The following is a 141,244-nucleotide window of genomic DNA, read 5'->3' on the forward strand; positions in this document are numbered from 1 at the left end:
AAGAAGGGTTTTTAAGTTTTTAGCCGCCATTTAAAACGATGGCAACAAATCGAACCCAAAAGACCATTCAGCCCATCTATAGGTTAAAGGAAACCAATGTACTAAATATTTTTGAAATCGGTTGAAACGCGCAGACTTTGTTGCATGGAGAAAAGTTTTTACATTTCTGGGCGCCATTTTTTAAGATGGCGGCGGATTGGAAAAATATTTCTTAGTACGCGCCTACTACTTACGAGTAACGTTCCTGCAAATTTTCAGCCTTCTGGGGCAGGCGGTTTTGGGCTGGGCGTTGATTATCAGTCAGTCAGGACTTTGATTTATAGATGTAGATATGGATTGCGGGTAATCATTTTAGCAGAGTTAAAAGTAGCCCATCGAGGGGCTATTCACATAAATTTTATGTACGCCTGTTAAGTACGGTACGATGTGGCTACTATTATGAGCCCAGCCCATGGGCCATCTTGTTGTATTTTTAAAAGAGAGACAACTCTCTCCCCGCGCAACTGTCCTCGTCGGAATCCCGACAGAGACTTAACCCCTTGACCAAAAGTCAAAGGGGGTAGGAACCCTTAGACCCGATTCAAGACCCTGTGTCTATAAAAGGAGGGACCGAGGGGACGAGAGATATCTTTTGGCTCCAGCAAAGAGAGTATGGGGGAGGAGTGGAAGCTCCCCCGCTCCTCAAGGCTAAATTACAATGTTGCCTCTACATTATACTAGTGGTACGAGGGAGTTTCCGGCTCAGTCGCGCCACCTACGATACTATTTAATGTCTCAAACGGAAATGCCTCGGTACTGCGCATTGAAGATGCGCGGTAGAAAAGAGCAACAAGATTTTCCCCTCTTTCCACTCCTCCCCTATACTCTCTTTGGCTCCAGCGACGAAGGAGGAAGGCCCGAGCACCTTTTTGTTTATTTAAAGAAAGTTTTTACTTTGTAATATTTTTGAGAGATGGCTGGGTGAGTCAATAATAAATTTTGATTATAAAAGTACTTGTATTCACTCTAGGTAAGCCTACCAGTTTTGTGGGGCTTACAGTTGTTAGGCCCCGGAACAGTTAGCTATGCCTTCGTCGACCGGATACAAACTCATTAAGTTAAAAATGAAAAGCCGTGGGGGTAAATAATCCATAAGAACTTTATTTCATGGTCCAGAAAAATGTCAGCGTGGAGAGAGTTGTCTCTCTTTTAAAAATACAACAAGATGGTCCATGGGCTGGGCTCATAATAGTAGCCACATCGTACCGTACTTAACAGGCGTACATAAAATTTATGTGAATAGCCCCTCGATGGGCTACTTTTAACTCTGCTAAAATGATTACCCGCAATCCATATCTACATCTATATAAATCAAAGTCCTGACTGACTGATAATCAACGCCCAGCCCAAAACCGCCTGCCCCAGAAGGCTGAAAATTTGCAGGAACGTTACTCGTAAGTAGTAGGCGCGTACTAAGAAATATTTTTCCAATCCGCCGCCATCTTAAAAAATGGCGCCCAGAAATGTAAAAACTTTTCTCCATGCAACAAAGTCTGCGCGTTTCAACCGATTTCAAAAATATTTAGTACATTGGTTTCCTTTAACCTATAGATGGGCTGAATGGTCTTTTGGGTTCGATTTGTTGCCATCGTTTTAAATGGCGGCTAAAAACTTAAAAACCCTTCTTCATAGAATAATGTCCGCGTGAAAAGTAAGAAAAAATGTTCCCACGGGCTGACGGGCAACGCCGAGTGCCTTCGCTCCTACGGTGCTTCAAAAATATTAGTCATCAGTAAAATCTACCCATTCTTTATATCCTTTTGATGGAAGTTTTTATTACACGCGTGACGCGAGCGGGTAACGACTAGTATTTCAATAAATTTATTTATGTTATAATTGTAATAGTGCGACGCAAAGAGAAAGATTGAGTGAGTAGCCCCTCGATGCGCTACCCTTAACATTGCTAAAATGATTACCCGTAAGGCCATTCTAAAAACGAGGTTTTAGCTTTAACAATGCTAAACTGATTACTCACAAGTATTATAACCCTTAATAGAATAACAGAAAGTGTTAGTGATTATCCCTCGATGATCGAGTTACCTTTAACAGTGCTAAAATGATTACGTACTTAACGTTCAATTAATACACCTACAGAAGTTTTAGTTTACAACTTATTCCTTCGCATACTTATCGCATCTTATAAATTTCTAACATGAACTTTTGGCCAGAAGCGTTTGAAAGAGAAAGAATTCTGTAAAACACCCAATGATTGTAATATACTAAGACCATTCTAAAAATAACATCAGTATATATTTTCTTTTGCCAGGAAATGGACGTTGAGGGTGAATTTTACCTTAAATTTGCTCAGTAAAGCTAAAATTAAGGTTGTAGTGTAGCGCAATTGTGTTAGTTTAATTTATAGTGTATAGTTTAGTTTTCGCCGAACTACCTGAATTTTGGAATTTCGCGCCTTTTCATGAATTTAGATGATAGTGTAAATTTATTGAAGTGCTAAGTGTGAAATAGGCAATTTGAGATTAGACGAACTACTCGTGTAGTTATAATTTTAGTCTTTTACCCTAACTAAAAGTTATCCATGAATTTTACCCGAAAAAGGTTGTTTTCGGTTCATTCTTCTTTAATTACGCCAAATGAATATGAAATTAACACTTAAATGTGGTTCCGCAGTATTGTTTTAGCTTATAAAATGAGTTTCAATAAATACTTTTCCCTAATTATCTTTTGCCGAACATTCGCGCCTTCCATGTTATTCAATGATAATGAAAATTTATTTAAGTTTTAAATGAAAAAATTGGTTGGACGAACAACTCGTGTAATTATATTATGAATTCTTTAGTTTCAATAAAAGTTATTCGTGTTTTTTCAGAAAATATGGTTGTTTTGCTTAAATATCTCATTAATTATACTTAATTAAGTTGAAATTAACGTTGGATTGTGGTTCGGCAGAGTAGATTTAGCTTATAAATTGAGATTGAATAAATTATTCACATTAATATCAATGTTTAATTGAAAATTCAATCCTTGCCGAAAAAACCCTATTTTACCCCAAACTTTTGAATTTCGCGCTTCTTCAAAGACTCGGCATATTTTTTCATTTCACGCCCATAATATTTTGCCGAACAAACCCTATTTTACCCCAAACTTTGGAATTTCCTGAATATTAATTTATTATAAAGATAATATAAATTAATTTCAGTGTTAAATGGGAAAAAAGGGGATTTACCAGCTTATAGCTTAGTTTTAATCTTAATTATGTAGTTTAATTAAAAGTCATTTTAATTTTTGTCCCAAAAATGTACCTTTTTGGTCGAATTTTACGTTAATTAAACTTAATTAAGTGAAATTAACGTTGGATTGTGGTTCGGCAGAGTAGATTTAGCTTATAAAATGAGATTCAATAAATAATTCACATTAATATCAATGTTTAATTGAAAATTCAATCCTTGCCGAAAAAACCCTTTTTTACCCCAAACTTTTGAATTTCGCGCTTCTTCAAAGACTCGGCATATTTTTTCATTTCACGCCCATAATATTTTGCCGAACAAACCCTATTTTACCCCAAACTTTGGAATTTCCTGAATATTAATTTATTATAAAGATAATGTAAATTAATTTCAGTGTTAAATAGGGAAAAAGGGGATTTACCAGCTTATAGCTTAGTTTTAATCTTAATTATGTAGTTTAATTAAAGGTTATTTTAATTTTTGTCCCAAAAATGTACGTTTTTGGTCGAATTTTAAGTTAATTAAACTTATTTAAGTTGAAATTAACGTTGTATTGTGGTCGGCCATAGTAGATTTATTTTATAAATTGAGATTCAATAAATAATTCACATTGATATCAATGTTTAATTGAAAATTCAATCCTTGCCGAAAAAACCCTATTTTACCCCAAACTTTTGAATTTCGCGCTTCTTCAAAGACTTGGCATATTTTTTCATTTCACCCCATAATATTTTGCCGAAAAAACCCTATTTTACCCCAAACTTTGTAATTTCCTGAATATTAATGTATTATAGAGATAATATAATTTAATTTCAGTGTTAAATGGGAAAAAAGGGGATTTACCAGCTTATAGCTTAGTTTTAATCTTAATTATGTAGTTTAATTAAAAGTTATTTTAATTTTTGTCCCAAAAATGTACGTTTTTGGTCGAATTTTACGTTAATTAAACTTAATTAAGTTGAAATTAATAGTCGTTGGGGCGAGAGAGGGTAGTTTAGTTAAGCTTATTTAGTTTCTGAAATGGATTTGAATGATTGCTTGATTTAATTGCGACTTTTAGTGTGGGGGCCGTATTTTTATATTTTACCCCACTCTTTTGTGCCGAAAAGTGCCGAAACGGTCACTAATTTACCCCGAAAAGCCGAAGGCGAAGCCAGAAGTCATTTAGGATGTTTTAGCAGACGACGCATGGGAGTTTTCTACTATTTTAGAATTCGGGGTAATTAGGCAAAAGTTCGGCAAAATAATTTCGGGGTAAAATAGTGTTCCCCTTCACATACGGTCAGTGCCGGAAATAAGAAAAAAATCTTATAGGACATGTGTCCAGTGACCCCCCATTTGACTGGAAAATTTATTGGACATTGTCCACTGGAGTGTGCAAAAATAGTGTCGCATCTTCATAGTCAAGCTATCAAAACTTCGGAAAATTTATTGGTCAAAATGTCCAGTGACCCCCTTAGTTTTTTAAAAAGTTATGGGACATTTTAAAATTTTATTGGACAATGTCCAGTGTCCTGTGCTTATTTCCGGCCCTGCATACGGTTATTTCGAAACAACAATCTAGTTTGTTGTGAAGCCAAGAAGATGAAAATGATGAATACAAGAGTAAAGTTTCGAGATAGATAATAACACCATTTTAAAATTTATCTATGTATAGTGTTAGTCATATACCTTGGCTAGGTAAGGATTTAATTCAAATTTTATGCAAAGACCTATGAAAATCCTATAATCTAGTAACTGCCTGTCTATTAATGATTTATTATCATCAAAATCTAAAAATACTGCATGAATTATTTCATTGTAAAAGTTTAAAATTACAATGAGTTTGTGAAATTGACAAACTTAAGCAGCCGACGCAATCACTTAAGCAGCCGACGCAATCACTTAAGCAGCCGACGCAATCGCTTAAGCAGCCGACGCAATCGCGAGATCATAGAATGTATTCCTACGCTCTACGCGGCCCAGCCCTATTTTTTAAGTTTTGTTTACGGCCGTATAAGTGCGCGGGGACATTCGCAGTACGAGGATGTATCGGGAAAAATTCGCCTTTGTACACTTTCCTCCCGTAGGGAGGTTTCTTATATTACTTTTGATTATATTCATTAGCATATTTCGTGTTATTTCGAAAAAATTCCATGCTATCGGGCCGAGATAATCTGGTTTTTCTCCAATTACGTCGTTTTTGTAGGGAATAGGGATTAAGTATCTTACATAGGTCTGAAGCAATTTTTCCGTCTTGAGTCCGGCAGCATTTTCGCCTAGGTTTTTCAAGTTGGTTATGTTGGCATTTTGTTAGCTAAATTGGCGGCGGTTGGCTCAGTCCAAAGAGAATATAGGGGAGGAGTGGATACCTCAACTTGTTGCCCCTTTTTCCTGGTACAGGGCGACTTCCGTAGTTTTGTTCTATTAAACTGGCGGCGGTTGCGCCGGTTTGTTCTGTTCCGTCATGGAGCTGTATTGTAGATACAATACACATTTTTACACTCTTAAGTCGCTTGGTCTCCTTGTGTTAAAGGTAGGGAATACGAAGTGTCTATTTTGGCCCGGTTTCCGGGCGTAATTAGGTATAAACTATTTCGGCCCGGTTTCCGGGCCAAAATAGCTGGCATTAAAAAGATTGCTATTTTGGCCCGGATACCGGGCCAAAATAGCGGGCGATTGAGAGTCAGCTATTTTGGCCCGGTTTTCGGGCGTCAAATTTTCCAGGCCATAATAACCGTGGTTCGAGCTACGACTATTTAGGCCCGAAAAACGGGCCTACCCTTTTCCAGGCCTAAATAGACTCGGCCGCGCGGGGCCAACTATTTTGGCCCGGTTTTCAGGCCCAATAGTAGTTTGGCCCGCTTTCCGGGCCTAAATAGCTGGCCATTGTAAAGATTGCTATTTTGGCCCGGAAACCAGGCCAAAATAGCTGACGATTAAGAGTCAGCTATTTAGGCCCGGTTTTCGGGCGTCATATTTTCCAGGCCATAATAGTCGTGGTTCGAGCTACGACTATTTTGGCCCGAAAAACGGGCCTACCTTTTTCCAGGCCCAAATAGACTCGGCCGCGCGGGGCCAACTATTTTGGCCCGGTTTTCAGGCCCAATAGTAGTTTGGCCCGCTTTCCGGGCCTAAATAGCTGGCTATTGAAAAAATTGCTATTTTGGCCCGGTTTCCGGGCCGAAATAGCTGACTCTCAATCGTCAGCTATTTAGGCCCGGAAACCGGGCGTCATACTTTCCAGGCCATAATAGTCGAGCTACGACTATTTAGGCCCGAAAAACGGGCCTACCTTTTTCCAGGCCTAAATAGACTCGGCCGCGCGGGGCCAACTATTTTGGCCTGGTTTCCAGGCTTAAACAGTCTCTGTGATAGAAGCCCTATTTTAGCTCGGTTTCTGGGCCAAAATAGCTTCCAAATGCCTGGGCCCGCTATTTTGGCCCGAAAACCGGGCCAAAATAGTCTATGCCTAATTTCGCCCGGAAACCGGGCCAAAATAGACGCGGCCGTAGGAATACTCCATGCCTGTAAACTATGTATACTGTATAGTCAATTCTCGCGTCGTTCTCGAACCAAGGAGGATAATATGGAGGGCCGACTTAGCCTTTGGGGGGTGTTAAGTGATTTTTGGAGCTCGATCTGAATAAGGTCATTGAAGAATTGAAAAATGAAGTCAAAGATCTCATGGTACGTAGCCTTTTTTCCTTTGATGGTATTCAGAGGGCGAAAATTAGGTTGAAGTATCAGTTTAATAGTTGTCAATTATCTAAATAATTAGGAGGTTATTGAAATGAATCAGAAGACCAGCTACGAATGCGTGAAAGCGGAACCAGTTGAACATGATTACGAAACATATCAAATAGCTAACGGTGAATGTTTGAAAGCTGAATTGGTTCTATATGATTCGGGATCATATAGTCAAGAATTACCTCTCGCAAATGTGGTGCAAGAACAAGAACAAATTCAAGAAAAACCCAATAATGGAATGACTTGGTAATCCTAGTGTAACCGTTAATTCCAACCATTGCAGACGACAGTCGTCGGAACCTTCCATTGGCATATGTTCAGTCCATTACTGTCGTGTAAAGGCCCGTTTTCAATCAAGATTTTTTTGAACAAAAATTAAGCTTTTGCTTCAAAAGTAGCAGCGGAAAGCAGAAGCAAAAAATCTTGGTGTTTTCAAACAAGCTTCAAATTCAGCTTTTCATCTTTTCAGGCTTTAAACCTTCGAGAAGCAGATATCTAAATGAGTTTGATATTTGCTTCTCATTTTGTTTAAGCTTTTGCCGCTCAAACAGTTTTGAAGTGTCGTCAATCTTGATTCACCAATTAGATTAAAGCATACAGTCTCCATGGTTACAACTATCGTCTGCATTTTTTTTTTACATTAAAGGCAGCTAGTGTTTCTGCGCGTTCAGTTTTGCTACGGGTTTAGGACTTATTTCGAAAAGAAAATGACGTCTACACACATGAAAATGTAATTTATAAATAAGTCACGCCCGCTTTGTAATTTTTTATTCATTTGAAGCTTGTTTGAAAACGATACGAGTTTCAGCTTTTCCGTTTCAATTTTTTTGAAGATTTTTATCTTCAAAAGCCCGTCAAAAGTTCCCAAAAAAGCCACAGCGAAAAGCTTGGAAAAAGTTGATTGAAAACGGGCCTTAACTACCTCGACCCCAAACTTTTGGCTCATTCCTGTTAGCACCCTTCCCCCTTTGTGGGTAAAATGATTTACCCACAAACAGTTAGTGTTGCGATAACGGTCCTCCTTTTATAATGATTGGCCTATGTAATCAGGATTTGGTAAGCGCCCACAATGATAGCTTTTAAAACTTCGTGCTGTGGCCGTTAAATCCTTTTATTAAGGATTCGCGTCATACTGTAAGTGTAGATTTTAGTAAAGCAAACTGCGGATCCAGAGGATTCTCGAAAACGTGACTTTTCTCAGGATCTTTGAGTTTAGCTTGGCGAAGGCTAGTGGGCGGGATTTAGCCGGGATTTTTAAGTGTACTTATAAATCCTGTCCACAAATGTCTTCTGCCTTCGCCAAGGCAGAAATGGAGCTCGCAAGAAAAGTCACCTTGTAAGGGATCCACTGGACCCGAACTTTGCTTAAATTTCTCCGTTTGAAGTAAGGGAAGATGTGGCGAGTCAGTGAAATGCTTTCTAAACAAGCCACATTCATCATGCTAGGCCAGTTCCAGAATAAAACATTCATTAGTTAGTGTTGACGGAACCAATTTTGTTCAGTAATTTTTTCGACACTCTTTCCGAACTATTCGTGTCTAGCCACTGTAATTATTTAGGTCTAACTCTTCCTTTTCAAAATATTGTGGAAACGTTTACAGTAAATCCCTCAAAATATTATTTTACCTCAAAATAAGACCTTTGTGCAAAACTAATTTTTTTACGTAGTAACTGAGTCGTTTAAAGGGACTGTAAAGAAGGGATCGGCGGGTGGGTAAAAATTATTTGAAATACGTCAGAGACACGTGACTTAGGAAAGGCGTGGTTCAAAGAAGCTTAGTTCGTTTTATTTCGAAAACTGACACTTTGGAGAATTGGCGCTGGAATCTCGCAAAAAACAAGGACTAGGTGTCCAGTCCCACTCCATGTGGATTCTTTGTATCTTGTCACGTGGTGCCTGTGACGTATTTCAAAAGGTTTTACCCACCCGCCGATGCCTACTTTACAGTCCCTTTAACCTTGCATCTTGCGTCGTGAATAATGAATATTTCTATTGTTTGTTTTCTTCTCCTTGATAGTTTGCAAAGTATTCCTGCCGCGATAAACAACAACATTTCCCAAAGTCTCCTGGAAAAAGTGCCCATGAATAACAAGCAGCCTGGTGTGTATTGTTTTAGTTATTTTCAAATATTTAGAAGACTACCATATATAAATATTACCATAAGTTTATCATGCCTCTAAGTAGAGATATGGCTGCTACTCCTACGGCAAAAGCGTTCGTCCGGCTCCCTTTAATGAAACCCTATACTCTTTCCGTATCATTTATCACCTCAACTTCAATACAAACTTGTACTGCCTAGCCTAGCGTTTCTTTTATCCATTTGACCAAAAACGGATTTATGGGATAAGAACGTCGGAGTTAGCGAATTCACTCCCCATCCTCGCATACTTTATTGAGAAACTTCGTCTGCTTATATTTTGACTCCACCCACAAATTCTGTATATAGCTACTTCTAGAGATCGAATTTGTGGGTGGAGTCAAAATATAAGCAGACGAAGTTTCTCAATAAAGTATGCGAGGATGGTACTAGAGGCTAAAGCTATGATCCAACGTTCTTATCCCATAAATCCGTTTTTGATTTGACTGAAACCGCCTCTATCTCACGAGAGAGAGGGGGATTTTGTGGTTGCTTAAGTAAAATTCGTTTCCCTCAATGCCGGCCTATACGAAACGTAAAAATCTCCTTTATTCCATTGGATGATTTTTTTTCATGTGACCCATATTTAGTAATCGTCTCGACCGTTTGGTGGCTGCACCGCGACAGGAATTTCAAAATTTTCTCTCGCTTTGGATCTTAGCGCTATACGATTACAAGTTCTGACGTCACAGTAGCCTGCGGAAGATGCCCAGTTGCAACCCATATTTGTGTACTTAGAGGCATGATAAAATTATGATATTACACAAGTCTGGGGTTATTTGGTCAGTTTCTGAAGTGCTATTTAGGGTAAAACAGAGATGGAGCAAACAACATCTTATAAACAGGTGTCGGTTGACAAGAATAGGGAGCTAACAGTTCTGACCCTGAAACGTCACACCCTTCTATCTCTTACTGGAGTTTCATCCCCCCTAACGGTTGGAAACAGTATTCTACGCGCAAAAATTCCAACCAGAGAGGGGCTGCGTGACGTCAGACTATCTCTTCCCCCTAGCCAGTTGTTAGCTCCCTATTGTTTATGTTGCACTGTCAGGAACGACGGTAATTGGTTTGCTCCGTCTGGTAATGTTTGTTGACTGACTATAGCGAGATTAGGTCTTACACTAGCTGTTTCACCGTACGCAGCGCATCATTTGGTACGAGGGTTTAGCCCACTTCAAGGAGGGCTATGAATTTCTGTTAGTGAATATACCATGGATGAAGGATGCGCGTGAAAAACATTCGACGCTCTACAGGATGTGCAACTCCCTACATTAAAAAGTAGACAAGTCGATACTAGCGCCGCCTAGCTACCAGCGCTGGAAACCCTCGCGGGAAAAATAAAAAATACTGGACATAAGAAAAAAACCCACTGTTTTGCTTCTAGCAGACGACGCTAAGGAAAAAAAACGACAGTAGCGCGTGTTTTTTTCTCGTGTCCAGTATTTTTTATTTTTCCCGCGAGGGTTTCCAGCGCTGGTAGCCAGGCCGCGCTAGTATCGAGTTGTCTACTTTTTAGTATAGGGAGTTGCACATCCTGTTGAGCGTCGAATGTTTTTCACGCGCATCCTTCATCCATGAATATACGTCGTTTACCAGGCAAATTCCAAGGGGGCTGCCATTGCGTCTTAGTAGTTTTTGCTACCGCCATCTAGCGTCGAAGTAAAGCGTAAAATTCGGTATTTTTGTCTCTTTAAACGTCGGTGCTTAAAGCCATCTAGCGTTCAAAAGCAGGAAGTTCAAAACCATCGTCTGAAATCCTTTGGCGCGGTGAATCCGGTGATTTGAACATATTTTTTAATTCTCATTGGTAATTAGTATGTTTTGAAAAATAAAAATGGCAAGCTGGGGTAGAACATGTTCCGTTCTTGGCTGTAAAAGTAGTGATATAGATTTAAGGGAGTGGAGATCGCGCGTTTGCAAACTTCATTCGGGACCTGACAAAGGGTTAACTCTGTGTCATAAAGATTGTTGTTGTCCGCGGCCATTTTTAAAATACGGAATAAAATCGAAGTACAGAATTGGCTCACTAGATGGCGCTTATCAAAAACTACTAACATTTAAGAAGTGGGAGGTAACCTCGTACATAATTACTCAGTGTCTCCGTGGAAGAGCCAGATATATATTTTAATATAAATTCAGCTCCCAAGGGCTCCGCATGCATAAATGGAACTGTTTTCCCACCAAGTTTCTTTTTGACATGGATATATCGCCGATAGATGGCGCTGGGTTTCGAATGACAATTGTTTGCCTGAAGTGTTTTAGCCATGGAGTTGAGAAAATTACCACTAGAGTGGCCTTTCATCCGCTAGGCTATAAGACCCAATTAGCTATATCACGCGCTTGTGGCGCCATCCCGGTGCAACCAAGGGAACTAAAAGAAAAGGCGGGAAATTTGACTGATTTCAAGAATACATGTATTTATACATTTCTTATCTAGGCTTCGAGATGGCGACACCATCGCGTGATAAACTTGGTAGCTGCAAAGAGGGGGAGTTGAAGCTATAGGTTTTGGCAAGGCCTTTTGGGTGTTCTCGATATTCATTTTTATTTATTTGTTATATTTCCCGCCTAATATCCGGTTCACCGTATTTCAACCAATAAGAGGGCGCGCACACCAGAAGCTTAAAGGTAAACTTTCAAAGCGAGAATATTCCAGCAGAGCCTTCTACTCTCCCTCTTGCGGTAGCTGTCCGTCCGTCCCGATGTTTTCAAAAGTGTCCCACGTACCCCAATAGGCAGGCCATTCTAGTGGTAATGTTCTTAACTCAAAAGTTTTAGCTTCGCCATCATTATTCATACAGGCCGAGCGCGCTCCTTTTCGGAGAATTTTGCGCTACATTTTATTTCTCCGAATGCGTCCGCAAGGGGCGTGTTTTAGAACCTGGATTTCCCGCGGTATTTGAAACCCAGCACAACTTGAGCATGGATTAACTAACCTAGGGATAGTTCGTTCCCCCAAAAAGATAACGCATGCATGTTCCAAACGCCCCCTAGCAGCAGCTACTATCCCTAACAGGAAGTTATAAGAAAATTGGACCAAATATCACGTGGTCTATGCCTAAATTGGGCAAAACGATTTATTTTGCCGAGAGATGGCGCCATATATACAACCGTTTTGGTCCAATAAATTGGGGGAATGAAGAGGGGAATCAAGGAATAATTCGGAACATGTAGTTGGCGATAGAATTACATGGGAAACCCAGTTAGTGAACAATCCCTAGCGTTAGTTAATCCATGACTTGAGGGAAGAGCTTAGATAATAGCACATGAAGAATTATTAGAATTCTAAGGAATCGTTTGAACTTCTAAATTTAAAATATAAAATAAGGAATTTAAGAATGAAAAACCTATCTATTTGTTTTATTTTTCTAGTAATTCTAGTATCTCACTTTAAAAATAGGAATGTTAGTACAGACAATTTTTTTATTTAATTCAAACAAAACTGATTCAGATTGTTTTAAAACATTTTAAAACTATAAGAAATATAGTGCCACGTTAAAACTACTAATAAATAGTGCCACATTAAAACTAGTAATAAATAGTGCCACATTAAAACTAGTAATAAATAGTGCCACATTATAACTACAAATAATATAGGGAATGGACAAAGGGGTGAAAATATCCCCCATTAAACGTCATGCCTCCGCTAAGCCAATCAGATGCATTCCCCCACAAGTCTTCCACTCTGTAAAGTGTTCCGCCACTTTGGGGGAAAGAGGAAAAGCCATATTAAACTACAACCCTCTTGCCTCTCTCTATAGATAGTTTTCACACATGGAGGATTCATACCTTTTACACCAGGAAGCCGGCCGGGCTATCTGGAGGACAAAAGCAGACGGGTTTTTGTCCGCCAGATAGCCCGGCCTCCTGGTGTAAATGGTATGAATCATCCATGTGTGAAAACTATCTATAGTGCCACCTTTAAACAACATTATTCCTATTTTTAAAATGAGAACAATTTATATTTTTAAAATGTGGCAATATTTTGTTTATATTTTTAAAATGTGGCACTATTTTATTTATGTTTTTAAAATGTGATACTAATTTTGTCCTATTTATAAAATGTGACGATATTTAATTTATATTTTTAATGTGTGACGCTATTTTATTTATATTTTTAATATGTGACGCTATTTTATTTAAATGTGAGAATATTTTATTCTTAGTTTTAAAAGTGATAAAATATTTCATGTTGTAACATTCCTACGTGATTGAAAAACGTCATTTTAAATTTAGAAGTGCAAACAATTCCCTAAGATTCTTATAATTCGTGATTTTCAATATCTACGCAAATCCCTGAATCTCAAAGTTTTACTGGGTTAAAAAATTCGCGGGTAATTTTGAGATTTAAGGTTTTCAAAAGCGACATCTATGCGTGGTGCCCAAACACGCCTTGACCCCCTTCCCAGAGATAGCGCGCTCAGGCCTGTATTAATAATGTTGGCGATGGTTTTAGAAAGTGTGGACCGTTTAGGCAAAAGTTCATTGATAATAACAAAAAGTATACTTCGTTCACAGTTCTCAGCCTTGGGTTGTAGACTAGACGCCATGTTAAATGAAACGCAAATGACCCTCCTCTCAACCTCTACGCGAACCAACTATTCCGATAATAGGTTTTTGGGGGGTGGAAGGTTTTTGAAAAATAGTACTCTATGGTGGCGATCCAAACGTTAATACTTGGTATCTGTTACTACATGAGCCTACTCACGCATGTGCCATGTGCTACGGTCTTGAAGGTACACAAACGCAGAGGGGTCGACACTATTTTGAGAGGTAAAGAGGCTTTTGGTAAATCAAATATGTTAATCGAAATGTATCATATTAAAAACTCTGTGATCTAAACAGCCAAAGACTGATCCTTCGATCAAGTATACTTGTTGTTTTTATCAATACACATTTCTTTCTGAATTTCATACACCTGAGTAGTCCGGATTTCTCCCTTTTCTTCGAAAGACCATTATGTGTGATGCTATTTTGTAAACTTCTTATCATTTCTTTGATGAAATTTTGTTTTGGTTTTGTGTAGAAAGTTTCAAGGAAAATCATTCCAACAAGTCCCTCCACACCTCTGGTCGAGATGAAAGGACTGTACAACATCACATTGAAACTGGAGATAAACGGTTAAAATGTGGTCAGTGTGACTTTGCATGTAAAAAGAGGAGAAGTTTCACCATGCATCAACGCGTTCACAGTGATGAAAAGCCGTTCAAATGTGATCAGTGTGCCTTTCGTTGTACTCTGAAGAGACATTTCACCACACACCAACGTGGTCACCGTCACAGTGAGGAAAAGTTGTTCAAATGCGATCAGTGTGACTTTGCAAGCACGCTGAATAATTTGATCAGGCATGAACTCATTCACAGTGTTGAAAAACCTTTCAAGTGTGATCAGTGTGACTTTAAATCTACACAGAAGAGATTTTTGACCGCACATCAACGCATTCATAGCGGCAAAAAACCCTTCAAATGTGATCAGTGTAACTTTGAATATACACATAAGATGAATTTGATCACACATCAACGCATTCACGGTGTTGAACAGATGTTCAAATGTGCTCAGTGTGACTTTCGTTGTACTCAGAAGAAAAATTTGACCACACACCAACGTGTTCACAGTGGTGAAAAGCCGTTCAAATGTGAGCAGTGTGACTTTCAATATACACATAAGATGAATTTGATCACACATCAACGCATTCACGGTGTTGAACAGCTGTTCAAATGTGATCAGTGTGACTTTCGTTGTACTCAGAAGACAAATTTGACCACACACCAACGTGTTCACAGTGGTGAAAAGCCGTTCAAATGTGAACAGTGTGACTTTGAAGCTACACAGAGTAGAATTTTGATCATTCATCAACGCACTCACCGTTTAGAAAAACCATTCAAATGTGATCAGTGTGACTTTGAATGTACACAGAAGAGAAATTTCACCACACATCAACGAATTCATAGTGGTGAAAAGCACTTCAAATGTGATGGGTGTGACGTAGGATTAACTAAGTGTCATTTGATCAGACGTCAACGCAATCGCAGTGGTGTTGTAAAACCATTCAAATGTGATAAGTGTCGCTTTCGATACACGAAGAATAGTAATTTGAAAAGACATCAACAAATTCACAGTGGTGTAAAGCCATTCAAATGTGATCAGTGCGTCTATGCCAGCAACGAAATGTCTAAGTTAGTCAAACATAAACGCATTCACAGTGGTGAAAGACTGTTCAAATGTGGTCAGTGTGACTTTGAATGTAGGTCGAAGATGACTTTGACGAAACATCAACGCATTCACAATGGTGAGAAGCCGTTAAAATGTGATCAGTGTGACTTTGGGTGCACGGACAAGAGTGATTTGAAGAGACATCAACGCATTCACACTTGGGATGCACGAGAAAGAGTAATCTGATCAGATTGGTGAAGAACCCTTTAAATGTGATCGTGTGACTGGATGCAAGGAAAAGGGTAATTTAATCAGACATCAACGAGTTCACAGTGGTGAAAAACCATTCAAATGTGATCATTGTGACTTTGCATGTAAGCTGAAGAGTAATTTGATCAAACATCAACACATTTACATTTTAATCTGTTCACTGTTGCTATGCTGCAGCTTGAGAGAAGAAGCTACATTTATCGTAACACGAAACGCAGAAAACACATGGATTAAGGGAATGGTGAATTTGTAAAAGAATGGACAAAAATACTAGATATTTCTACTCACCATACGAGAAAGTTTAAAATTTCAATGTTGTTTCGGTACGACAAAGAGGTTAACATGGTCATGGTTTCATATTCTTCCGAAATATATGGAAACGTTTATTAATAATAAAAGTAGTTAAAGCCAAACCGCATAAACATATATAAAATCACAGAAAGATCACAAAATATGCGAAAAGTTTTGAATGAAAACAAGGAAGCGAAAATATGCCCAATCTCTAATATGATTTTATTCCTGGTTTGTAAATAACTAAAATGTTTAAAAAATTTTGTTGTTTTTTTGCGGTATGTGAATTTAATTTTTTGTGGCTCGTAACTTGGACTCACTCTACTTCCCACACAAGAATTAAAGCTCTATAATTATTTGTTCAACCATTTAATATTCATTACTTTTTTCAGTAAGAAGATAATTTTAATTAAAGCAGAAGTAAGATGAGACTAGAAGTAAAAAGCTCTAGCATTGGAAGTAGATCATCGCGCCTACACTAGAGAGAATAAATTGGTCGAGTTCCAAAATAATTTCCTACCCCTTTCCCCTACGCGGATGCTTGAATCTAGTTCGACCGTCTACCAACGCGAGCGTCTCTCGTTTTGGATGGAAAATTCAGAAACCGCTACCAGAGGGCCAAACGTTGGTGTCTCATCAAGAATATTCACTTTCGCCAAGTGAAGAATTTGGTTAGCTCAGTTCTAGTCTCATCTCACTTCTGATTAAAGTTACCTTACGTCGTCGAATACAGTAACTTCAGGACTACATACGACAGGATCATATTCCTCTTTATACGTGTACTGATTTACGTCCAACATTTCCGTATGTCGAATGAACACAATGAATTAATTGTTATTTTTAGATGAATATTAGTAGGTTTTTAATAATAGTTCTGGAAAATTGATTGTTTGCGTTGTAGGTTTTCAATAATTAGGGCACAAAAATGATCTTAATCGCTGTCAATTTTAGCTCGAGTTTCAATCACGTCTTAAAGGGACTGAAAAGAATGCATCGGCGGCTGGGTAAAATTATTTGAAATACGTCAGAGTAACGTGACCAAGAAGAGGCGTGGTTCAAAGAAGCTTAGTTCGTTTTATTTCGAAAACAAGCACTTCAGGGAATTGGCGCTGCAATCTCGTGAAAAACAAGGACTAGATGTCCAGTTCCACTCTATGAGGGGCCTTTGTATCTTGGCATCACGTGATGTCTGTCACGTATTTCAAATAATTTTTACCCACCCACCGATGGCACCGATGCCTTCTTTGCAATCCCTTTAATTAGGCCTAAGTTTTCGTTCAAATTCAGTTCCCTTCTACCTTTTTTGTAGGCGCACCTTCTCGTGCTCGTATTTTTTTAACCATAATTCCTTTGAAGAGGTAGGGAGTTCTGCAGGCCCCTCAGGAAATTTTCATACAGTAGAGTTCATCTTTACAGAATATAATAATCATATTTATTTCGCAAAAATATTTCGATGGCAACCACAGAGGCAAGCCTATATGTGGTGGTTACCGGGACAACACTAGACAAACAATAAAGAGAACCATACAGAAAACGAAAATTAAAAAAAAAATTACAAATTTTCACGTAACCAAATATTGAAGACAAAATTAGACACTAGAGACCGAAATTGTGGTATTGAAAGTGTATACGACACTCAATAGCGTCATAACTCAATCGTAACGTGGCAATACAGAAACTTTTACTTTTGCACTGAACTCCGTGTACTTGCCATTCTTCACCAGAAAATTCAATTTAAAAGTTGGTTGCGTATTTAAAATACTGAAAGGTCTATTGTTTTGAGTTTCTTTGTTATGATGTTTTTATATTTACAATTGACACGACAATCTTCATTGTAACCAAAGAATGATGAGGCATATTTATTGATGAATTTCAAAAATCATTAACGGACCACACCCAATGAAACGGTACTGTTAAAATAACATTTAGTTCTAATATTGACGCTCGCGATGGAACGAGTCGCCCGAAAATGTCTCGTGTTTTTAACAAAATTTTGGATTGTAATTTCAGTTATTTTCTCCCAGTACTTTTTGGCTGTTGTGTTACGAAACCTATTAATGCACCAGTCTGTTTTACGGGAGCAGTACGGGTTCCTCGTAAGCTCGATTAAAAGTGTATTTTTCCTTTACATCCTTCTGACCAAACGGAAGAAAATTTTAACAAACATGCTGAATTTGAAAAATCAATTACTAAGTGTGAATCCCGTTGCTTTTTACGCATTGAAGCATCGACTGTCTATGTTAATGATACTCGTTTTTCTTTACGTCGTAACTACGAGAATATTGTGCGCTTTCGAATTACCTAAGATGAAGTATGTTTTGGATCTTGACAGTTATAATAATCTTACTATCCAACTGCTGACAACATTTTGTCTCGGTTGTGACGTTTCCAGCGTATCTCCGAGTATTCGCAATGTACTACTTGGCACTTACGCCATAGTTTATCCAATAATTTGGCTAACTATTGGTCTATTAGTTTCAATACCCTATGTAATGTCTGTGAAAATGACCGAAAAACTTTTAAAAGAAGTTGGAAATTCTATTCGAAAAATTGATTTTAAACACCAACATCAGTGCCATTTTCAATTGGAATCGACTCGAAGTGTACTTCGAAAGGCTTCGAAAAGTGTTTATAGCATCAATGAAAACTTTGATTTTGTAATTTTTGTTTTTATGGCGACATCAGCTGTTGCGCTTTGCTTGAACGGTACGACCGTCATATATTACCTGTATGCATTGAAATACGATCGACTATCTACGGTCTATTGTTTCGTAGCTTACGGTGAAGATATTATCCACGCGTTCGTTTTGATTATTATGGGGTCAAAGATCAAGGAAGAGTCCAGAAACTGCGTCATGGTCGCGGTTGATTCGTTAAATGACGCGATTTCTAATGGGTATGGCACCGAGATGCAAATGTTTTTAACCCAACTGGAATCTTATCGCTTGGAAATGAGAGCTGGGGGATGTTTTGAAGTTAACAGACGTTTAATTTTGACTTTATTGGGGGTGGTGGTCACTTACGCCGTCGTTTATCTTCAATTTAATCCTTACGCTTTGAGCATCGTGGTTAATAATAAACTAACATAGAAACTAGGCTCTTTTCAAATAAGCACAAAAGAAGCACGATATCACGCAGCCTTTCCTGTGTTGCAAGTTGTTCATATGGAACTAGTTTAGAACTTAACTCTTCATAGTAGAGTTTCAAAAATCTGAGCTGGAATTTTTCTCTATTCTATTCTCCAAATCTCTTAGATGATACTAGAGCCCTCTGTTATTGCCTTCGTAGAGTGTCTTTATGAATTCATACAATCATTACTATTGTAAATTTATATATGATTCCAATTCTAAGTTTTCATTATTTTATACGTTCTCTCGAATGAAAAAGAAATAATTTTAGATCGAAAGCAAATCAGGATTAAGGTCTAGAGATGGTGCGAAATTTTCTTACCATGTTAATTAGATTAAATGAATATTAGTGCAGAAGGGTGTGCTCTAATTTTTTTCCTTCGTTACGTACAAATATATATTTAGCTCATGTTTTTGAAAGTTATTAAAAAGAACACGCCTTAAAGAGCACGCCTTAAAGAGCACGCCCTAAACAAACCAATTAAGATACTTTTTTATTTTGTCACACTGAAGAGAAACTTCGTCATGAAACAACAAACAAAGGTGGTTGAATTTTCAACCAATTAAGTCATGCATTGTTATCTCTATCATATACATCCTGTTTATAAAGCTGGCACTTGTGCGATATTATTTCGCTTATACTTCTATGTTTGTTGAACAATAGTTCTTCGTCACCAGTGGAATTTAACATATTACCGTCTCCAAACGGAAGAAAATCTTCTATACCATCTCCAAATTGAAAGACCAGTTATTCTCCGCAAACGTGGCTTTGTATTCCACTTTGAAACAAAAATATAAGATGCTAATTGTCTGCGTAATAGGTTACGCCGTGTTAAAGATGATTTTCGCAATTTTTCAAACGACTAATATAGAAAGGCTAATAGATAACTTTACCGAAACTGAATCGAAACCTTTATCACCATTGATGTTGCGACGTTTGGAGGGGTGTCTACAATGGGACGTTATCTAGCGGCTTTAAGAATGTGCATATTCTATGCGATCACGTCTGTTACGGCTCAAACCACCTAACCAAGACAGGCAAAGCTGTATTAAACCCGCGTTAACAAATGGCAATGCGTAGCATGCGCCCTCACATGTCTACCGACTGCAATTTATCGCCAAATGCTTTTTTTCTAGGGTTTGATGATAACCATGCGACAATGGCCGCCACAGCGCTATTGTCAGGCGTTGCTCTAAGCAAACCTAGCGCTCTATTCAGTTGCCTGTCCATGGTTAGATGGTCTGAGGTTACCGTAACAGCATTGGCGTCGTTGCGTTACGCCATTTCGATAAAATTAACCTAAGCGCGTATGATGGAGGTTCAAACATTGATAAAGAAACCCAATTATAAACTGCACGCAGCTAGGCAATTAAGTTTAACCAGAAACAAAATAAGGGATATTTCAAAGTTTGTGGGTAGCCTCTGACAATTTTAAAGTCGTCATTTTGGTTTTCTTAGCCACCTCTCTCTTGAGTGTCTCCATTAATGTTACTCCAATGATCATTTACGAAGACACAACCAAAGAAAATTTTTGCGCGTATTACTTCACTAGTTACACGAGTGACATTCTCCATATTTTGTTTCTGGTTGTTATTGGTTCAAAGGTCAAGCGTCAATCGATTCACTGCACTTTTTTAGTGGCTGACCAACTAAGCAAAGCAATCGCGAATTTTTAGGAAATTCAGTTACTGTATACCCAATTAGAACCGCCCAGTTTCGACCTGAGTGTCTGAGACTATTTTGTTATAAATAAGAATGTAACTCTGTCCATTTCGAGATTTGTTGTTACTTTCGCAGCCGTGTATGCCATATATATAGTAAAACTATAAAGGGTCGGGTGTATGCTCAACTCAATACACGGGCCTTGAAAGCTGTACAATATTAGCAAAGATGAGAGAGAGATACTGATAGAGAATCAGTATAGGCAGTAGTGATCAAAGCGTGGTGAGACCGGGGGTAATGCCTGAGCTCAGCTTTCTCGAGCATAGTTGACGTAGGGGATGACAGAGACAATACGAGTAGGTCCCCGCTCCCATGCGCAAAGGATATGCGTCCTGAATCTAAACGTACCGAAAATAGTTTTTACTACCACCTATTTCCCAATTTTTCAGCGGATTTTATAAAGCGGGTTTCTATCTCCTCTTACGATACATTGAAATATTGGGCATAGAGAAAATAAGAATTATTTTTGGAAAATAAAATTTTATCTTTTAATATCAGAAAAACATTTTTGTTTTGTAATTTCCTATTAAAATTTATTTTAGTTTTTGAAAATCAGAAAAAAGGCTATTACTAAAACCTACCCACTGACGAAATAAACGTTAGCAGAACCCATAACCATATTTCAAGAAATATGAATCAGATATTAAGTGTGCAGAAATATGTTTATTTCTTTGGCTCATGAATTCTGTTGACAGGTCCGTTGTTACCTCTCCGAGTGACGTATGTCACGGAGAGGTTCTGTAACGATCGTGTGTGTCTGTGTGTGTGTCTGTCTGTCTGTCTGTGTGTGTGTGTCTGTTGTTACACCCACGTGACCGCGTTCGCAGTTTCCAAATCGGAGCAAACGTGTTCGCCATTACCGAACTGTATTCACAGTCACGGAAATGGCTCCTCCACTTGAGTTCTCACTCCACCATCTTCTGGTCTTGATCATCCCACACGGACACCAGTCTGTACATACTGGCTTCTAATCACCACCATCTTCTGGTCTTCGTCCCTTCCACTTGGAAACCAGTCCGTACATACTGACTTCTAATCACCACCATCTTCTGGTCTTTGTCCATCCCACTTGGACACCAGTCTGTACATACCGACTTCTAATCACCACCATCTTCTGGTCTTTGTCCATCCCACATGGACACCAGTCTGTACACACTGGCTTCTAACACCACCATCTTCTGGTCTTTGTTTTTGTCCATCCCACATGGACACCAGTCTGTTCACGTGGCTCCTACACCACCATCTTCTGGTCTCTGTTTTTGTCCATCCCACATGGACACCAGTCTGCACACCTGGCTTCTACTCCATCGTCATCGTTTGGTTTAAGACATTCGCGGCGATCAGCTAGGGTTACGAGAAACGTCTAGCCTCCCTAGGGTGGGTTGTCCACCAAAGGTTTTCGCAATTGCGGTTGTTCTTGCTTTTAACTGTAGTTCGACACCCTTATATACTACCTATTTGAGTAGGGCGAAGCAAGCGGCGTATGCTTCATTTCAAACGCCAATATTAGTCAAGTCTCTCAAGAATGTTTAATTGTTCTTTATCAAAACGATGTAACGCTCTATAAGGCGAACAACTAACGAAGAAAATATTTGATATTAATTATATTTATTTTAATATTTAAGATAATCTTGTTTCGCAACTCAAAATTAATACGGAAAGAGTTTAAAAGCAGTCTTATGTGTGTGTCCGTCCATTGTTACACTAGTGCGTCGCGTTAGCAGTTAGCCTTGTGTTGATGTGTTAAGAAATCATACAGAACCTTAATATTCCCTTTTTCCACAATATAAAGTGAATATGTAGAAGTATTTTTCGTAATTATGATGCATTTAGTACTTTTGTAGCTTTAAAGCTCTGTTTCATTTTGATATTCCTAAGATTTTTTTTAATATTGTTATTTGAAATGGCTGTTTATATATTACTTAAGCTATACTACATCTGTATATACAATAGTCCTTGGTTTAGTAATTTCATGAAGAAAACTAAGACCTAGACTCTGGCGGGCATATCAACTATTATCCGCAATAGGCTCAGTGAAACAAAGAGTAAATAATTGAGGCCTGAGGTGAAGTAAACTTTGGGGTTTGATTTTCGTGTCTGTAATGAAGAGACATAAACGGTTCAGAGTGAGCCGAAAGTTAAATACACTCTTAAATAATCAGGTTAAGATTTTATAATAGAAGAAAAGATCATGGTGGCAATTAGGTTAGTAAAAGGGCTAATGGTAAACGGGTAGTAGCTACAGACTTTTTAATTTATTTATGATGCGCATTGACTATTAGTGCGTCTAGCTACAATATAGCTTTGGTGTTATTTAACGTTAACATTCATGTTGGCAAACTACTGCAAACCAGTTGTGAATGTAGCTATCAGAATATAGGGTAAACAGCTGAAGCGTAGACTTCATTTCCTTTTCTTTTCCCCATTGACTGATTTCCATGTGTCCAAGATTTATCCTTATTGGATGTAAAATGTCGTCTGCTTTACTGTATATTCACTATGCTTGGAATACTGCTTCAATATTTCGTAAATTTTTACTTCAAAAAACAGAAAAAATTCCATATCTAGGTAAATAAGTTTGTAGTAGTAGACCTCTTGACTTGGAGAGGTAATATTTTGGTTTTCCCAACTTGTTTTTGATTATAAAAAATAATGTAAAGCGACGCGCATGGTAAACCTAAATATTTCAGGCAAATCGGTTTTTGAAATTTTGTATGAACCCTGTTAAATTTGAATGGAAAAGGTTTCTCCAATAACAACCACACCCAAATGTATTTATCGAATTTAATACTTCACTAAGCGTAATTTAAAATGTATCGTACTATTATTGTTGTTTGCATATCCCAAATATTACCACGCCTAAGAGAAAAACCAATTGAATCGTGCAATCTATAGAAGCTTCGTATATTTGTTTTACGGTTTATTGTTGTCAACACAAGAAAAAGAAAATGTAAGCAAAGGCAGGAACATTATGATAAAGAACATCAATTCACTTCTGGTAAAGGCGATTTCAAATGTACCTATTAAATTGTGTTTCAGTTTCTCTGTATTTGTAAGAGACTATTTTTTATCGCAATTAAATTTTTGAAACGCGTCGGAAATCTTTTTCCTTGAAAACCGTTTAATATGCAATATTTAACTATTATAGTGACTAGAGAGCTGCATGGAAACGGTAAATTTCCATTTACGATGGTAACCATGGAAAACCGTGGTAATTTATGGTTTTTCTAGTAATATCACATATTCGGATCGGGAATGGATGGAAAAAACCTCTATGGAATGGAAGTGGTTAAATTGATATACATTTTAGTTTGGAAATGATTGGTAAATGGATTGAACCTATTTTCTATGGAAGATCTAAAATTCTAAAAAGACTTAGAAAGGGGCCACAGAGTAATGGCAGCTCTCTGAATTGGACTATATTAGACTATATATGACACATAACATAAGTGCCACTACTACTTATCTCAGTTTGTTGTAGCCTAGTTGCTAGCGAAGCTAACAGTGCCGTCTTCTACCTCATCCTCCTATTACTTTAGCACACGAGATTCACGGCTATTATAGCTGTCAATCAGTCCATTGTAAGTTTTCGCTTCAAATTCTCGGAATAAATATTTTGGGAAGTGACTTATGCTACTTGGCGACGGGCGAGCAAAAGTCCCTCAGTCCAGTAAAATTTTTCTACATTTCTTCATTTCTTCAGCTCCCTTATTTTTACTAAAATTCCCGATGAAGAACCGGTATTGCAGTGGTAATTTCGGGCCAAGCCAACTTGGCTTGGCCCGAAATTACTCTTGAGCGTCTTGGCTTAGCCAAGACGCTCAAGAGTTATTTTCTTTCGAACACTATGGTATGGAAATGGTTTTCTGCTTTTGTTCACTTCTTAAATAGTTGGAAATGAAATAAAATTTCTTAATTGGGAATGGGAATGGTTGGTATTTGGAAACGACGGATCGGTAACGGATGGGGAGGTTGATGAAATCTATGGGTGGAATTGGTAAACAAAAATATGAACAAAAATGGTATGGAAATGGAAACGTTTTAAACTGAAATGCAGCTCTCTAATATTGACTACAGGGCGTCAATTTCGTTCTTTCAATTTTAACTCTTCTTATACACGACCTCATTCTGTTTTGATTGAAAAGTATATATACATAAAATCCCTGAGGCGGATGTCAGACTGTTTTTACTACCAAGGGGTTTAATTATACTTTCTGGTGAGATATAACGATGAACTTCAGGAGGAAGTTATACTGTGTATCCCTGAGGATTCCTTTATTTTAGTGTGTAGGTTTTCGCAACAAGATATAAACGTGGTAGAAAAATAAGCCAAATGTTACCAAGCACGCTTTTACCATGGAAGAAGGGTGAAATGGAATGGTGAGGTGAATAGGCAGACGGCTACGCGAAATGTAGGGTCACGTGGGAAAACTCTCCTCTCCTCTCGGCACTAGCTGTAACTCGATTACTGCTCTGCGCAATATTGGCATGATTGGAGTTTTCGCATTTTTAAATTGAAACTCACTATTTTACCCCGAAGAGTCGAAGCCAGAAGTCGTTATAATCTTTTAGCAGACGACGCATAGGAGGATTTCTACTATTTTAGAATTTGGGGTAATTCAGTAAAAGGTGGTCAATAGGAAATTAAGGTTCAGATAGTGTTTCCCGGAAAAGTGTTCCAAACTTCATATCAGCCTGACTGGTAAGTAAGAATGTGTATTAGTGACACTAAAGTCTTTGTTTATGGCCATATTTTTATTATTTTTATAATGTTACGTATATTACCTTAACAGGGAAACTGTACAAAGAGTGATGGAATTTGTTAAAGAATGTCGAGTTATGGTCGAACGTTTAAGCTGGTAAGTGATGAATATAATGCAACTTGGATGTCAACAAGGCATGTAACGGATCCAAACCGTAACCTAGCTATAGCAGGGCCGGCCTTAAAGATTTGGAGGCCCTGAGCCAAAAGCCAGAATGGTGGCCTCCTAACTGCAGAAAAAAATTTTAGATCACTTTTATAATTTTTTAATATGAGCAGTGAAAGGACGTTTAGTATTATTTAATGAAACGTGGAAATAGTATCTTAAGTACAATTGCATTACATAAAATCTATTTTACGAGCTTTAATATTCGCGAAGTCTGTGATCATTTCGAAATAGTCCAATAAAGCTGCAGTACCTCTTTCAATTGAGATTAAAGCTAAACTGATCGAGTGTTCCTGGGTCATCGTTGAACGTAAATAGGTTTTTATTAATTTCAGTTTTCGTGAACATTCCCTCCATAGGATTAACATAACACTATACTTTGGAGGCTCATAACTCTGATTATATTAGAGATACGGGGATGCCCTTTGATTATGTAATTGTCCTATTTACCCTTCCTCCTTCGTTAACATTTGCTCCATAGGATACTCCATATACAGGAAAAACCTGGAAATCTCAGGGAAATTTGTTTTCCAAAGTTGTATGAACCCTGCCTATTGTGTCGGTTTTCTATTTAGCCGGGACGGAAATAAGATAACTTTGAGACACTTATAGGTGTCACTCCCTCACTGGACCAATGTCCTATAAATTGATTGGGTGTGCAAAAATGTTATGGTTGCTGGACCAGCTTGTTTCTTCGCATTTCACATAGTGCCCCTTTCTTTAACAAATAGCTAATAGCGTTTTCTTTTGGGTCCTCGCGGAGCGCTCCCATGGAGGAATAAAACTAGGAGATCCTATTCTCCAAAAACAGTCTTCAACGAAGCTCGAAACTACTACTACCATTTTTATTGCTCCTTGGGAGCACTCCGCGAGGACACAAAGGAAAACGCTATAAGTTTCCTTCCCACGCTAGCAGCAAGGAGGCTAGCGCTGAGGCTCCCGGGATTTTTTGAATGCTGCATGTGTGTAGAGTCGCTTTGAAAAGCTTTTGTTGACAAAGCTGTAGCTTCTGCTCCTATGTCCGCACTAGGATAAAATATTCGCTTCGCTCGCCACGCACGCTACGCTCGCCAAGTACGCCGAGAAAATCGCCTGTCCACACTGAGAAAATTTCACGCGTAGCGTACGTAGCGAAGACGGCGAGAGAGAGAAAAAATGTTCAACTGGCTGAACTTTTTACGTCGATCTCGCCGGCGTAGGCGACGCACAACCAATCCACGTCCTTTTCTTTGTCACGTGGGATAAGTTCTGTGAATAGATCGAGGTAATGGCGGGCAATTGCAGTAGAGTGAAGCGTTTAGCTCATGCGAATAATTTAATTATTTCTTCGCTATTAATTCGAAAACAAAAGAAAAGTGACCATATAAAACGTATTTGGTTTAGAGAAGTTTTCCAGAACAGAAAAAAAAAGATGGGAATTTTTATAACCCCACACCCAAATGAGATATTATTACGATTTTTACGGGGATAAACACTTCGTTGAGCATTTGCATTAATATCAATTCTAGTTTCGTTGTCCGACATTATAACGAAAAAATTCCAAATAGCAGCCAAACCAAGATTCAACATGCAATTAATTCAGACTTCTATAGTGAATAAAAACCGATGCAGCTCTTTAATTAAATATGACGTCTGTAAACGATGGACGCTGATTGGTTGTGCGTCGCCTACGCCACATGAACTCAAGTGGCGGCCCCTGTCAGGTGGTGGCCCCGGGCCATGGCCCTGTTGGCCCAGCCCTAAGGCCGGCCCTGGCTATAGAATCAGAAGTGGATCATATTACAGCTCCCTAGAAGTACTGGACGATATAACATCGCCGTGCATCAGCATTGTCTCCTTGCACTGAAGAGAAAAGGGTATATGCGAAACGCAGCGGCGAATTTGTGAACTAAACCAGAGGAATGATTTTGGCGCGAAAGTAATTTTTAAAAAGCGGGCGAAGCAAACGGAAGTAAGAGGTAGGCTGGTAGCCAATGAGGAAAGGTTTGAGAGAGAAGAGCGCGGAAGGAAACAAGTTGTTCCATACATAGTGTTGGGTTGTGATTCGTGAATATAATAGTGGAAGTCCACTTTATTTTTCCGCGGTCTATAGGTATTTTTTAAACGCTTGTGTTGAAAAGGAAATTAATATGAATTCAAATTATCAAAATAGCCTTCATCATGCTAGAATATTTCTAATGTACCCCTAGTACAGTATAGCACTGAGCTAAGCTTCCACCGATCGATTTAAAGGATTTTAGCGGGGATAGTTGGACCGATTTATTACTAATTAAAGGTTATGTGCGTCGACATAGAAATTTGTTTTCCTTTTTTAAGTGTGACAAATTTTTCAATGCTTTAACGTTTTCCGTTTGCGAAAGATGCTGGTCAATATTTTTCAGTTTTACTAAACGTTTTTTTAGTTGCTTACGGTTAAGTGCTTTTAATATCACATAGATCGTGTTCTGATGTCTCTTTAATGTGGGCATGTAACCATTGCCATTAGTTACATTGATCCTAACGTAAGTCATTCTAAATCAAAATTATAACGCGATAATAAGCTTCACACTAATCATGACACTGACGGCTGTCTGACAGCCATTATCATCAACCGCAACTTCCGTAGGCTAACCTTACTCAAGATCCGGGTTAATGGGAAAACTATACTTGTAAAACTGAGCTATAGATGGCGGGCTTGGATGTCTTGGAAGAAAACGCTGTTTACAAAAGCATAACCTACGTCCAGTACTTATAGGGAGCTGTAATATGATTCACTTATGATAGAATAAATTCCCAAAAGTGGATATGTTTTAATTCCCTGAATACTACTACCCTTCCAAATTATTGCTGATTAGCTTGTTTATTGCCGCAATTTCAACAATATTGGGCAAATTGAAAGAGGCGCACATTTAGGCACTCGTGTAACTTTGTAAGATAATAATAATAATAATAATAATAATAATCTAAGCTTGGTCTAGGAAGGGATGTCCACACTAAGTCAACTCGCGACTTATTTACAGGTGGGCCCCTTTACAGTGCATAGAGGGGTGGTGGCTAGCCCCTATGCCACAGCTAACCTACAGCGCCCTATACTAACTATTACCGTTAACCTCTGCAAGTTTTTGATGGAAAGGAGAAACCGGGTTAGACCGCGGAGGAAAACTCCTTTTAACAAGTGGGGAGAGAACTTGCAAACTCTACGCAGAAGGATTTGTTCCCAGATTTTCACCCGGTGCCACAGTCCGGGATCGAACCCGGGATCCTCTTGCTGCGAGGCGAAAGCGCTAACCGCTACGCCACCCCACCCCTCGCTATAGGGGGATTTAGACAGTTCTGCATGTGAGATCTACCCATAGATATAGGATCTACCCTCGTTGCTGAATATTGCAGTATAAGCTAATAATACTGCGGAATGGTGAATTATCGAAAATTATTTAAACAGTAAAACCATACGGAATCGTGACTACTCAATATCTGAATTATGCCTCATAAGTAGATTCAATATGTATCTATCCATAGTATTTTCTCCATCATCGGTATTTTTTTTTTGGATCTGTGTCCAGCGCGTTTTTTCCATCTACGAAAAATACTACTATTTTTACTACTACCAGATACTACCTTACTAAATAAGTATCGAAGACTGCCTCATAGGTCGTAACTAGGAATGAAGCACTTTGCTGTATTCATACAAGACACGTAAAAATATTTACGTATACATAGTTTACAGGCGTAGAGGATTCCTACCATTAACACCAGGAGACCAAGCGACTTAGAGTGTAAAATCGCCTGCAATTTTACACTCTAAGTTCCCAGGTCTCCTTGTGCAAATGGTATGAATCCTCCACGCCTGTAAACTATGTATAGAGCTATTTCAATTCGGGGGAAAGGAAAGCTTTTGAGGCGTGGTTTCGCCAGTCCCCGCCTAGGAGACATATTGTGCGGTAAATTTACCATAGAGTTCTTCAGCGGCCCGCACGGAGGGAGGGTAAAAACCGGCTCCGTTTATTGGCAGGCCCAACTGTGACGTTTCCCCCCTTCAACTGACATAGCTCTATTAACTTGGGGTGGGGAGGGCGTGTTGGTTTCGTATCTGCTAATGTAGTACAGTATTCATGTTTTCAAACTCACTAAGGTAATATTCGAGATGGCCCAACGGTTGGGGTACATTGTCTTACCAACCACATCTAACTGAAAAGGTCCCTTGTTCTATCCAGCCACAGGCAAACCACAATCTTTTGAACTAGTTAAGCTTTGCCATGTGTTTCTTAGCCATGATAGCGAAAGCTACCATGTATTTGTTCGTTTTTGATGTACCTTCATTTTGAAAAATTATTTTATTTTAGGGATAATTTACAATCTCACAAACTCTCTTTACAAAATTCCGAAATGAGTTTAGTAAATCTTCAAAGGTTGGCAATTAAAAAGGTATTTGCGAAATTATTGCAATACTCCTTTTCTTTTAGACAATCTGAAAATTACGAAAACTTCGTTTTTAGGAAATGGACTACGAGGAAGAATGTATCTATGATCACTTAAGCAAAGATGATCTAATCAATGAAGTTAAAGCTAGAGATGATCGAGTTACGAAACTGGAAGCCGAGGTATTTTTCAAAGCATAGGGGAGCTTTTTTTGTTGTGTGAAATTAAGCACAAAAATATGAGACCCTTTTGGGATCATAACCAATTTTATATGCACAGGATAAGTTGTCGAATCTGTTGTCTCTTAAATGAAGGCTCTAGTTTAAGGGGATTGGTAGAATGTCCGTCGTTATTAAAGATTACCTTTGTTACTGATCCCCTTCTTGTGTGTCATTGGTTTCCCCTTTTTCTTGCTTGTCCCTCCTTGCCCCTTTAAAATACTTTCAGCCAAAGAAAGTCCGTAGATAGTTAACAATTGTAATGGAATCTCATTTTATTTAGCGTAATGTCTTAATTTCAAACTTGGAAAAAGAGAGAGTGAAAACAACATTAACGATAAATAAGAAAATAGACGAAATTGAAAGACTCAATAGGGTCATTAATGACTTGGAAAGGAGAATCAAAGATCTGATGGTATGGTAGATCCTTCACTTTCATAGTCAATAGGAAAGAGAATTACATTAAGAATGAAAGTTATTGTTAATTGTTTAAAAAATAGGAGAAAAGTGGAATACATCAATTAGCTAATGATGAATACGTGAAAACTGAACCCGTTGAAAATGATTTGGAAATTAATGTCCAGGAGTTATCCCTTCCTATTGTAATGCACAGTGTCCAAGGCATTCTGGATAAAGACGATATTATTCAAGAATCACTTGTTTTTGAACCTCAATATGTGGCGGAGGTTTACAATACAAATACAGAAATTGAAATTGCCTCAATAAATTCTGAAAATGTGGGGTTTATAACGCGAAATACGAGTCCGTGTGTCCCTAAACCGATTTACAGTGACAGTTTGCCTCAACGTGCGCCTTCACGTAAAATTAAGGTCGAAAACCAATTCGAAATGTCTCCTGATACGAACACGGAGAGGGATTCGCCACGAGAACCTCTTGAGAACAATATTAACATTAACGACTTTCTTCTTAAATCACAAAGTGTCTCGACAGAGGGGGACACTGAAGATAATACAACTCGATTGACGGAATTTCGTCTTCCTGAATTGAATGTTGAAACCGAAAAACATTTGGATGTAAATGTGGAAGGCGATTCACTAGAAACAGCCCTAGAAAGCGATCTTGATGATAACCAATCCAAAAACGCCTTGACAGGTGCCGAGGAAACTGATAGACAAAATGAAAGTATGGAACTGTTTGTCGATCCGAGCTTGTTGAGTGTGCCAGTGTGTGTTGAACGTAACCCAATTGAACTATCAGAAATGCCCTCCGTCTCTATGGAAAGCGATTTATCCGAAGTTCCAATTGCAGTTCAACATAATAGTTCGGTGTCCAACTCGGAGACATTAGAAGGTGTCACTCCAAAGATTCCAGACGGTAAAACCTCATCGTCTCGTTCGGAAATTACAGGTAAAACATTTAATGCTTTAATAGTCTTGAGTACCTAGTATGAGTAGTCATATTTCCGACTTCTCGGTATAAAGCCTAATAGCGTATTCCATTTAACTGCTCGGAGGTCGCTTAACAATTGTAATGTATTTTTATCATATTCCGAAAATCGCGAATGACGGAGACACGAACTCCCTGCAGGAAAATCAGTGTTTAATTTTTGGACCTTATTACGCTTTAGATTTAGATGAAAACTAATCTTGGGCGAAAAGCCTCTAATTTATTCTCATTTTCACTCGTTGTTGTTGTACATACTTAAAGGGGCTGGCCGGAGCTGTTGGGGTGAAGGGAGGTCAAACTTTTGGTATCATATTACTTACCCGCCCACCGCGACGGTGGAGCCTTTCATTATGGCCAAAGAGCTGGGTGTTTTCCCCCTGAACTAAGGGCGGTCTCCCCCCAACAGCGCCGGCGAGCCCCTTTAATAAGTGTGTAGTTATACTGTCTTAAAACTATTGAATGAAAATTAATTTGAGAGAAAAGAAAAGTTAAAAGTACAACCTTTCGAGCCAAGGTTGATCTTCATCCCCATTTTGTTGATATGCTCGTTTACTCATCGACTAACGCCTTTAATCAACACACCTTTTTTATTCTGTAACACTTCGTTTTCGTACGCACTACCTTTTTTATGAAGTCCGCCTGAATGTTATTGTTTTTTGATACTAAATTATAAATGATGTTTGTGGTTTTTATATTTTATATAGAGAAATTGAAGAAGAATCGTAAAACCGGGTTCAAATATTCAACTGAATATAAACGGGGCTTACAACGACGCATTAGAAAGGGTAAAGAAGGAAAACGCTTCAAATGCGAACAGTGTGACTATACATGGAAGCATAAGTGCGATTTCATCAAACATCAACGCATTCATAGCGGTGAAAAACCGTTCAAGTGTCATCAGTGTGACTTTGCAAGTACACAGAAGAGTTCTTTGAACATTCATCGACGCATTCACAGTGGTGAAAAACCCTTCAAATGTGATCAGTGTGACTTTGCAAGTACGCGGAAGTGCGCTTTGACAGTACATCTAGGCATTCACAGTGGAGAAAAACCCTTCAAATGTGATTGGTGTGAATATAGATTCAGTCGGAAGAATGATTTGAAGTCACATCTACTACGCCTTCACAGTGCTGAAAAACCCTTCAAATGTGATCAGTGTGACTATACCAGCACAATGAAGAGTGATTTGATCACACATCAACGCATTCACAGTGATGGAAAATCCTTCAAATGTAAAGAGTGCGAATATTACAGCACGGACAGGGGTTCTTTGACCAAACATCTACGCGTTCATAGCGGTGAAAAACCCTTCAATTGTGATCGGTGTGACTTTGCAAGTACGTGGAAGGCTCATTTGATCACACATCAACGCATTCACACTGGTGAAAAACCCTTCAAGTGTGATAATTGTGACTATGCTTGTATTCGTAAGGATAATTTGATCACACACAAACGCATTCACAATGGTGAAAAACCCTTCAAGTGTGATCGGTGTGACTATGGATGCACTCAGATGAATAATTTGATCAGACATAAACTCATTCATAGTGGTGAAAAACCCTTAAAATGTGATCGGTGTGACTATGAATGTACCCAGAAGACTCATTTGATAGAACATAAACGTAGAAAACACATGTGTGAATAGATGGATTTACATTGTTGAACCAGTTGGACAAAAACCATATTTCCTCGTCTTCTGTAATGATTCATGAATAGGCCAAAACTGTGTATGTAACAATCTATTAAATTGCTCCATTCTAAATTGTATTGCACCTGCACAATTCTGCATATAGGCCTATAATAACTTATTGTGAAGAGTGGTCCTTTCTCCCGCTAAAGTTGTTTGCTTCGTTCCGGTTATATCATGAATCCACTGCCTTCTCAAATACTTGAGAAGGCAGTGATGAATCTATATAACTATGAATATACAGCGCTATCATATGCCCCTTCTATCATGCCGATTTTCTTTGGGTGTTACCCTCCTAGCTTTGACGCGTTTTGCGTAGCTCTAATAGCCAATCACAAGACAAGAGCAAGTGAAGTTTCGAATTTACACACCCCCGAACTCTGCCTTCCTTCTCCCGCTCCTAACACTAGCAGGCATGTGACTGCTGATTCCTTTCGCTAAGCTCCGCCGAAACCTTATCGAGAGGTTAGCGTATTTACGCAGCTGTATAATCATCTGGGAGCACGGCAGTGCTCCCATCCAAGTCGAGCACTGATCGAGCACTGACATCCTTTTCTCGAAGCAACTCGTGGCACTTTTAAGCCCACTGTAACTTCGTGATGGGTACAGGTAAAAGTCTGAAATTTTGCTTGCCGCGAGGACTGTCAATCCTAGCTATAGTTTCCAAATTTCAAGTTCCTACCCTATATACTTTTCGAAATATCGCAGGTGAAATTTACCTTATATTGTCACTCACTCACTCACTCACCGATCATCAAAATTCTAAGGTACTTCTAGGGGAGATTGAAACTTAAAATTCATGATTTAGTTTTCATTTATTTTATAAAGCACAGAAAAATTAAAACATCCCGAAATTTTTATAAAATTGTTCTTTAGTTCTTTATTTTAAAACTAGATGGCGCAGCCGTCTTTTCAACAGAAATAGTGTGTGTTCTTGATGAAAGGACGTAATGGTCCAAAGTTAACCGAAAGTTAAATATTTATTAAAGCTAATAGGAGTAGTAGTTTAAGAGAAATGTGTTGTATCTGATGCTACATTCTTATATTAGGATATCGCGTACAATCGTTATTGCATATTCTCTGCGGGTCGAAAGGGGTAATTCAGCGTAAATATGGACAAATGTTAGCGATTATATTGGCAAACGAAGTACCACGAGAGGGTCTTGTTTTAACATGTACAAAAATGGGCCAAGCCTCGCTCGTGCCCTCTCCGCCGTAAAACGTTCTGAGATCCCATGTAGAGCCAAGTCTGCCTTTTGTTCTCATTCAATCGCCAATTGAACAATTATGTTATAAATTAAGTCCTTTTCCTAATTAATAACCAATATTCTTTGACTCTATCATTATTATACATCTTTGTTCGTATCAAAAATATCGTGACTTGGCAAGCGCAGGTAATTACCTTATAAACGTGTACATAAGGTTATGCATAACTAGCCTTATAAACTTGTACATATCCCCTCGACCATAAACGATTTAGTGAATATCCCTTTGATTATTTTAAAATCGGCAACGATTTAGTGAATATTTCCTCGACTTCCTTTTAATATTACTTACTTGCGATTGCCAATTCACGATGTTTTTGATACGAACAAAGATGTATAATAATGATAGAGTCAAAGAATATTGGTTATTAATTAAGAAAAGTACTTAATTTATAACATAATTGTTCAATTGGCGATTGAATGAGAACAAAAGGCAGACTTGGCTCTACATGGGATCTCAGAACGTTTTACGGCGGAGAGGGCACTAGCGAGGCTTGGCCCATTTTTGTACATGTTAATGTTTTTCATAGGATAGTTATATAGATTCATGGTTAGGCCTATATTAATACAAGATCAAACTTAGTATGGATGATATCTTTAATATCATATTGAAACTCGGACCAGAAAAAAGTCTTCAACTGTGATTAGTGTTTCTTTGTAAGCACACGGGAAATTAATTTGGTCAAACAACAAGCCATTTACAAATGTGGAAAAAACTCTTGTTCGTGATCAATGTGCCTTAGCAGAAGAAAATAGGGGAAGTACGTATTCTTAGCTATTTCGCGAGACGTCACTTTATCGGTTTTTTCGCGCCACTGAATATCCGCTTTTTTTGGCGGGAAACCGCGGATGAATACAAGAAACTATTTTCTTCGAAGGTTCGTCTGCTATCCAGCTGAATGCTGATTTTGTTATGGTACCCGACTTCTTGAGTTTACTATGGCCGAGGCTTAACGAGTCACTCGAATTTGGCGAAAATTCTACTTGAATACCTTTAGTTTTGCCTTTAAATTAACTTGTCTGGCTTTTCTTGTCACTAGTTTCACGATATACTAAATTACACAGGACAGAACTATCCATTTTTAACTCTTAATTGAACGATAACTTTCAATGTCAATCTACCCGGGCGAAAGAAGGACGGAAATCGTCGTCTATACTCTGTAGTTCGGTTTCTCACGGTATGGTGGCGCACCTTCAAAAATTTCTATCGGTTCTCTGCCTATCTCTGATTGGCCAATTTAAAGCGATAGCTTGTTTCTGGGAGAGAAGGACGACTTGCACTAGCTAAAGGTACGAATACGTACTTCCCCTATTTTCTTCTGGCCTTAGGAAGAACGCTCTTGACTATGACTTGGAAAAAGTATGGGCAATTTGAATGGGTTTGAAGACTACACAGCCAGAAAAAAATTCATTTATATCCTATATGGAACATATTTAAATGTGTTGGACAAAACGTTCACACTTTGTGTTATTTTTAAGATTCTACATAACGTATATTTGAACTGTAGCACTTACGACGGCTCATGATCTTGAATAATGAAAATTCTAAGGGAGCGGTAGCGTGGGTGTAACAACACACAGACAGACAGACACACACGATCGTTACAACACCTCTCCGTGACATACGTCACTCGGAGAGGTAAAAATAGCAAAATATAGGTTGCAAATGCTTTGAAAGTAATAAGACAAGATTTACAAAGGAGCTTTGGTTTAATTATAACCATAAGTTCGTAAGATATGTTACATAAATTTGTCACTGGAAACTGAGAGCTTGTCTCGAAGTGACGTAAATGAAACGTCATAGATTCTCGTAAAGCGACACCTGATGAGGCCCTGTCAAAGGCTTAGTACAGACTAAATAGGAAGATGGAGTAGAAAATCGCGTGTAGTCAATTCTCGCGTCGTTCTCGAACTAGCATTTCGAAATATAGGAAGTGTCATACTTATGGAACGTAATCTTAGAAACATATGCTATAACTTTAAAACATCACAGACTTCCCTGACAAATATTTTTAGAGGCTTCCATAGCTTTGGTGATATATAACAAAACCAAAAGTGAGAGCGCACAAAATATCTACAATTTCAAAAAATAGAAAAATATAGGAAAATTATCGAAATTATAGGAACCATAAGTAACATAATAACCATAAGTATGACAATTAGTCAAAACTATCTATAAACCTATTTTCGGACCTTTTACGTCATCATAAGTTCGCGCCCAGCACAGAGACCCCTAGCGGTGGAAAAAGAAGCGACTTCCGCCCCATATGGGAAATCCGGTTCAGAGGTTTAAAGAGACGCCTTTGAGATTTGAGTCAACGGTCCTAAGCCTTGGTTATATAGTTGATTTGTATTGACTTTTACCGACTTTAGCGCGACCACATTTCGAAATTGAAAATTACACTGGATAGATTAGTTACCGAATATTTAGACTTCAAAAGGCTTATCATTTTTGGTACTGAAATATCCGACTTATGGCAATCTCAAAGTCAAACATACAAACACCGCGAGCTCGTACAATAAATAGCAGACGAGCTATTTCCGACACAAATACGTTCAAGGAAATGGTTTATTGTGATTGGCTAAAATTGTAGAACTATGTCATTCGCCAAAGACCAGCATGAAATACTCGACGGGGTTGCAAGTCCTGGCCTGATGTAAGTGAGAGTGTCAGTGTTGATTATAGGTTTCATTTTGAAATTTGCATTATTACAATAGGAAGAGTCATACTTATGTTTATTATGTTACTTATGTAGGAACTAATAGGAAGACATCCGAAAATAGGAAAAATTATAAAATTTAGGAAATGTGGTCACCCAGCGCAGGTCTATGGAATATGTTTGTGCACAGGTGTATAGATTGTTTTTGTACACAGGTCTACGTAATAATTTTTTAGCCTAAGTCTAGGGAATCTATTTGTATTATTGCATCCACTGTGCTTTGCACGTGAAAACGACGGGAAGGCAATTTGAGTTGGACTGGGCGTTGAAGCAATCAAGATTAATACTTCTATAATAGATGGTTAGGGCCTTGTTAGTTCAAACGTGGAACTAATATACGCGCAACACCACAAGACTTAAATGGAGCGCTTGCTTTTCAGTATACGTTTTAAAATACTATTTCTAAACAGTTTTAATTCATATTAAGACTGAAGTGACAGATATTAATCAAAACTGTCTTTGTACACAAAGACGCGAAAAAGTAAAAGATAAGTGTAGAAAATTAATTGTTTGAAGTAACAGATATTCAAATTTTCATTTTTGAAGACGTGATTATAAAACATCAATTATTTGAAAAAATTTCTTATCTTAGTTTTTTTCACAAAAATTTCAGAGAAACTACCTTGATACTACTGTTTATTTTCGAGAAACATTTGCTTCGAGGAAGTTCAAATACTCGGATATCTGAAAAATAGAGCTAGAAGTATTTATTTTTATATTTCAAAATTGAAAATATTGCGAACCGAAAATTACATTCGCCCTTTGACTGTGATGTAGTTATTAGAGTGAAAAGGATCTGTAGCTTTGAGAGATATACAACACGTCAATTTTTGCAACCTCGAAAACTTTAAAATAAACGAACACGTTTTGTTAAGTTTTCATGCTTGTTTTATTTTGTCTGCTATCAACAATTTTCTGCCCATTTTATTCTCCTTATAGGCCCGAATACTCAAACTAACTCTAAATTTTAAAAAGAAAATAAAATGCATACGTTTTCTATTTTTAAAATGATGCACATGTTTAAGGATAAAATATTTTACTTAAGGAATTTTGGTGAAAAAAACTAAGATAAGAAATTTTTTCAAATAATTGATGTTTTATAATCACGTCTTCAAAAATGAAAATTTGAATATCTGTTACTTCAAACAATTAATTTTCTACACTTATCTTTTACTTTTTCGCGTCTTTGTGTACAAAGACAGTTTTGATTAATAATAAAATGCCCTCTTTCCCGTCATCGCTGGTACTCCTTATTTCGACCAATAATACTTTGACATCAGAGAGGGGGTGCCAGAACGAAATAAATTGGTAACTTGTCATTACGCAGCGTCACCTAGCATTTGATTCACTGAAATTCCGTTGAATATGGGAAGAGCAAAGAAAAGTTTAAAATACGACCGTTCGATTTTCGAGCCAAGATTTTTCTACACAGTTAGAGCTGAAATAGATTTACATATGAGGATTTTTAGTACTATATTTCCTATAAAACACCCTTTTTCTACTATAAAATCCTATTTTTCATATTTTCCCATAAGGAATAAAAATTTTTGGCTTAGCTCCCGGGTGTTGCCTTTTGCCCCAGGCCCCCCCCCTGGGAAAAATAATGAATGGCGCCCCTGGGAAACATTATTGAGTATTTAGGCAGCGAAATAACCCAAACAGTAAAACCTGTCTTTGCCGCAGGTCTTCATGGTCAACCAATCACCGTTCTATTTTATGATTTTCCCACACTCCTGCTTAGAGAGCTGCAACTCCGTGGAAGAACTCCGAAACCCGCTGGGTTCAGCGTTTAAGCGATGGGAACTCCAGGAGTTGGAAATGTTTTTCTGAGATAAAATTAGAGTTGGGTGGCAGTGGAAGTTTTCGTGTGCGGAGTTGGGAGGCAATGGGAATAATGATAATTATAATTGCGGAGTTGGGAGGCAATGGAAAATTATCTTAAAACATGGAAATCTACGGAGTTGGAAAACTTAAGTCTGGTAAGTGGTATTGCTCTAGTTTGAAAGCGGACTTTAGCGTTGTTTGTCTTCAGAAGCTTCGTACGAAATTCTATTTTCAACCGTAACCCCACGTGACACGTCCCCTCAGTGTGTCTCTCACACAATGGGGCCGCGGGCGCTTTCCTTTTTTCTTAAACCCAATGACAAGAGTCTCCTTTCTAGCTTTGAGGCATATTAAAGTAAGGCAGTAGGCATATTGGCAGGCACAACTAATAACAGAATGGACTCTAGTGTTAGTATTTCTTGATTCATGAAGTTTTCATGGAAGGAGTTGGGAGGAGTTTAAGAAATTTTAATTGGAGGAATTGGAAGGAGTTTAAGAAATTTTATTTTTCATGGAAGGAGTTGGGAGGAGTTTAAGAAATTTTAATTTTCATGGAAGGAGTTGGGAGGTATTTTACATTTCGCTTGGCGGAGTTCTACGGAGTTGAAACTTTTGATTATGGCATTGGGAGGAATTGGAGTCATTGTTGTGTATTGCCTTGGAGTTGGAAAGAGTTGGAGGTTAATATTTTCATTTTGCAGCTCTCTACGAGTCCTGCCACAGTAGTTCCACCGTTTGGTGCTTTAGAATATTTAAAATTTCTTGGTGATCATTTATTGCGGAAAGCAAACCTTGTAAAAATGTTTCTCTTTGCCTGCCTACACGTGCCAAACTGCCAATATTAGTGTGCGAGTTTTGCCTATTATGCTTCAGGAAAGAGTATTTTTTTTACTCAGAGTCTCTAAGTGGGGATTGGGTACCGTTATCAGGTTACCCCACATTTCACCCAATTTAATATCCCCAATTCCCATTTACACAAACCTCAGTCAACCCAATTCCCAGTTCTCCTCTTACCATTAACGTTATATAACATACCCAAAAAAGACTCAGAGTAGAATTTGATGGTTTTATTTGTTTCTTATTCCATAATGGAGACACTTACTTGAAGTGTATAACCGCCTCCTAACATAAAAAAAACATAACCTAACAACAATGAAGATAAACATCAATATTTTGGAAAAGGCGACGTCCATTAACTTGGCCCCCCAGGTGCTCAAATCGCCACCAAACATACATGGATCAATTGCACCAAGCATGCACCATCATGCACCACCCTTAACTTAGCTTGCACCACTACGGTTCGCCTCTACTTCATTAAAGATTTTGAAGGGCTGACGAAATGACAGCCCCCCACGTATCCGAAATGGAAAATTAAAATCATATTCCATGTGCACCATCCTTGCACCAACATAATAGAAATATTTTGGAAAATGTGTCAGAAATTAATAGGAGAATATTTTTGAAAAGGTGGCAGCTAATTAGTAGAATGTTTTGGAAAAGGTGGCAGCTAATTAGTAGAAGAATGTTTTGGAAAAGGTGGCAGCTAATTAATAGTAGAAAAAAAGGTATAACTGTAATAAGGTATTATAACGAACTGGAATAAAATATAACTGGAATAGTGTATAACGTCGTATTTGAAAACTGGAATAAGGTATAACTGTCCAATACTGGAATAAAGTATAACTGGACTAGCCTATAACCGCGAAATTCTATACCGGAATAAGGTATAACCGGATTAATGTATAATGGACGTACGTATAACGCCAAGTTTGACAACTGGAATAGCGTATACCGGACTAATATATAATGGATGTAAGTATAACGCCAAGTCTCACAACTGGAATAACGTATACCGGACTAATATATAATGGATGTAAGTATAACGCCAAGTCTCACAACTGGAATAACGTATAACTATCGTAGACTCTGTATAAAATTTTAATTGAAAAAGCATAATACCAAATTAAAAACATTGGTAAAAAATAAAAACATCTGCAGTTATGGGTTGAAAGTCCTGTAAGCTGCTGAGGCGAGGGTCCTGCAATATGGGCACTTCCTATTTTGCACATCATAATTCATGATCCTGTCTTTACATCTTTCGCAGGCGCAAGTATGGCTACATGGAACAAACACAGTATTTCTTCTATTTACCATGCATACCGTGCACAAATTGCCTACTTCTGGGACCTGGATTCGACCGACGGCTGGGGCCGGATCTCGGTCAACTCCGGGTGCCTGGTCTAGAACTGGAACGATGGCGGGGCTGGGTCGACATCAAGTACCGGCGCTGGACCGGGGAGTGGGGCAAGAACTGGACGAATAGGGTTGGCCGCAGCTGGATGGACTAGACCGATGTTTGCCGGGGCTGGACCGACTGCTGCCGCCGCTGGTTGCGCATGTATAACACCTGGAATCGGCACTGTGGGACGGTCCAATTCTGCAAATACGTGACTTGCCACGCGTAGAAATTCCCTGACGGTGTACCTATTTTGCTCCAATTTTTCGTTACAGCTAACAATTCTTTTGTCATTAGACAAATGTTTTTTTTCCGTGGCCTTGCAATCTGGGCTCCGTTGTCCAGTCTTGCGTACTTCTTTTTGTAAATACTTTCAACATCTTTAAGTCGATCTAAAGTGACCAATAAAAAAGTACAGGAAAGTTCGTTTGAGCCATGGAATTAGGTTGATTTCTAAATCCCAATTTAACAGCTTCCTTAATGGGCAAGGAAAATGGGTGATACCATGTAAAATTTCCATAGAAGCTTTCCAAGAGGTGACAATTAAGATATCAGAATTTAGAACAAAAATTTTTTATTTCCCAGCTGAACCTAATTTCTGACCTACCACCCCTTTGCAATTTAGAAATAGTCTTAAAATTATTTGATGGAATGGAGTAGCAGAATTTTGACTCACCCAAAAAGAAGAAAACATTTGGGTGAATAGCGCCTACTCTCCTGTTTAATTGGTTATGAAAACTCTCAACGTTATTATTCGTTCTTCGATGTTGACCATGAACAGATATGACGTTGGGTCCATAACCAATAAGCCATGTCGTCGTGAAGTATGCCATTAACGGGTTCAAACGAGCTATTTCCCTGTCTTCTCGTTCTGCCTGGTGTATCTCGTACCTTAGAGTGCGCTCGCCTTCCCAAATTCGGTTTGATGGCAGCAAAGCCACCGCCATCATCATTCGTACAATTTTTTTCGCAACGTCATTGGTTGTGTACAAGTCTCGCAACCCCAGACTAACAACGTTTTTCCAAATAGCCTAAATAACAATATCACACTCTTAAAAATCAATATGCAAAATTTTATCACCAAGGGATCACCAGCTTTTATTATAGCTGGGTTTTTTCTAAGGCGCTGGTTGAGGGTGCGGGTGCCAGAAAATTAAATATCGCCTAAAAAAGATACTCCACACGCCAAACGGCGCCTTTGAAAACCCGCTTGTACACATTTGATATATATATTGTGAAATTGATATACCTGGGTTGAAAAAAACAACCAGAAATTTCCATAGCCGGTGGGAATACGTTTCTGAATGCCGTCATCGTGGCTCGCTCAAAGTCGGATAAAACGAGGGTTGGTAAAAAATCGGGAAATTTCTGCCTTAACCTCCTTAAGATGGTTTCATACGCTGTAATCGTTCGTCTAGTCATCAAAGCATACGCCATAGGAAAGGTCTAAAATAGTTTTAATTTTTTATACATTTAGAACACATTATAAAGCTCGGCCTATAAGCATTCTAAGTATTTACAAAAGAACGGTTCTCTGTAAGGATGTAAATGATTAAATGACTTACGGAATCAAACGCAACAACATGGATAGTGAACAACTGGTCGAACATTCTCGGGACGACTTTAAAAGTTCCATCAGCGTGTATTACAGTTATTCTTCTCAGTATGTCGTTCGTAAATACCGGAGATAGAAACAAAAGTGTTCCTCCCGCATCACCACCGGGGTTTAAAAACGAATCGTAAAACAGTTCTCCACTCTTTGACAAGGAATAAAATGGAGAGTTTTCCACCGCCCCGGCCAACTGATTGGGTGTTCTTATACCATTTGGCACTAATTTCCGTCTTCTTTTGTGCATTCCGCTTTCATCTGATACAAAACCGACAGTATCTACATTTGGATATCTATAATTATACAAACTTATATATATATAATTATTCTTTATTTATATTCAAAGTTGATCACAAACATCTTAAAGCGTAATGTGTTCAATAAATAAAACTATTACTAACCTCTCACTAACGCTGTCAAAAAGTGACCTCACGGCGGTTGGAGATTGGGTCGCTTCGTTTTTAAGATCAGATTTGAATCGCGCGGTCGTCTTCTAAATGATTATGACCTTTTGTAACTTGGAAGTTACCATCACCTTGTATGGCCCTTGCCCCACACTGCGGACTATTTGTGCACACGAGATACACTTTACCGTTTTTTTTATTGTTTTTGCGATATTGAAAATTATTGTGAATGTAAATTTGAGAGTTATTCCTCAACCCTTCAATCACTTCCATAACTTTAGTGTAAAAGCAAGTGTAATAATGATTGTGGTTTCTAAGCTGTCGCGCAGCTGTTATGCCAATGATTGGGAGCAAGATTGCAAGAAAGCATTTTTTGTCTATTGTAGTCAGTAGACTAAATAAGATAAGCCAACAAGTTAAAAAATATTGAAAAAATATTTTTTGTACCTTGCCAAAATTGTCTAGTCTCTACTGACAACTAGGCCTATAGATCTTAAAAAATATTTTTTGTCTAGTCATACTTTTTAATTCTTTTGAATGCTTTTTTTATCAATTGAGAGCAGGATTGCAAGAAAATATTTTTTAAGATCTATAGGCCTAGTTGTCAGTAGACTAGACTAATTTGGCAAGGAACAAAAAATATTTTTTCAATATTTTTAAACTTGTTGGCTTATTTTATTTAGTCTACTGACTACAATAGACAAAAAAATGCTTTCTTGCAATCTTGCTCCCAATCATTGGCATAACAGTTGCGCGACAGCTTAGAAACCACAATCATTATTCCTTACACTTGCTTTTACACTAAAGTTATGGAAGTGATTGAAGGGTTGAGGAAAAAGTCTCAAATTTACATTCACAATAATTTTCAATATCGCAAAAACAATCAAAAATACGGTAAAGTGTATCTCGTGTGCACAAATAGTCCGCAGTGTGGGGCAAGGGCCATGCAAGGTGATGGTAACTTCCAAGTTACAAAAGGTCATAATCATTTAGAAGACGACCGCGCGATTCAAATCTGATCTTAAAAACGAAGCGACCCAATCTCCAACCGCCGTGAGGTCACTTTTTGACAGCGTTAGTGAGAGGTTAGTAATAGTTTTATTTATTGAACACATTACGCTTTAAGATGTTTGTGATCAACTTTGAATATAAATAAAGAATAATTATATATATATAAGTTTGTATAATTATAGATATCCAAATGTAGATACTGTCGGTTTTGTATCAGATGAAAGCGGAATGCACAAAAGAAGACGGAAATTAGTGCCAAATGGTATAAGAACACCCAATCAGTTGGCCGGGGCGGTGGAAAACTCTCCATTTTATTCCTTGTCAAAGAGTGGAGAACTGTTTTACGATTCGTTTTTAAACCCCGGTGGTGATGCGGGAGGAACACTTTTGTTTCTATCTCCGGTATTTACGAACGACATACTGAGAAGAATAACTGTAATACACGCTGATGGAACTTTTAAAGTCGTCCCGAGAATGTTCGACCAGTTGTTCACTATCCATGTTGTTGCGTTTGATTCCGTAAGTCATTTAATCATTTACATCCTTACAGAGAACCGTTCTTTTGTAAATACTTAGAATGCTTATAGGCCGAGCTTTATAATGTGTTCTAAATGTATAAAAAATTAAAACTATTTTAGACCTTTCCTATGGCGTATGCTTTGATGACTAGACGAACGATTACAGCGTATGAAACCATCTTAAGGAGGTTAAGGCAGAAATTTCCCGATTTTTTACCAACCCTCGTTTTATCCGACTTTGAGCGAGCCACGATGACGGCATTCAGAAACGTATTCCCACCGGCTATGGAAATTTCTGGTTGTTTTTTTCAACCCAGGTATATCCATTTCTCAATATATATATCAAATGTGTACAAGCGGGTTTTCAAAGGCGCCGTTTGGCGTGTGGAGTATCTTTTTTAGGCGATATTTAATTTTCTGGCACCCGCACCCTCAACCAGCGCCTTAGAAAAAACCCAGCTATAATAAAAGCTGGTGATCCCTTGGTGATAAAATTTTGCATATTGATTTTTAAGAGTGTGATATTGTTATTTAGGCTATTTGGAAAAACGTTGTTAGTCTGGGGTTGCGAGACTTGTACACAACCAATGACGTTGCGAAAAAAATTGTACGAATGATGATGGCGGTGGCTTTGCTGCCATCAAACCGAATTTGGGAAGGCGAGCGCACTCTAAGGTACGAGATACACCAGGCAGAACGAGAAGACAGGGAAATAGCTCGTTTGAACCCGTTAATGGCATACTTCACGACGACATGGCTTATTGGTTATGGACCCAACGTCATATCTGTTCATGGTCAACATCGAAGAACGAATAATAACGTTGAGAGTTTTCATAACCAATTAAACAGGAGAGTAGGCGCTATTCACCCAAATGTTTTCTTCTTTTTGGGTGAGTCAAAATTCTGCTACTCCATTCCATCAAATAATTTTAAGACTATTTCTAAATTGCAAAGGGGTGGTAGGTCAGAAATTAGGTTCAGCTGGGAAATAAAAAATTTTTGTTCTAAATTCTGATATCTTAATTGTCACCTCTTGGAAAGCTTCTATGGAAATTTTACATGGTATCACCCATTTTCCTTGCCCATTAAGGAAGCTGTTAAATTGGGATTTAGAAATCAACCTAATTCCATGGCTCAAACGAACTTTCCTGTACTTTTTTATTGGTCACTTTAGATCGACTTAAAGATGTTGAAAGTATTTACAAAAAGAAGTACGCAAGACTGGACAACGGAGCCCAGATTGCAAGGCCACGGAAAAAAAACATTTGTCTAATGACAAAAGAATTGTTAGCTGTAACGAAAAATTGGAGCAAAATAGGTACACCGTCAGGGAATTTCTACGCGTGGCAAGTCACGTATTTGCAGAATTGGACCGTCCCACAGTGCCGATTCCAGGTGTTATACATGCGCAACCAGCGGCGGCAGCAGTCGGTCCAGCCCCGGCAAACATCGGTCTAGTCCATCCAGCTGCGGCCAACCCTATTCGTCCAGTTCTTGCCCCACTCCCCGGTCCAGCGCCGGTACTTTATGTCGACCCAGCCCCGGCCTTCGTTCCAGTTCTAGACCAGGCACCCGGAGTTGACCGAGATCCGGCCCCAGCCGTCGGTCGAATCCAGGTCCCAGAAGTAGGCAATTTGTGCACGCTATGCATGGTAAATAGAAGAAATACTGTGTTTGTTCCATGTAGCCATACTTGCGCCTGCGAAAGATGTAAAGACAGGATCATGAATTATGATGTGCAAAATAGGAAGTGCCCATATTGCAGGACCCTCGCCTCAGCAGCTTACAGGACTTTCAACCCATAACTGCAGATGTTTTTATTTTTTACCAATGTTTTTAATTTGGTATTATGCTTTTTCAATTAAAATTTTATACAGAGTCTACGATAGTTATACGTTATTCCAGTTGTGAGACTTGGCGTTATACTTACGTCCATTATATATTAGTCCGGTATACGCTATTCCAGTTGTCAAACTTGGCGTTATACGTACGTCCATTATACATTAATCCGGTTATACCTTATTCCGGTATAGAATTTCGCGGTTATAGGCTAGTCCAGTTATACTTCATTCCAGTATTGGACAGTTATACCTTATTCCAGTTTTCAAATACGACGTTATACACTATTCCAGTTATATTTTATTCCAGATCGTTATTATACCTTATTCCCGCTATACTTTATTCCATTTATACTTTATTCTGCCCCCCAGCGTTTCCCTATTGCAGCGTCATCTACGTGCGTTATTATTTTAGCAACAATTTTCGAAACAATAATTATTAAATATTAACTCTATATAAAATTTAATGTTTCAATTGCAAATTTTATTTCCGAGAAAAAAAATTTAAAATAACTTTGGCAATATGTATGCAAAATTAGGCCAACACGATGGCGCTAAATAGGGTCTAGTTCTGAGGTAGCCCACCTGCCTTTTGTCCCGAGTATTCCTCCCCCATTTATAGCGTCCCACCAGACCCAATCGTTTACGAAGTTACGGCGTGTATTTCTCTCAGAATTCGTATCCACCCCCTATCATCCTTGATTATATAACCTACTTTAATTGCGACGTTTATTGGAGTTTTCGCATTTAGTTTTTACCCCATAATTTTGTGCCGAAACCCACTATTATACCCCTAAAAGCCAAAGCCAAATGTAATGTGTTTGCACGCGCGTAATGTTCTTACGCGACATACGTTCCGCTAAGTTCCGGTATGAATCTCGACTGGTCGCTGAGATTCCCGTCAATCCAAAGGCTCTTTACTCCCACGTCTCACGCTCGCTGAACCCCAGAGCTCATCTTTCGGTTGTCAACGACTCTGCTGGCGTTACGCTTCGGGACCCCGCTGAGATTGTTGTGGCCCTCTGTTGTGTTCCCGTTTATTAACGACTCCATAAGGTTAGTTTAAAAGCTTTATTAGTTCAATAGTTCCCGACTGTCCATCCAAGAGTGACCCGATCTATGCGGGTCATCTCTCTTTTATCTCGTGTGCCTCTAGTGGCCATATCATATACTAATGGTACAATCACGTGATTAATTAAAATTACAACATCTTCCTTTTTTTTACAATAATTAAAATCTAATTACAATGAAAAGTTCGATCGGCTAGTGTTTGTTGCGCGTAGGTGGAAGCGTTATACGTCCGTTTCTCATAGTGTGTCTCTGGAGTCGCACATTATTGAGTAGTCTTGCAGGATCGTTTGCGCGTGTTGTTGGAAAAGCTGGTGGAAGAGGCTTGTCTGGTTTTTGGATTTTATCGTGGATTGTAAAATACTTCGTCGGGTCAGCTTCTCTCGTCGGTTGTAGTGTATCGTGGCTTCTGGAGTTCCTGGTTTCTACTGTCCCCGCCTGTTGTAGTGGTGGTTCTCGGTCCAATTCTTGTTGAATGTTTTCCCGTGGTGTTTGTGTTGGTGTAGCTGCTGTTGTCTTGGCCATGGATTTATAAATTTTGCATGTGGTGAAAGGTGGATCGTTTGCAGGTCCCAATGCGCGTGTTGTTGGAAAAGCTGGTGGAAGAGGCTTGTCTGGTTTTTGGATTTTGTCGTGGATTGTAAAATCCTTCGTCGGATCAGCTTCTCTCGTCGCTTGTAGTGTGTCGTGGCTTAGGGGGTTCCTGGTTTCTACTGTCCCCGCCTGTTGTAGTGGTGGTTCCTGATCCAATTCTTGTTGTATGTTTTCCCGTGGTGTTTGTGTTGGTGTAGCTGTTGTTGTCTTGGCCATGGATTTATAAATTTTGCATATGTTGAAAGGTTGAGATGGGAATTTGTTATTGCGGGTTCCAGGTCGGCGTTGTCTGTCACAGGTCGGAGAATGCGTGTCGCAGGTCGGAGAATGCGTGTCGCAGACCATGCCCAAGAAGTTTTGCAATGCGGGTTTATCACTTGGTGGTGGCAGTGAAGTGATGGCCCGAATCTTCTGTGGGTCCACTTTCACCCCTGCCGGTGTCAGAGTGTGTCCTATGTATGTAGTTTCCGAGAGGGCTAATTGAATTTCTTCCTGCTGAAGCGGAGCCCTGTTTGCAGGGCTTTCTCTAGGATCCTTTTGAGCACGACTTTGTGGGATTCCATGTCCTTGGTAGCGATTAGGAAGTCGTCCGTGGAGATATGTATCTCCGGAAATTCTGATTTGGGATATATTCGTTGTAATGCAGCCTGGCAAGCCTCAGATCTGGTGGCAATCCCCGTAGGTAGTCGTAGGAATCGGTATTGACCCTCGGGTGTCGCGAATGTGCATAGTTTTGAGCTGGGCTCGTTTAGCTCGATTTGCCAGAAGGCGCTTTGAACGTTCAGAACTGTGAAGACTTTTGTTCCCTTTAAAGTTGCGAAGATTTCTTGCGAGGTGGGAACCGAGTAGGGTGTCCTTTTTATGGCCTTGTTTAATCTTCTGGGATCAAGGCAGATTCGTACTTCGTCCCCAGCTTTTGGAACTACAATCATCGGATGAACCCAGTCGACTGCTTCCCAAACTGGAACTATAACGCCATTTTGTAAAAGTCTATCCAGTTCCTTCCTTACTGGTGTTTGAAAGGCAATTGGGATCTTGTGTGCCGACGCGATGGAGGGTACTGCCCCCTGCTGCAGTTGTATCGAGTAAGTTCCTGGTATTTTCCCGATTTCTCCGAATACCGTATGGTATTGTTGGATAAGTTGTTCCGGGGAAATCGTCGTGAGTCCTGATGAGGAAGCCGCGTGCGTAGTAGTGTGCATGGCATTGATCTTTCGCGGTGGAGGTCCTATCGGTTGACTATGATGTTCTATGAGTCCCAATTGGAGTGAGGCTGCGGCGCCTAATATGGGGGTGCGTTCTTCGGCTGAGACGTAGAACGGGAATATTCCAGCTGCAGCATGGGAAGTGCAGTGCAGATCTACGATGCCGATGATTGGTACAGTGTGGCCAGCATATGTCGTGACCGTATGTGTAGGATGTCGAAGCGGAAACCGTGATGGTATTGAGTCGTACATGGTTTTTGTGATAATATTGACCTGCGAGCCCGTGTCCAGCTTGAAAGTCGTCAAATGGTCGAGGAGGTATAGTTGATCGAAGATCTCGTCCTCTTTATCATTGTATTCCTCAGGCGTGGGAATTGTTTGAAGCTGGTTGGTGTGAAGGGTCAGGCCATAGCTGAGATAAGCTAGTTGCTCGTAGTTGTCGCTAGGATTCGTGTCTGGAGTTTCGGCATCATCATCTTGAACTTCCTCCAGTACGTCAGTAATTCCGTATTCAGTTTGGTTCGGATGTGTTTCAAAAAGTGCATGTGTATTCCTTCATTTGACACGCCAGTGTCCTTTGTTGTGGCAGGCTAGGCATTCTTCATAACGAGCGGGACATGGCCGTCCTATGTGAAAAGTCCCACAATTGGGGCAACTTGCATTCTGGTGAGTACGTTGCTGTAGTGAACGGTTGCTTTCTTCCCGAGGTAGCGGTTGAGGGGGATTGTAGTAACTCCGCCTAGGTTGATGGTTCCGGTGTGCCCGTGTTTGTTGGTGATAAGGTTGTTGTGTTGATGGGTCATGGTTATTCTGTCGCTCGGAAAATCTTTGGAATTTTTTCCGCCTCATGGCATCTACCTGTGCTGCTGCTGGAGGATTAATCTGGATCTTGTTGGCTGATCCCATGATTCCTGCTTGTATGCTTGATGTTTCTTCAGCCTGGCAAAGTGTTACTGCGGCGCTAAGGGTTAGATTTGGCTTCGCTAACAGTTCTTTCCGTAATTTTTCGTCGCGAATCCCCACGACAATGAGTGTCATTGTTAGAGTATCCGTCAGCGTTGAAAGCCCACAGTCTTGGGCCTTGGCCCTCAGGTCAGTAAAAAAATCGTCGAACGTTTGAGTCTCGTGTTGTGTTGTTGTCAAAAATAGGTATCGAGAATATAGGAGATTCTTGTAAGGCTTGTAATAGTTGTCGAAAGCAGACATTATTACTTTTACCGTTCTGTCATTGCCCACCTCTGCGATGTGTAGAGTGTTATAGATTCGGCGTCCCACGGGGCCTAATATATGAAGAAATGTGGATCGTTGTATCTCGACGGATTCCTGATTTTGTTTGGCTGCGATAGCGTATATTTCGTATCCGTCCTTATATTCCTTCCACGCAGAAGCGGGATCCTGGCCGGGCACGAATTGCGCGGGACTCTTGAATGACGTCATATTACCGAGGCGAGTTTACGGCGTTCGGAGAATCTTTCTGTCGTCTGCAGGTTCGTCTGCTGGTTAGGGTTAGCGTCGCTTGCGATGTACGCGTGCAGTTCGTGTAGTCTCTAGAGGGAGAGGGTCTTTCCGTATCCCACCTCTATCACCATGTTGTGTTCCCGTTTATTAACGACTCCATAAGGTTAGTTTAAAAGCTTTATTAGTTCAATAGTTCCCGACTGTCCATCCAAGAGTGACCCGATCTATGCGGGTCATCTCTCTTTTATCTCGTGTGCCCCTAGTGGCCATATCATATACTAATGGTACAATCACGTGATTAATTAAAATTACAACACCCTCAACGTTTATTTCCGGTCGGTCTTTATTCCGGAACCCCACGAGGAGACGGTTTATCTTGGGGACTTTATGTCACGAGTCGCTTCTGACGAGACCGCGCTCCAAGTAGAAATGGAGCCCTCAGATTTTGGTTTGTCCTATGTGGAGGTTCACCGCTACTTGCGACGTTTGCGGCTCGACAAATCTCCTGGCCCGGATGATCTTCATCCGCGGCTCTTGCGCGAGGGTGCCACGATTTTGGCTGCGCCCCTGTTGGCCATATTTCAACGGTAAATTTTGTCGGGTGTCGTTCCTGCTATTTGGAGGAGGGCGAACATTACGGCCATCAAGAAGACACCCTCTTCCTGCTCGGTCACGAATTTTCGGGGAATTAGCTTGACCTGTTGACAGTGTAAACAATTGGAGCTCTATGTCCAGGATGCTCTTGTCTCCTTCCTAACGGCCCGGAATTTCTTTACGCCTGACCAACACGGTTTTTTGATGAAACGGTCGTGTTTCACAAACTTTTTAAGCACCCTTGAGAACGCCTCCCGCTGCCTCGATTCGGGAGCCTCGGTCGACTTAATCTACCTTGATTTGCGCAAGGCTTTTGATACGGTCCCGCATTCGTTGTTACTTCGGAAACTAGAATGGCTTGGCGTACCCTTCACGCTTGTGACCTGGATTGCGGCCTTCCTCCGAAATCGGCTTCAGCGCGTGGCACTTCGGGGTTTTTACTCCTCGTGGTGTGAAGTGGCTAGTGGTGTGCGTCAGGGTTCGGTACTGAGGCCCACGCTCTTTATTGTTTATATCAACGACCTCCCGCGTGCTATCCCACACTCGTTTGTGAGCCTGTTTGCGGACGATTCCAAGGTTGGGCGCGGCATTCGCACGCCCGCCGACTCTCTCGCACTGCAGCGGGACGTGGATGCTCTCGAGGTGTGGGCCAGCTCAAACGGCATGAGCTTCAACCCCACCAAATCCGTGGTCCTGCATTGCGGAAGAAATAACCCTCGCTTTCAGTACCGTTTGGCGGGTAGGCCTATTGAGGCTCAGTCTGTTGTGAGGGACCTCGGGGTTATGTCGGCTGGTGGTATGCTGGGGGATACCCATAGTAGGGTGGCGGCGGCCCGTGGCTCCCGTGCTCTTTACATTTTAAAGCGCTCCTTTTCGCATTTTAGCGTCCGGTTATTTGGCGTCCTGTATAGAACTTACATCCGCCCTCATCTTGACTACTGTTCAAGCATATGGTTTCCCCACCTCGTCAGGGACATTGAGAATGTTGAACGGGTCCAGCGCAGGGCCACAAAACTTGTTTCTGGCCTGCGAACTTTGCCCTATCCGGAGCGCCTCAGACGGCTGGGCCTTATGTCCCTAGCTGATAGGCGGCTGCGTCAGGATTTGGTGGAAACCTTCAAATTGGTCCATGGCCACTACGACGTGGAGGGCACCGCATTTTTTACCGTTCGCTGGACTGGAAGGAGAGCGCCCACTCTTTCCAAGTCCCGCTGTACGTCCCTGCCTCGGCGTGTCTTTTTCACGCAACGGGTTATTAACTTGTGGAATGGTCTCCCTAGTGAGGTGAAGAGGAACTCGTCTGTCCATGCGTTCAAGGCTCGGTTGGACAAATTCGTCCACTGAGTTGCGTCATTGCTTTTTTTATGTGTTTTGTTTTTATTTTGTCTTATTTTGTTCTGTTTCTTTAAATTTTGTTTTGTTTTTTTTTCAATATTCATTTGGTTTTTTGTTTTTATTTTGTCTTAATTTGTTCTGTTTCTTTAAATTTTGTTTTGTTTTTTAATATTAATTTGGTTTTTTTCTTTTTTTATTTCATTTGTTTAAATCATTTGCTCCGTTCTAATTTATTATTATTATTATTATTACTTTTTTTCCAATTTGTTTGTACCTGAGTCAGGCCACAATAAGCCTCTGGCTTTCTTTTTACCCGTCAATAAACTTTATTATTATTATTATTAATCTTAAATGTTTTAGCAGACGACGCATAGGAGGATTTCTACTATTTTAGAATTCGGGGTAATTCAGTAAAAGTTCGGCAAAACTAAATTTAGGGTAAAATAGTGTTACCCAGAAATGCATTCATCGTAACTTCATATCAGCTCGGACTGGTAAGTAAGAATGTAACTAAGTTGTAAAGAGGGAGGGTAGTTTAGTTAGGTTTATTTAGTTTCTGATACGGATTTAAATAACCTACTTTAATTGCGACGTTTATTGGAGCATAGCCCACTTGATCACGCTGGCTGCACGTGCTCTAGAAGCCCCCTCAATCGACCCTAAGAATGAAAATAACATAGGTTCGGTCTAAGATTCAAACCCGTCTGGTTTTAACATGGGCGTCTATGGAAGGGGACCAGTTTTATCAAAAGCGGATTATGCTTCACTCATAAAGTACGTAAGTCCCACTTTTACATAGCTTTGGCCATGGATTTCATGATATTCCCGAAGTAAATACTAAGCAGACGAACAAAAATGCTTTTAACCAATCATTAGCCCCCTAACCATAGATAACCTCTTTAATGCCAGACCAATCGGCGACGGCTATTACTATTTTCTTGCATGAGACCTCGACTCGACCTCGCCGTCGACATAACCGGGAAGCCCGGAAGGCGAATTTGCTGTATCGTTCGGTAGTCGTTATAAAATATTTAACGTTTTAAAGCTTAAGTTTCGAAATTTTTGAGACATTTACTAAGTCTTCAACTAGATAAGATTTACTTTAATTTCAACAGAAAAATAGCTCCATGAATAAAATTAGACACGAAAACTACACTACGCCTTGGCTAGATATCAGCGGCTATCGTTAAAAAACAGATGCACGGCGTCCTAAATAGTCCAAGCAAAAGCTACCAAGTTTTATAACATTTTAACGCCTTACTCCCAAATAATCTTTGGCATTGTGATTAGTTTTATCTAAAGAATATTTTAGACACCCTACTTAGTCTTTATAGTAGTTCTCGAATTTAGGTACGTGGTAAATCGGTTCTTTAGGCGGAAGGACCGGATGAATCCGAAGGAGCCGCGTTACTGAACTATTTCCCTCCGCGTAAGGGGAGGTTCTTTCCTTGGAGCTTAGAGAATATCGTGTAGCTCTCTCAGGCACATGTTACGTACTTCATGTGTAAAGCCTAATGGTTTTATCGACCATTTTCTCTCAAATAGTGCATCCACTGGTTCAAATCTCTTGAATTTTTAATGAGACGTGTATTGAAAGGTTTGATATTATCCTGTAAAATTTAAAGTCTTCAGCTATAATAGTTTTTTTTATAAAAAAAAATCATCACATAGTTGCCCAAATTTACGTTCGGTTAGGTTAGGTTTGGTTGAAACTGCCACCCTTAAAATCAATTTATTTTAAACATCTCTTTATTTGCGCCGAAAAATTTTAACACCATATTTTCAAACTACATCGGAAAAAAAAATACGAGCAGGGGCTATTCTTAAAAATTGCTTAAAAAGGGTATATCCGCCTCTAGATGATAAGCTAACGGTCAAATCCTTAATCCTTCAATTTCTCGACTATGTGATGATTTTTATTTTTTATAAAAAAAACTATTATAGCTGAAGACTTTAAATTTTACAGGATAATATCAAATTTTTCAATACACGTCTCATTAAAAATTCAAGAGATTTGAACTAGTGGATGCACTATTTGGGCCAAAACGTTGATAAAACTGGTCCCCTCCCATGGAAGCCCATGTTAAAACCAGACGGGTTTGAAAGTTTAGACCGAACCATGTGACGCGCCGCGTGCGCGAGTTAACATGTAAAAAAATCGTTTGGACGGGCTTCTAGAGCGCGTGCAGCCAGCGTGATCAAGTGGGCTATGATTGGAGTTTTCGCATTTTTAAATTTTACATCACAATTTTCTGCCGAAACTCACTATTTTACCACGAAGAGTCTTAGCCGAAGCCAAAAGTCGTTAAAATCATGTTTTAGCAGACGACGCATAGGAGGATTTCTACTATTTTAGAATTTGGGGTAAAAAAAAAATTTTGTTTCAAATAGCGTTTTCCGGAAAAGTGTTCACTGCTCATAAATCAAGTTCTAAACTTCAATCAGCATTCAGCGGTTTTCAGCCCTGACTGGTAAGTAAGAATGTATATTAGTGATACTAAGTTATGGCCCTATTTTTATTACTATTAAAATGTTTCATATGTTATCTTAACAGGGAAACTGTACAAAGTATGATGGATGTCGTGAAGGATTGTCGTGTTATGGTCGAACGTTTAAGCTGGTAAGTTATGAATATAATGCAACTTGGATGTCAGAAAGGCATGAAACGGATCCAAACCTATCGAAACTAATATATCTTGAAACGAATTAATTCTCTCTTGCTATTTTAAAAAATAAAAATACTAGCAGACTAAGGAGAGTAAATAATTTATAAGCCGTTAGGTATGATCTAAGACCATTAAACACAGATGGACTGGAATGGGGATAGGGCGGGTGGTTCCTTGTGGGAATCGTCTCTCTAGCGCCACGCCGCGACCAATATTGAAACTATATCCAATCAAACAAACAGGCGCGTGAAATAGCAGACGACATTAGGCCCGTTAAAGCTCGAAAGTCTATGTTAGGTTAGAACGTAACCTTAGTTAGAGAAAGTGTTTAGTTGAATGTAAGTTACTTTCAATTATATTTTTTATTTAAATAGGTATAAGAATTACTATACAAGCCTTAAGCCATAGCTCACTTTTAGAAAGTTGATATTTGGGGTTTGGTATTGTGTAGAAAGTAATGCCTTTCATATGGGATTTATCAGAATAACGTTGATCATTTTTACAAACTCCAAAAACGCACCTTTTGCTTGGCATCTTAAATACCCAAACTAATTCTTTAAATTACTTTAAGAAAACGAACATAAAAGGCGAAAATGCGGAGAGGAAAAACCTAACCGTGCCTAGACCGTACAATCATAAAAGAGAGTGTCTATTCTCACCCCCGGGTGGAAATAGCCTACGCGCTATTCTCCCCCCCGGGTGAAAATAGCTTATACGCTATTCTCACCCCCCTCCCGGGTGAAAATAGTCTGACTACTATTCCTACCCTACCACGTGACCGCACTCCCACGTGACCCCATGTGGCCGAGAATATTTTTCCTTTAACTAATTTAGCAAAATGTTCATAAACATCCCCTCCATAGAATTAACATTACACTATACTTTGGAGGCTCATAACTCTGATTATATTTGAGATACGGGGATGTCCTTTGAGTATGTTATAGTCATATTTGCCCCCCCCCCTCCTTCGTTAACATTTGCTCGTAGGATACTCCATATACGGGAAAAACCTGGAAATTTCAGGGAAGTATATGGGGAAAAACCTGGAAATCTCAGGGAAATTTGTTTTCCAAAAGTTGTATGAACCCTGTAACAATGAGTAAAAATATAGATGATATGACGTTCATATGTACAGGGTCATTACTCTATTGGCATCATCAAAAAAAGTGTTTTCAACTCATTCCAAAACAGAACAGTGAAACATCCAATAACTTTATATGTGTATATAAGGATCTTTTTATGTATTCAAAAGTTCTCCCAACATGAACAGTTTCTATGGTTTAATTATAAAAGCAAGTTTTTACCGAAATGATATTAGTGTCCAAAATAATCCTAACGTGGTCTAAAGTTAACCTATGGTGTCCAAAAATAGCTTATGGTCCAAGTTGTTTTAGGTTTTCTAGCGTTATTTACATGTTTTGTAAACTTCTCGTAATAATTTCCATACAGTGCGTAATGTTTAAATCAGGCCTGTGCGAGTACTCGATCGAGTCTCGAGTCGAGTACTCGACTCGAGAACCAAAATTTTAGGACTTGAAAATCATTTCGAGTCCTTAAAAATCTTCACTATTGGACTCGAGGAGGACTCGAACCGAGACTTGACGCCTTATCAAGTCCAAAAATATTTACTTTGTGACCCGGAATTTTAAGCAGAGCGCCGCATCTAGTGGGGTTTAATCTCGTTAAAGTTTAGAATAGGCCGGTGATTGGACAAAAATTTGACTTCAGCTAAAGGAGTTAAGCAAACCAAAACCAAAAGTTAAAATTATTGTTTCTGCGCGTCATTTTCGTCGTGAGATTTATACTTTGTGAGTAAAATTTATCCTTGTTTGAAATTAATTTATTATAATTCGAGTGGGACTTGATATAATTTATCAGGACTCGACACTGGACTTGAAACCTCGTTCTTAAGCTTACTTAAGGACTCGAGGACTCGATGCCAATTAAAAGACTCGACTCGAGATTCTATAAGAGCTTTTTTAAGGACTCGAGACTCGACTCGAACCCCAAAAAACTGGACTCGCACAGGCCTACTTTAAATGTATGGCGTACTTTTGGAAAATACATAAAACAAGGGTTAGTCACATGGTAGGGTGGAAATAGCCTGGAAGCTATGTTAACCCGGGGTAGACTTCACTGGGCTTTGAAAATAGCGCCCAAGCTATTTTCACCCTCCCGCGGCCCTTACTTAAATTCTTAGTCACGTGGTAGGGTGGAAATAAAATCTACGCTATGTTCACCCGGGGTAGACTTCACCGGGCGGTGAAAATAGCAGCCAAGCTATTTTCACCCTACCGCGGTCCTTACTTAAATTCTTAGTCACGCGGTAGGGTGGATATAGCCTCGACGCTATGTTCACCCGGGGTAGACTTCACCGGGCGGTGTAAAAATAGCAGCCAAGCTATTTTCACCCTACCGCAGCCCTTACCTCAATTCTTAGTCACGTGGTAGGGTGGATATAGCCTCTACGCTATTTTCACCCGGGGTAGGAATAGGCTTCCTATTTCTACCCGGGGGGTGAGAATAGTGACACTCATCATAAAAATTCAACAGAGCAGACGACATAATAAAGGTCACAAAGGTGCCTTGAAATGTTTCGGGAGTCTCCCGCTAGGGGCGACGATACGCGCTGAAATTTCAAGATACGGGTTTTAGCTTATCATTCTAGCCCATCTGTGTTTAATGGTCTTAGGTATGATAATGATTCCTATTTTAGAGGCCGTTTTCCATAGTAGGAAATTTTTTAGTAGGATAGTAGTAAACATAGTAGTATTTCCCCTACGCGGAAAAGCAAAACCACGGAGCTGTATTGTAGAAGGAGTAGAGACTCGTAGCTTCCCCTCTACTAAAAAAAGCTAGACCTTATTTGTCCATAAAAAGAGGGTTTGAATTTTGACCCTCCCTCCAAACCTTGGCGAGCCCATGTAAACAATAAAGATGGCCGCGAGCTACGAACGTTCAGGAGGGTTAAGCCTCGGTCTTTTGTGTATCGAGTCCGAGTGACGGGAGTTTCTCAAGCGTTTGCAAATCTTACTTAAAATTTTTATTTTTTCTATTATTTCTATTTATATTAACTATAATATGGAAAATCTTCAAAGAATTAAGCCGGGAAAGAAGAAAACGACGCCTTCTTTAAAACACGTGACGTCAGAGATTGTTTACATAGGCTCGGTATGCGTGAAAATTGTGCGCGGAGCACTAGTACGCTTATGTCTAGGGCCGCCTAGTCTCTACTCCTTCTACAATACACATCCGTGGCAAAACCTATGATGGAGAAAATGGTATGAATTGCTACATTGTGCCGACTAATCGTATTAACAGTAAAGAATAGGGAACTCGTAAAAAAGAATGATAAGAAGGAGGATGATACAATTAATAGGGTTTTTACCAGAAGTGAAATGTAATCATGGGAAAGGAGCCGGGAAAATATGGTGTAATATGAACATGAAAATGTAATTAAGAAAATCCCGTCAGGGATTTTCTATTTATACTCAATCCGAAATTGTAATGTTAAACTCTATGGAGCTTAACATTATGAGGTGGAAAAATTTTCGCGACCAAGGGGGTACACTTTTTTCACAGCCTAACTTTACAGCACTAGCAAAGGCTGAAAAGGTATAGTATCTCAATTCTCGTAGTGTAAGGTTAACTTGGCCTTTTTTGTATAGGTTTTAAAAAAAAAATATTTTAAACCACGCGCTAGCTCACGCGCCAGCACGCGCTGCATTTCAATTAAAGTTTCAATTCAAATCTCGCGCTTAATTTCACCATTTTGATTCTCTAAATAAGTTCACGTGATTTTTTTTTAAAACTCTTTGGGCCTATTTTTTGTCTTTGTAAGCCTAGGTTAAATGATCACAAAGAAATAGTTGGAGAACTTTTATAATTTTCACATGGTTTCAACGAATATTTTGCATAGTGTGTTTTTATACAGTGCATTGTATTATCCGACCATTCCAATTTCCGAATGTAAGTTACGATTTAGTGAAATACTATATAATTAGTCTTAAAAAATTGGACGAATGAGTTTCACTATTCCAGAACTAATTTATTCCCAAATAACGTTTCTCCCCAAAAAGGGACAGATATTATACAAAAACGAGTTTTGCTTCGCAGTCCTTAAAAAACTGCATTTATACACAATCCGCGGCACTTTTTCAAACCCACAAAGGGCCAGAAATTAGAAATTATTTTATGTATTTAATCGATATGAGAAATTTGGTTTTAATTGCGTAGTTCAAACATTTGTTATGATTAGAAATTTTACAACAAAAACGGGTATAAATGCGGCGTTTCGAGATAAAGCGAGCTTAGATTTTCACGTATGAAATTATATAGAATCTGTTCCCCTAAAAACTTATCCCTGTCAAATAATTAAGGCGAAAAAATAGAAAATGAGCTTTTAACATTTTAATTTTTCTGGGAGGAAGAGATAAGAACACTTATTTCGAGTAAAATGTCGCTTTACTACTACTAAAATGAGGTCCCTCATTCTGATTTGTGGTTTTAAAAGCAGTGTCGTATTTCAGACATTTATCATACATTCAGAAAAGGTGTTCATATGTGTGTTGTTACATCTTGTATAAGTTTTAAACTTCAATTCAAACTCGAGTCATAATCGTCCTTGATTTAGCTCTTTGTTCCGAAACGCCGCATTTATACCCGTTTTTGTTGTAAAATTTCTAATCATAACAAATGTTTGAACTACGCAATTAAAACCAAATTTCTCATATCGATTAAATACATAAAATAATTTCTAATTTCTGGCCCTTTGTGGGTTTGAAAAAGTGCCGCGGATTGTGTATAAATGCAGTTTTTTAAGGACTGCGAAGCAAAACTCGTTTTTGTATAATACATGGATTTAGTTAAACAATAATTCAGCATTTTCCTTCGTGACTGGGCTTTACAGAACAAACATAAGCGGGTATGTTCCTGTTTTTATTATGATCAACCGAATAAACTGCCGCCTTTTCCCAAATATAGCTATTTTATTGTCTTTCTACCTTGAAAAGACACGCATGTGAGATTTTACCCTCATTGCTAGTTCTGAATTCGGAAACTTGCCATGAATATTAGCAGTATGAGCTAATAACGCTGCGCAATGATGAATAATTTAAACAGTAAATCTATACCGTGATTACTCAATATCTGAATTAGGCCTCATGAGTAGTCCATAGTATTTTCTCCATCATCGCTATAGCTTTTTTTCTCTGTGTCTGGGGCCATGCTTTTCAGTCTAGAAAGAATACTGCTATTTTTACTGCTATCTTACTAAAAAAGTATCGAAGACGGCCTCGTAATTAGGAATGAAGCGTTTTGCTGTATTCATAAAATGGAGTTGAGGAATAGAGCTATCTCAATTGTGACGTCAGTGGCTTGGTAAAACCAGAGTTCGAATTAAAAACCCAGCCCAAAAAAGCCGCGGGTTTTATTGGGTTTTACCCACCATAAAAAACCCACTAAAAACCCAGTTAATAAAACCCATCACTAAGATCATCAATTTTGATGAATTAGAATGTGTAACATAACGCGATCAAAGTACGCGCCATTTCGTGACCCTATAAAACTATACCAGGGGTCGCTAATGTAAGGAACTGAACTGAACCGTGGAAGTGGATCTAGGGGAGACGGGGTCGTGGGAAGCAGGGTTGGAAATAAACTGAATTTTGTTAGTGGTCCTCGGGACCAGTGACCCCTCATGTTGGCATTATTAAACTGGTCCTTGGGACCAGTGACCCTCGCATTAATTATTATTCTACCGGTCCCACTATAAATTAAATTTCTAAAATGGTGAGAATAAAAAACACGTAAAGACACAAAAGTAAAGAAGCTGAAAATTCTAATTGATTTTGAATTTTTTACTGTAGGATAAAGTAGCGTATCAAAATTAAAAACAGTTAACTTTTATTTCTTATCACAATTTTTCAACTAGTTGCCACTAAATATCAATCAACATGTCTAATGATATTTGAAGTTCTTCATCCTTTTCTGAACTATCCTTATTCCTTATTGCATTTTACATGAATTCGGTGACAATATCTTCTCTCGCTATCAGTAAGCCAGATCAAAATCCTGTAATGTGACCATACAGTACTGCCTAATGCAACCACTGACAACTAGTACTGAGTATCGTCTAGGCTGTCGACTACAAGAGACTCATTCTAGAATAGTCACTAGTCAAGATCAATAGTCAATAGACTACAAAACATTTGTAGGGAAGTTGTAACCAAGGAGTACTAACTACATAAGAGTAAAATTGGTAGAAATGCGTTGAGCTTGAAAAATTCTAATAAGGAACCCCGAATTATTAATCTGGTCCCACCGTCTATTTTTTCCAAAAACGATAATTAATAAAGTGGTCCCTGGGACCACTCACCCCAGGTTTTGGAATAAATAAACTGGTCCGACCAATTAATAAACTGGTTTTGGACTTGTAAACCTGTCTTATTTCCAACCCTGGTGGGAAGACAGACAGCTACGGCTGGGACTAGGAGTCGGTTGTAGGATTTTAACCTGAATAAAGGGTATCGTTCCTTTCAACCGAATTCCCAATGGACCGAAATCCCATTAGACCGAATATCCCGCAATGATTTTAGATTTCCAGCCCAATGGCTATATTCCCGATGGACCGAAATCCCAATCGTCCGAATATGCCCCTAAAAATACATGAATATAACTTGAAACACTGTAGCCGTCAGCGATTCGGTGGTGTAGTGGATACGATGTTGGACTGCGAAGCGATAGGTTGTTGGTTCGAATCTCCGAAAGGTATGTTAGTAATATTAAAAGTAAATGTTTCGTGATACTAATTAAAACGCTCACTTTCATTCCTTTCAAGGCAAGAGATATATAGAATTAATAAACAAATTGTGCTTAAAATGAAGTACAGTCTAAATGGTAGTTCCAGCAATGTCTTTAAATTTTAAATTAAAATTTTAATATTTTGGTTTCGGGTGGGTTAGGTTAGGTTAGGTTAGCTTAGGTTAGGTTAGGTTAGGTTAGGTTAGGTTAGGTTAGCTTAGGTTAGGTTAGCTTACGTTAGGTTAGCTTAGGTTAGCTTAGGTTTGGTTAGGTTAGGTTAGGTTTGGTTCCAATAAAACGTTGACACCTTTTTCAAAATATTCTCCCATTAAATAGCTACCACCTTTTCCAAAACATTCTCTTATTAATTAGCTGCCACCTTTTCCAAAAGATTTTCCTATTAAATAGCTCCCACCTTTTTCAAAATATTCTCCTATTAATTAGCTACCACCTTTTCCAAAACATTCTCTTACTAATTAGCTACCACATTTTCCAAAATATTCTCCTTTTAATTAGCTACCACCTTTTCTAAAATATTCTCTTAATTAGCTGCCACCTTTTCCAAAAGATTTTCCCATTAATTAGCTGCCACCTTTTCCAAAATATTCTCCTATTAATTAGCAGCCACCTTTTCCAAAATATTCTCCAATTAATTATCTGACATCTTTTCCAAAATATTTCTATTATTGCTAATAAATTGTTCGTGGTAAGAGGCGGGCTTTTAATACTCATATAAATAATCTTTTTACCTCCAAACAAGGTTGGGTTGGGTTAGGTTAGGTTAGGTTAGGTTACGTTTGGTTAGGTTAGGTTAGGTTAGGTTAGGCTAGGGTAGGTGAGGTTCGCCGTAATTAAAACGTAGTTAAAATAAGTGCAGTAATACATTTTCAACTCACATTTATTTTAACAACAATAAGTTGTGAAATTAAAAATATATTTAATGCAAAACCACACAGTATGTCTTCTTCCAGTTCAATAGAATTTCGGTCCAATGGGACTATAATAAAATCGCACCTTTGGCTACGTTCGGTCGAATGGGACCCCCAAAAAACCCCCCTTCTGTCGAATGGGAATTCGGTTCAATGGGACCAAAGCGAATAAAGTACTGAGGTTTATTTTAACTAATTGTTTTAACTTGAGTGAGTCCAGTTACAATCCGTGAGAACCTGAACACAACAGAATGGTGGAATAATTTCATTTTAAATATAGTTTAAGATTATACAAAAACGAGTTTTGCTTCGCAGTCCTTAAAAAACTGCATTTATACACAATCCGCGGCACTTTTTCAAACCCACAAAGGGCCAGAAATTAGAAATTATTTTATGTATTGCGATTTGAAATTAAGTTTAATCAATATGAGAAATTTGGTTTTAATTGCGTAGTTCAAACATTTGTTATGATTAGAAATTTTACAACAAAAACGGGTATAAATGCGGCGTTTCGAGATAAAGGGAGCTTAGATTTTCACGTATGAAATTATATAGAATCTGTTCCCCTAAAAACTTATCCCTGTCAAATAATTAGAGCGAAAAAATAGAAAATGAGCTTTTAACATTTTAGTTTTTCAGGGTGGAAGAGATAAGAACACTTATTTCGAGTAAAATGTCGCTTTACTACTCCTGCTTTACTACTCCTAAAATGAGGTCCCTCATTCTGATTTGTGGTTTTAAAAGCAGTGTCGTATTTCAGACATTTATCATACATTCAGAAAAGGGGTTCATATGTGTGTTGTTACATCTTGTATAAGTTTTAAACTTCAATTCGAACTCGAGTCATAATAGTCCTTGATTTAGCTCTTTGTTCCGAAACGCCGCATTTATACCCGTTTTTGTTGTAAAATTTCTAATCATAACAAATGTTTGAACTACGCAATTAAAACCAAATTTCTCATATTGATTAAACTTAATTTCAAATTGCAATACATAAAATAATTTCTAATTTCTGGCCCTTTGTGGGTTTGAAAAAGTGCCGCGGATTGTGTATAAATGCAGTTTTTTAAGGACTGCGAAGCAAAACTCGTTTTTGTATAATATCTGTCCCTTTTTGGGGAGAAACGTTATTTGGGAATAAATTAGTTCTGGAATAGTGAAACTCATTCGTCCAATTTTTTAAGACTAATTATATAGTATTTCACTAAATCGTAACTTGCATTCGGATATTGGAATGGTCGGATAATACAATGCACTGTATAAAAACACACTATGCTAAATATTCGTTGAAACCATGTGAAAATTATAAAAATTCTTCAACTATTTCTTTGTGATCATTTAACGTTAGGCTTACAAAGACAAAAATTAGGCCCAAAGAGTTTTAAAAAATCACGTGAACTTAATTAGAGAATCAAAATGGTGAAATTAAGCGCGAGATTTGAATTGAAACTTTAATTGAAATGCAGCGCGTGCTGGCGCGTGAGCTAGCGCGTGGTTTAAAATATTTATTTTTAAAACCTATACAAAAAGGCCAAGTTAACCTTACACTACGAGAAATGAGATACTATACCTTTTCAACCTTTGCTAGTGCTGTAAAGTTAGGCTGTGAAAAAAGTGTACCCCCTTGGTCGCGAAAATGTTTCCACCTCATAATGTTAAGCTCCATAGAGTTTAACATTACGATTTCGGATTGAGTATAAATAGAAAATCCCTGACGGGATTTTCTTAATATTTGTTGTTTTAACTTGAAATGTACTATTTAATAATATTTATTATTTTTAAAGAAACATTTTAAGACTTTTTTTATTAAGAAGTTACTTTTGAATGACTTTCTACCATGCACGCATATGCTAAAGATCGAAAACCCAAATACCCAATAAAACCCGGTGGGCTGGGCTATTTTTTTTAAAAAACCCGGGTTTTTATGAACCATGGGTAAAACGTCACATGATTGACTTTGGCAGTGGGCGGCCATTTTTGGTACTTGTTATATTTTATGGGCAAATAGCGTGGGTGACGTCACACCAAAGAGGGAAGAAAGAGTGGGAGTAGAAGCTAGCGGCTTTGGCAAGGCATTTTGGGTTTTCTAGCTTTTCTTTTTTTATTTATTTGTTATATTTTCCTCCTAATATCCGGTTCATCGTATTTCAACCAATAAGAGGGCAGAGAAAGATACGCGCGAACACCGGAAGCTTAGAGGTAAATTTTCAAAGCGAGAACACTCCAGCCAAGCCTTCTACTCCCCCCTCTTTCTACCCTCTTTGGTCACACTAAGGTTTCTGAGATAGCTCTTGAACAAAATTGCAGCGTTAATTTTCACAATTTTTGAACTAGTTAAGCTTTGCCATGTTTTTCTTAGCTTTTTATAGCGAAAGCTACAATGTATGGGGAAACCTTTCTTATTATTTGTTCGTTTTTGATTTACCCTCAGTTTGAAAAAATATTTAATTTTAGGGAAGATTTACAATCTCACAAACTCTCTTTACAAAATTCCGAAATGAGCTTAGTAAATCTTCAAAGGTTGGCCATTAAAGAGGTATTTGCGAAATTATTGGGATATTCCTCGTTTTAGGCAAACTGAAAGTTATTGAACCTTTGTTTTTAGGAAATGGACTACGAGGAAAATTGTAACTATGATCACTTGAGCAAAGATGATCTAATCAATGAAGTCAAAGCTAGAGATGATCGAGTTAGGAAACTGGAATCGGAGGTATTTTACAAAGCATAGGTGGAGCACAAAAATATGAGACCCTTTTGGGATCATAGCCAATTTTATATGCACAGGATAAGTTGTCGAACCTGTTGTCTCTTAATTAAAGGGTCTGTAAAGTCGTCTTTCCTTCTAGCAAACGCGGCGGGAAGGGGGGTTAAGGACTCTCGGGGGTGAGGACTGAGGGGGTCGGGTGACTTTTTAAAAACAAAATTCAACGGTCCGCCGACATTTCTATGGGTCGGTGAATAATTAAGGTTATTGGTGAACCCACCAATCACGATTGGCTCTAATCTAAGGGGATTGGTAACACAGCCCTCCTTATTAACCAAGAAACCCAACGAGGACCTTTGTTACTGATCCCCCTTCTTGTGTGTCATTGGTTTCTCCTCTATCTTGCTTGCCCCTTCAAAATACGTTCAGCCAAAGAAAGTCCCAAGATTGTTTTGTAATGGAATCTCATTTTGTTTAGTGTAATGTCTTAAATTCAAACTTGGAAAAAGAGAGAGTGAAAACAACATTGACGATAAATAAGCAAATTGACGAAATTGGAAGGCTCAATAGGGTCATTAAAGAGTTGGAAAGGAGAATCAAAGATCTGATAGTATGGAACATTCTTCATTTTCATAGTCAAAGTGAAAGAGAATTACTTTAAGAATGAAATTTATTGTTAATTGTTTAAAAAGCAGGATAAAAGTGGAATACATCGATTAGCTAACAATGTATACGTGAAAACTGAACCCGTTGGAAATGATTTGGAAATTAATGGCCAGGAGTTATCCCTTCCAGTTGTGATGCACAGTGTCCAAGGCATTCTGGACAAAGAAGATTTTATTCAAGAATCGCCTGTTTTTGAACCTCAATATGTTGCGGAGGTTTACAATACAAACACGGAAACTAAAATTACCTCAATTTATTCTGAAAATATGGGGTTTATAACGCGAAATACGAGTCCGTGTGTCCCTAAACCGATTTACAGTGACAGTTTGCCTCTATGTGCGCCTTCACCAAAAATTATGGTCGAAAACCAATTCGAAATGTCTCCTGACACGAAGACGGAAAGCGATTCGCCACGAGAATCTATTAAGAACAATATTAACAGTAACGACTCTCTTCTTAAATCACAAAGTGTCTCGACAGAGGGGGACACTGAAGATAATACAACTCAATCGAAGGAATTGCGTGCTCCTGAATTGAATGTTGAAGTCGAAAAACATTCGGATCTTTCTCTTGATGCAAATGTCGAAAGCGATTCGCTAGGAGCCCGAGAAAACGATCTTGATGATAACCAATCCAAAATCGCCTTGACAGGGTCAAAGGAAACTGATAGACAAAATCAAAGTGTGGAACTGTTTGTTGATCCGAGTTCATTGAGTGTGCCAGTGTGTGTTCCTAAAGTAGAACGTAACCCAATTGAACTATCAGAATTGACCTCCGTCTCTATGGAAAGCGATTTACTCGAAGTTCCAATTGCAGTTCAGCATAATAGTTCCGAGTCCAACTCGGAGACATTTGAAGATGTCGCCCCAAAGATTCCAGAAGGTAAAACCTCATCGCCTCGTTCGGAAATTGCACGCAAGTCATTTTATGCTTTTATAGTCTTGAGTACCTAGATTGAGAAGTCGTATTTCTAAGCAACTATTTCCGCCTTCTCGGTATAAAGTCTCATAGTGTATTCCATTTAAATGCTCTGAGATCGCTTTACAATCCTAATGTATTTTTATCATCTTCCGAAAATCGCGAATGTGGGAGACACGGACTCCCTGCCAGAAAATCAGTGTACAAATTTTGGACCTAATTCCACTTTAAACTAATCTTGGGCCAAAAGCCTCCAATCGATGCTCATAGATACTTTGTAGAATAATTGCAGGTGCGTTTCAGATACTTTGCAAGATCATTGCAGGTGTATTTCAGATACTTTGTAGGGTAATTTCAGACGCGTTTCAGATACTCTGTAGGATAATTGCAGGTGCGTTTCAGATACTTTGCAGGATGATTGCAGGCGCGTTTCAGATACTTTGAAGGATAATTGAAGGTGAGTTTCAGATACTTTGTTGGATAATTGCAGGCGCGTTTCAGATACTTTGTAGGGTAGTTGCAGGCGCGTTTCAGATACTTTGTAGGATAATTGCAGGCGCGTTTCAGATACTTTGTAGGATAATTGCAGACGCGTTTCAGATACTTTGTTGGATAATTGCAGGCGCGTTTCAGATACTTTGTAGGGTAGTTGCAGGCGCGTTTCAGATACTTTGTAGGATAATTGCAGACGCGTTTCAGATACTTTGTTGGATAATTGCAGACTCGTTTCAGATACTCTGTAGGATAATTGCAGGTGCGTTTCAGATACTTTGCAGGATGATTGCAGGCGCGTTTCAGATACTTTGAAGGATAATTGAAGGTGAGTTTCAGATGCTTTGTAGGATAATTGCAGTCGAGTTTCAGATACTTTGTAGGATAATTGAAGGTGAGTTTCAGATGCTTTGTAGGATAATTGCAGGCGAGTTTCAGATACTTTGTAGGATAATTGCAGGCGAGTTTCAGATACTTTGTAGGATAATTGCTGGCGAGTTTCAGATACTTTGTAGGATAATTGCAGGCGCGTTTCAGACACTCTGTAGGATAATTGCAGGTGCGTTTCAGATACTTTTCAGGATAATTTCAGACGCGTTTCAGATACTCTGTACGATAAATGCAGGTGCATTTCAGATACTTTGCAGCATCATTGCAGGTGAATTTCAGATACTATGTGGGATAATTGCAGTCGCGTTTCAGATATTTTGCAGGATCAGTGCAGGCATGTTTCAGATAATTTGTAGGATAATTGCAGGTGCGTTTCAGATACTTTGTAGGATCATTGCAGCCGCGTTTCAGATACTTTGTAGGATCATTGCAGCCGCGTTTCAGATACTTTGTAGGATCATTGCAGCCGCGTTTCAGATACTTTGTAGGATCCTTGCAGCCGCGTTTCAGATACTTTGTAGGATAATTGCAGACGCGTTTCAGATACTTTGTTGGATAATTGCAGACGCGTTTCAGATACTTTGTTGGATAATTGCAGGCGCGTTTCAGATACTTTGTAGGGTAGTTGCCAGAGACCTGCACGGGCCGAGTTTTTCAGGCCCGACCCAGAGACCTGCACGGGCCGAGTTTTTCAGGCCCGACCCAAGCCCGGCCCGGTTTCAGCATTTTGAATAAGCCCGAAGCCCGGCCCGAGTCCGAGTACATAGTTGGTTTTTCGGCCCGGTCCGGCCCGGCCCGTTACATGCATTAACCAAGCCCGGCCCGGCCCGGCCCGACACATTGCATGAATTCAACAGGCCCGGCCCGGCCCGGCCCGTTACACGTAGTTCAGTTGTAATTTTTATATTTTTTTACATAAAATCAATGATTTGAATTCATATTTCCTTTAGGGTTGTGTATTTTTCATTTCTTTTGATAATTGTTCGTTACGTTTGTCCTTAGAAGCTTATACTCATTTAAATTATCTTTCATTTGAAATTTGGATTAAATGATAATCAACAAAAGCCCGGCCCGGCCCGGCCCGTTAATTTCCAAAATTTTAAAAGCCCGACCCGGCCCGGCCCGTTAATTTCCAAAATTTTAAAAGCCCGACCCGGCCCGGCCCTATAGAATTTTCAAAAGTGGAAAGCCCGGCCCGGCCCGGCCCGATCGGGCCGGGCCTCGGGCCGGACCGGGCTTGAGCCCGGCCCGTGCAGGACTCTGGTAGTTGCAGACGCGTTTCAGATACTTTGTTGGATAATTGCAGGCGCGTTTCAGATACTTTGTTGGATAATTGCAGGCGCGTTTCAGATACTTTGTTGGATAATTGCAGGCGCGTTTCAGATACTTTGTAGGGTAGTTGCAGGCGCGTTTCAGATACTTTGTAGGGTAGTTGCAGGCGCGTTTCAGATACTTTGTAGCGTAGTTGCAGGCGCGTTTCAGATACTTTGTAGGATAATTGCAGACGCGTTTCAGATACTTTGTTGGATAATTGCAGACTCGTTTCAGATACTTTGTAGGATAATTGCAGGCGCGTTTCAGATACTTTGTAGCGTAGTTGCAGGCGCGTTTCAGATACTTTGTGGGATAATTGCAGTCGCGTTTCAGATACTTTGCAGGATCAATGCAGGCGCGTTTCAGATACTTTGTAGGATAATTGCAGATGTGTTTCAGATACTTAGCAGGATAATTGCAGATGCGTTTCAGATACGTCGCAGGATCATTGCAGGTGCATTTCAGATACTTTACAGGGTCATTACAGTCGCGTTTCAGATACTTTGCAGGATCACTGCAGGCGCGTTTCAGATACTTTGCAGGATCACTGCAGGCGCGTTTCAGATACTTTGCAGGATCACTGCAGGCGCGTTTCAGATACTTTGCAGGATCACTGCAGGCGCGTTTCAGATGCTTTGCAGGGTCATTGCGGGTTTTCTTATTATTTATTTTGAATCAATCGCCTTATATACCCTAAATTTCCAAAAATTGTTAAAGAGGCTTACGCTTCAAACGTCAACAATAGCTATGTTTAAAATGATTTTAGGAATAAAGTTTCTTAAAACGATTTAACTAGAATTAAGGTAAATTAATGACGATCAAATTAATAAATATCAATTATATTTATTTAAATATTAAAAAATAGCCTCTAAATTGCGTGTCGACTTGGAGAGGTTCATTTTGGATTCTCAACATGTACTCATCCCCTACAAAAATATTAAGCTGTAATTCATCTGCATACACGCTTTTTTATCGCTACCACGCTGTAATATGTATACATTAAGGCTAAATTTTCTGCAGCTCGAAAAACGGGAAAAATTCACAGCATTTCTAGAACTGCAAATTGACTGCCGTTTTCACATTTTCTGTTTGTTAACTGTTAACTGTCTAGTCTGGCAGAAATATGCAGCGCAATTCCGCAAACGCTATGCAAAAGTAGAAATACCAGCTGCTAGTTTAAAACTGTAATTTGACCATTTTTATAGACATGTTACAGGTTCTCAAAAGTGATGGAAAAGTAGAAATCCAGCTGCTAATTTAAAACTGCAATTTGACCACATTTATAGACATGTTTCAGGTCTGCAAAACTTATGGAAAAGTATAAATTTAAAAGTTTAAAGTACAACCTTTCGGATTTGCATTTATTTAAGTTAATCATCATCCCCTTTTTGTTGATATGCTCGTTTACTCATCGGTTAACGCCTTAATTGATCAGCACTCCTTTTTTCTGTAACACTGCGTTTTCGTACGCATTACCTTTTTTATGATATTCGCTTGAATGTAATTGTATTTTTGGTGCTAAATTATAAATTATATGATTGTGGTTTTTTATATTTTCTGTAGGTAAATTCGACAAGAAACGTACAACGGGGCTTAAATATTCAACTGAATATAAAAAGGACCTACAACGTCGCATTAGAAAGGGTAAAGAAGGAAAACGCTTCAAATGTGATCCGTGTGACTATACATGCAAGAATAAGTGCGATTTCATCAGACATAAACGCATTCATAGCGGTGACAAACCGTTCAAATGTGATCAGTGTGACTATGGATTCACACAGAAGAGTTCTCTGAACATTCATCAACGCATTCACAGTGGTGAAAAACCCTTCGTATGTGACCAGTGTAACTTTGCAAGTACGCGGAAGTGCGCTTTGACAGTACATCTACGCGTTCATAGCGGTGAAAAACCGTTCAAATGTGATCAGTGTGGCTATGGATCCACGCAGAAGAGTTCTTTGATCACTCATCAACGCATTCACAGTGGTGAAAAACCCTTCGTATGTGACCAGTGTAACTTTGCAAGTTCGTGGAAGAGCGATTTGATAAGACATCTACGCGTTCATAGCGGTGAAAAACCGTTCAAATGTGATCAGTGTGGCTATGGATTCACGCGGAAGAATAATTTGAACGCTCATCAACGCGTTCACAGTGGTGAAAAACCCTTCAAATGTGAACAGTGCGAATATGCCAGCACGCACAAGGGTTCTTTGATCAAACATGGACGTATACACAGTGGTGAAAAACCCTTCGTATGTGACCAGTGTAACTTTGCAAGTTCGTGGAAGAGCGATTTGTTAAGACACCAACTCGTTCACAGTAGTGAAAAACCCTTCAAATGTGAACAGTGCGAATATTCCAGCACGAAAAAAGGTTCTTTGATCAGACATGAACATATTCACAGTGGTGAAAAACACTTCAAATGTGATCGGTGTGAATATGCCAGCACGGACAAGGGTTCTTTGATCAAACATGAACATATTCACCGTGGTGAAAAACACTTCAAATGTGATCATTGTGAATATAAATGTACGCACAAGAGTAGTTTAATCAGACACGAACGCATTCACAGTGGTGAGAAGCCCTTCAAATGTGATCGGTGTGACTATGCATGTACGCAGAAGTGTCATTTGATAGTACATATACGTAAAAGACACATGTATGAATAGATGGATTTACATTTTAAATGTGTTGGACAATAACCATATTTGATCCTCTGAATGGGCTGAAACTGTGTTTGTAACAATCCATTATACATTTCTCCATTCTAATTCGAATTAACGGAAGCGCCGCGCATTTTCAGAGAAAAGATTCTTGGGACACTATATACTGTTGTAACACCGCGTAATTTACCATTTTCCGAAATTACCGTAATTTTCTTAGCCTAGTCCTGGATCTTCATTTGCGTCTTTAATTACTTTAACTTCGTCATCGGCTTTAAACAACAGAGATACGAAAATTGTCGAATTCAAACTTGTTGTTTTTCCAGTACTTAGTAGGTTTATGACGTATAGAGGTTTAATTGGCTGAATTTTACTGTTGAATCTACGTCGGGGGGTTATTATGAACTCCTGGTATAACTTTGCATTCTGTATATTGTCTCAATGATCAAATTTTAATCTACATATATATTTTCGAAAGTTGTTAGTTTTAATTTATCATCTTTCCGAATATGACCAAGCTGCCTGGTTTATATCGGCAACACTGTTGGGAAGGTTTAAAACTGGTTTGATTGAGTTCTTCTATAGACTGGTAATGCGACGAACCCCTAGCCTGTTAAGAACCTACTATTCTGGATCCGTAACATATTTTAATGTGTTGGACAAAACGTTCACACTTTTTTATGTTATTTTTTAAAAAAATAAAATGCCCTATTTCACAAAGGTCTTTACTCATTTCTTATTATCGCTGGTAATTATTTCGACCAAAAATACTTTGACAATAGAGAGGGGTGCCAGAACGAAATAAATTGGTAACTTAACTTTACGCGGCGTTACCTAGCATATTATCAGAAATATATTACCTTACACGAAGTTCACTTCAATAATGGTTAGTACCGTGGACATCATCTATGAAGAGAAAACCCGAAAAAAAACTTTGCAAGAGTGAAGAGGCGTGAATTTTTCCCCCTCCCGACGCGCCCTAGTCGCGAAGAGAAAATTTTACTTGCTCGTACGAGCTCCAACGAAAGTAAACAACAGGGCTCTCCCCAATACCACACTCGGAAAAAACCGGTTTTACGCACATTTTTCTCACTACGCGACGCTAGTGTTTTTATTTTCACCTCTCTGCCTCGCTGTTCGGGAGGAACGGTACCGTTTCTAGCCTGTAAAAATACTTCATAGATGATGGCCGGCGCGAGGTAGGGAGAAGTGAACTTCGTGTAAGGTAATATATTTCTGATATTATTCACTGAAAATCCGTTGAATATGGCGAAAGCAAAGAAAAGTTTAAAATAAGGCCGTTCGATTTTTGAGCCTAAGCTCCTTCTCCATTTAAGTTGATGTTCGTCCCCTTCTAATTGATATGCTCCTTTACTCATCCACTAAGGCTTTTGGTGAACAACGCTTAATTCTTTTCATAAACACTGTGTTTTCGTTCGCCTCAGCATTACATTTTAATGAAGTTCCCTTGAACGTTACTGTATTAGTGTATTTTCTATACTAATTATAAATGATATATGACGTTTTTATGTTTTATATATTTGTAACCGTTAGGGGTAAGGTTTCGGCAACTTACCGGAACTGTCTAACCTCCACATGGCGGGACTTACGACAAATGTTCGCGCATCTGTTCTTATCCTGCTCTTTAATGATTCATAACAATTGTGAACCTCCTATTTTTGTAATTAAATCAGTCGTACATACTGCGACACTAGTTTCACTTTGCTTTAAGTTCTGATGAACCTATCTTAAAACGAGTCAATGAAATTTAGTTTGCGAGCAAAGAAAAGTTAAAAGTACAGCCTTTCGGATTTGCATTTATTTAAGTTAATCATCATCCCCTTTTTGTTGTTATGCTCGTTTACTCATCGGTTAACGCCTTGATTGATCAACACTCCTTTTTTCTGTAACACTGCGTTTTCGTACGCATTACCTTTTTTATGATGTTCGCTTGAATGTAATTGTATTTTTGATGCTAAATTATAAATTATATGATTGTGGTTTTTTATATTTTCTGAAGGTAATTTCGACAAGAAACGTAAAACGGGGCTCAAATATTCAACTGAATATAAAAAGGACCTACAACGTCGCATTAGAAAGGGTAAAGAAGGAAAACGCTTCAAATGTGATCAGTGTGACTATACATGCAAGTATAAGTGCGATTTCATCAGACATAAACGCATTCATAGCGGTGACAAACCGTTCAAATGTGATCAGTGTGACTATGGATTCACACAGAAGAGTTCTCTGAACATTCATCAACGCATTCACAGTGGTGAAAAACCCTTTAAATGTGATCAGTGTGACTTTGCAAGTCCGCGGAAGTGGAATTTAATCGCACACCAACGCATTCACAGTGGTGAAAAACCCTTCAAATGTCATCGGTGCGAATATAAATGTACGCACAAGAGTAGTTTGATCAGACACGAACGCATTCACAGTGGTAAGAAGCCCTTCAAATGTGATCGGTGTGACTATAAATGTACGCAGAAGTCTCAATTGATAGCACATAAAAGTAGAAGGCACATGTATGAATAGATGGATTTATATTTTAAATGTGTTGGACAATAACCATATTTGATCCTCTGAATGGGCTGAAACTGTGTATGTAACAATCCTTTAAATTTCTCCATTCTAAATAGTATTAACGGAAGCGCCGCTCATTTTCGGAGAAAAGATTCTTGGGACACTATATACTGTTGTAACACCGCGTAATTTACCGTAATTTTCTTAGCCTAGTCCTGGATCTTCATTTGCGTTTTAATTACTTTAACTTCGTCATCGGCTTTAAACAACAGAGATAGGAAAATTGTCGAATTCAAACTTGTTGTTTTTCCAGTACTTAGTAGGTTTATGACGTATAGAGGTTTAATTGGCTGAATTTTACTGTTTAATCTACTTCGGGGGTTATTATGAACTCCTGGTATAACTTTGCATTCTGTATATTGTCTCAATGATCAAATTTTAATCTACATATATATTTTCGAAAGTTGTTAGTTTGAATTTATCATCTTTCCGAATATGACCGGCTTCTGATATGACCAAGCTGCCTGGTTTATATCGGTAACACTACTGAGAAGTTTTAAAACGGGTTTGATTGAGTTCTTCTATAGACTGGTAATGCGACGAACCCCTAGCCTGTTAAGAACCTACTATTCTGGACCCGTAACATATTTTAATGTGTTGGACAAAACGTTCACACTTTTTTATGTTATTTTTAAAAAAAAATAAAATGCCCTCTTTCCCAAAGGTCTTTACTCATTTCTTATTATCGCTGGTAATTATTTCGACCAAAAATACTTTGACAATAGAGAGGGGTGCCAGAACGAAATAAATTGGTAACTTAACTTTACGCGGCGTTACCTAGCATTTGATTCACTGAAAATCCGTTGAATATGGTGAAAGCAAAGAAAAGTTTAAAATAAGGCCGTTCGATTTTGAGCCAAAGTTCCATCTCCATTTAAGTTGATGTTCGTCCCTTTCTAATTGATATGCTCGTTTACTCATCCACTAAGGCTTTTGGTGAACAACGCTTAATTCGTTTCATAAACACTGTGTTTTCGTTCGCCTCAGCATTACATTTTAATGAAGTTGCCTTGAACGTTACTGTATTAGTGTATTTTCCATACTAATTATTCTGAGAGAGCGGTAGCTCTCATAGATAAGACTTCATACTGCTCTTAATGTATAAGGAGGGTTTTTGTTTGGATGTAGTTTTTTTGTATTGCATTAACTGTTTTGAGAGATCCATTAATTAGTTAATTTTATAAAAAATAAAGTTGCTAAGGGTGGTTTTCATTTCCAAAAAATTCATCACACCTTTTGTTGAAAAACAGGAATTTTTCCCATCCCTAACATGGGAAATTTTTGGAAAAAAACATTCCGGTTAATCCGATTTTAGAAAAACTATACGTTTGTTAGACTTGAAAACGGTTTTAAATGGAAGGTACAACACCTAACATTCCGCTAAGCAATTTTCATTGACTATAATTAAGTCTAAGTATGTTTAAATTAAAATTTTCAAAACCATTCCAATCTGCGATATTTAAGCAGTGTAAAGAGTCAGTTTATGATGTTAGCACTTTTAAAGCTATTTGGTTCATATTTCGTGGTGGTTAAAAAACAAGGGGACCTAGCTTTGTGTGAGCTAACAAGTTAAGTTGGAAAAGGTCCCCCACACTAATAAATTATGTAACCAACTGCCTTTGGTAATTGTGGGTACTTGTAGGTACTTGTGGGTGCTTGTAGGTACTTGTGGATGCTTGTAGGTACTTGTGGGTGCTTGTAGGTACTTGTGGATGCTTGTAGGTACATGTGGGTGCTTGTAGGTACTTGTGGGTGCTTGTAGGGGCTTGTAGGTACTTGTGGGTGCTTGTAGGTACTAGTGGGTGCTTGTAGGTACTAGTGGGTGCTTGTAGGTACTAGTGGGTGCTTGTAGGTACTAGTGGGTGCTTGTAGGTACTAGTGGGTGCTTGTAGGTACTAGTGGGTGCTTGTAGGTACTTGTGGGTGCTTGTAGGTACTTGTGGGTGCTTGTAGGTACTTGTGGGTGCTTGTGGGTGCTTGTAGGTACTTGTGGGTGCTTGTAGGTACTTGTGGGTGCTTGTAGGTACTTGTGGGTGCTTGTGGGTACTTGTGGGTGCTTGTGGGTACTTGTAGGTACTTGTGGGTGCTTGTGGGTACTTGTGGGTACTTGTGGGTGCTTGTGGGTACTTGTGGGTACTTGTGGGTGCTTGTGGGTGCTTGTGGGTACTTGTGGGTGCTTGTGGGTGCTTGTGGGTGCTTGTGGGTGCTTGTGGGTACTTGTGGGTGCTTGTGGGTGCTTGAAGGTACAAATTCTATAGATTTGTGCACATGAGTCATATACCTGTACACAAAAATATTCCACGGACTTTTGCACAAAAACATTCCACGGACTTTTGCACAAAAACATTCCATATACCTGTACACAAAAATATTCCATGGACCTCTGCACAAAAACATTCCATATCCCTATGCTAAAAATTTTTCCTCACACTCACAGGTGTTATAGACTTGTTCACTCACAGGTGTTATAGACTTGTTCACAAGCAGGTGTTATAGAATTGCTCACAAACAGGTGTTATAGAATGGCTCACAAACAGGTGCTATACAATTGCTCACAAACAGGTGCTATACAATTGCTCACAAACAGGTGTTATACAATTGCTCACAAACAGGTGTTATACAATTGCTCACAAACAGGTGTTATAGACTTGTGCACAAACAGATGATTTAGACTTGTGCACAAACAGATGATTTAGACTTGTGCACAAACAGATGATTTATTCTTGTGCACAAACAGATGTTTTAGTCTTGTGTACTGTACAAACAGATGTTTTAGACTTGTGCATAAACAAATGTTATTCACTTGCGCAAAAAGAGATGTCATAGAAATGAGCAAATCCGATTCCATAGACCTGTGCACAAACAGAAGTCGTAGACCTGTGCACAAACAGAAGTCGTAGACCTGTACAAATAAAGATTTTTCACTTGGGCACATAAAGATTCTTCAGACTTGTGTGCACGTAAAGATTCTTCAGACTTGTGTGCACGTAAAGATTCTTCAGACTTGTGTGCACGTAAAGATTCTTCAGACTTGTGTGCACGTAAAGATTCTTCAGACTTGTGTGCACGTAAAGATTCTTCAGACTTGTGTGCACGTAAAGATTATTCAGACTTGTGTGCACGTAAAGAATATTCAGACTTGTGCACATAAATATACCATAGACCCATGAACAAAAAATTCCATAGACCTGTGCACAGAAGATTCCATACTCCTATACTCCAAAGGATTCCATGCAGATTTGCACAAAAACATTCCGTAGACCTGTGTAAAACAATATACCATAGGCCTGTGTAAAACAATATTTCATAGGCCTGTGCACGAAAAGACCTGGAAACAAAAATATGCCACTGACTTGTGCACAAAAAGATTGCATAGGCCTCTGCACAAAGAGATTTTATACCCCTTTGCACAAAAATATTCTGTAGGTCTGCGCTTAAACAGATTCCGTAGACTTGTACACAAACAGATATTATAGTTTAGACTCGCGAAAACTGTCTATAACTGGTAATTATCTTTAATTGCTTATTTTGTTTAATTATATTTAATTGCATATTTTGTTTAATTCAGTTTAATCTGTACTTCGCAACTAAATTATTTGGACGCGCAATAGTTATAATGACAATTAAGCTAGCTAATTGCCCTACCAATTTGATTATCCGCAGTAAAACGACGTAAGTGCTAGAATGACTTTCTTTATTACTTAACCCAAGCAAAAAAGTCTTAAGTTCCACAGTTTAAAGGTAAACCACGTAATTCGGAGCAGGTACTTAAAACTATTAAAAACAATACTTAAACTTTGTTTTTCTTAATGAAACAAAAATTGGCGCCCACTTTAAAAATGGGGCTTTCATTTAAGACCGTTTTCAAATCTATCAAACGTATAGTTATTTTTGTAAGGGTAGTCACAAAATGGGTAAGTTTGGAAAATTTCCCATGTTATTTCTATGGAGATTCTCTAGTTTTTCGCCAAAATCTGTGATTAATTTTATGGAAATGAAAACCACCCTTAGCAACTTTATGCTTTATAAAATAAACTATTAGGTGGATCATCTTGAAATTTTTACCACATATTAAGGGCCCGGATTTTAGTTCAGTAGAAAAATTTCGAAACAATAAACTTAATACGAAAAAAGTTAAAACCAATCCAAAAACCTTCCTTATACATTAAAGCCGTCATCAGGCCTTATCTAAGGGAGCTACCGCTCCCTTAGAATATCGTCCAAACTAGAAAGTTGTTCGTGGGTCATAGCAAGCCCAACCAACTTGTGGTTTTTGCAGTTCCAAATGACTTTAGCTGTAACTTTGACTTCATCGAAAATAAGTAGTCCATCACGTTTGGGTTCCAATTTCCCATTAGCCACTTCTTCTTTGATGAAATCCTAGTAACAACTTTTCTGCTCTTTCAAGTAATCAAAATTGATACCAGGTCCATCCAGATGTTTTGACATTTTTCTTTGCACGCTTCTCCAACTAGGTAATTGAATAATTCCAAAACTTTGTATAGCTTCGTAGGCTGCATGGCTCCAAGCTATGGCAAGGGCTAGAAAATATTTTGACAATTATTACCTAGTGTCACTCATGTTGTTTGCCATGAACATTGCTTTAGGTGAAAGCTCCCATCGGGAAGTTATAAAATTATTCAGAGCATAAGGTAAATTTGTCAAATTTTAACTTTTCTACTATCCACACGTGCGTCTCTCGCAGAGCCCCGCCCCACTGGCTTCTCGCCTCAACGCGACGTGAATTACGAAATGATTTTTATAACTTCCTAGCCCTAGCCCCACTACAGGTCAAATATGCCTCAATGACCAACAACAGTCAACGTGGCTATTTACCTATGCGGTATGTTATGGTGCTCCACTTGTTTCCTTTTAATCCCTTTTCTTAGTAAATAGTATAAAAAAACAATTAAAGAAATGTAATTTTGTAGTGCTGCAGGATTAAGGATGGCTTACCATTCCTCAGTTGATCTTCTTGAAATTGCTGTTTATCTTGCTCTATATGTATAGCACAATCTTTCTCCCAAATGTCTTTTAATGTTCCACTTCTTTCTGGATTTTGATTGAGTAGTTCATTCAACTCGTTTGAAAAATCTTTGTTTATTATTTTCGTCACATTTGATAATTCCCTGCTTTGACTTGAGGATAGAGTTAGTTCATATTCATTGCATTTAGCTTTCATTCTTTTATTGGATTCAAAAAGCCTGTGCCTTCGGACTCTTAGGTGAGATTGACGCTTGCTTTTACTTCTCGGAGATAAGAATTTAAAGGGACACTTCGATGATGGTGAAGCATAAACACGATTTCCTAGAGTCTTGATGTGTTTTGAAAGGTTTCGACATGGATTACAATGATTTTTAGAATCCTTATATTTATCCGGAGTATATTTAGAAGGTTTAAACCAAACTGAACAAAGCTGTGACGATATTGTTGGTGCAGGAGAATCATATTTCACAATGTGTTTTGGAGTAAACTTTATCTCGGATATCTTTTGTACAGCTTCATTCGTAACACCAGGACAGAGTTTGAGTCTGTCTGTTCAAATTACTCTTGAGCGTACATTTATAGTCACACTGATCGCATTTGAAGGGTTTTTCACCACTGTGAATATGTTCATGTCTGATCAAAGAACCTTTGCCCATGCTGGCATATTCGCACTGTTCGCATTCAAGGGTTTTTCACGACTGTGAAATATACGTCTGTGTTTGATCAAAGCACCCTTGTCCGAGCTGGCATATTCGCACTGTTCGCATTTAAAGGGTTTTTCACCACTATGAATGCGTTGATGTCTGACCAATCACTCTTCCACGTACTTGCATAATCACACTGAACACATTTGAAGGGTTTATCACGACTGTGAATACGTCTGTATTTGATCAAAGCACCCTTGTCCGAGCTGGAAACATGCACTCAAATTTCTATAATAATATGTCCACCACTTTTGCCCAATTTTTGATTCAGAATATCTTATTTTGTATTTGTGTTAAAGTCAACAAAATTTAGACACATTAAATAGAGATAATGTCCATAACTTGTCATTATTATTCATGAGTATTTTCGGCGCAAATTGATCAATATTTTACAAAAGATGCGACTTATATTACGTCATTTATATTCATTGTAAAATCTTATAAATTTTCGTGCATACTAACCAACTACTATAAAACATATCAAAATTTCGTAACTAAATTACTAATAGTTTTGACACAAATTGACAAGAATTGTAACGCAATTGATCATTTAATATCTGCGCTTTTATTTGTAATAAAATTTTGAAAAATTTCAGACATATTAATTATAAAGTAGAGAGCACATTCCCATAGTAGCATTATTGCAGCCCATTTATATTGGTCACAAATAAACACCAAACAAACTTCGACATATTTTGACATTTAATACCTCAATTTCTATTAAAGTTAGGCTTATGCCAATTCAACTCGATATTAACTATGATGTGTAGAACCCTTGATCAAAATCGCATGTTAATCCAATTTATACTTTTAAAAATATAGGTGACGGAACTTACAGTCTAAAATTGCGTCCTTGAACGAAACATTTCAAGGATTTCTCGCTGTACTATGAAGAGCAAAGGGTATTGATTATCTCACGAATGTTACTCTCAAGTTACGTTGATTTTTCTTTGTTTACAAATTAGAATTAGCTTAAAAAAGCCCTAATTTAGCGAATTTAACCTGATTTTTTTTGTTTTAAGTTATGTAATGAAGCCTGGCGCATTGAACGGTGCATAAAATTAAATCGCATTTCGCAAAACATTACTCATAATTTGTCATCTTCAAAGCTAATCATTGTGCGATGTCGAAAATATTTTTATCGAATTGCCCGTTCTCGTAATAGTCGGAAAAGACAACTTTAATGTCAATTACAGTTGAATATAACTGTTTAAAAACCCAAAAACCACGAAATTATCAGACGAAAATTTAAACTTTGAAACGTATGAAGGTTCTATGCTTAGAAGACTATTTCAACGGATGCCCATAAAATATTTTATCGGTTTCGTGTTTTGTTAATTATATGGCTTATAATTGTTTAATTGTAATGCTAATTTTAACTAAATAGACTGCAAAAACCCGGGGAATCCGATAAACTCGCTTTTATCTTCGTGTGAATAACAGTTAATTAGCTATTAACTGAAATACAGTAAAATCTTCCGAAATTACGCCTAATTGTCATTAAATTTAATTTTAATTTTTAAGTAATGACCATAATGATGTAGTTTAAATGTCGTCGAATATTTTGAACCAGGCTTAAAGTTTTTATCTTTAATTGTTAATGAGATATTAATTTTCAAAGTTAAAACGTGTGAAAAAAGGCTCCTGGAGGAATAAACCAGTTTACCTTAAAAGCGTGAGGGAAATTAGACAGCTGCATTCGATTGACCGTGGCTTTGTGACAAGTTAATATGACGCATAGACACGTAGAAAAAAATATAATTAAGGCTAAATAAGGCCTAATTAAGCAATTAAAACCAAATATTTTTGCCGACTTTTATAGAAATAAGTGTGGCGCGTCGAATGAAATAAGAACCGAGGCAAAATTCGCACTAAAAGTGGGTTACGTCTATTTAGGCAAATTTTTTAATTGCCTGCCTAATTATGTAATTTAATTTTGTACAAAAAGGTGTAGTTAGATCAAAAACGGCTGAACATACGATGTCGCGTGTGAGTTCGTTGGATTCCCCGCCCTGAAATTATTCAGAAAAGTTAGTTTAAATGTCAATTAAAGTTGATCAAAGGCCTCACTTTAATAAAAAGTCAGGCCTAAAAAACGCTGGAATTTTCTATTTTCATGAGAGGTTCATTTGGCGCGAAGAAAAGTAGGCGATACAATTTCTAGGTTGGTGTCCGCTTTTACTGTTTTCTCAAGGTGCAAAAAATTGACATTCTATATCCATAGAAAATAGAATAGTGTTGTAAATTTTCCGGAAAAATAAAACGCGGAAAATTTTCCGGTAACTTTTCCGGAAAATTTTCCGCGAAGAGGAAAATTTTCCGCTAATCGGAAAAATATAAAACTAGCAATTAAGTGAGCTTTGAGTCAATTTATCAAACTTTTGAAGATATTTCGATAGCTTCTTCAGTTTTGTTGTCCTGAGTTCGAAATTAATATAATAGATACATTTTAAAATAGAAACTGCAGCCTTTTTATATAATTGAATTACGAATTTGACTAATTACACCTCGCTGACATACCAAATGTAGTTGCATATCATGAGATGACTAATTTTTCGTGCAGGTAATTTTAAAACTTTTCAATACAGATGGGGAACACTTTTTGCACATACCAGATGAAAAGTGGCGTTTCATCCACGTTGCGTTATTTGCATAACATTGTTTTCAATATATACATTCCCCAGTTATTAAAGTACCGCCAAATATTAGTGGTTGATTTTTCCATAATTTGTGACTTTAAACAGGGTTAACAAACAATTTTTCCCCCTCCGAATTCACCGAAAACAAAATAATGAATGTTTTGAAAAGAAAGGCAATTGAAAAATTTTAAAGTTTTAACATTTTAATTGAGAAACCGGTAGCGGAAAAATACGGAAAATTTTCCGGAAAAATATAGCTCGGTCATTTTCCGGAAAATTTTCCGAGCGGAAAATTTTCCGCGGAAAATTTTCCGACTTACAACCCTAAAATAGAACATAAGGGAATGGAAAGTGAGGTGGCGGGTTGAGATGGGTCATCTTTATCTCCCGGCCCATAAACTGTGACTGGAACAGGATGTGTCTCCTGCCTTCTACCAAAAGTATCTACTTTTGCTTCTACCCTTTCCGCGTAAAAACTAGCTCGGTAATATCGGAAATCAATATTTTTGATAAAATATAAAATCGGCAATAATCTAAAACTACTGCTACCAAGGCTGCTACTCTTTTTACCTCCCCGAGTGACGTATGTCACGGAGAGGTTCTGTAACGATCGTGTGTGTCTGTCTGTTTGTGTGTGTGTGTCTGTTGTTACACCCACGTGACCGCGTTCGCAGTTTCCAAATAGGAGCAAACGTGTTCGCCAGTTCCGAACTGCTTTCACAGTCACGGAAATGGCTCCTCTACTTGAGTTCTCACACCACCATCTTCTGGTCTTTGTCCATCTCACACGGACACCAGTCTGTACTTACTGGCTTCTAATCACCACCATCTTCTGGTCTTCGTCCATTCCACTTGGACACAATTCTGTACATACTGGCTTCTAATCACCACCATCCGTCTATTCCACAAAGACACCAATCTGTCTCATTGGCTTCTAACTCTATCGGCATCGTTTGGTTTAAGACATTCGCGGCGATCAGCTAGGGTTACGAGAAACGTCTAGCCTCCCTAGGGTGGGTTGTCCACCAAAGGTTTTCGCAATTGCCGTTGTTCTTGCCATTAATTGTAGTTCGACACCCTTATATACTACCTATTTGAATAAGGCGAGTCAACCGGCGTATGCTTCATTTCAAACGCCAATATTAGTCAAGTCTCTCAAGAATGTTTAAATGTTCTTTATCAAAACGACGTAACGCTCAATATGGCGAACAACTAACGAAGAAAATATTTAATATTAATTATATTTATTTTAATATTTAAGATAATCTTGTTTCTCAACTCAAAATTAATACGGAAAGAGTTAAAAAGCAGTCTATGTTTTTGTCTGTGTATGTCCGTCCATTGTTACACTAGTGCCTCGCGTTAGCAGTTAGCCTTGTGTTGATGTGTTAAGAAATCATACAGAACCTTAATATTCCATTTTTCCATAATATAAAGTGAATATGTGGAGGTATTTTTCGTAATTACCATGCATTTAGTACTTCTGCAGCTTTAAAGCTCTGTTTCATTTTGATATTCCAAGGACATTTTTTAATATCGTTATTTGAAATGGCTGTTTATATATTACTTAAGCTATACTACATCCGTATATAGAATAATCCTTGGTTTAGTGAAAACTAAGACCTAGACTCCGGCGGGAATATCAACTATTATCCGCAATAGGCTAAGAAAAAAAAGAGGTTATAATTGAGGCCTGAGGTGAAGTAAACTTTGGGTTTTGATTTTCGCGTCTGAAATGAAGAGACGTCAAAGGTTCAGAGTGAGCCGAAAGTTAAATACTCTCTTAAATAATCAGGTTAAGATTTTATAATAGACGAAAAGATCATGGTGGCAATTAGAATAGTAAAAGGGCTATTGGTAAACGGGTAGTAGCTACAGACTTATTATTCTATTTATGGTGCTCATTGACTATTAGTGCGTCTAGCTACAATTTAGCTTTGGTGTTATTTAACGTTAACATACATATTGGCAAACTAAGAATATTGTTGAGGTGAGAAAAGACGATAGTGTTTACACTGCTAACCAGTTGTGAATGTAGCTATCAGAATATAGGGTAAACAGCTGAAGCGTAGACTTCATTTCCTGTTCTTTTCTCCATTGACTGATTTCCATGTGTCCAAGATTTATCCTTATTGGATGTAAAATGTCGTCTGCTTTACTGTATATTCGCTATGCATGGATTAACTAACCCTAGGGATTATTCGTTCCCCCAAAAAGATAAAGCATGCATGTTCCAAACGCCCCCTAGCAGCAGCTACTATCCCTAACAGGAAGTTAAAAGAAAATTGGACCAAATATCACGTGTCCTATGACGTCAAAATTGAAATACTGCCTAAATTGGGCAAAAACGATTTATTTTGGCGAGAGATGGCGCTATATCTACATCCGTTTTGGTCCAATAAATTGGGGGAATAAAGAGGGGAATCAAGGGATAATTCGGAACATGTAGTTGGCGATAGCATTACATGGGAAACACGGTTAGTGAACAATCCCTAGTTAATCCATGCGCTATGCTTGGAAGACCTAGAGAGCCACTGGCACTGGCAACGTTTTTGAAAGGGGGGCAGACGGAGAATTTGGCCTCTCCGACTCTCCTCTATTTTTGTGCTCACTGGTTTTGGATACTTGCCGAACATTCACTATTTCACCACAAACTTTTGAATTTCACGCTTTTTGAAAAGCCGCTACCGCTACCGATGTGTTTTTTTCCGAACGCTACGTCAGAGTGACGTCAGACGTCACTGAACGTTTTTTTTCTCTCCCTGTTGCGTTTGATGATACTTTCCATGATGGCGTCTGCTAGAGATTCTGGATTGAGGAGAAAACTGTTATTTTTTGTTATTAAATGAACTATCTAACGATGATAAATCGGAAATAACCTTAATTCCAGTTCATTTGAAAAGATCTATAAAAGAAAAATGTGTTATCGTTTCGCTAGTGGCTTTGGACTGGATTGCTTGCCATGTTGAACTTCAATTAACGACGTCATAAATCCGATTTGCATCGAAAAAACCTGCTCTTCCAGCCGCTGCGATCGGTGTCCCATCGATGCGTAGCGTGACGTAGAAACCGGAAGTGCGAAAAACCGTACAGTAAAAAAATCGGTCTCCGATGCGCGAAGCGCTGCGTACGCTAGCAGTTACTGAACGTAGCCTTTACCCCATATTATTTTGCTGAAAAATGCCGAATAGTCACTATTTTACCCCAAAACTTTCAAATTTCACTAGTGTTAGTGTATTTTAATGATTATAGAGTGCTGTCAGTTGTGACGTCAGATCCAAGGTTAAACGTCACGAGTCTGCCTTTAGCAATGGGCGGCCATGACAGTTACCGTTTTTTCTTTATGGGAAAACAGCATGGGTGACGTCACACCGGCACTTCTGACAGCACTCTATTTAGATTAATTTAAACGTAAAATAGTAAAATGAGATTGGGCGAACAATTTGTGTATAAATTAAATTAGCTAAGTGTGAAAGAGGAAATAAGGGGGCTTGACCAACGGCTCGTTTTCAAATCTTAATTAAGTTGTATAATTGAGATTATTATAATTTTTATCCAAAAGTGGATATATTTGGTCTAATTTCTCGTTAATTATTCTTAAGTAAGTGGAAATTAACTTTGGATTGTGCTTCGGCAGAGTAGATTTACCTTACAAAATGAGTTAAATAAACAAATCACTTTAATTGCAATGTTCAATGGAATGATTCTTGCCGAATATTCACTATTTTACCCCTTTGAATTTCGCGCCTTTTCATGTACTTCGATGATCATAAGTGAATTTAAGCTTTAATACGAAACATGGGGTTTTAATCTTAATTAATTAGTTTAATTAAGAGTAATTAGAGTTTTTATCCAAAAAAATTATATTTTTGGTCTAATTTCATGTTAATTATACTTAATTCATTTGACATATACTCGAAGCGTGTTAAATAGTGTTCATTTTGCGTATAAAACGAGTTGAAATCAATAATTTTCTTTAAATGCAATGTTTCGTATAGTTTCTTTTATTTTTGATGTATATTTTCTGTTTTACCCAATATGTTCGAATTTCGCGCCTTTTCATGTTCTAATAGATTCATGCAGTTTCGTGTTAATTGATATCTTGGTTCTCACGTGAAAAATGCCTGTTTTTGGGTTAATTTCAGTTTTTTTGTAACTAAATTTAATTTGTAAGGAGGGAGGGTAGATTAGTTAGGTTTGTTTAGTTTCTGAAACAGATTTAAATAACCTACTTTAATTACGACGTTTATTGGAGTTTTCGCATTTTTAAATTTAACCCCACAAAATGTTCTGCCGAAACCCGAAACTCACTATTTTACCCTTAAAAGCCGAAGCCAAAAGTCATTAAAATGTTTTAGCAGACGACGCATAGGAGGATTTCTACTATTTTAGAATTTGGGGTAATTCAGTAAAAATTGGTCAAAAGTAAATTTAAGAGTAAATAGTATTTCCCGGAAAAGTGTTCATATTAATTTCATATCATCCCTGACTGGTAAGTGATGGTGATAATGTACATTAGTGACACTAAGTGTTTGTTTATGTACATATTTTTATTATTATTAAAATGTTTCGTATGTTATCGAAACAGGGAAACTGTGCAAAGAGTGATGGAATTTGTCAAAGAATGTCGTGTTATGGTCGAACGTTTAAGCTGGTAAGTGATGAATATAATCGATATAATGCAACTTGGATGTCAACATTGCATAAAACGGATCCAAACTTATTGAAAAAATTCCCTCCTTTTACAAAATATTACTAAAGTCGGTATATATGTTTTGACCCCTGAGTAACATGACCTTTTTCAAATTATTGCTGATTAGCATGTTTATTGCCTCCTTTTCAACAATATTTTTAAATTAGTTTCATTCTACCCCACAAAAGAGGCGCACATTTAGCCACTGGTGTAACTTGTAAGATGTCCTAGCTATAGGGCGATTTAGTTAAGCATGTGAGATCTACCATAGATATGAGATGTACCGTCATTGCTGAATATTGAACAGAAAAACCATACGAAATCGTGACCACTCAATATCTGAATTATGCCTCATAAGTAGTCGATATGCATCTACCATAGTATTTTCTCCATCATCGGACATCGGTATAGCTTTTAGGAATGAAGCCTTTTCAATTGCTGTATTCATAAAATGGGGTTGAGGAATAGAACTATCTCAATTGTGACGTCAGTGCCTTGGTAAAGGGTCACATGATTGTGACGATTGACTTTGGCAGTGGGCGGCCATGTTTGGTACTTCTTACATTTTATGGGCAAATAGCTTGGGTGACGTCACACTAAGGTTTCTGAGATAACTCTTGAACAAAATTGCAGTGTTAATTATTACAATCTTTAGAACTAATTAAGCTTTGCCATGTTTTCTTAGCTTTTATTAAAATTTCTTGCTATTTGTTCTTTTTTGATTTACCCTCAGTTTGAAAAATTATTTTATTTTAGGGAAGATTTACAGTTTCACAAACACTCTTTACAAAATTCCGAAATGAGCTTAGTAAATCTTCAAAGAGTCGCGATTAAAGAGGTATTTGCGAAATTATTGCAATATTCCTTGTTTTAGGCAATCTGGAAGTTATTGAAACTTTGTTTTTAGGAAATGGACTACGAGGAAGAATGTAACTATGATCACTTGAGCAAAGATGATCTAATCAATGAAGTTAAAACTAGAGATGATCGAGTTACGAAACTGGAAGCCGAGGTATTTTTCAAAGCATACGGAAGCACAAAAATATGAGACCCTTTTGGGATCATAGCCAATTTTATATGCACATGATAAGTTGTCGAATCTGTTGTCTCTTAATTAAAGGCTAATTAATCTAAGGGGATTGGTAACATGTCCGTCGTTATTAAAGAGGACCTTTGTTACTGATCTCCCTTCTTGTGTGTCATTGGTTTCTCCTCTATCTTGCTTGCCCCTTCAAAAATACGTTCAGCCAAAGAAAGTCCGAAGATTGTTTTGTAATGGAATCTCATTTTGTTTAGTGTATTGTCTTAATTTCAAACCTGGAAAAAGAGAGAGTGAAAACTACGTTAACGATAAATAAGCAAAGAGACGAAATTGAAAGACTCAATAGGGTCATTAAAGACTTGGAAAGGAGAATCAAAGATCTGATGGTATGCAACATCCTTGACTTTCATACTCGATTGGAAAGAGAATTACTTTAAGAATGAGAGTTATTGTTAATTGTTTAAAAAATAGGAGAAAAATGGAATACATCAATTAGCTAATGATGAATACGTGAAAACTGAACCTGTTGAAATTGATTGTGCAATAAATGCACAAGAGTTATCCCTTCCAATTGTGGTGCACAGTGTCCAAGGCATTCTGGATAAAGAAGATATTATTCAAGAATCACCTGTTTTTGAACCTCAATATGTTGCGGAGGTTTACAATACAAACGCAGAAATTGAAATTACCTCTAAAAAATATGAAAATATGGGGTGTATAACGCGAAATACGAATCCGTGTGTCCTTAAACCGAAATACAGTGACAGTGCGCCTTCACCAAAAATTAAGGTCGAAAACCAATTCGAAATGACTCCTGACACGAAGACGGAAAGCGATTCGCCACGAGAACCTCTTAAGAACAATATTAACAGTAACGACTCTCTTCTTAAATCACAAAGTGTCTCGACAGAGAGGAACACTGGGGATATTACGACTCAATCGAAGAAATTTCGTGTTCCTGAATTGAATGTTGAAACCGAGAAACATTTGGATCTTTCTCTTGATGCAAATGTCGAAGGCGATTCACTAGAAAGAGTCCTAGAAAACGATCTTGATGATAACCAATCCAAAATCGCCTTGACAGATGCGAAGGAAAGTGATAGACAAAATCAAAGTGTGGAACTGTTTGTCGATCCGAGCTCATTGTGTGTGCCAGTGTGTGTTCCTAAACTAGAACGGAACCCAAATGAACTATCCGAATTGGCCTCCGTCTCTATGGAAAGCGATTTACCCGAAGTTCCAATCGCAGTTGAAAATAATAGTTCGGTGTCCAATTCGGAGACATTTGAAGAAGTCGCTCCAAATATTCCAGAAGGTAAAACCTCATCGCCTCGCTCGGAAATTGCAGGTAAGTCATAAAATCTTTTTATAGTCTTGAGAAGTCATATTTCTAAGCAACTATTTCCGACTTCTGGGTATAAAGTCTAATAGCGTATTCCATTTGAATGCTCTGATATCGCTCTCGATTTGCTTAATAAAATCCGAATGTATTTTTTTTATCATCTTTCAAAAATCGCGAATGTGGGAGACACGAACTGCCTGCCGGAAAATCAGTGTTCAGTTTTAGGATCTAATTCTGCTTTAAACTTAGATGAAAACTAATCTTGGGTTATATTAATTCAAAATCTAAAACTTCACATTAAAACGCGAACCGGGAAAAAAATCTTCAACTGTTATTAGTGTTTCTTTGCAAGCTCACTGAAAATTAATAAAGCCAAACAACAAGCCATTAACAAATGGGGGGGGGGAACCCTTGTTCGTGAAGAATGTGCCTTAGGAAGAACGCTCTAGACTTGGAAAAAGCATAGGCGAATACTATGGATTTGAAGGCTACAGAGTCGAGTAAAATGTCATTTATATCCTATATGGAACATATTTAAATGTGTTGGACAAAACGTTCACACTTTAATGTTATTTTTAAAATTCTACATAACATTTATTGAATTGAATAATGAAACTTTCCCAAGGGTCTTCACTCTTTTCTTATCATCGCTGGTACTTATTTCAACCAAAATACTTAACTTGTCATCATGCAGCGTCACCTAGCATTTGATTCCCTAAAAATCCTTTAAATATTTTGAGAGTAACGAAAAGTTTGAAATACGACCGTTCGACAATATACGTCGTTTTTTATATATTTTCTGTGGGGAAAGTCAAGAAGGAACGTACAACGGGGTTCTAAAGTTCAAATATTGAACTGGTTATAATAGGGGTGTACAACGTCATATTTCAAAGGGTAACGAAGAATATTATCAGCGCGAATATAGATTCAGGCGCAAGTGTCATTTAATCGCACATAAACACGTTCATAGTGCTGAAAAACCGTTCAAATATGATCAGTGTGACATTATTAATCAACGCTACTATTTACCTCTCCAAGTGACATATGTCATTGCAGGGGGTACTGTTTGGAACGTTTCTGTGTATGTCTGTCTTTTATTACACTAGAGCTCGTTCGCATATTGCATATGGATGTAGAAGTGTTCACGTTTTCCGATGGTCGATAAAAATTGTATTTCACCATGTTAATTTTTCTACTTGAGTACCAATCCACACTATTCCTTCATCTGCCTAGTTTCTCGTACATTCCACATAAACCGAATCTGTTGCATTGGCTTCTGAATCCACCACCTTCTGGCGTCCATCTACTTCGTATATTTGAGATAAGCTTCTACTTCACCATCGTTAGGGGTACTAGGAACGTCTAGCCTCCGAAGGGCGGGGCTTACGCAAAATGTTCACGGGATTTCGCTATTCATCATCAAATGATTGCCTGCAAGTCTGCAACTCCATTATAATCGTTACGGATAAGATCACGGGAACTGTCCAACCTCCACATGGCACATCTGTCTTAGCCTCCTCTTTAATGATTCATAAGAATTATGAAATGTTTGCGCATCTGTTCTAGTCCTGCTCTTTAGCGATTCATAACAATTATGAACCTCGGATTTTTGTTATTAAATCAGTCTTACATACTTACACATACAGTTTCATCTTGCAATAAGTTCTAATGAACCTGTCTTAAAACGATTGAATGAAAATTTATTTGAGAATTTGAGAGCAAAGAAAAGTTAAAAGTACAACCTTTCGGGTTTCTAGCCAAGGTTTCTCCTCCAGTTAAGTTGATCTTCAACCTCTTTTTGTTGATATGCTCGTTTATTCCTCCACTAACGCCTTTGATCAACTCACTTTTTTAATCTGTAACACTGCGTTTTCGTACGCACTACCTATTTTTATGAAGTTCGCATGAATTTTATTGTATTTTTGGTACTAAATTATAAATGATGTTTGTGATTTTATATTTTCTGTAGGGAAATTGAAGAAGAAACATACAACCGGGTTCAAATATTCAACTGAATATAAAAAGGGCCTACAACGTCGCATTAGAAAGGGTAAAGAAGGAAAAGGCTTCAAATGTCATCAGTGTGACTTCGCAAGTACGCGGAAGAGTGATTTGATCAGGCACGATCGCATTCACAGTGGTGAAAAACCCTTCAAATGTGATCAGTGTGACCATGGATTCACACAGAAGAGTTCATTGGACATTCATAAACGTATTCACAGTGGTGAAAAACCCTTCAAATGTGATCGGTGTGACCATGGATTCACACAGAAGAGTTCGTTTGACATTCATAAACGTATTCACAGTGGTGAAAAACCCTTTAAATGCGAAGAGTGCGAATATGCCAGCTCGGACAAGGATGCTTTGATCAAACACAGACGTATTCACAGTCGTGATAAACCCTTCAAATGTGATCAGTGTGACTATGCCAGCTCGGACAAGAGTACCTTGATCAAACATCAACGCATTCACAGTGGTGAAAAACCCTTCAAATGTGATCAGTGTGAATATAGATGCAGTCGGAAGAGTCATTTGGAACCACATCGACGCCTTCACAGTGGTGAAAAACCGTTCAAATGTGATCAGTGTGGCTATGCAAGTACGTGGAAGAATGCTTTGTACGCTCATCAACTCATTCACAGTGGGGTAAAACCCCACAAGTGTGATCAGTGTAAATATGCCAGCACTAACAAGAATAGTTTAATCATACATCAACGAAGGCATAGCGGTGAAAAACCCTTTATATGTGATCAGTGTGACTATGCGTGCGCGCGGAAGTATCCTTTGACCTTACATAAACGTAAAAGACACGTGTATGAATAGATGGATTTACATTTTAAGTATGTTGGACAATAACCACATTTGATCCTCTGAATGGGCCGAAACTGTGTATGTAACAATCCATTAAATTTCTCCATTCTAAATTGTATTAACGGAAGCGCCGCTCATTTTCGGAGAAAATACTCTTGGGGCACTATATGCTGTTGTACAACCGCATAATTTACTATTTTCCTAAATTACCGCAATTTTCTCACCCTATAGTCCTGGATCTTCATTTGCGTCTTTCATTACTTTAACTTCGTCATCGGCTTTAAACAACAGAGATAGGGAAACGGTCTAATTCAAACTTGTTGTTTTTCCAGTACTTAGTTGGTATATGACGTAAAGAGGTTAAATTGGCTGAATTTTTCTGTTCAATCATATTGTAACGTTTTTTTCATCATTCGTTTATTATTATAACCAGGAGTTCATGCAACTTCGCATTCTGTATATTGTCTTAGTTATCAAATTTTAATCTAAATATATATTTTCGAAAGTTGTTTGTGTGAATTTTTCTTCTTTCCAAGTATGACCAAGCTGCCTTTATATCGGTAACACATGGGAAAGTTTTAGAAGTGGTTTGATTGAGTTCTTCTCTAGACTGGTAATGCGACGAACCCCTAGCCATTAAGCCTGTTAAGAAAGTACTATTCTGGACCCGTAACATGTTTAAATGCGTTGGACTAAACGTTCACACTTTTTTATGTTAGTATATGCATAACGTACATTTGAACTGTAGCACTTACTACCTTGAATAATGAAAATAATAAAATGCCCTCTTTCCCAAGGGTCTTTACTCATTTCTTGCTCGCCTATATGGCACCCTTATCAAGTAAAGGACTCTTCTAGTTTAGTGTCCTTACAATCTCAAGCTACCAAGATTCTCCCGTCCTTGAGGGGGGTTTCTCGTGCCTTGCGCCTGGAAGAATTAGGATGGCCCTCTTTAACGTGCCGCTGGGACATGGTGGACCTCCTACTTCTTTACAATATCTTGTCCGATCCTTCACAGACCTATTTTACCGTAAACCCTTCCTCCACGTGCGGCCACTCACGCAAATTGTTTGTTAGGCGCCCTCGACTTAATGTGGTCAAAAACTAATTTTTTTATCGAGTAGTTCCCTTATGGAACTCCTTGCCCCAAGAAATAATAGACTCTCCAACCATAAATATTTTTTAAACTAAACCTAAAAAACATTTAATTTCCCCGTAAACTTAATTTAATATCTTAATTTAATATCTTAAACATAACTAAAGGACATTGTATATCATATATTCGCCCCTAAAAGTAATTATCCCTATCAAACGGAGCTGTAATGGCTGGAAAGCCCTAGTTCCCTACTCAAAACCGAAAAAGAAAAAAGAAGGCTACAGAGCCGAGTGAAATATAATTTATATCCTATATGGAACATATTTAAGTGTGTTGGGCAAAGCGTTCACACTTTTATGTTATTTTTAAAATTCTGCATAATATTTATTGAATTGAATAATGAAACTTTCCCAAGGGTCTTCACTCTTTTCTTATCATCGCTGGTACTTATTTCGACCAAAATACTTTGACAATAGAGAGCGGGGGGTGCGAGGACGAATTAAAGGGGTAACTTGTAATCATGCAGCGTCACCTAACATTTGATTCCCTGAAAATCCGTTAAATATTTTGAGAGCAAAGAAAAGTTTGAAATACGACCCAAGACAATATACGTCGTTTTTTATATTTTTATATATTTTCTGCGGGGAAAGTCAAGAAGAAACGTGGCAGTAGTACACATAGAGCTCGGCATTTTCTATCCATTATCCACAAATTGGTGGATAACCGATTATTTATAAACTTGTGGATTATAATACGATTTAACATGTAAGTTCTGTGGAAAATTTTCGAGTATGGATAAAGATAAAATAACGTGGATAATGGATAGATGATGCCGAGTTCTATGTACACATCATATTTCAAAGGGTAACGAAGAAAAGTACTTAAAATGGGAATAGTGCAAATATAGATTCAGGCGCAAGTGTCATTTAATCAATCGCACATAAACACATTCATACTTCATAGCGCTGAAAAACTCTTCAAATATGATCAGTGTGACTGTGGGTGTTTTTAACTCTTTACCTCGGTAAACATACTTAATCAACACTACTTTTTTACTTCTCCAAGTGACAAATGTCATTGAGAGGTACTGTTTGGAACGTTTCTGTGTCTGTCTGTCTTTTGTTACCTAGAGCGCGTTCGCAGGTTGCGTATGGAAGTAAACGTGTTCGCGTTTTCTGACGGTCGATAAAAATTGTATTTCACTTTACTAATATTTTTACTTGAGTACCAATCCACACTATTCCTTCATCTGCCTAGTCTCTCGTACATTCCACATAAACCGAATCTCTTGCATTGGCTTCTGACTCCACCACCTTCTGGCGTCGATCTACTTCGTATATTTGAGATTAGCTTCTACTTCATCACCATCGTTAGGGGTACTAGGAACGTCTAGCTTCCAAGGGGCGGGGCTTACGCAAAATTTCCCGGAATTTCGCTATACATCATCAAATGATTGCCTGCAAGTCTGCAACTCCATTATAATAGTTAGGGGTAAGATTACGGGAACTGTCTAACTTCACATGGCGCATCTGTCTTCGCCTCCTCTTTAATGATTCATAACAATTATGAAACGCGTATTTTTGTAATTAAACTAGGCCTACATACTTAAAACATAAGTTTCATCTTGGAATAAGTTCCAATGAACCTGTCTTAAAACGATTGAACAAAATTTACTTTGAGAGCAAAGAAATGTTAAAAGTACAACCTTTCGGGTTTCCAGCCAATTGATTTTCCTTCATTTAAGTTGATCTTCATCCTCTTTTTGTTGATATGCTCGTTTACTCATCGACTAACGCCTTTGATCAACACACCTTTTTTATTCTGTAACATTGTTTTCGTACGCACTACCTTTTTTATGAAGTTCGCATGAATTTTATTGTATTTTTGGTACTAAATTATAAATGATGTTTGTGATTTTATATTTTCTGTAGGGAAATTGAAGAAGAAACATATAACCAGGTTCAAATGTTCAACTGAATATAAAAAGGGCCTACAACGTCGCATTAGAAAGGGTAACGATGAAAAACGCTTCAAATGTGATCAATGTGACTATACATGCAAGCGTAATTTCGATTTCATCAAACATAAACGCATTCATAGCGGTGACAAACCGTTCAAATGTGATCAGTGTGACTATGGATTCACGCAGAAGAGTTCATTGATCAGACATGAACTTATTCACAGTGGTGAAAAACCCTTTAAATGTCATCAGTGTGACTTCGCAAATACGCGGAAGAGTGATTTGATCAGACACGAACGCATTCACAGTGGTGAAAAACCCTTCAAATGTGATCAGTGTGACTATGGATTCGCACGGAAGAGTTCTTTGGACATTCATCAACGTATTCACAGGGGTGAAAAACCCTACAAATGTGATCTGTGTGACTATGAATTTACGCAGAAGAGTAATTTGAACGTACATAAACGTAAAAGACACGTGTATGAACAGATGGATTTACATTTTAAATGTGTTGGACAATAACCACATTTGATCCTCTGAATGCCCAGGCCGAAACTGTTTATGTAACAATCAATTAAATTTCTCCATTCTAAATTGTATTAACGGAGCGCCGCTCATTTTAGTAGAAAATACTCTTTGGGCACTATATACTGTTGTAACACCGCGTAATTTACCATATTGCAAAATTAACGTAATTTTCTTACCCTAGTCCCGGTAGAAGTGTCCGTGTTTTCCGATGGTCGATAAAAATTGTATCCAATCCACACTATTCCTTCATCTGCCTAGTCTCTCGTCCATTCCACATAAACCGAATCTCTTTGCATTGGCTTCTGACTCCACCAATGCTTCGTATATTTGAGATAAGCTTCTACTTCATCACCATCGTTAGGGGTACTAGGAACGTCTAGCCTCCAAGGGGCGGGGCTTACGGAAACTTTTCCCGGAATTTTGCTATTCATCATCAAATGATTGCCTGCAAGTCTGCAACTCCATTAAAATCGTTAGGGGTAAGATTACGGGAACTGTCTAACCTTCACATGGTGCATCTGTCTTAGCCTCCTCTTTAATGATTCATAAGAATTATGAAACGCGTATATTTGTAATTAAACTAGGCCTACATACTTAAACATAAGTTTCATCTTGCAATAAGTTCTAATTAACCTGTCTTAAAACGATTGAACAAAATTTAGTTTGACAGCAAAGAAATGTTAAAAGTGCAACCTTTCGGGTTTCTAGCCAAGGTTTCTCCTCCATTTAAGTTGGTCTTCATCCCCTTTTTGTTGCTATGCTCGTTTATTCTTCAGCAAACTCCTTTGATCAACACGTCTTTTTTTACTCTGTAACACTGCGTTTTCGTACGCACTACTATGAAGTGAGCAAGTGCTAAAATATGCATTGTCTTTTATAGAAATCTTAAAAAACATTAAGCCTATAACTATAGGCCAGTCTCTAAAGGGAGGGAAATCTCAATATATTAAAAAGTAATGTTACTTCGGAAGAAAATAAATGTAAAAAATAATTTTTTGGAAAAGGCGTACCATGTTACAATATTTCCAAAATATTACTAACCGAACCCAACCTGACCCAACCCAACCAAACCTAACCTAACCTAGCCAAACATAACCTAACCCAACCCAACCCAACCATACACAACCAAACCGAACCTAACCAAACCCAACCTAACCTAACCGAACCTGACCAAACCCAACCGAACCTAACCGAACCTAACCAAACCCAACCCAGCCCAACCCAACCTAACCGAACCTGCCCTCACCTTACCCAACCAAACCCAACTGAATCAGAATAAAATCAAACAAGTTGGTAAAACCAAAATATTACCTCTCCGAGTCAAGAGGTCTACTACTACAAACTTATTTACCTAGATATGGAATTATTTCTCTTTTTTGAAGTAAAAAATTACGAAATATTGAAGCAGTATTCCAAGCATAGCGAATTTACAGTAAAGCAGACGACATTTTGTTGTAAATTAGAGATAATACCGGTTGTTTTTTATCTATATCCAGATTATATTTTCTATAATTGTGTTTTTTATGCATCGCGGTCATTCTTGTAATCTTTATTTTTTATCGCGATGCCTTAACTATATAACCGGATAACATTCCGATAACGGAGTCAGTTCAGTATATTGTTCCCGGATATTAATATTAATGTTTTAATTAAATTAATAAAGAGTTAATAACCAGTTAAACCCAGAGTCGTTCTTGCGTCAAACAACAACAGGTTATGGGCCCAGCACGCTTCCACTGCGCAAAGGTTTAGAAGTCATAAGAAGTTCAACGCCGGGAAGATTATCCTTTAAAGTGCGGAGTCAGACATAGAATGGCCGGAAATCACCTGGGACGAATCGAGACGTTAACTAAGGATAATTATGATACCTGGAAAATGCAAGTGGAAGCCCTGCTTCAAAAGAACGATCTCTGGGAGTACGTAGATGGAACTTCAACGAGGCCAACTCTGGTACGGGGAACGGAAGGCAACGCCCAGGCGGTCGCTACCTGGGACAGTAATGATCGGAAAGCAAGAGCGGACCTAATCTTGTCGATCAGTCCATCGGAGTTGAAGCAAGTAAAGAATTGCACCACCTCACGGGAACTATGGAAGAAGCTCGAATCCATCTACCAGTCCAGTGGACCTGCCCGGAAAGCCACGCTGCTGAAGAAACTGACCCTCAAGAAAATGAAGGAGGGAGAAGATGTCCGGGATCACGTCCGAGAATTCTTCGACGCAGTAGACAAGTTGGCTGACATGGGAGTAGCTGTAAACGACGACCTACTGGCCATTATGTTGTTATACAGTCTACCAGAATCGTACGAGAACTTCCGGTGCGCAATAGAGTCCAGGGATACGTTACCTGATCCGGAAGCCTTAAAAATAAAGATCCTGGAGGAATCGGACGCCAAGAACTCAAGGGAAGACGAACCCGTGCAGAATGCGATGATGGGCAGTAACCACTTTTCCCGGAAAACTGCAGAAAGGGGTAGAGGAAGAGGTTCACGTGGACGAGGAAGCACGACCTTCAAGTACAAGTGTCATGGATGCAGGAAACCCGGCCACAAGGTAGCCGATTGCCCCGACAGAAACCATGGTTCAGGCATAAGAACCAGAAAGAAAGAAAACGCCCATCATGTACTGGCAGAAAATTTGGCCGAGGAAGAATTCGCATTGCACCTGAAGGCTTATCACGATTCCTGGTGCCTGGACAGCGGAGCCACCTCACATATGAGTTCCAACAGAGATCGTTTCAACGTTTACGAAGAGACCACGAAATCTTTAAACCTGGCCACTGCAGAGTCAACGAAGATACGAGGTGTTGGCGAAGTAAAAGTACCCGCAACGAATGGCAGCGAAAATCGAATTCTTCGCCTGGAACGAGCCCTTCATGTCCCGGATTTAAGAACAAATCTCCTATCCATTGCCAAGATGACAGACAAAGGATGTGAGGTCACATTCAAGAAGTCGCAGGCCTGGATTAAGACGGCAACCGGGGAAGTGATTGCAGTTGCTGACAGAGTTGGAGATCTTTATTTCCTGAGAAAGGCTGAAGAAACTGTCCATGCAGTGCAAGCGGAAATAAAGCCTAGAAGCAACCTGGAGAACTGGCATTTCCTACTCGGTCATTTGAACGAGAGAAGTTTGAAGGAAATGGCCCGGAAGAATTTGGCTACGGGACTCAACATTGAAAAAGATGGGAGCCTGGGAATCTGCCAAATCTGTATCAAAGGAAAGCAATCGAAGGAGCCGTTCCCGAAAACCGAAGATAGCCGAACCTCGCATGTCCTGGAAATAGTACACTCTGACGTATGCGGCCCGATGAGAGTAACGTCGATGAGTGGAGCCAAGTACATCGTCGTTTTCACTGATGATTATTCCCGGTGGAGTGAAGTCAGCTTTTTAAAACACAAGAGCGAAGTGTTGAAAGCCTTCACAGAATTCAAGCAACGAACTGAAGTGGAAACCGGGAGAAAAATCAAGACCTTGCAGTCCGACAACGGAACCGAATACTGCAACAATGAATTCGACAGATTCCTGAAAGACTCTGGGATAAAAAGAAGGCTCACCGTACCATACACCCCGGAACAGAATGGCATTGCCGAAAGAAAGAACAGAACACTCCTAGATATGGCCCGATGTATGATGATACAAGCGCAACTTCCACCATCATTCTGGGCAGAAGCGATGGCCACGGCTAACTACATTCGAAACCGTTGTCCTTCCCGGAGCATAAATGGAGAAGTACCATTTACCAGATGGACCGGAAAGAAGCCATCCCTGCAACATTTGAAGATTTTCGGCGACAAAGCTTTGCTGTTGGACGAAAATAAAAGGAAGGGGAAGTTTGCAGCCAGGAGTAAAGAATGCGTTTTCATCGGCTATTCCCAAGTCTCGAAGGCCTATCGACTCTGGGTTCCGTCCGAGAAGCAAATCTACCGAAGTCGAAATGTCAAGTTCCTGGGAGAATTCAATAAACAAGGCGGATATGATGATTTCGTCACTCCTGAAGTAAACCTGAAATACGGAGGCAAAGCTAAAGGCGAAATCGAAATCCCGGCCACTACACACGCTGTAAAACCGCCAGGAAGAGAAGAATTCAAAGAAGTCAAAAAGGAGTTCAAAGATGAAACCCCGGAAGAACCTAATGCCCAGGAAAACGAGGACGTCTTCGAAGAACCCTCAGAAACCCTCGTTCTGAAGAAAGGTCCTGGCAGACCGAAGAAAATAAGAACTGGAGCACCCGGACGACCGAAGAAAAGGTTCAACATGATTCCGAGCGCCTCAGAAGAGTCTACTGAAGAGGCTACTGACGAGCAAGAAACCCTGTCCGATGAGTCAGCAAACCTAGCCATCTTATCAGAACCTTTGTCCTTGAAGCAAGCCCTGGCTTCTCCGTACGCAAACGATTGGAAGAAAGCAGTAACGGAAGAGTTCGTTTCGCTTATCAAGTGCGAAACCTGGGACATCGTTGACTGTCCGGAAAACCAGAAGGTCCTTGGAAATCGTTTAGTCTTCCGAACGAAGTACTTACCCAGCGGAGAAGTAGAGAAAAGGAAAGCCAGGCTCGTAGCGAAAGGTTTTGCCCAGAGACCAGGGATCGACTACCAAGAGACGTTCGCACCCGTCATTAGATCCAGCTCGATAAGACTGCTTATGGCCCTTGCTGTGGAAATCGGTTTGGAAGTCCACCAAATGGATGTCGTCACGGCCTATCTTAATGGCGAACTCGAGGAGGAAATATATATGGTCGTCCCGGAAGGATTAACAGAATCCCTCCAACAAATCGTCAAGTCAACCCGGTTCGACAAGTCAATCATTGCCAGAGCAAAGAAATGGACCAGCGACCTGGAAGAAGAGGGACATAAAGTCTGTCGTATCAAGAAATCCCTCTACGGCTTAAAACAATCGGGGCGCCAATGGTACAAGAAGTTACATCAAAGACTTTCGGAAATCGGAATGACACCATTGAAGAGCGACCCCTGCTTATACGTTTTAAGAGTCGCGGAAGATATTATGATCATTGGAGTCTATGTCGACGATCTGATCCTTGCAAGCAACAACCCGGATTGGATGACTGAAGTAAAGATTGAACTTGGGAGAAAATTCGATATGAAGGACCTGGGGCCAATCCATCACTGTCTCGGAATGGAATTTCACCAAGATTTAAAACAAAATACCATCCGGATTTCCCAAGCGAAATATGCAGAAACGGTCCTGAAACGTTTCAACATGCAAGACTCCAAAGCAATAGCGACTCCAATGGATGCCAACAACAAGTTGCAAAATCCGGAACACCCAGTAGCAGAAGACATCAGTCGTATTCCGTATCAATCTCTGGTCGGCTCTCTCATGTACCTGGTAGTGTCATCACGACCGGATATGGCGTATTCAGTCAGCGCATTGAGCCAGTTCAACACAAGTTATGACGAAACTCATTGGATTGCCGGGAAAAGAGTTCTAAGATACCTGAAGGGAACTCTTCATCATGGGTTGCTTTATCGGAAGACCGGATTGCCAATCCAGGGTTTCGTTGATGCAGACTATGGAGGCTGTCCGAAAGATAGGAAGTCATATACTGGATATGTCTTCAAACTAGCCGGCGCTGCAGTATCCTGGGAAGCCCGGAAACAGCGAACTGTTGCCTTGTCCAGTACAGAAGCAGAATATATGGCAATGTCCGACGCAACCAAAGAAGCCATATATCTCAAGGGACTTCTCAACGAACTTGGAGTATCAGTTCAGGCGATCGAGCTGTACAACGACAACCAGGGTGCCCAGAAACTCGTTCATAATCCTGTTTTCCATGCCAGAACGAAGCACATTGATATCCGGCACCACTTCATTCGAGACACCTACGACCAGGGACATATAGCCTTGCGGTATCTACCAACAGAGGAAATGCCAGCTGACATCTGTACAAAGAGCCTGTTCCGTCCGAAGCACCTCTTCTGCGTCAAAGCCCTTGGACTGGAAATAATTAAATGACCACCCCCTGGATAGAAGATTGAAACCACCGATATTAAGAGGGACTGTTGTAAATTAGAGATAATACCGGTTGTTTTTTATCTATATCCAGATTATATTTTCTATAATTGTGTTTTTTATGCATCGCGGTCATTCTTGTAATCTTTATTTTTTATCGCGATGCCTTAACTATATAACCGGATAACATTCCGATAACGGAGTCAGTTCAGTATATTGTTCCCGGATATTAATATTAATGTTTTAATTAAATTAATAAAGAGTTAATAACCAGTTAAACCCAGAGTCGTTCTTGCGTCAAACAACAACACATTTTACATCCAATAAGGATAAATCTTGGACACATGGAAATCAGTCGATGGGGAAAAGAACAGGAATTGAAGTCTACGCTTCAGCTGTTTACCCTATTTTCTGAAAGCTACATTCACAACTGGTTTTCAGTGTAAACACTATCGTCTCGTCTCACCAACAATATTCTTAGTTTGCCAACATGAGTGTTAACGTTAAATAACACTAAATCTCAATTGTAGCTAGACGCACTGATAGTCAATGCGCACCATACAGAGAATAAAAACTCTGTAGCTACTACCCGTTTACCACTAGCCCTTTTACTATTCTAATTGCCACCATGATCTTTTCTTCCATTTTAAAATCTTAACCTGATTATTTAAGAGTGTATTTAACTTTCGGCTCACTCTGCACCGTTGATTTCTCTTCATTTCAGACACGAAAATCAAAGCCACAAGTTTACTTCACCTCAGGCCTCAATTATTCACTCTTTGTTTCACTAAGCCTATTGCGGATAATACTTGTTATACCCGCCGGAGTCTAGGTCTTAGTTTTCTTCATGAAATAACAAAACCAAGGATTATTCTATATACAGATGTAGTATAGCTTTAGCAATATATAAACAGCCATTTCAAATAACAATATTAAAAAAAATCTGTGGAATATCAAAATGAAACAGAGCTTTAAAGCTACAAAAGTACTAAATGCATCATAATTACGAAAAATACTTCCACATGTTCACTTTATATTATGGAAAAAGGGAATATTAAGGTTCTGTATGATTTCTTAACACATCAACACAAGGCTAACTGCTAACGCGACGCACTAGTGTAACAATGGACGGACACACACAGACAAAAACATAGACTGCTTTTTAACTCTTTCCGTATTAATTTTGAGTTGAGAAACAAGATTATCTTGAATATTAAAATAAATATAATTAATATTAAATATTTTCTTTGTCAGTTGTTTCCCTTATTGAGCGTTACATCGTTTTGATAAAGAACAATTAAACATTCTTGAGAGACTTGACTAATATTTGCGTTTGAAATGAAGCATACGCCGGTTGCTTCGCCTTACTCAAATAGGTAGTATATAAGGGTGTCGAACTACACCTTAAAGCAAGAACAACCGCAATTGCGAAAACCTTTGGTGGACAACCCACCCTAGGGAGGCTAGACGTTTCTCGTAACCCTAGCTGATCGCCGCGAATGACTTAAACCAAACGATGACGATGGAGTTAGAAGCCAATGAGACAGATTGGTGTCTATGTGGAATTAATCAAAACTGTCTTTGTACACAAAGACGCGAAAAAGTAAAAGATAAGTGTAGAAAATCAATTGTTTGAAGTAACAGATATTCAAATTTTCATTTTTGAAGACGTGATTATAAAACATCAATTATTTGAAAAAATTTCTTATCTTAGTTTTTTTCACCAAAATTCCTTAAGTAAAATATTTTATCCTTAAACATGTGCATCATTTTAAAAATAGAAAACGTATGCATTTTATTTTCTTTTTAAAATTTAGAGTTAGTTTGAGTATTCGGGCCTATAAGGAGAATAAAATGGGCAGAAAATTGTTGATAGCAGACAAAATAAAACAAGCATGAAAACTTAACAAAACGTGTTCGTTTATTTTAAAGTTTTCGAGGTTGCAAAAATTGACGTGTTGTATATCTCTCAAAGCTACAGATCCTTTTCACTCTAATAACTACATCACAGTCAAAGGGCGAATGTAATTTTCGGTTCGCAATATTTTCAATTTTGAAATATAAAAATAAATACTTCTAGCTCTATTTTTCAGATATCCGAGTATTTGAACTTCCTCGAAGCAAATGTTTCTCGAAAATAAACAGTAGTATCAAGGTAGTTTCTCTGAAATTTTTGTGAAAAAAACTAAGATAAGAAATTTTTTCAAATAATTGATGTTTTATAATCACGTCTTCAAAAATGAAAATTTGAATATCTGTTACTTCAAACAATTAATTTTCTACACTTATCTTTTACTTTTTCGCGTCTTTGTGTACAAAGACAGTTTTGATTAATATCTGTCACTTCAGTCTTAATATGAATTAAAACTGTTTAGAAATAGTATTTTAAAACGTATACTGAAAAGCAGGCGCTCCATTTAAGTCTTGTGGTGTTGCGCGTATATTAGTTACCACGTTTGAACTAACAAGGCCCTAACCATCTATTATAGAAGTATTAATCTTGATTGCTTCAATGCCCAGTCCAACTCAAATTGCCTTCCCGTCGTTTTCACGTGCAAAGCACAGTGGATGCAATAATACAAATAGATTCCAAAGACTTAGGCTAAAAAATTATTACGTAGACCTGTGTACAAAAACAATCTATACACCTGTGCACAAAAACAATCTATACACCTGTGCACAAACATATTCCATAGATCTGCGCTGGGTGACCACATTTCCTAAATTTTATAATTTTTCCTATTTTCGGATGTCTTTCTATTAGTTCCTATAATTTCGATAATTTTCCTATATTTTCATATTTTTTGAAACTGTAGATATTTTGTGTCTCACTTTTGGTTTTGTTATATATCACCAAAGCTATGGAAGCCTCTAAAAATATTTGTCAGGGAAGTCTGTGAGGTTTAAAAGTTATAGCATATGTTTCTAAGATTACGTTCCATAAGCATGACACTTCCTATATTTCGAAATGCTAGAGACTTAATGAGAGCTAGTTCGAGAACGACGCGAGAATTGACTACACGCGATTTTCTACTCCATCTTCCTATTTAGTCTGTACTAAGCCTTTGACAGGGCCTCATCAGGCGTCGCTTAACGAGAATCTATGACGTTTCATTTACGTCACTTCGAGACAAGCTCTCAGTTTCCAGTGACAAATTTATGTAACATATCTTACGAACTTATGGTTATAATTAAACCAAAGCTCCTTTGTAAATCTTGTCTTATTACTTTCAAAGCATTTGCAACCTATATTTTGCTATTTTTTCAAGAGTAGTTTTCTTGTCTTTTCCAGTTTTTTTAATTATACATCTATATCTATATAAATCCTGACTGACTGACAGACTGACTGATAATAATCGCCCAGCCCAAACCGCTGGCCCCAGAAGGTTGAAAATTTGGAGGAACGTTACTCGTAAGTAGTAGGCGCGTACTAAGAAAGATTTTTCCAATCCGCCGCCATCTTCATAAATGGCGCCCAGAAATGTAACAAATCTTCTCTTTGTAAGAAAGTCCGTGAGTTTCAACCGATTTCACAAATATTTAGTACACTGGATTCCTTTAACCTATAGACGGGCTATATGGTCTTTCGGGATCGATTTGTTGCCATCATTTTAAATGGCGGCCAGATATTAAAAACCTTTCTTTATAGAATGTCTGCGTGTAAAGTAATAAAAAATGTCCCGACGAGCTGATGGGCGACGCCGAGTGCCTTCGCTCCTAGGATGCTACAAAAATATTAGTCGAATCAGTAAAATGTACCCATACTTGATGGAAGTTCTTACTACACTCAAGCGATGCCGCGGGTAACAGCTAGTCTCCTATAATTTCCTGTAAATCAATTGTAAATTTCCTATTTTCCTATAACTATTACAAGGTTATTTGTGGTCACCCTGAGTGCACAAACATATTTCGTAGATAACTTAGACTTGTGAAAACACATGTCATATAATTGTGTACAAACAGATCCCGTAGACTTGGGCACAAACAGATCCCTTAGAATTGTGCACAAACAGATCCCTTAGAATTGAGCACAAACTGATGTCATAGACTTGCGCAAAAAATGATGTCATAGACTTACGCACAAACAGATGTCATAAACTTATGCAAAAAGAGATGTTATATACCTGTACACAAAAATATTCCATGGACCTCTGCACAAAAACATTCCATACCCCTATGTTCAAAAATATGCTCAAGAATATCTCGTACACCAGTGCACAAAAATACTGCTAATCCATTTGCACAAAAATATCCCGTATCCATTTGCAGAAAAATGTTCTTTAGACCTGTGAACAAACAGATGCAGTGGCCTTTGCAAAGACAGATTCCTTAGACCTCTGCACAAACCGATTCAGTAGGCTTGTGCACAAAAATATTCCGTAGACCTGTGCACAAACAGATACCGTAGACATGTGCACAAACAGATACCGTAGACATGTGCACAAACAGATACCGTAGACATGTGCACAAACAGATACCGTAGACATGTGCTTAAACAGATACCGTAGACATGTGCACAAACAGATACCGTAGACATGTGCACAAACAGATTCCGGATACTTGGACACAAACGGAAGTCACAGGGTTGTGCACAAACAGATGTCATAGACTTGCACAAAAAATACATCGTAGACTTGCGCAATAAGAGATGTCAAGGATATGTGCATATCAGATTCCACGGACTAGTGCACAAACAGAAGTCTTAGACTTGTTTACAAACAGAAGTCATAGACCTGTTTCCATAAAGATTCCATACCCATTTGCACAAAACAATTTCATACCCATTTGCACGAAACGATTCCATACCCATTTGCACAAAACGATTCCATAGACCTGTGCACAAAAATATTCCATAGACCTGTGCCCAAAGAGATTCCATAAAACTGTGCCCAAAGAGATTCCATAAAACTGTGAACAAAAGATTCCCTAGACCTGTGCTCAAAAAAATATGCCGTGGCCTGTGCACAAACAGATGCCGTAGACCTGTAAAGAAACAGATTCCGTAAACCTGTGCACAAACAGATGCCGTAGGCCTGTGTACAAAAAAAATTCTATAGACTTGTGCACATCAAGTTTCCATAGACCTATGCACAAAAGATTTCATGGAGATGTGCACAAATATTTCATGGAACTGTGCACTAAACATTATATATGCTTGTGCACATAAAGATTCCTTAGACCTGAGCGCTAAAGATTCCATAGACCTGTGTACATAAAGATTTCATACCCATAGCACAAAACTATTCCATAACCATTTGCACAGAAATATTCCCTAGACCTGCGCACAAAATATTTCATAAAACTGTGCTGTGCACAAAAAGATTCCATTGACCTATGCACAAAATATTCTATTGGCTTTTGTATAAACATGTGACATAGACCTGTGTACAAAATATTCCATGGACCTGTGCACAAAAACATGCCTTGGACCTGTTCAGAAACATTCCATACCCCTATATGCTCAAAAATATTCCACACCCATTTGCACAAACATTTTCCGTAGACCCGTGCACAAACAGATTCCGTAGACTAGCGCATAAACAGATTTCATAGATTTGCGCACAAATATATTACGTAGACTCGTGCACAAATAGATTCCACAGACTTGTACACAAACAGAAGTCACACGGTTTTGCACAATCCGATATTATAGACTTGTGCACAAACAGATGTCATATGCTTGTGTAAAAAACTGATTTCATAGACTTCCTCAAAAAAAGATGTCATCGACATTTGCACAAGAGATTCCGTAGACTTGTGCACATAAAGATTCTTCAGACTTGTACACAAACATATTTTGTAGACCTGTACACACAGATACCATAGACTTGTGCAAAAATAGATGTCAAATATTTGTGCAAAAACACATACCTTAGACTTTTGCACAAACTGATGCCATAGACTTGTGCACAATCATATGTCCTAGACCGGTGTACAAAACATTCTATAGATTTGTGCACAAACATGAGTCATATACCTGTACACAAAAATATTCCACGGACTTCTGCACAAAAACATTCCATATACCTGTACACAAAAATATTCCATGGACTTCTGCACAAAAACATTCCATATACCTGTACACAAAAATAATCCATGGACCTCTGCACAAAAACATTCCATATCCCTATGCTCAAAAATGTTCCTTACCCATTTGCACAAAAATATCACGTTCACCTGTGCACAAAAATATCACGTTCACCTGTGCACAAAAATATCACGTACACCTGTGCACAAAAATATTCGGTATCCATTTTCGCAAAAATATTCCGTACACCTGGGCACAAAAATATTCCAAATCCATTTTCACCATAATATTCCATACACCTATATGCACAAAAATATTCCGTACACCTGTGAACAAAAACAGTTCGTGCACCTGTGCACAAAAATATTCCGTACAATTGTGCATAAAAATATTCCGTACACCAATGCATAAAAATATTTCGTACACTTGTGCACAAAGAAATGTCGCAGACTCGCGCAAAAAGAGATGTTATAGACATGTGCACATCAGATTCCATAGAGTTATGCACAAACATTTTCAATGCCCCTATGCTCAAACAGATTTCAAACCCTTATGCTCTAAAAGATTCCATACCCTTTTGCACAAAAATAATACGTAGACCCGTGCTCAAAAATATTCCGTAGACCTTTGCACAGACAGAAGTCACTCGCGTGTGCATAAACAGATGTCATAGACTTGTGAATAAACAGATGTTATAGACTTGTGCACAAATAGATCTTATAGACTTGTTCACACACAGGTGTTATAGACTTGTGCACAAAGAGATGTTATAGACTTGTTCACACACAGGTGTTATAGACTTGTTCACAAGCAGGTGCTATAGAATTGATCACAAACAGGTGTTATAGACTTGTTCACAAACAGGTGTTATAGACTTGTTCACAAACAGTTGATTTAGTCTTGTGTACAAACAGATGTTTTAGACTTGAGCATAAACAAATGTTATTGACTTGCGCAAAAAGAGATGTCATAGAAATGAGCAAATCAGATTCCATAGACCTGTGCACAAAAAGAGGTCGTAGACCTGTGAACAAACAGAAGTCGTAGACCTGTGCACAAACAGAAGTCGTAGACCTGTGCAAATAAAGATTTTTCACTTGGACACATAAAGATTCTTCAGACTTGTGTGTGCACATAATGTTTCTTCAGACTTGCGTGTGCACATAATGTTTCTTCAGACTTGTGTGCACATAATGTTTCTTCAGACTTGTGTGCACATAAAGATTCTTCAGACTTGTGTGCACATAAAGATTCTTCAGACTTGTGTGCACATAAATGTACCATAGACCCATGAACAAAAAATTCCATAGACCTGTGCACAGAAGATTCCATACTCCTGTACTCAAAAGGATTCGATGCAGATTTGCACAAAAACATTCCATAGGCCTGTGTAAAACAATAATCCAAAGACCTGTGTAAAACAATATTCCATAGGCCTGTGCACGAAATGATTGCATAGGCCTCTGCACAAAGAGATTTTATACTCCTTTGCACAAAAATATTCTGTAGGTCTTCGCTTAAACAGATTCCGCAGACTTGTACACAAACAGATGTTATAGTTTAGACTCGTGTAAAAATTTAATTACCTATAATTGGTAATTATCTTTAATTGCTTATTTTGTTTAATTATCTTTAATTGCTTATTTTGTTTAATTATCTTTAATTGCTTATTTTGTTTAATTATCTTTAATTGCTTATTTTGTTTAATTATCTTTAATTGCTTATTTTGTTTAATTATCTTTAATTGCTTATTTTGTTTAATTATCTTTAATTGCTTATTTTGTTTAATTATCTTTAATTGCTTATTTTGATTAATTATCTTTAATTGCTTATTTTGTTTAATTAAGTTTAATCTGTACTTCGCAACTAATTTAGTTGGACGCGCAATAGTTATAATGACAATTAAGCTAGCTAATTGCCCTACCAATTTGATTATCCGCAGTAAAACGACGTAAGTCCTAGAATGACTTTCTTTATTACTTAACCCAAGCAAAAAAGTCTTAAGTTCCACAGTTTAAAGGTAAACCACGTAATTCGGAGCAGGTACTTAAAACTATTAAAAACAATACTTAAACTTTGTTTTTCTTAATGAAACAAAAATTGGCGCCCACTTTAAAAATGGGGCTTTTATTTAAGACCGTTTTCAAATCTATCAAACGTATAGTTATTTTTGTAAGAGTAGTTACAAAATGGGTAAGTTTGGTAGGGATGCACCGATATATCGGTTATCGGTATATCGGCCGATATATCGGCCTATTTTTTTCATATCGGTATCGGCCAATATCGGCTTCATGTAAACCGATATTTCAGGGAAAAATTTGACAAGACATAAGGTACTCAATGAATACTAATTGAAACATATCACAACTAATTTATTCCCCAAATTTCAAATTTCCCTTTAAAAATGCAAGAATCTCAGTTTTATCCCGTTGTTCACGACTATGAGTAAATAATTTCTCTAGTTTCCCATACCTCCCACAAACAATCGAAGTCGACACTGACGTTCTCTAATGCGTTTGGTACGTGTCACTAATGTACACTCTGCATTTTTCACTTGTGGTCCAAAATTTTGCTTATAACGCTACTTCTTGTTGAACAAAGAACGGAGCTGTATTTTTACTAAAAACCAAATTAGACCACACAACTTTTTAAGGAAGGGGGCTAAGGCTAAAATAATGTAGCGGTACCACATTAAACGAAAGAGATGTGAAACATGTCTCTAATAAAACAATGGAAAAACGTAAATGGTCCTAAATAATGTTGATTCTACTCTTGGAAACGATATTCATGGAGAAATATTACTTTTTTATGGGCCGATAATATCGGCCGATATATCGGCCACGAATTTCCGATATATCGGCCGGCCGATATATCGGCTGTACCCATATCGGTGCATCCCTAAAGTTTGGAAAATTTCCCATGTTATTTCTATGGAGATTCTCAAGTTTTTCGCCAAAATCTGTGATTAATTTTATGGAAATGAAAACCACCCTTAGCAACTTTATGCTTTATAAAATAAACTATTAGGTGGATCATCTTGAAATTTTTACCACATATTAAGGGCCCGGATTTTAGTTCAGTAGAAAAATTTCGAAACAATAAACTTAATACGAAAAAAGTTAAAACCAATCCAAAACCTTCCTTATACATTAAAGCCGTCATCAGGCCTTATCTAAGGGAGCTACCGCTCCCTTAGAATATTCGGGAATAATATTTCGGTTTTCGTGTTGTTTTTTGTAAAGAAGTATAATGCCACTTTGTTTTTGAAGCTTTTCCTGGACGTAAGCATCTACACTGATATGGTCTTCTGGATGTTTTTCGACCGTATTAATTCCATAAGATTTGCATATATTATTCAAATCCTTTTTTTGTGCAATATGTTTTCGTTGAGTGACATCCATATTACTGTTGCGAATATCATCTAGGACCTTTTTCTTAGACACTCCTCCTGCCAACTTGGTAGCGATTATTTGCTTTTCATTTTTCGAAATTCTTAAATGGCATAGGTCATTTTCGTGACCATAATGTGATTTACATCCAACAAGTGAAACTGTACTATTGCAAGTAGATACTGAGACTTTGAGTGTCGCTGTACAGTTACCGTTTATTTTAGAGCTTCCCATTGATTTTGCTTGACGTTGGCCATTTGAATTAGATTGATACTGCCCTGATCTATTACAGTACCAATATTCTACCTTGCAATGTTTTCTCTTGCCTGTTTTGTCTTTCAAATATTGTGTAGCCTCTTTTCTTTCTTCCTCTTCCTTCCATATCAAAAAGTCTAAGGGGAATACCATGCCGTTATAATAAAAAATATTCAAAAGTGTCGATATCTTCTTTCGGATCATCTTCAAAAAAACATTTACCCAGCCAAAAACTTTCACTACTATTTATTTTGTCATATAGTAATTTAGGTTAGGTTAGGTTCAAATTTCAAACTCGGTTTTTTTATTATTAATAACCATTCATTTGCGCTAAAATATTTCAACGCCATAATTTTTTTCACACCGAGGGGCTTCGAAAAAAGCTACACAGGTGCTGTTTTTGAAATTGGCCTAAAAATCTTATTATAATGGATGTTTTCGAAAGTTCAGTCAAATATTATGGGTGGAGGGTGTCGAGGGGTCGGACGTTCGGCATTTTAGTGTACGGGAATTTGAGATTTCAAAATTTTTACCAAGATTTTGAGATTTTCCCCAGATTTTGAGATTCTGACTGAGATTTTAGAAATCTTGAAATCTACTCCAAGATTTCGGGATTTTCAATGAGATTTTCAGATTTTGAACGCGATTTCGGGATTTTGAAGGAGGTTTCGGGATTTTGTTCAGGATTTTCAGATTTTGAAGGAGATTTCGGGATTTGGAACAAGATTTTCAGATTTTGAAGGAGATTTTCAGATTTTGAAGGAGATTTTCAGATTTCGAGGAGATTTTCGGATTTTTGATGGAATTTTGGGTATTTGCATGGGATATCAAGATTTACCATAGACCATTACGAATATTACATGAAGAGAAACAAACTTCCAGGGGCAAACCTCTATAGTGGATAATTTCAATCATGTCAGGAGACACCGCTAGAGGCATGACCGAGTTGGCTACCCTCTCAGATGCAGTGAGCTTGGACTGCCTCTAGTGTTGTCTTGTGGTGACAGGGAAATTATCCAGTATGTAGGCGTGCCCCTGGAAGTTTGTTTCACTTTAGGTAATCGTATTGGTCTATTAACCTCCGGTGTTCATAGGATATTTCGAGATCGACAAAAATAGTAATTTTGTAATACAGTACTCTTATATAGCGCAAGCGCCAAAAAGCGAGATGGAAGGCAGAGTTTTACCCTCGTGTCTTCCCCTCAAAAATATATGCAAAACGTGTATTGTAAGCGTGGGGATTTTCAGATTTTAGGGTGAGATTTCGGGATTTCTAGATTTTAATGTGGGATTTCGGGATTTTCAGATTTTGAGATAGAAATTTTGGGATTTTCAGATTTTCACGTGAGATTTTGGGATTTTCAGATTTTCACGTGCGATTTTTGGGATTTTCAGTTTTTGACTCTGGTACTCCTGAGCCACAACTGTCGACAACAGCAGAATCCAGCAGCAACCAGTCAGAGTCATCACCTCCAATCGCAATTATTGACAGCCCACCAGCAGTAAGAACAAAGAGTGGCCGAGTGTTGAAAAAGATCCTCAAGCTTAATTTATGAAATAGATAAAATCCTAACGATATGTAAATTAACTTAAGAGAAAGTATGTTGTATAATTTAGATACTGAACTGAACTGAATTTTCTTAGCAAAGATCCTCAAGCTTAATTTAGGAAATAGATAAAATCCTAACGATATGTAAATTAACTTAAGAGAAAGGATGTTGTATAATGTAGATACTGAACTGAACTGAATTGTTTTAGATGATTGAATTGGACCTTGTACATTGTGCAGGCCTATATAAGTATACGAGCTAACGAGGGGCTAGTTAGTTATCGCCCGAACACTTAATAAAGTTGATCTTATTATGTTTTAGTCAGTCGTGTTATTAATGAGCAGATTACACAACACAGGGCATTTCATTATTGGGCGAATTTAATACTAAAAGTCCAACCATAACCTCTGAAAAAATTAAGAAAGAACCAGAAATTCCAGAATCGAGTGATAATTTTAGATTTAAGCTTGACTTAAATTGTGCGAAATTGGAAAACGAAACTGCAACGCCTCTTCCATCAAATGAAGTGATTTACGGACGGAATTCCGACGCATCGAGGTTGGAATCAAATGTAAAATGGGAAGAGCCAATTGATCACCTGAAGTATGAGTTTGGTTTTCATAACAATGACGCTGTTGACCAAGACAATCAGTTTACCATCAAACAGTGTTCCATTATTTTGACAAAATTGGAAGATTCGGGGAATTATCATGGATGTTATTACGTCAAGGTGAAAGAACCACCTTATCTCTACGAGGTGGTTAAAGTTAATTTGAATCCCGTCATTTGAATCCATTTTGATATGCTTAAACAAGGTGAGGCTTATGTCTGTGTTATAATTAACGGTATAGTTAGTTATAGGTTAACGGTAATAGTTAGTCTAGGGCGCTGTTGGTTAGCTGTGGCATAGGGGCTAGCCACCACCCCTCTATGCATTGTAAAGGCGTTAGATAAGTGGCAATAAGTCGCAAGATGACTTGGCCCAATTAGCTAGCTAGCTTTTAATTGAGTAATCGTCACAATTACAGTGACCTCATTTCAACAATCCTGCGTGTGTTTCCTACCTATGTTGTCAAATAAGGTTACTCGAATTGATGAGTTACTTTGCCTTTAAAATCAATATTATAAGTTAAGGACATTTTTGGTTTGAATCGGTGCATTTCTTGATGTAGTTAAGGACGTTTTGGTGTTAATCGGTTCATTTCTTGATGTAGTTAAGGACGTTTTGGTGTTAATCGGTTCATTTCTTGATGTAGTTAAGGACATTTTGGTGTTAATCGGTTCATTTCTTGATGTAGTTAAGGACATTTTGGTGTTAATCGGTTCATTTCTTGATGTAGTTAAGGACATTTTGGTGTTAATCGGTTCATTTATTGATGCAGTTTAAGATATTTTTGTGTTAATATTTCATTTCTTGATGCAGTTAAGGACGTTTTTGTGTGTGAATCTGTGCATTTCTTGATGTAGTTTAGGATGTTGTAAATTCAAGTTCACAATTACAAATTCAGAAGTTTAAGATAAAATACAGTTTTTCTTAAAATCAAAAGGTTACCCCTATTCACTGTCTATGACAACATTAATTTGACACATTTGGTGTCAAATTTAAAGATGGGGCGGGGCATTCATTATCCTTGCTTATAGTTGTTTTAAAACGGCGGTGGCCATTTCCCTACTAGAGAAATAATTTCCCATGTTATTTAATTGAACTTATTTCTATGGGAATATTATCAATTGTTCGTCAAACGATATGATTAAGCGTGTAACTGTTCCCCCCTTTATAAAGCTAAGTTTGGCCGGTCGTTTGGGGGAATTCCATTACAGGACGTTAATCAGCCCTACGTAAATGTCGGGGGATCTTGTGACAACGTTAAGTCATAAAATCAGGGATTCTAAAATGTAAGCCTAAAAGCTGCCTAATCCGACTTGGAATCTTAATAACATACAACCGTCATAAAGGAATTTATTTACTGATTTAAAAATTAAGAAAACGATTCCTTTCCAATTGGAAGTCGCGACAAACAAAACACGCGTTCCATTACTTCGCGTTTATATGCGGGGAGCGACTATGCTCCTCAGCAATCAAAAGGAATCTCCGTTCTCTCGACCCCGCGTTGAAAAAAGTAACCTCGGATCGAAGGGAAGGGGGAATTGACGTCGACGGCGGAGGGCTGAACATATTCCCAACAAAAATACAAAGTTCAGCTCTCCGTCGTCTGCAACGGGGTCGGAGGGCGAAACCGTTGCAAGCCTTGCCTACGTCCTGATCCCGCCGGAGGGAGCTTTTCGCTCTATCTTGCGCGGAAAAATAAGTATATCAAATAATATGACGACACACAGGCCCAGCTAAAAGCGTTCCTGGTAGGAAAATTCGGCGAATTAAATTGCCAGTTTTTTTTATTGGAAATTGGGTGCCGTACTCTGGCCTTGATGTAACGTAGGCAACGGATTAAGGTTATGGAAAATTGATTCTTGCCTTCGGAGCTTCCTTGCTACCAACCACAGCCCACTCGATCACGCTTTGGCTTCACACGCTATGGAAGCCTTCCACACAATTTTTTTCCTATGTAAAAGCGCCTGTTGGTAATTTTGAGCTTTTTCGCTCGAAAAATCCAAGGAGCCAGCTTTAAGCATGACCGGCTATGGGAGGAACACAGTTATTTAGCCCTAATTTTGAAACTACTGGTTCAAATCTCTTGAAATTTTAAAGAGATGTGCAAAACAATGTGTGCTATTTCTTGGAAATTTTCAAATGTTTCCCTTTTATAGTTTTTTTTACAAATATTAGAACGAAAATTAGCCCACTGAACCCCCCTCCGATTTCATTTTTAAACTGGTCCAGGCTATTTTTAAACTGGTCATTTGGCCTGTGCCACCGCCTTATTTCCCACGCTTATTTGAATTAAATTGAAGAATGACGCCTGTAGGGCCGGAAATAAGAAAACAATATTATAGGACATGTGTCCAGTGACCCCTCCTTTGACTGGAAAATTTATAGGACATGGTCCACTGGAGTGTGCATAAATAGTGTCGCATCTTCATAATCAAGCTATCAAAACATCCCAAAAAATTTATTAGTCAAATGGTCAGTGACCAGGGCCGGAAATAAACACAGGACACTGGACATTGTCCATCAAAATTTTAAAATGTGACATAACTTTTTTAAAAACTAATGGGGTCGCTGGACATTTTGACCAATAAATTTTCCTTAGTTTTGATAGCATGACTATGACGATGCGACCCTATTTTTGCACACTCCAGTGGACAATGTCCTATAATTTTTCAAGTCAAACAGGGTCACTTTTTCCTTATTTCGGCCCTGAGCATGCTGGCTAATCTTCTGGACACGAATTTTACCTTGCCAAGGCAGGAACCAATCAGACCTAATGCACTAGGTGTTGTATAAACATATCACACCCTGTATATTATTAATATTAGAACTAGTGTAACACCCTGTATATATTCTATTGTTTTTTATACTACAAAGATAATGTATGTCACATGATATTTAGTCTACTGATATGAGTATAAAAGACCCATCGTTAATGAGTAACGTGGCAGTTCTTACCCTACACGCGACGATCGACATTATGTCCAAATAAACTTTAATTAAAACTAAAACCGAGTTTGTCTTCCTTCACTCCAAACACAACATGGTGGAATCTCCAGAATTACCCACGCCTCAGTAAACATACGCCGTCCCAGATCAACTTTATCATCCAGCATGGCCAATTCGCCGCCACTGAACCAGTCTGCCATTTTTCAAATTACGCCACCACCGCCGTTCAACTTTTCAAGTCCTCATGATTGGCCGAAATGGATCCAACGCTTCGAGCGCTTCCGAAATGCGTCAGGCCTTCACTCCAAACCAGAAGTCGAGCAAGTTGACACGTTGGTCTACCTGATGGGGGACGCCGCTGACGATATTTTCGCCTCGTTTGCATTAACAGCCGCAGAGCAGAAGGTATGTCAAACTGTTGTCTCCAAATTTGAAAGTCACTTTATTGTCCGACGATATGTCATATATGAGCGGACAAGATTTAACTTACGGTTCCAAGAAGAAGGTGAATCTGTAGAGGAATTCATCACGGCCTGCCGTCTTCAGGCCGACAGATGCGAAAACGGAACGTTGCGGGATCACTTACTTCGCGACAAGATAATTATGGGGATCCAAGACAAGGCACAATCGGAATAACTACAATTTGAAGATGCCACGCCACTTACATTAGAGAAAACCATGACCATCGTCCGGCAAGCAGAAGAAATACGAAGGCAGCGTAAAACACTCCACAGACCAGCCGTGGACGCAACAGCAGAGTTAAACAAAGTATCGGCATATCGAAGACCACAATCATCAAGCCAGTCAAATTTTACTTCGACCGACCAAGGGGCCAGATACGGCCACAGACACACTAGGATTTCATGCCGATATTGTGGACACATTCAACAGCACGGAAGAGAAAAATGTCCAGCGTCTAGAGTTTCCTGTCGCAAATGCGGCAAGATGGGTCACTTCGCCAAAGTTTGCCTTTCCGCCGGCCACAATAGAGAAATCACCACCGAAGCAACTCGACAGTACGAACCGTCTGAATCCCAGACTCTGGTTGGATCCGTGACGACCAGAACTCACCAATATATTGATGATGCATTTCTGGGTGAAGTCTCGACGACAGTACTAGGCGAGAAATGGATGGAATGCGTAGCAGTCAATGGAGTGCTCATTAAATTCAAGATAGACACGGGGGCAGACGTCTGTGCGATCCCAGAAAGAATGTATAATGATCTGCAACTCGGCCAAAAGTTGCTCAAGCCAGATAGACAGCTTTTTGGGCCTGTACGAACCCAATTGAATTGCATCGGAATGATACGGGCCGCCTTGGCGTGGAAAAGCGTCATAAACCACGACCACCTCTACATCGTCAAGGGACTGCAAATTCCGTTGTTGAGTCTTCTGGCCAGCCAAGGTCTCCGCTTAATTCAACGAACGGATTACGCTGAAATCGCAACAGTAGACAGCATCAAACCACTGATAGAGTTTCCCATGCTTTTCCAAGGACTGGGATGCATTCCGCAAATCTATCGGATCAAACTCATGAAGGAGGCCGTACCACATGCTATATCCACGCCACGACGCATACCGATTCCGTTGATGAAGAAGGTGAAGCATGAACTGGACAAGATGTTACAGCAAGGCGTAATTCGAAATGTCGAAGAACCTTCTGATTGGTGTTCACCTATGGTCGTCGTCCTAAAGCCTGACGACAATGTCCGCATCTGCGTCGATTTAACGAAACTAAACAATTACATTGAACGGGAAAGATACCAAATTCCGGCAGTAGACCACACTTTGGGAAGATTGGCTTGATGCCAAAGTATTTAGCACACTGGATTGCAACTCGGGTTACTGGCAAGTGCCTCTTCATGCGGATTCCCAGAAACTTACAACGTTCATCACACCGTTTGGGAGGTTCTGTTTCACTCGTCTCCCCTTCGGGCTAAGTTCTGCGTCAGAACACTACCAGCGAAGAATTAATGAATACATCGAAGGAATTGAAAAAGCTCTCAGCCACCAAGACGATATACTAGTGCACGGGAAGACTGTAGAGGAGCATGATGAAAATTTGAGAAGGGTCCTCCAACGGTTAAGCGAAAATAAAGTCACGCTGAATGTAAAGAAATGCCAGTTTCGGGTCCCACAAGTCACATTCCTAGGCCACGTCATCAATGCGTCGGGCATCAAGCCTGATGAAGAGAAGATCCGGGCCATAGTCGACATGTCAACTCCGACAAACGTCTCGGAAGTTCGCCGACTCTTAGGAATGGTAAACTACGTTGGAAAATTCGTTCCCAACACGGCTCACCATCTAGAGCCGTTGAACAGTTTGCTTAGCAAGAAGAATGGATGGACATGGGGACCTGTCCAAGAGAAAGCCGTAGATTATCTCAAATCAACGCTGACGAGTAAACCTGTATTAGGCTTATACGATCCAAATAAACCAACTACTGTGTCGGCCGACGCCTCAGCTTATGGGATCGGCGCTGTACTTCGTCAGACACAAGCTGACGGCACACACAAGACGATTGCATACGCCTCGGCCACCTTGTCATCGACGGAGCAACGATACGCTCAAATTGAAAAAGAAGCACTAGCGCTCGCGTGGGCGTGCAACCGATTCCGCGACTACAACCTGGGCATCACCATCGTATTAGAGACAGATCATCAGCCACTGTGCGCCATCCTGCAGACAAAACAGTTGGATGACCTATCACCAAGACTACAGCGGCTTCGCTTCAGGTTGATGCGTTACTCGTACACAGTTCGACATATACCAGGGAAGCTATTGATCGAAGCAGACACTCTTACGAGAAGTCCGTTGCATGACACAACAGAAGTCGAACTCCAACAAGAAATAGAGGCTCACGTTCACCTCCTCATGAAAAGCATACCTGCATCAGATTCCAGACTTGCTGAGATCCTGGAAGACCAACAAACCGACGCAGCATGCATATCCCTCAAACAGTATTGCGCGACTGGATGGCCAGAAAAAAAACGCGTCATGGCCCTCTGTGCTGAGTATTATGCGTTCCGCAACGACATTTCAATCCAAGATGGCATTCTAATGAAAGGAAGTCGACTCATTATACCACCAATACGACGCCAGGAAATACTGACTAGACTTCACGAAGGCCACTTGGGGATAGTCAAATGCCGCGCAAGAGCCAAGGTGTCCGTATGGTGGCCAGGTCTGTCACGAAACCTCGAACAGAAGATACAACGATGTGAAACATGCATAAAACAAGCGACAAATCGACACCAGCCCATGATGCCATCCGAAATCCCAGATAGACCGTGGCAAGTTGTGGCCTTAGATCTTTTCCACAACGACGGACTGTGGTACCTGTTAGTGGTTGACTACTTTTCGCGATTCCCAGAGGTATCGCAGATCAAGGATCAGACTACCGGAACAGTCATTAAAATGCTAAAGATAATCTTCGCCAGATTTGGGATTCCCGAGGTTATGCGAAGTGATAATGGACCCCAGTTCAATTTTACAAAGACCAGAGAGTTCGCCAATTTTGCAAAGACGTACGGTTTCCAGAGCATTACGAGCAGTCCCCGATACCCACAAAGCAACGGCTTCATCGAGGTTTCGGTCAAAACAATCAAAGCCAGGTTGAAGAAATGTGACGACATACATCTGGGACTCTTGGCCTACAGGTCGACGCCACTGAGTAATGGCTTTAGCCCTGCAGAACTCCTGATGAACAGACGCCTCAGAACGACCATTCCCACAAACCCAACCTTACTCAAGTCAGCAGTTCCTCCAAGTACCATGATACGACAACGACATGAAGCCGACCAGGAAATACAAAAGCGCAATTACGACCGTCACCATGGAGTGAGGAGACTACCAGATATCAACATAAAAGACAGAGTCTGGATCATTGACTTAAGGAGAGGTGTAGTCAAAGAAAAAGCCAGAGAGCCTCGTTCCTATGTCATTGAAACCTCGAAGGGAGACATCCGCAGAAACCGGTTCCATCTTGTAAAAATGCCGAACACAAAGCTTCAGACATCAGAGAACATAACTTTTGACAATTCGCCATCGATATCCTCACCACCAACACCAACCATCCCGGCAGTTCCGGACATAGAACTGAACAACCCGACTGAGGCGAACACGGCACTAACAGCAACAACCAACTCCAGCGTTCCGAATCATGACATGATTAGCCAGGAACTAACCAGCCTGACAGATGCGAACACGGCACTAACAGCAACGACCAGCTTCAGCGTTCCGAATCATGACATGATTAGCCAGGAACTAACCAGCCTGACAGATGCGAACACGGCACTAACAGCAACGACCAGCTCCAGCGTTCCGAATCATGACATAATCAGCCAGGAAATAGAGTCGCCAAGCACTTCGAAGAGTCACATCAGTTCAGGCAGCGAGACAAGTATGGAAGTACGAGTCCTAACTTTCAATCATGGAAGAGACTTAACAACGCGAGATCCAAACGCAGCCATAACAGACCAAAGAGCACTAATAAGAACTAGAGCCGGAAAAAACATAAAACCGCCGTTTAGGATGAACTTATGAAAACGAACGTAGAAGGGAGAGAATGAAGGATAACGTATAAACATATCACACCCTCTATATTATTAATATTAGAACTAGTGTAACACCCTGTATATATTCTATTGTTTTTTATACTACAAAGATAATGTATGTCACATGATATTTAGTCTACTGATATGAGTATAAAAGACCCATCGTTAATGAGTAACCGTTCAGTTCTTATCCTACACGTGACGATCGACATTATGTCCAAATAAACTTTAATTAAAACTATAACCGAGTGTGTCTTCATTCACAAACACAACAGCTTGCTGTGTCGAGGAGGGTCTGGTTTGCTCTTTCCGCAACACCATTTTGTTGAGGAGTTCCAGGTATCGTCAATTGCCTGTCAATTCCGAGTTCGCTAAGCGTCGCCTTGAACGAATTTCCCATATATTCTCCCCCGTTATCACTTCTTAAGCAAGTAGTCCACTAAGCCTTGTGAAACCGTACCGTTAACGTAACGTCACTTATCCAAATACGTACAGAACGCCATCTGATAGCGTTTCTTAAACGACGCTTTCGGACTTAAGTAATGGGCGCCCTATTTCGGATGATTTACGAACTTAAAACGGTAACGATACGGTTACGCAAGGCTAAGTGGACTACTTGCTTAAAAGTGCCTATCTTCGTTTCTTGAGCATTTTCTACTTTTCGTCTATACACGTCAAATTTCTCCTCAACTTCGCTCTTTTTTAGTAATCAAGTAAACCTCAGTGTATCGTGAATAGTCGTCTATAAAGGTCACGAAGTATTTCTTGCCTCCCTTCGATATTGGCGTGATAGGACCACAAACGTCCGTATGAACCAATCGTAAGGGTTTTTCTTCTCTAGTGAAACTTTTCTTCGGGAAAGGAGTAGCTTTCAATTTTCCTTCCATGCATGTTTCGCATTTGGAATAGATCTTCTCTTCCATGACGTCTAGTTGTATATTACTTTTGTTTGACACTTCTTTAACAGCCGTAACATGTAAGTGACCCAAACGTTGGTGCCATAAGTCTAGTGTCTTTGACATGGCTTTGTTGGCAACCTTCTTCGGTTGTACTTCATGAAAGTAATAGAGACGTTGTTCTTTTCGTCCTATTGCTATTTGTGCTTCGTCTTTTCTTTCTATCGTCGCGGAATGTTTGTCGAGTAAGATGCTGGCGTCTTTATCAGTGATTTGGCTTGCTGGTAGCAAATTTCCCTCAAGCTTCGGGATGTACTAGCGTAAAAGTCGCTAGTTGACTTAGGCCCTTATAAATCGAATTTAATGTAATCATGAATTGGAAATAAACTAAACTTTGAATGAATGTAACCTCCATTTTCTGCCGATAACTCGATTTGCAATTCTCCAATTCCAGTTGCAGTTAATACTCCACCTCCTGCCACATCCACAGTTGCACTTTCTTCCTTGAAGGTAATGAAACTTTTCCAGCTTGACGTCATATGATCAGTGCATGCACTGTTCAACATCCAACGACCATTGGACGAAGCATGTCCATGTCTTATGGCAGTGAGAGCCGCGTGTGATATAGTTGGGTTTGCTCTGTTAGAATTTTCTTGTCTCTTGTTTACATATGTCGCCTCATGTTTTACGGAAGTCGCTTTGTACTTTCCATTCTTTTCGTCTTCTTCTCGTGTGCAGTTTCTCGCTATATGTCCAAATTCTAGACAAGTATAACATCGCAGACTAGCGTGGGATTTTGTGTCGTCAACTATACTTTCCACGTTTTTTTCTGCTGCCGTTGGACCTATGCATTCTATTTTCACGTACTGTACTTCTGCCTCTGCTATATCGTCCTGTGTTCGAATGTCTGTAGTTACTTTGTGCAGCAGGAATACATAGATTTACTACTTGGAATCCTTAAGAGGCCATTTTATGGGCCTGGGTGTAGAAACCGTCACCGTTGACGTCATGCATAATTTATTTGACGTATTTTGCGACCTGCGCCGCGACTCCCACGACCTATGCGCGGTGAACCCGAATATAAACATGATCCGTCGTCTGAACAAGTAGACCATGGATTACGTTTCTAAAAAAAGGGCGAGACTTGCTTTCCGTTAAAAACTCGATATTACTATTCTCACAGAATGGAGTAAAAATTTAATTCCTTCCACCTTTCACGAAAGTTATACAAAACCAAAACATCAGTATCCCTATTCAAAGGCTTAGGGTTTAAGGGGAGGTAAATGTCATCTTTTCCCGAAATTATTACAGCATTCGTTTTCAATACTGAATTTCGAGCTTCTAAATCGTCGACTTTAGTTAGAGTTAGAGAAATTTCCGCCTCAAAAACGTCGTTAACGTCAAACTGTTCCAGGTTCTCGCACTTTTCGACAGGCTGGGAAATAAGGATATTTTTTAAACTAGTCCTTGGGACCAGTGACCCCTCTAGTCCCCAAAATAATTAACTGGTCTCCGGACTGGTCCCAGCCTTTGTTCTCCAATAGATTTGCAATTAATAAACTGGTCCCGAGGACCAGTAACCCCCACTTTTTGAATTAAAAAACTAGTCCAAGCAATTCTAAGGGAGCGGTAGCTCCCTTAGATAAGGCCTGCTGACGGCTCTAATGTATAAGGAAGGTTTTTGGATTGGTTTTAATTTTTTTCGTATTAAGTTTATTGTTTTGAAATTTTTCTACTGAACTAAAATCCGGGCCCTTAATATGTGGTAAAAATTTCAAGATGATCCATCCAATAGTTTATTTTATAAAGCATAAAGTTGCTAAGGGTGGTTTTCATTTCCATAAAATTAATCACAGATTTTGGCGAAAAACTAGAGAATCTCCATAGAAATAACATGGGAAATTTTCCAAACTTACCCATTTTGTAACTACCCTTACAAAAATAACTATACGTTTGATAGATTTGAAAACGGTCTTAAATGAAAGCCTCATTTTTAAAGTGGGCGCCAATTTTTGTTTCATTAAGAAAAACAAAGTTTAAGTATTGTTTTTAATAGTTTTAAGTACCTGCTCCGAATTACGTGGTTTACCTTTAAACTGTGGAACTTAAGACCTTTTTGCTTGGGTTAAGTAATAAAGAAAGTCATTCTAGGACTTACGTCGTTTAACTGCGGATAATCAAATTGGTAGGGCAATTAGCTAGCTTAATTGTCATTATAAATTTTGCGCGTCCAACTAATTTAGTTGCAAAGTACAGATTAAACTTAATTAAACAAAATAAGCAATTAAAGATAATTACCACCCGTACAAAAATTTACGGCTGCATTTTTGCTGTTAATTAGATTTTTTAGAATCTGCAATATATTGCAAATAAACTGGAATATTCTAGAAAAATACTGGAATAAACCTGAAAAATATTCAATTTCAGACAAAATTAAGGTGATTCCAGAGAGCAATGCAGAACATTTTAGACGTTTTGCAGAAAAAATATCTTCCGTTGGAAAACTCAGTACAACAGTATACAAAATTTAGCAACTCTAGAGTCATAAAATAGTTACCTTACAGCTAGAAAACAGAGGGGAAATAGTAACTCCCGTAAGAAATCAGGATGTTTGTAGGCTCATTACAAGTACTGTACCTTCCAAATATATTGTATGCATGTTACAGTCAGAAATTGCTAAGTTTGTAGGATAATTGCAGGCGTGTTTCGGATACTTTTTACGATAATTGCAGACGCGTTTCAGATACTTTTCAGGATCATCACAGGCGCGTTTCAGATACTTTTCAGGATCATCACAGACGCGTTTCAGATACTTTTCAGGATCATTACAGGCGCGTTTCAGATACTTTGTGGGAAAATTGCAGGAGCGTTTCAGATACTTTGTGGGAAAATTGCAGGAGCGTTTCATATAATTTTCAGGACCATTACAGGCGCGTTTCATATACTTTTCAGGATCATTGCCGGCGCGTTTCATATACTTTGTAGGAAAATTGCAGGCGCGTTTCAGATACTTTGTAGGATAATTGCAGCCGCGTTTCAGATGATTTGCAGGATCATTGCAGCCGCGTTTCAGATAATTTTTAGGATAGTTGCAGGCGCATGTCAGATAATTTTTAGGATAGTTTCAGGCGCATGTCAGATACTTTGCAGGATAAATGCAGGCGCTTTTCATATACTTCGTAGGAAAATTGCAGGCGCGTTTCAGATACTTTTCAGGATCATTACTGGCGCGTTTCAGATACTTTTAAGGACCATTACAGGCGCGTTTCAGATACGATTAAGGACCATTACAGGCGCGTTTCCGATACTTTTAAGGACCATTACAGGCGCGTTTCAGATACGATAATTACAGGTGCTTTTCAGATACTTTTTAGGATAATGGCAGGTGCTTTTCAGATAATTTTTAGGATAATTGTAGGCGCGTTTCAGATACTTTTTAGAATAATTACAGGCTCTTTTCATATACTTTGTAGGATAATTGCAGGCGCTTTTCATATACTTTGTAGGATAATTACAGGCGCGTTTCAGATACTTTGTAGGATAATTGCAGGTGCTTGTCAGATACTTTTCAGGATAATTGCCGGCGCATTTCAGATACTTTGCAGGGTCATTGCAGCCGCGTTTCAGATACTTTGTAGGATAATTGCAGCCGCGTTTCAAATACTTTGCAGGATCATTGCAGCCGTGTTTCAGATAATTTTTAGGATAGTTGCAGGCGCATGTCAGATACTTTGCAGGATAAATGCAGGCGCTTTTCATATACTTTGTAGGAAAATAGCAGGCGCGTTTCAAATACTTTTCAGGATCATTACTGGCGCGTTTCAGATACTTTTCAGGATCATTACAGGCGCGTTTCAGATACTTTAATTTGTACGATAATTGCAGGTGCTTTTCAGATGCTTTTTAGGATAATTGCAGGCGCGTTTCAGATACTTTTTAGGATAATTGCAGGCTCTTTTCATATACTTTGTAGGATAATTGCAGTTGCTTTTCATATACTTTGTAGGATAATTACAGGCGCGTTTCAGATACTTTGTAGGATAATTGCATTCGCATTTCAGACACTTTTCAGGATAATTTCAGGAGCGTTTCATATACTTTGTAGGAAAATTGCAGGCGCGTTTCAGATACTTTTTAAGGATAATGGCAGGTGCTTTTCAGATAATTTTTAGGTTCATTGCAGCCGCACTTCAGATACTTCGTAGGATAATTACAGGCGCGTTTCAGATACTTTGTAGGATAATTGCAGGTACTTTTCAGAAATTTTTAGGATAATTGCAGGAGCATTTCAGATACTTCGTAGGATAATTGCAGGCGCTTTTCATATACTTTGTAGGATAATTGCAGGTGCTTTTCATATATTTTGTAGGAATATTGCAGGCGCTTTTCATATACTTTTTTGGATCATTGCAGGCGCGTTTCAGATACTTTTTAGGATCATTGCAGGCGTATTTCGGATACTTTGTAGGATAATTGCAGGCGCGTTTCAGATACTTTTTAGATTAATTGAAGGCTCTTTTCATATACTTTGTAGGATAACTGCAGGTGCGTTTCAGATACTTTGTAGGATCATTGCAGCCGCGTTTCAGATACTTCGCAGGAGCATTTCAGATACTCTGTAGGATAATTGCAGGTGCGTTTCAGATACTTTGCAGGGTCATTGCAGCCGCGTTTCAGATTCTTTGTAGGATCATTGCAGGCGCGTTTCAGATACTTTGAAGGATAATTGCAGGCGCGATATAGATACTTTGTGGAATAATTGCAGACGCGTTTCAGATACTTCGCAGGATCATTGCAGGTGCATTTCAGATACATCGCAGGATCATTGCAGGTGGATTTCAGATTCTTTGTAGGGTCATTGCAGGTGCGTTTCAGATACTGTGTAGGATAATTGCAGGTGCATTTCAGATTCTTTGCAGGATCATTGCAGGCGCGTTTCATATGCTTTGCAGAGTCATTGCAGGTTTTCCTATCAATTATTGTGAATCAGTAGCCTTATATACCCTAAATTTCCAAAAAAAATTAAAGAGGCTTACGCTTGAGTTCAAACGTCAACAATAGCTATGTTTAAAATGATTTTAGGAATAAAGTTTCTTAAAACGACTTAACTAGAATTAAGGTAAATTAATGACGATTAAATTAATAAATATCATTTATATTTATTTAAATATTTAAAAATAGCCTCTAAATTGCGTCTCGACTTGGAGAGGTTTATTTTGGATTCCCAACTTGTACTCATCTCTTACAAAAATATTAAGCTGTAATTCATCTGAATACACGCTTTTCTGACTTGCTAAAGTAATATCTGAGATGGTCCAACTGTTTAGGTACATGTACATTAAGTTCTCACCACATCTAGATAAGAAGGTCTTTTCGTCTATCTAACATCCACAACATACACACTCACAGAACGTAATCGAAAAATTCTTTCAAACTTATAGCTAACAAGACGGCCCAAAGGCTCGTAATAGTAGCCATATCGTACGAGTGAATAGCCCCTCTATACCCTACCCTAATGAGTGGATAACCCCTCTATACCTTACCCTAATGAGTGAATAGCGCTATCTTTTACAATGCTTAAATGATTTACCGTGCATAAAATCAGAGTGAATAGCCCCTCGATTCCCCACTCTAAACAGTGATTAAATTATAACCGTATAAATTTACTTATGCAGTAATTCTAATATTCCGGCGAATCGAAGAACAGATAATTTTAGTGATAATCCCCTCGATGAGTTTACAACATAGACTTATGCCGATGCACACTTATCGCATCTTATAAATTTCTAACAAGGACTTATGCCCAGAAACTTTTGAAAGAGAAAGTTTAGTTATAGTGATTACGCATTTTAGTGATTATCCCCTCGAATTACCTTTAGCAAAGCTAAAATGATCAAACGCATAACGCTCATTTAACACTATGTTAGCTCTATCTAAACCTACATTTGAATTAACCGCCAAAACGTTCCAGTCAAATATAACATAGATGACGATAGCTACCGAACGAGAACGAAACACATGAGGAGCGCGGTAGAAAAATCGTTATCTATTTAATTAGCACATACATAAAAAGAAAATAAATATAAAAACCCCAAACATACAAATTCATAAGTATCCGACCCCACAGATAAAAATTCAAAAGTTTCCGACCCCACAGATTAAGAGGTACCCCACCCCATATCACCCCGACATTTTAGAGATAGAAATAAATAATAAAAAACTCGGAGTTTCAATCAAGTCTTTATGGTTTAGTGGTTAGAACGTTTGTCTACTACTCCAGGGACTCGGGTTCGATTCCCGGGTCTGACCTGAAAAAATTTTAATTATAATTAAATCTCTAACCGAGCCCAGTAACCCCTATGGGTGGGTTGTGGTAATATAAAGTTCCTTTTAAGCTAAAATCTGACGATAACGAAGCGACAACCCCGGCCACTACTACTACTACGGCTCGGGTCAAACTAAGAGCCTATCGTATACTACGATATGGCTAAAAACCGATTACAACTGAAGGGAAGGGTCCCGACAGGCTTGTTTTACGTCTATCCGCAACCAGGAAAACTGCTGTAAACTTATATGATAGCGCTAAAGTACTTGGGTTCGCAATTTCCTTCACATTTCGAGCGCCATGGTGATAGTAGATCTTGTCTTAATCGGTTTCTATCCACGCTTGTTTTTCGTGTACCCGGGGCCACATGCACACACACACAGAAAGCTAGGTCTGGTCTCAAAAACTGGAATAAAATCACTAAAATAAACTGAAATTAATTTTATTTACTATTTTTGGATGAAATATTGTTTTTCTACGACTTTTTACCTCAAATAGAAGTAACTCTTATTTTATTAGGTTTTGAATCTATAGAAATTGACTGACAACACCTTGAAAGCTTGGAATCCTTATGTTGTTAGTATTGGATACACCTTAAACATAACTGCATAAGTTCGTAAGATGTGTTCCATAAGTTTGTCACTGGTTACTTCATGAAGTGGTGTAGGTGAAACGTCATATTCTCGTAAAGCGACGCCTGTTGAGCCATTGTCAAAGGCTTAATAAGGCTAAATAGGAAGTTGGACTGCAAAACCGAGTGTATTCAATTCTCGCGTCATTCTCGAATTAGCTCTCAGTATGTCTCTAGCATTACGAAGTATAGGCAGTGTCATACTTATTGAAACATATCTGATAAACTTATGATAACTGAATATACAATACTGGCCCATTTATGACCAAAAAATGTTTCAATTTTCTATCTTTTATGGTGGTTTAAATATTTTTAGGATCGAGACGTGACAGTATTAGATCAAAAGATTTTATTAAGATGAATGAGTAAAGCTTTTTTAAGATGCCTTTTTAGGCCTAACCAATTCTTTATTCAAATTTTAGAAAAATAAAAGCAGTAATATTAATGCCTAACAGAAGCAGATAAAAATTTAGGGTGCGCTCGAAGTTGACTTCCCGTACAAAAATTTTAAGCTGTAATTCATCTGCATACGCGCTTTTTTATCGCTACCACGCTGTAATAGGTATACAATAAGGCTACATTTCTGCAGCTCAAAAAACGGTAAAATTTCACAGCAATTCTAGAACTGCAAATTGACTGCCGTTTCTTCATTTTCTGTTTGTTAACTGTTAACTGTCTAGCCTGGCAGAAATATGCAGCGCAATTCTGCAAACGCTAAGCAAAAGTAGAAATATCAGCTGTTAGTTTAAAACTGTAATTTGACCGTTTTTATAGATATGATACAGGTCTGCAAAAGTGCTGGAAAAGTAGAAATCCAGCTGCTAATTTAGAACTGTAATTTGACCGTTTTAATAGACATGTTACAGGTCTGCAAAAGTGATAGAAAAGTAGAAATCCAGCTGCTAATTTAAAACTGCAATTCTACCACGTTTATAGACATGTTACAGATCTGCAAAAGTGATGGAAAAGCAGAAATGCAGCTGCCAATTTAGAACTGTAATTGGACCTTTTTTATAGACATGTTACAGGTCTGCAAAAGTGATAGAAAAGTAGAAATCCAGCTGCTAATTTAAAACTGCAATTTGGCCACATTTATAGGCATGTTACAGGTCTGAAAGAGTGATTGAAAAGTAGAAATCTAGCTGCTAATTTAAAACTGCAATTTGACTACATTTAAAGACATGTTACAGGTCTGCAAAAGTGATGGAACAGTAGAAATACAGCTGTCAATTTAAAACTTTAATTTGACCTAAATTGACCATTTTTATAGGCATGTTACAGGTCTGCAAAAGTGATGGAAAAGTAGAAATTCAGCTGCCAATTTAAAACTGTAATTTAACCACATTTAGAGAGATATTGCAGATATTCAAAAGTAGGAAATTCTACTTTTGAATACCTGCAATATGTCTATAAATGTTGAATAGTTACAGTTTTAAATTGGAAGCTAGATTTCAACTTTCCCATAACTTTTGCAGACCTGTAACATGTGTATAAATGTGGTCAAATTGCAGTTTTAAATTGGCAGCTGGATATCTACTTTTCCATCACTTTTGCAGACCTGTAACATGTCTATATAAATGGTCAAATTACAGTTTTAAATAGGCAGCTGGATTTCTACTTTTCCATCGCTTTTTCAGACTTGTAACATGTCTATAAATATGGTCAAATTACAGTTTTAAATTGGCAGCTGGATTTCTACTTTTCCATCACTTTTTCAGACTTGTAACATGTCTATAAATATGGTCAAATTGCAGTTTTAAATTGGCAGCTGGATTTCTACTTTTCCATCACTTTTTCAGACTTGTAACATGTCTATACATGTAGTCAAATTACAGTTTTAAACTAGCATCTGGTATTTCTACTTTTCTATCGCTTTTGCACACCTGTAACATGTCTATAAAAATGGTCAAATCACAGTTTTAAATTGGCAGCTGAATATCTACTTTTCCATAAGTTTTGCAGACCTGTAACATGTCTATAAATATGGTCATATTACAGTTTTAAAATGGCATCTGGATTTCTACTTTTCCATCACATTTGCAGGCCTGTAACATGTCTATAAATGTGGTCAAGTTGCAGTTTTAAACTAGCAGCTGGTATTTCTACTTTTTCATCACTTTTGCAGACCTGTAACATGTCAATAAATATAGTCAAATTGCAGTTTTAAATTGGCAGCTGGATTTCTACTTTCCATCACTTTTGCAGAACTGTAACATGTCTATAACTGTGGTCAAATTACAGTTTTAAACTAGCAGCTGTTATTTCTACTTTTGCATCGCGTTTGCAGAATCGCGCTGCATATTTCTGCCAATACAGACAATTAACAGATAATAAACAGAAAATGTAGAAACGGCAGACAATTTGCAGTTCTGGAATTTCTGTGAAATTTTCGCGTTTTTCGAGCTGCAGAAAATGTAGCCTTAATTTATACCTATTACAGCGTGGTAGCGATAAAAAAGCGCGTATGCAGATGAATTACAGCTTAAAATTTTTGTACGGGCAATTATAGGTATTTAAATTTTTACACGAGTCTAAGCTATAACATCTGTTTGTGTACAAGTCTACGGAATCTGTTTAACCGCAGACCTACAGAATGTTTTTGTGCAAAGGGGTATAAAATCTCTTTGTGCAGAGGCCTATGCAATCTTTTTGTGCACAGGTCGGTGGAATATTTTTGTTTCCAGGTCTATGGAATCTTTTCGTGCACAGGCCTATGGAATAATGTTTTACACAGGTCTACGGAATGTTTTGTGCAAATCTGCATGGAATCCTTTTGATTATAGGAGTATGGAATCTTCTGTGCACAGGTCTATGGAATTTTTTGTGCACAAGTTTGAAGAATCTTTACGTGCACACAAGTCTGAAGAATCTTTATGTGCACACAATTCTGAAGAATCTTTATGTGCCCAAGTGAAAAATCTTTATTTGCACAGGTCTACGACTTCTGTTTGTGCACAGGTCTATGGAATCTGTTTTGCTCATATCTATGACATCTCTTTCTGCGCAAGTCAATAACATTTGTTTATGCACAAGTCAAAAACATCTGTTTGTACACAAGACAAAAACATCTGTTTGTGCACAAGTCTAAAACATCTGTTTGTGCACAAGTCTAAAACATCTGTTTGTGCACAAGTCTAAAACATCTGTGCACAAGTCTATTCCATCTGTGCACAAGTCTAAATCATCTGTTTGTGCAAAAGTCTAAATCATCTGTTTGTGAACAAGTCTATAACACCTGTTTGTGAGCTATTCTATAACACCTGTTTGTGAGCAATTCTATATCACCTGCTTGTGAACAAGTCTATAACACCTGTTTGTGAACAAGTCTATAACATCTCTTTATGCACAAGTCTATAACATCTGTTTATTCACAAGCGAGTGACTTCTGTCTGAATGACGGGTCTACGGATTATTTTTGTGCAAATGGGTATGGAATCTTTTTTAACATAAGGGTTTGAAATCTCTTTGAGCATAGGGGTATTGAAAATGTTTGTGCATAACTCTATGGAATCTGATGTGCACATGTCTATAACATCTCTTTTTGCGCGTGTCTACGACATTTCTTTGTGCACAAGCCTGTGATTTCTATTTGTGCACAAGTGTACGAAACCTTTTTATGCACAATTGTATGGAATATTTTTGTGCACAGGTGTACGAACTGTTTTTGTTCACAGGTGTACGGAATATTTTTGTGCATAGGTGTACGGAATATTTTTGTGCATAGGTGTACGGAATATTTTTGTGAAAATGGATACTCAATATTTTTGTGCACAGGTGTACGAGATATTTTTGTGCACAGGTGTACGTGATATTTTTGTGCACAGGTGAACGTGATATTTTTGTGCAAATGGGTAAGGAAAATTTTTGAGCATAGGGATATGGAATGTTTTTGTGCAGAGGTATATGGAATATTTTTGTGTTCATGTGTTCAGGTATATGGAATGTTTTTGTGCAGAAGTCCGTGGAATATTTTTTGTGTACAGGTATATGACTCATGTTTGTGCACAAATATATGGAATGTTTTGTACACCGGTCTAGGACATATGATTGTGCAAAAGTCTAAGGGATGTGTTTTTGCACAAATATTTGACATCTATTGTTGCACAAATGTTTGACATCTATTTTTGCACAAACATTTGACATCTATTTTTGCACAAGTCTATGGTATCTGTGTGTGTACAGGTCTACAAAATATGTTTGTGCACAAGTCTGAAGAATCTTTATGTGCACAAGTCTACGGAATCTCTTGTGCAAATGTCGATGACATCTCTTTTTGAGCAAGTCTATGAAATCAGTATTTTACACAAGCATTTGACATCTGTTTGTGAACAAGTCTATAACATCGGATTGTGCAAAACCGTGTGACTTCTGTTTGTGTACCATTCTGTGGAATCAATTTGTGCACGAGTCTACGTAATATATTTGTGCGCAAATCTATATAATCTATTTATGCGCTAGTTTAAGGCATCTGTTTGTGCACGGGTCTACGGAAAATGTTTGTGCAAATGGGTGTGGAATATTTTTGAGCATATAGGGGTATGGAATGTTTCTGAACAGGTCCAAGGCATGTTTTTCTGCACAGGTCCATGGAATATTTTTGTACACAGGTCTATGTCACATGTTAATACAAAAGCCAATATAATATTTTGGGCATAGGTCAATGGAAGCTTTTTGAGCACAGTTTTATGAAATATTTTTGTGCGCAGGTCTAGGGAATATTTCTGTGCAAATGGTTATGGAATAGTTTTGTGCTATGGGTATGAAATCTTTATGTACACAGGTCTATGGAATCTTTAGTGCGCAGGTCTAAGGAATCTTTATGTGCACAAGCCTATATAATGTTTTGTGCACAGTTCCATGAAATCTTTTGTTCACATCTCCATGAAATCTTTTATGCACAGGTCTATGGAAACTTGATGAGGACAAGTCTATAGAATGTTTTTTGTGCACAGGTATATGACTTGTGTTTGTGCACAAAACTATGGAATCTGGTTTGAACATGTCTATGACATCTGTTGTGCACAAGCCTGTGACTTCCACTTGTGTACAAGTCTACGGAATTTGTTTGTGCACATGACTACGGAATCTGTGCACAGATCTCCGGAATCTGTTTGTACACAGGCTTACGGCATCTGTTTGTGCACAGGTTTACGGAATCTGTTTCTTTACAGGTCTACGGCATCTGTTTGTGCACAGGCCTACGGCATATTTTTTTGAGCACAGGTCTAGGGAATCTTTTTGTGCACTATTTTATGGAATCCCTTTGGGCACAGGTCTGTGGAATATTTTTGTGCACAGGTCTTTGAAATCGTTTTGTGCAAATGGGTATGGAATCGTTTCGTACAAATTGGTATGGAATCGTTTCGTACAAATTGGTATGGAATCTTTATGTAAATAGGTCTATGGATTCTTTTTGTAAACAGGTCTATGACTTCTGTTTGTAAACAAGTCTAAGACTTCTGTTTGTGCACTAGTCCATGGAATCTGATGTGCACATATCCATGACAGCTCTTTTTGCGCAAGTCCATGACATCTGTTTGTGCACAACTCTGTGACTTCCGTTTGTGTACAAGTCTTCGGAATCTGTTTATGCACATGTCTACGGTATCTGTTTCTGCACATGCCTACGGTATCTGTTTATGCACATGTCTACGGTATCTGTTTGTGCACATGTCTACGGTATCTGTTTGTGCACAGGTCTACGGTATCTGTTTGTGCACAGGTCTACGGTATCTGTTTGTGCACAGGTCTACGGAATATTTTTGTGCACAGGCCTACTGAATCTGTTTTTGCAAAGGCCACTGCATCTGTTTGTGCACAAGTCTAAAGAACATTTTTCTGCAAATGGATACGGGATATTTCTGTGCAAATGGATATGCACTATTTTTGTGCACTGGTGTACGAGATATTCTTGAGCATATTTTTGAGCATAGGGGTATGGAATGTTTTTGTGCAGAGGTCCATGGAATCTTTTTGTGTACAGGTATATAACATCTCTTTGTGCACAAGTTTATGACATTTGTTTGTGCGAAAGTCTATGACATCAGTGTGTGCGCAAGTCTATGACATCATTTTGTGCGCAAGTCTATGACATCAGTTTGAGCTCAATTCTACGGGATCTGTTTGTACACAATTATATGACATGTGTTTTCACAAGTCTATGGTATCTGGATGTGTACAGCTCTACGAAATATGTTTGTGCACAGGCAGGGTGACCACAGCAAAGCCTTGTAATAGTTATAGGAAAATAGGAAATTTACAATTGATTTACAGGAAATTATAGGAGACTAGCTGTTACCCGCGGCATCGCTTGAGTGTAGTAAGAACTTCCATCAAGTATGGGTACATTATACTGATTCGACTAATATTTTTGTAGCATCCTAGGAGCGAAGGCACTCGGCGTCGCCCATCAGCTCGTCGGGACATTTTTTATTACTTTACACGCAGACATTCTATAAAAAAGGGTTTTTAAATATTTGGCCGCCATTTAAAATGATGGCAACAAATCGATCCCGAAAGACCATATAGCCCGTCTATAGGTTAAAGGAATCCAGTGTACTAAATATTTGTGAAATCGGTTGAAACGCGCGGACTCTCTTACAAAGAGAAGATTTGTTACATTTCTGGGCGCCATTTATTAAGATGGCGGCGGATTGGAAAAATCTTTCTTAGTACGCGCCTACTACTTAGGAGTAACGTTCCTCCAAATTTTCAGCGTTCTGGGGCCAGCGGTTTGGGCTGGGCGATGATTATCAGTCAGTCAGGACTTTGATTTATATAGATATAGATGAATATTTAAAAAAACAGGAAAAGACAGAACTACTCTTGAAAAAATAGCAAAATACATAGGTTGCAAATGCTTTGAAAGTAATAAGACAAGATTTACAAAGGAACTTTGGTTTAATTATAATCATAAGTTCGTAAGATATGTTACATAAATTTGTCACTGGTTACTGAGAGCTTGTCTCGAAGTGACGTAAATGAAACGTCATAGATTCTCGTAAAGCGACGCCTGATGAGGCCGTGTCAAAGGCTTAGTACAGACTAAATAGGAAGATGTAGTAGAAAATCGCGAGTAGTCAATTCTCGCGTCGTTCTCGAACTAGCTCTCATTAAGTCTCTAGCATTTCGAAATATAGGAAGTGTCATACTTATGGAACGTAATCTTAGAAACATATGCTATAACCTTAAAACATCACAGACTTCCGTGACAAGTATTTTTAGAGGCTTCCATAGCTTTAGCTACATACCTCATGGAATACTAAACTTAAACTTAAAACACGATCGGAATATCTGAATCACAGAAGAGTTAGTCTGTATTGTAAATCCACGGTATCTGATTGCTAGTAGCTAGTGGAAATCGCCATTACTTTCTGTCAAATTTCTGTTTTGAGTGATATATAACAAAACCAAAAGCGAGAGCGCACAAAATATCTACAATTTCAAAAAATAGGAAAATATAGGAATATTATCGAAATTATGAGAACTAATATAGGAAGACATCCGAAAATTGGAAAAATTATAAAATTTAGGAAATGTGGTCACCCAGCACAGGTCTATGGAATATGTTTGTGCACAGGTGTATATATTGTTTATTTTTTTAGCCTAAGTCTAAGAATTATTGCATCCACTGTGCTTTGCACGTGAAAACGACGGGAAGGCAATTTGAATTGGACTGGGCGTTGAAGCAATCAAGATTAATACTTCTATAATAGATGGTTAGGGCCTTGTTAGTTCAAACGCGGTAACTAATAAACGCGCAACACCACAAGACTTAAATAGAGCGCCTGCTTTTCAGTACAAGTTTTAAAATAATAGTTTCTAAACAGTTTTAATTCATATTAAGACTGAAGTGGCAGATATTAATAAAAACTGTCTTTGTACACAAAGACGCGAAAAAGTAAGAGATAAGTGTAGAAAATTAATTGTTTGAAGTAACAGATATTCAAATTTTCATCTTTGAAGACGTGATTATAAAACATAAATTATTAGAAAAAATTTCTTATCTTAGTTTTTTTCACAAAAATTTCAGAGAAACTACCTTGATACTACTGTTTATTTTCTAGAAACATTTGCTTCGAGGAAGTTCAAATACTCGGATATCTGAAAAATAGAGCTAGAAGCATTTATTTTAAAATTGAAAATATTTCGAACCGAAAATTACATTCGCCCTTTGACTGTGATGTAGTTATTAGAGTCAAAAGGATCTGTAGCTTGATCATGATCTTTGGAGAGATATATAACACGTCAATTTTTGAAACCTCGAAAACTTTAAAATTAACGAACACGTTTTGTTAAGTTTTCATGCTTATTTTATTTTGTCTGCTATCAACGATTTTCTGTCCATTTTATTCTCCTTTTAGGCCCGAATACTCAAACTAACTCTAAATTTTAAAAATAAAATAAAATGCGTACGTTTTCTATTTTTAAAATGATGCACATGTTTAAGGATAAAATATTTTACTTAAGGAATTTTGGTGAAAAAAACTAAGATAAGAAATTTTTTCTAATAATTGATGTTTTATAATCACGTCTTCAAAGATGAAAATTTGAATATCTGTAACTTCAAACAATTAATTTTCTACACTTATCTCTTACTTTTTCGCGTCTTTGTGTACAAAGACAGTTTTTATTAATTAATAAACTGGTTTTGGACCAGAGGAAGTGTGCTATTTCCCAGCCTGCTTTTTCGACCATTTCGGAGCCGAAACTGATGCAGACGACAGCTTAAGAGGTCATGATCTCGATCTGTCCCACACATTCGCATAACCAATGAGACGCGAGGAAGGAGGAGCAGGCGGTTTAAAAGTTTTTGGCGCTTCCCCTCACAGTCAATCAGATATTTGTATGGGGTCTATGGCCTCTTATAGATTCCAAGTACTAAATCTATGTATTCCTGGTGCAGCCATAGCGGAGTTACTGTCGTCTTCTTCTTTCACACTTCTTCTATACTGGTTGGTAGATTCAAGCCTTCTCTCTTCCTCGAGTAATTTCGACTTCAATGTTGATAAATCAAGGTCATTTTTATCAATTCGTAAACTTCTGACAAGAAATTCATACTCTTTCGGTAGTCTAAGAACGGCAAAACCAGCCAAGACTACTTCCTCAAATTCAAAACCAGAGTGGCTTACTTTATGGTACAGAGCACTTCTTCTAGTGAGGTATTCTCCAATACTTTCATTTTGACCATTTCCGGTGTTAACGAAATCCTTTAAAATAAGAAGTCCGTGCCACGTGTCGAAAGTAGTGTGTATATTTTTTAACGTATCCCAAATCGCTTTTGCACTTATGCATTCTGCAATGTCATCTAAACTTTCGTCATTTACAATCAGGTACATAACGTTTTCGTTTTTAAATACATCATTAACCAGAAAAGTAAACCAAATAATCAAGCTGTGCTAAATTATTCAAACCTCTTTGTATGATTTAGAGATGGATCCAGGTCCACGGTGGCGTACCGAATATGCCAAAATTGGCAGGTCATCATGCAAAAGCTGTAAAAGCAGCATAGCTAAAGATGAGCTAAGAATGGCGGCAATTGTTCGGTCACGAATGTTTGATGGAAAGGTAAATATCAAAATTGAGCATCTGATGACGCGTGTAACATTAATTTCTTATTGTGGAAACAGGTTCCAAATTGGTTCCATTTTCTTTGTTTTTTTTAAAAGTTTAAAGTGTCAACTGAGGCTGACATCTCACACTTTGAGGCTTTACGTTGGGAAGATTAAGAGAAAATGAGTAAAATTTCGAGTGAGTCTCAAGCAGCAGCTGCTGCTTCAAGCAAAACCCCATCTAAAGGAACAAAGAGAAAAAGCTCCTCCATTGAAATTCAAGACTTCTCAACTGAATATGCCGAAAGTAATCGGTCATCTTGCAAAGGTTGTGGAGAAACAATCGTAAAAGATCAAGTTCGCATTTCAAAACTTGACAGACAGAGTGAAAAAGCTAGACGATTTGGTCCACTACCAGCGTGGTATCACGTTGATTGCTTTGTACAAGCGAGAGAAACTTTGGAGTTTTTTGAAGATGGCTCTAAAATACCAGGATTTAAGACACTCGGTGTTGAAGATCTAAAAAGAAAATAGAAGTCACTCCACTAAAGAAGATAAAGAAAGTGTAGCGAAGTTGTGCGACGATAAAATATTCGCTTAGCATATTGCTAAGATCACGATTAAAAGTTTAAGGGGAAAACCTCACTACAAAGAGGAATAAATATAAACACGTGGTCCGGGCTCGTTACCCTTACTTTCTCTAGCGGGGTAGCGTATAAAGATTAAAATACTATTGGTCAGTATGTCTAGGGGATTTTTTGAAAGGGAATAATTAAACGACATTGAGAGTTACCAAGGTCTTAATGTTTAATTTTAATAAACTCACTAACAAATGCATAACCAATAAACTAAAATAATAAACATGCACGCGACAAAGAAAATAATAATAAAAATAAAACTATTCATGCACAATGAAATAATAAATTTATAAAAACAAAATGGTCATGACCCATTCTCTTACTTACAAATGATCGTACAAAGTTTCAAAGTTTTAAAACAAATACTTCTTTTCTAGTTCCCTCACGCCAAGAAGCAGTGTAAGCACAATACAGCTCCGTGGTGTAAGTGGACTAGCCTCCCGCGTTTAGTGAACGCGAGCTCCATCTAGCGAGAACAACTCTTCTAATATGGCAATCCTTCTCCTGTGCGTTGGTTTCTCGGCAAGTATTTAATGGAATGGTCTATCAAATGCAATTCTTAGCTTTACTAGTACAATTAAATGCAAATCTTGACCCTACTAGCACAATTAAATGCAATTCTTAACCTTACCAGCACAATTAAATGGAATACTTAACCTTACAATTAAAATTTCCTTCCTTTTAAAAAACAAACAAAGGAAAAAATATCATCACCTTACCACAATCTTCTCCCTTCACAGGCGAGCGAAAACTTTTATACTGCCAAAGGCGATAATGTGGCACAACAGCTACAGGAAGGTCGGAGATATACATCATACGATGTAGCGACATGTATAGAGATAGTTGCATTATCAGTGTCAGCGTTTCGATTAAAATTCAAAACGCAAAAACTTTCAAAGATTACCATCTTTTATTTATGTCTCCATTAAAGAGTACAAACCAAAATTATTGAAAAAATGTAACAAGTACAATAGCAATTTTAAGGGACTTATTTAAAAT

The 141,244-nt window shown here is 38.4% G+C and overlaps 9 protein-coding genes and 1 long non-coding RNA gene across 15 annotated transcripts; 7 read left to right on the top strand and 3 right to left on the bottom strand.

Annotated features, from left to right (window-relative positions):
* The first annotated feature begins 6,780 nt into the window (after window positions 1-6,780).
* Window positions 6,781-16,170, top strand: LOC149620998 (uncharacterized). The gene is made up of 5 exons (XM_089855180.1): window positions 6,781-6,893; window positions 6,985-7,199; window positions 8,972-9,054; window positions 14,118-15,618; window positions 15,692-16,170. Exons 1-4 carry the CDS (start codon window positions 6,891-6,893, stop codon window positions 15,488-15,490), a joined length of 1,674 nt encoding a protein of 557 aa, XP_089711306.1. The 5' UTR covers window positions 6,781-6,890; the 3' UTR covers window positions 15,491-15,618; window positions 15,692-16,170.
* An 8,590-nt stretch (window positions 16,171-24,760) lies between these two features.
* On the top strand, window positions 24,761-33,369 carry LOC149620999 (uncharacterized). 3 transcript variants are annotated; one of them, XM_089855179.1, is made up of 8 exons: window positions 24,761-25,036; window positions 25,197-25,358; window positions 25,450-25,515; window positions 29,907-29,988; window positions 30,060-30,164; window positions 30,484-30,615; window positions 30,701-31,568; window positions 32,312-33,369. In XM_089855179.1, the coding sequence occupies exons 3-8, from the start codon at window positions 25,469-25,471 to the stop codon at window positions 33,250-33,252; spliced, it is 2,175 nt and encodes a 724-aa protein (XP_089711305.1). In that variant the 5' UTR covers window positions 24,761-25,036; window positions 25,197-25,358; window positions 25,450-25,468; the 3' UTR covers window positions 33,253-33,369. The 3 variants fall into 3 exon arrangements, with proteins under 3 accessions (XP_089711305.1, XP_089711303.1, XP_089711304.1); XM_089855178.1 differs by having other exon boundaries at window positions 24,762-24,873; window positions 24,941-25,358; XM_089855177.1 differs by having other exon boundaries at window positions 24,761-25,358.
* A 7,236-nt stretch (window positions 33,370-40,605) lies between these two features.
* Window positions 40,606-41,426, top strand: LOC149621000 (uncharacterized). Its single transcript, XR_016375293.1, has 2 exons — window positions 40,606-40,915; window positions 41,208-41,426. It is a non-coding gene; the product is annotated as an uncharacterized LOC149621000 (long non-coding RNA).
* On the bottom strand, window positions 41,024-42,500 carry LOC149621001 (uncharacterized). Of its 3 annotated transcripts, XR_016375291.1 has the most exons (3): window positions 42,016-42,172; window positions 41,282-41,731; window positions 41,024-41,219 (listed from the first exon to the last, which is right to left on the bottom strand). XR_016375291.1 is itself a non-coding variant. In XM_089854791.1 (2 exons), exons 1-2 carry the CDS (start codon window positions 42,170-42,172, stop codon window positions 41,448-41,450), a joined length of 441 nt encoding a protein of 146 aa, XP_089710917.1. In that variant the 3' UTR covers window positions 41,024-41,447. The 3 variants fall into 3 exon arrangements, 1 of the variants encoding a protein (XP_089710917.1); XR_016375292.1 differs by lacking the exon at window positions 42,016-42,172 and adding an exon at window positions 42,231-42,500 and having other exon boundaries at window positions 41,024-41,731; XM_089854791.1 differs by having other exon boundaries at window positions 41,024-41,731.
* Window positions 42,501-42,503: 3 nt separating this feature from the next.
* On the bottom strand, window positions 42,504-43,528 carry LOC149621002 (uncharacterized). The gene is made up of 3 exons (XM_089854667.1): window positions 43,350-43,528; window positions 42,905-43,241; window positions 42,504-42,785 (listed from the first exon to the last, which is right to left on the bottom strand). The coding sequence occupies exons 2-3, from the start codon at window positions 43,193-43,195 to the stop codon at window positions 42,504-42,506; spliced, it is 573 nt and encodes a 190-aa protein (XP_089710793.1). The 5' UTR covers window positions 43,196-43,241; window positions 43,350-43,528.
* A 414-nt stretch (window positions 43,529-43,942) lies between these two features.
* Window positions 43,943-45,498, top strand: LOC149621003 (uncharacterized). Its single transcript, XM_089854668.1, has 3 exons — window positions 43,943-44,882; window positions 45,002-45,198; window positions 45,417-45,498. Exons 1-3 carry the CDS (start codon window positions 44,592-44,594, stop codon window positions 45,496-45,498), a joined length of 570 nt encoding a protein of 189 aa, XP_089710794.1. The 5' UTR covers window positions 43,943-44,591.
* Window positions 45,499-45,614: 116 nt separating this feature from the next.
* On the top strand, window positions 45,615-46,764 carry LOC149621004 (uncharacterized). Of its 2 annotated transcripts, XR_016375186.1 has the most exons (3): window positions 45,615-45,771; window positions 46,056-46,506; window positions 46,569-46,764. XR_016375186.1 is itself a non-coding variant. In XM_089854136.1 (2 exons), the coding sequence occupies exons 1-2, from the start codon at window positions 45,615-45,617 to the stop codon at window positions 46,337-46,339; spliced, it is 441 nt and encodes a 146-aa protein (XP_089710262.1). In that variant the 3' UTR covers window positions 46,340-46,764. The 2 variants fall into 2 exon arrangements, 1 of the variants encoding a protein (XP_089710262.1); XM_089854136.1 differs by having other exon boundaries at window positions 46,056-46,764.
* Window positions 46,765-53,392: 6,628 nt separating this feature from the next.
* On the top strand, window positions 53,393-96,911 carry LOC149621005 (uncharacterized). Its single transcript, XM_089854669.1, has 10 exons — window positions 53,393-53,467; window positions 55,365-55,444; window positions 55,528-55,593; window positions 65,824-65,905; window positions 65,975-66,079; window positions 89,420-89,551; window positions 89,637-90,513; window positions 92,477-93,325; window positions 94,116-94,379; window positions 96,346-96,911. The coding sequence occupies exons 3-10, from the start codon at window positions 55,544-55,546 to the stop codon at window positions 96,894-96,896; spliced, it is 2,910 nt and encodes a 969-aa protein (XP_089710795.1). The 5' UTR covers window positions 53,393-53,467; window positions 55,365-55,444; window positions 55,528-55,543; the 3' UTR covers window positions 96,897-96,911.
* A 14,559-nt stretch (window positions 96,912-111,470) lies between these two features.
* LOC149621006 (uncharacterized) lies at window positions 111,471-112,694 on the bottom strand. Its single transcript, XM_089854670.1, has 2 exons — window positions 112,154-112,694; window positions 111,471-111,505 (listed from the first exon to the last, which is right to left on the bottom strand). The coding sequence occupies exons 1-2, from the start codon at window positions 112,692-112,694 to the stop codon at window positions 111,471-111,473; spliced, it is 576 nt and encodes a 191-aa protein (XP_089710796.1).
* Window positions 112,695-138,783: 26,089 nt separating this feature from the next.
* Window positions 138,784-139,784, top strand: LOC149621007 (poly [ADP-ribose] polymerase 1-like). Its single transcript, XM_089855830.1, has 3 exons — window positions 138,784-139,388; window positions 139,487-139,623; window positions 139,725-139,784. The coding sequence occupies exons 2-3, from the start codon at window positions 139,489-139,491 to the stop codon at window positions 139,782-139,784; spliced, it is 195 nt and encodes a 64-aa protein (XP_089711956.1). The 5' UTR covers window positions 138,784-139,388; window positions 139,487-139,488.
* Window positions 139,785-141,244: the final 1,460 nt, after the last annotated feature.

This window comes from Phalangium opilio, unplaced genomic scaffold (assembly GCF_054372755.1).
Source record: "Phalangium opilio isolate 3A_F unplaced genomic scaffold, DU_Popi_V2 ptg000209l_1, whole genome shotgun sequence".
NCBI classification, from domain to species: domain Eukaryota; kingdom Metazoa; phylum Arthropoda; class Arachnida; order Opiliones; family Phalangiidae; genus Phalangium; species Phalangium opilio.

Coding starts and splice junctions, on each gene's coding strand:
- LOC149621007 (XM_089855830.1), top strand. CDS start 139,489: ATGGATCCAGGTCCACGGTGGCGTACCGAATATGCCAAAATTGGCAGG. Junction 139,624..139,724: donor CACGAATGTTTGATGGAAAG/GTAAATATCAAA, acceptor TTTTTTTAAAAG/TTTAAAGTGTCAACTGAGGC.
- LOC149621005 (XM_089854669.1), top strand. CDS start 55,544: ATGATGGATGTCGTGAAGGATTGTCGTGTTATGGTCGAACGTTTAAGC. Junction 66,080..89,419: donor TTAGGAAACTGGAATCGGAG/GTATTTTACAAA, acceptor CATTTTGTTTAG/TGTATTGTCTTAATTTCAAA. Junction 90,514..92,476: donor GCCTCGCTCGGAAATTGCAG/GTAAGTCATAAA, acceptor TATTTTCTGTAG/GGAAATTGAAGAAGAAACAT.
- LOC149621006 (XM_089854670.1), bottom strand. CDS start 112,694: ATGGTATTCCCCTTAGACTTTTTGATATGGAAGGAAGAGGAAGAAAGA. Junction 111,506..112,153: donor GGAAAAGCTTCAAAAACAAA/GTGGCATTATAC, acceptor GTAAAAATACAG/CTCCGTTCTTTGTTCAACAA.
- LOC149621001 (XM_089854791.1), bottom strand. CDS start 42,172: ATGGCATACTTCACGACGACATGGCTTATTGGTTATGGACCCAACGTC. Junction 41,732..42,015: donor AAATGTTTTCTTCTTTTTGG/GTGAGTCAAAAT, acceptor TGGTCACTTTAG/ATCGACTTAAAGATGTTGAA.
- LOC149621003 (XM_089854668.1), top strand. CDS start 44,592: ATGCACAAAAGAAGACGGAAATTAGTGCCAAATGGTATAAGAACACCC. Junction 44,883..45,001: donor ATGTTGTTGCGTTTGATTCC/GTAAGTCATTTA, acceptor AAACTATTTTAG/ACCTTTCCTATGGCGTATGC. Junction 45,199..45,416: donor GGTTGTTTTTTTCAACCCAG/GTATATCCATTT, acceptor ATTGTTATTTAG/GCTATTTGGAAAAACGTTGT.
- LOC149620999 (XM_089855177.1), top strand. CDS start 25,469: ATGGAATTTGTTAAAGAATGTCGAGTTATGGTCGAACGTTTAAGCTG. Junction 30,165..30,483: donor TTACGAAACTGGAAGCCGAG/GTATTTTTCAAA, acceptor CATTTTATTTAG/CGTAATGTCTTAATTTCAAA. Junction 31,569..32,311: donor GTCTCGTTCGGAAATTACAG/GTAAAACATTTA, acceptor TATTTTATATAG/AGAAATTGAAGAAGAATCGT.
- LOC149620998 (XM_089855180.1), top strand. Junction 7,200..8,971: donor CCCAATAATGGAATGACTTG/GTAATCCTAGTG, acceptor TCTCCTTGATAG/TTTGCAAAGTATTCCTGCCG. Junction 9,055..14,117: donor CATGAATAACAAGCAGCCTG/GTGTGTATTGTT, acceptor GGTTTTGTGTAG/AAAGTTTCAAGGAAAATCAT.
- LOC149621004 (XM_089854136.1), top strand. CDS start 45,615: ATGGCATACTTCACGACGACATGGCTTATTGGTTATGGACCCAACGTC. Junction 45,772..46,055: donor AAATGTTTTCTTCTTTTTGG/GTGAGTCAAAAT, acceptor TGGTCACTTTAG/ATCGACTTAAAGATGTTGAA.
- LOC149621002 (XM_089854667.1), bottom strand. CDS start 43,195: ATGCACAAAAGAAGACGGAAATTAGTGCCAAATGGTATAAGAACACCC. Junction 42,786..42,904: donor ATGTTGTTGCGTTTGATTCC/GTAAGTCATTTA, acceptor AAACTATTTTAG/ACCTTTCCTATGGCGTATGC.